Below are 144179 nucleotides of genomic sequence, written 5' to 3'. Positions count from 1 at the left end.
ACTCTCGTAAAGGAGCTTGTGAATCACCTTTTGTAGTAGGGTGTTTGGCGGGTGGAAGCAGGGGAGGGGAAGCATAAGCAAATATCCCTGACCAATTCATCCATAGGGCATTCCCAAGTGATCCTTTGTGTGGGTACCTGCATCCAAAGTTATGGCCTTCATTGTTTTATGCCGTTTCGATTAAGTCTACTTTTGGTAACCCCCCTGCCCCTCTTGAAAATCAGTTTGGATGTGTTCACATCTATTCGAGGTTTTGTGGAAAGATTCTGCTTAGACTGTTAGCTGGGTGTTTTCCCCTGGGACGTGTTGTGCTTGTATAGAAATCCTGTTTTGATGCACCACTGCCATATTCCTTCTGCTAGAGCAGACAGTGTTTGACAATGAGTTCCTCCCTGCATTTATATATGCAATAGCTATGGTTTTGCTGGGTTGATTAGTCCACTCTTTCCGGTTAATCATGTATGGAAGGACAGGAGATTCATCTTTACTGCCAAAGGTTCTAGAATGTTTGTGATATGCAGTCTGTCTTCATGTACACATGACATGAGATCTTGACAATGCCCTCCCCCCACCAACCCAACATTGAGGCGTTTGTTGTTTGAAGGGCCTGCCTTTTAAGAGGTTTTGAAACCAACACCAGACGGGCCCACTACTTGGGACCATTGTCCCGATAGCCATTGCTGTATGTTTCTCATATTTAATTGTGCATGTGGCACTATGTTGATGCATGACACCATCATACCTAGCACTTTCATTACCTTTCTTTGCGTTACCTGGACACCTGTTTTGAAACAAGGGATCAGAGAAAAGAAAGCTTGAATCCTTTCTGTGGATGGGTAGGAAACTGCTTTTTCTGAATCTAGGATTGCTCCCAGGAACAGTTTTTTCTGGGATGATACCAGACTTGGCTTTTTTTCATGTATTGGGAAACCTAGCTCGAAGAGCAGGGCCGCTGTTATTTGCATGTTCTTTAGACATTTCGCTCGCGATTCTCCAGTTATGTGCCAGTCATCCAGATAAGGATAGACGGGGGAAGGTTTTCCCTGTGGAGATGGGCCGCTAACACAGGCACTTTTATGAATACACATGGTGCCGATGCCATTCCAAAAGGTAGTACTTTGAACTTCTAGTGTTAATTTCCTACCCTGAACCTCTGGAAATGTTTTTTTTTGGGGGGGAAGGGGGGGATTGAAATATGAACATTGCATGTCTAATGTTATAAATATTCCCATTTTTTAGAAGTATAATGACCTTTTGTAATGTGGTTTTTCTGAACTTTCAGGTTATATGTATTTGTTTGCTGGCCTGAGGTCAAATACTGGTCTCTATGTTTTGCCTTTCTTGGGTACCAAATGATAAAGGGAGCAAACCATCCTGTTTACCTGGTTTGGCCTGACTTGCTCGATGACTCCTTTTTGTAAAAGTGCCTTGAATTTCTTTTGTAAAACTGTTGTGATTGACTTTGCTTCCTGTGCCTTTGTCCTGCTTGTATGAGGTGTATGTAAGGAGTGATGTCATGTGTGGAATGTTATCTGAAGGATTGGAATGTGTGTTTGAATGGAGTTCCACCCCAGGCAGTTAAAAGACGCGAGCCTGGGTGGTGGGAGCCAGTGGGTTCCTATGTCTGTACTTCCTAATCCCCTATGTACCTGATGAGACCTGATGGACTGAAGTACCTGAATAAAGTAACCTGATCAACATGACAGCTTGACAGCGTGTAAGCATAATACCTGAGATCCTGTCATAACAAAAACCTCTTGTTGATCTCATAGTAATGTTCTGTTGCATGGAGATAGGTCGCAAGGAGATCCTACCAACTGTATACAGTACCCCTTTGAGACTGTGTCCAGCACCCACTATTCTGATTAATCCCATCCCATTTTTGGGTGAATCTTGTAATGCAATCCCGCTCCCGCCCCCCACCCCCCTACTGGTGTACATTGGGAGGGGGGGCCTGTATTTGGATTAGTAAAGAGCTTTATGTCTAGGAGCATTAAAGAGCAGTACAATATACATGAGCAGATTTTAACAAAACCAATAGATCAGATAGAGCAAGTAGGTTTTTAAGACAGGATTTAAATGAGAACATAGAATGCAAAGAAAGAGGACAAGAGTGCCCGGCTTTTATGAGCAAGCAGAGCAAATAAACGGAAGCAGGATGTCATACAAGATGAATGGGGGACAACTAAAACAATAAGATTGGGAGTGGAGCAGTTGGGCTGGAGAATAGAGAGATTAGAGAAGAGAGAGATATGACGGGCAAGGCCATAGAGGCACTTAAAAATGATAGAGGAAGTTGAAAAGTAAGGGATTTAAAAAAGGAAGCCAGTGTAAAGAGTGCACAGCAGAGTTAAAAGTCATGAGAGGAAAGAGTGCAGCGTACCCGGATTGAGGAGCAATAGATTGAGCCGAGGGGAGCAAGGTGAGATGCTGAGAGACCAGCAAGAAGGGAAGAGCAGTAGAACAGTCTAGAGAAAACTAGTGAACAGATAAGAAGTTGAGTAAAAGAAGAGGTAAGGAACTGACAAGTTTTTTGAATATTGAAGAATTGATAGCGGCAGGAGCAAGAGATAGAGGAAACATGAACAGAAAAGGAAAGTGAAGAATTAAGAATGAACCCATGATTTCAGGGCGAGGGATAAACTGAAATGGTAGAAGGGGAAAAGGAAATTGAAGGAGGGGGAAAGGGGGGGGAATAGTGGAAGCAGGGAAGAAAAGAACCTCAGTTTTCGGGGCTTGAGATGAGGTAGTGAGAAGACATTCATGTCGGGATAGTAAGAAGACAGACAGACAGGGAAGAGTGAAGAGAATCGGTAAAAGATAAGATATTCGATCATCCGCATAGAGTTGGTAAGAGAAGCAGAAAGACAAGATAATAGAGTCAAGAGGAGAGGTGTAGAGAGTGAAACGAAGAGGGCCGAGAACCGAGTCTTGGGGGACACAGTGTAGGTGGGGAAAGAAAGTGGAGCAAGAGTGACCGACACAGGAAACGGAGAAGGTGTGTCACAAAAGGTAAGAATGAAACCAGTTAAGGATTGAATCACGAAAGTAAAGTTCAGCAAGAGAAGAAAGAAGAATAGTTTGATCGACCGTATCAAATGTAGGAAAAAAACTAGGAGAGCGAGGAGAGAAGAGAGTTTAGAATAGCAAGAGGTGAGAAGTGCATTCGTGAGAGAAAGGAGAGTAGTTTCCATGGAATGACATGGGCTAAAACCAGACTGAAGAGGAGGTAGAAGAGAATGAAAGTTAAAAAAAGAGGAAACTTGGGAACAGAAAATGCGCTCCAGACGCTTTCAAAGAAATGGAAGAAGAAAATGGGGAGGAATTTAGAAGGGAGGGAGGGGTCAAGAATAGGTTTTTCCAGGACAGGCAGAATTGAGGCATGCTTGAAATGGGAAGGGACAATGGAAGATGAAAAGAGAAATGTTGAAGAGGGCAGTGAGATTGGACAGAAGGGTCGAGTAAACTGGCAAAATTAGTGGAGAAAGAAGAGGATCAACTGGAGAAGAAGTAGGATTAGTCCTAGCCGGGGCAGAGGAGATATCTACATAAGAGAGCGGGTGGAATGTAGGCATCACAGAGGAAGACGAACTAGAACATCTTGAGAGAGAAGAAGAAACAAGGGGAGTAGAGAGGCTAGAAGAACGAAGTAGAACCATTTAAAAAATGAAATAGCAGTCAGATGCGCAGAGGGGCGATGAGGAGGATAAGGAGTAGTGGGAGAAAGTATGTGGTTCAGATTCTGGAAAAGACAACGAGGATGATGGCAAGTGAGGTAAGAGTGAAAATAGTGTTGCTTAGCGGAGAGAAGCAGAGAGTCATGGGTAGAGGGAGAGAAGAAAGGAGAGATAGGTCAGTTTCTGCCCCAGATCTATGCCAGCGCTGCTCAGCCCATCTCAGTGAGCGACGAATGGACCGAAGAGCAGGTGACACCCAGGCTGAGAAGGCATATGAAGTGGGGTAAAAGCGACAGAGGGATAGAGAGTCAAGAGAGTCAGACAGTGCCAGCAAGAAGAGAGGAGGCAAAATCAGCCGAAAGTGAAGAACAAATAGGACGGGGAGGAAGAGTAGAAGAAATAGCCAAAGAGGAGATATCAAAACGTCAAGAGTCGGAGCGAAGAACAATAGCAGAGGGAGAGCAGAGACTGATGTACACATAGAAATAGCTGAGAGAGGACCCCGATTTGTGGGAAGGTGGAGTAGGAACTTGTAGGAGTGAATAAGAATGAAGAATGGAAAGTAGGGGCACAGTAGAGGAGAGATGGAGATTAAAGTCACCCAAAAGAAACAAAGGTGCAGCAGAAGAATAGAGAGGAGAAGGTCAAGATCATCACAGAAAGTAGAAAGGGGACGATATATGACAAAGGTCAGTGAGGGGCAAGAAAAGGGAGTGGTGATATTCAAAAGATGAGAAGTGGGGCCACTCTAACAACAGAGGGAAGGAGGCAGAAGATGCAGGGATCGAAAGTGAGATTAGTTAACCAGGAGCAAAAAGCAGCTCCTCAGTATCAGGTATAACCAGATAAGCAGGAGCTACTTCTGGAGAACCAGGAATTAGTACATAAGGTGCAGCAAATCCAACTTTGCGCCAGATGCAAACTCTAACATTTATTCATTTTATACTATCCAATATGCTCTAAAAGACCCTTTTTATTCTCCTTTATATACATTCCCAAACATACAGTTAATATTGCACAGCTAGGTTTGTATGGCACCACTTGCCACAGGAGTCAAAATAATCTATTGGTTTCAAGCTAACCATGCTCCCCTTGGCTATAACCAGGAGCTAAATAGCTCCCAGCAATCTCGAACCCTGCAGAAGCATAGTAAAGTATACCAACACCGACACCATGTTCAGACGTGCAGAGGGTGTGAGAAAAGAAAGAGCGGGCAAAGGATTGCACAGCAGGAATAGCAGTATTGGAGGGGGACAGCCAGGTTTCTGTAAGACAGAGAAAGTGATGATTAAGACGAGAGAAGAAGTCTAGAACATAGTGGATTTTGTTGTTAAAGGACCGGGAGTTCTAGAGGGCAACTCTATAGGTTTGGGATAGGTCAGTCAGAGGGGGAAAGAGGAGACTCCGGGCTGGATGTTATAACTTCCGGGCGTGATGGGTGGGTCTGTGGCGAGGTGGCCAGCAACCAAGGGACGGATGACGACGGCAGTCCACAGGGAGCCAGGATGCGGTGGTGATGTGCACATGCACAGTTCTTCAATCAGCAGGAGAGGGGCCAGGCAGCACTCCAGGTAGGAGGCTAGGGTCAGAGCACACACAGCACACGTAACATGCACCATAGTAGTCTGGCTGACAGCACAGACCTGGCCAGGACTTTGAAAGATGCCGAAGTCAATGTTTTGTTGCACAAGACACCCGTCTGGTGGTTTGCTCTCAGCCCCTACCCTTTCCCATAGAATGTAGTCTCAAAGGGGATGAGTAGGGCTGATGTTGCTGATTTCCAGCATACCAGCTGCTAACCTTGTGACTGGGCTGTTAGTTGAGTATGGGTTGGAATGAAAGGAGCACAGATTAGACTGTGCTGCTCTAGTCTGGAAAGATCTCCCCAACATCTGGCCTACTGTTTTAAGGGTTTCGTGCTCTTTCTTGGCCTTCTCCTACAGCTCATCTACTGCTCTTCCAAACAGTATCATCCCCTCGACAGGTTTGTCCCGTGAGGTTGCCTGTGTTTCTGACTGGACGCTGAGGTTAGACATACCTGATGCTTTAGGACAGTTGCTCCTGCTGCGTCAAGTGAATTTTTAATGGCGATTGGCGGCATTAGCTGTTTACTCCCCCCCCCATTACAATTCTCCTAAAAGAAACTCAGAGATATGTTTTGTTTTTCAAGTTCTACTACTCTACCAGAACTGAAACGGTGTGTTCTCTATGTGGCCCTCTGGGAGTTCACGCTGGTCTAAAAGAGGATATTGCAAGGGGTAAAGACATTCTCTAGGCCAGAAGTTTATCAAGTATGTGTACGTTTAACCCTCCCCTGTTCACCCTACTGTAAGCCTTGTTGAATCGAATTGGAGTTGTGCCAGGTCCAGAGGACTGTTCGTCAGACTACACTTTGGTGTCGAAGTTCACAACCATGTGATCAATTGAATTGAATATGTTCTCTGCAACCAAAACTTGATGCCAACTGGCAGAAAAAAACAATTTGCCGATGTGTGAGCGATTATGGGTATCTGTACATATAGACTAGGGAGTGTGACAGGAACACTCCCGTCAACACCCCATCCCCCCAGACTTCGTAAAAACAAATGTTATACTACGAGCCAACCATTAAATGGACTATGCAAAGCATGTGTATCTAAGCAGCTTCACAAGCTCCAGAAATATATATTTACAGAGCGTCAATCCAAAAGAGACAAGTTCATACCTTAATGAGGCTAATAGAGTAATTATGTACGAGCTTTCAAAATCTTAGATTACATCTTCAGGCTTAAACAAAGTCTTGTGCTTTTGTGTCGGTTTCTAAATTTGTGGTTTCTTCAAGAGAGGCCTGAGGTTCATAGGTTAACCCAAGGCATTGCAGTCTGAAAGATTTAAAACGTGGCACTGTAAACTGTGCGGAAAGGGGAGAGAAAGAAGCCCCCTCAAAGCCATTTGGGGATGAGGTATTTTTCTAGCATGGTAGGTATAATCATGTTGAAGGTTGGTAGGTATGACGTTGTTCCACTGTGTGAACTCGCTCCTTGAGAGCTCAGAATGGAGACACTGATGGAAAGGTATACTTACACTGTTTTGTTCAGCAGTCATGCGGTTAAGCAAAGTGTTGGAAGGCTTTACAGAAGATGGCGTATAGCGCCAGAATGATTTACCATACATGATTATTAAGGATGCCAGGACTACAAGAATGTGTAATATTGTAGCATCCAGAAATACGGATACTTCTATCCACCTCACTGATGAGGCCCAACAAGGCTGAAAACACGTGTATGGGGTTACTGTTGGTACACTTGTTCAGAGAGGAATTGCCATAGCATTTCGGTGCTGACTGCCCATGTGGGCGGGACAAAGACTGATATGCAAATTGATATTTCCCATCTGTGAAAGGTACAGTGAGCAAAAAGCGATGGCTGCAAACCCTCAAAGTGGGTAAAAAAAAAAAGAACACAGAACAGGTTATCATGCCATGTTCTTTCTGGAGAGGGGCACCTGCTACTTTCTTTGGAACAAATCCAATCCAATAAAGGGTCCAAATAAATAGGGAGTGCCCCTCTTGCATGAAAGGGTATCCTCAGTAGTGCTCAAGTCCCAGTGTTAAACGAATGTCTGTCACAACAAAGGTCTAATGTGCTCCCAGGGTTGAAACAAAAGTATTCACAAACTCACTTCTTCTGAAGGAGGGCATCCATCCTCTGCCCAATGTCTTTAGGAGGAGCGTGGTCTTTTCCTGGGGTTCTCTTTCTTACCTCGGGATGTCCTCTGTGTCCTCTGGTATGCCCCAAGGCTCACCAGGCAGGGCTGATGTTTCGGGATCTTCCAGACCTTGTCTCCCAGGTCTGTTGTTGGGGGTTCTTCTGGTGTGGCAGGTTTGAAACGTCCTGCTTGCAGTTTGAGGGTCTCACTTGCTGGGGAGCTTGGCTTATCCTGACCTGAGAAGCCCTATTCTCACCCACACTCATCTCACCTTCCCGTAGTGCCTCTTATTCCCTTTGCCTACTTCTAGTCTTCTCTAGCGCTTGGCCAAATAAGGTGGAGTTTCCCCTCAGTCTCAGCTTTTCAGTCTTTCTATCAGTTTCTCTCCTCTTTCGCTTCTCTAAGTGCATCCTACACTGCCCTCGCTGGTATCCTTTCTCTCGTCCCAAATCAACACTTCCCCTCGCTCTAAACATTCTAAAACTCCCTCCTGAATCCGAAGGTTTCACAAATGTCAATGCTGAAGGGATGGCGTCCTCCTGTAGCCAAAAGTTGAAGCCCATCCCCTACCACCTCCAATAAAGAGAAGGGATGAGAAATGTGTGAATAAGTCATTACACGTGCCAGGCAATGGTAGCATGTTTTGTGATAACACCTCTAAGCGAATGCCCAGCACTCTACTATTGTTGCTTGACTGTGTGGGGATTTAAGGTTATTAATGCAGATTTCTGTTACCACGGAGGAGAGGGAGCGGGCGATTCTGTCAAGAGGGAGCAGAGTTGTGAGTAAACCACCACTCAGTGAAGGGGAAATCAAGGTTTGCATCAGTAAGGATGCTGTGGCTATCTTGGGCAATATGGCTGATCTAGCACTGAAAACACAGCAGAGGAGTGTGCAAGGTTACTGGGAGTAATAGGATGTGGTGTAATCTTAGGTAGGCAAGACAATTTGCGTCATTGAAATGCTGTAGGTCTTCTGGGGGCACTGTGTAGCCTTACCAGAGTCTGGTGGCTGGGTAGCAGGGTATCCCGCTTCCTTTCAGACAACGATCCGTGTTCCCTTGACAGCAAAAGATGCAAAACCTATAGGTCGAGTATTGAGATGACGAACCATGTCCCATATCATTTGGAGGTCACTCGGTTGTTTTGCTCCCATAAATCGATTGCTGCATCCATCGACTATTTTACATCCATCCAAAGATTAATGCCGTGCCCCACAGAAAACCTGCATCCCATATACTGCTGTAATCCATAGGCCAGCCGGCAGCTACGGTAGGGAGTGGACATTCATAGATTTTGCTTCAATATGCTGTTGCTGCACCCCAGATTGATTGCTTTGCTAAGTTTGATTTTGCTACGGCAGCCGAAGATTGTTTTTTGCACTCGGTGATCAAGTTTACGACTGCCGTCATAGATTGAGATATTTTTTGCAAAACCATTAAATTTGCTTTCTCTGCACCAAGGTGAATTTGCTTTCATCGATCACTTTGCTTTCAAAATACTTCTTCATTTATAGGCTAGTATTGCACCCAAGATGGCATTTGCTTTGATTGACAGTTATTTCACCCCTAGTTCAATTCCAATTCATATACTTCTGGCATTGAGACAGATTGAAGGCTTTACCCCAGAGATTTACCTACCCGTAAACTAATATCACATCCAGAGACTTTGTACCGTCAGACTGTTCCTGTATTTATTAGACTGACTTGCATTCCACTACTGCTCCTAAACCCCGCATTGCATGCCGTAGCCACCAAATGTTGCACCCTGTGGACTTGACTGTCACATCCTTTAGTTTGAGCATCACGGCTGCTAGATTGTGGCATCCAATAGTCAGAGTGTTGATATTGTCTCTTTTGGATGTCATATGCCACTGGACTACTGCGCCTGGCAGCCAACTATTGTGTTCCCATATACTGCGAGTTACACCATTATCTACACTGCTTGACGTTGAATTTTCCCACACCAGACTAAATTCCAGCAGAAGTGCCCCCAACTTCTCTTGCCTCAAACATTTCCTTTTCAGAGTAGCTCTCCACCTTCTCTTGATAGTCTCAGTTTACATCATCGCGCCAAATAACTAATAGAGCCAAACTCGAGCAGCAGAGGGTGAAGAAGTCAACCCTCCTCACTAAGCAACCAGAGATCTCATATGAGACTTAGACAAACCAATCCACAAAAAAACACCAGCTCAGACACCAACAGCATGCCAGTGAAGCCATCAACCAAAATACCTTGCATGGGGAAGAAAGAAGACTTTTGTAAGGGTGTAGACTTGGGTCACAAAGGTGGCATTGCTTGTTGGCATAGACTTATTTAACAGAAAATAAGGAAGAACCCTACCGGTCCCTGTAAGTAAGAGGGGTTTCATTGCCTCAAATAAAACTAAGGAGGATGTCAGAACGTCTATCAAAAGTAAACAGTCCACTGTCATATGTCCCAAACCTATTTACATCCCTTACACTTCTAAAGAAGAACTATACTATAGATTTTGTCCTCACTCTAGAATGGTGGCTCTTTCCTTCTGGATAGTTTAAGGCAGTTCATAAGTGATGGGGGCACTATCCTTTCGGTGGCCATCACTTGGCCTTTCTATATAGTGCCACACAGGTGGGGTAAATGTATCCCTTCCACAAGTCTCTTCCAGGCTCTCTTTCAACAGTCACAATGATAGCTGTATTTTTATCAGAGGTCACATCTTTCCCTCCCATGGTCTTGTTTCGACTTTTGCCAAAGGATCTCTCTCTTCCCCTGGTCTTCTCTTCTGGTTATGTGGGTCCCCAACCCCTTTCTCTGGTTTTAAACGCCTTTCTCAGGCCCTGTTCACTATCCTGCCAGGCATCATTTCATATGTATAATTCTCCAAACCTCTCAGCATTCGGGTCCCAGGCCCTTATCTCTTCTGGTTTATTTGGGGTGCTCTCTCACCCAGGGATCTATGTGATCACTGCGCCACCTGTAATGTCAACTACAAAAATGTCGACTTCCATCATTGCGGCGCACTGATGACATAGATCACTTGTTCCCTGCATGCCCCAAACCCCCTCCCTACCTCCCCAATGCAGCTTCTCGTGGCGCACACAGAAGTGTGCCGCTGACTCCCCTCTATCACTGCAGCGTCAGTTCCCACCCACTTGCGTGGGTCAGAGCTGGCGCCACTGGGTCCTTTTTTTAAAAATCTCGTTTTCCTTTAAACTTTCTTATCCCGCACTCTCCATCTAATGGAAGCAGGGGAAGCAGGACCCCCCCCCCCCGTCCACCTAAACCCCAACCCACATGGAGCTGTGTAATGAATCCTACAGATCCCTCCTTGAAACCCTGCCTAAAGTCTTCTCCCAGGTGGTCAGGGAAAGGGAGACGCTTCCTGATTCTGAACTTGGGGGTGGTGTACTGCGGGAGGATTGCCTGGGAGAAGACACAAGGCCAGGGTGGTGAGGAGATCCCATGGGATGGGACGTAGCATTTGTCCTTTGAAAGGGAAAACCTCTCAAGATTGCCAAAGCAGGTAATGGCTTATTGCCATTATGAGGTATCTGAAACCCATATAAAATCTGTGGCTCTGGGCAAAAGTACCATAAAACCTGCGCAAGCCTTATCCATAGAAAGACTTGTCAAGGTATTGCAGGATAAACGCCCTCATTAAGCCATAAAGCAGAATGTAAAGGAATCTAGAAATATTGCCTTAAATAAATGGCCTTCCTCTGTAACAATGAATTCTAAAGGTTCATCTTTTAATGATTCTAAGTGAAATACATCTACCCTTAACATCAAATGTGCTTAAAAGAGCTGATTTTGTTGTTAAGGAGTTAAGGTCCCATAATTCCTCAAGTACTGGGACGAGGAAGAGGACTGAGAAGTTACATTGTAACCCTAGTCTGGAAATGTAAGCCTAAAAGGCCATACCTGAAGGAACCTGTGAGGCATAAAAGGCCCCCTCAGTTGCAGGCAATTCTAAGGAGCTGGAACAGTGATCGGAGTGTGTGTAGTAGAGGCAGAAGGAAGAAGGCGCAGTGTTGGCAAACCAAGCAGAAGTGGGAGAACCAGAGGGAAGTCAGAACATGGATGCAGCAGATTTCACCTGTTCACTCAAGATTAGGTGCAGAGGCTGCACAGCAGAAGGCCTGCAGGAAGGCTGCCTTTCCCCATCTGAGCCTGACTGCAGTGGTTACCATGAAGGAAACACGTCATAGATCGCATTGAGGAGCTGGCGTCAAAGCCATGGGTCTCAGGAGTGAGAGGGGCTCCTTAATAGGGTGGCCGGGCTGGAGACACCTTCAGCGAGGAAGGGTGTCGGTCCCAAGTAAAGCCAGAAGCAGTAGCAGCATGCAACACGTGGAACAAGGATAACAGAAACCGATGAGTCAAACCTGGCATTCTGATTCCTTGCGCGAGCACTGCCAGCAACAGTATCCATCTTAATGTTCACTCGCATAGAAGCAAAAGCGAGCTGAAGTTGTTCAATGAGTTCTTAACAAGGGGATAATGGAAAGAAGCGCAAGTGTGTGTGATCAGAAATCTCATTTGTGTTAAACAAACGCTGCTGAAAGCCATTGTTAACCCTTTAAATGTATGAAGAAGTGGTCGCTTGTCTCTCATCAAGCAGAACAAACAATTCGAAGAGTCATTGATGAACATTTAAACCTTGTAAAACTTGAAGAGCTGGTTGCTTGTGCCTAATTTCATTATCCAAATGAAGAGTGAACTTTACCTCTTTATTCACACCAACGCCCATTGTTCACAAAAGAAGTCCAGTGTGGAAACATTGTTGTGATTAATCAACTCCCTGTGCACCAGAGGTCCAGGGATGAATATTGGTTTCCTAACCATCAATCAGCCCCACACCTCTAGTACACCAGAAGGATCCAAACAGAAACAAGTCAATTATAAACCTCCTTATCCAATTTTGGTAATGTGGACAGAATGGCAGGCTCATCTCTGCAATGTTGTGGATCATTAGTTAGTTGCAACACAATGAAAAATACAATTATTACCCAATGATAAGGTTGTATACAAATATCTACTTTATTATTATTACAACAGACAGTTCTAGCACACTACAAAACACAACCCACCCCGTAAAGGAACACTAAGGACAGACAATTCCACAAAGGAAAGGGAGGAACTCTGGATACTGACAGAAGGGTAGTCGGTAAAGCAAGGGGTCGTAAATGTCACTAGGGGCCTTCAGAGAAGGACCAGGGGGGACAGAACCACAATGTACCTGTTGCTTGAGTTGATTTTGATGCTCGACAGTGTCAAGGGTGTTTCAGGACGCTTTGCAGCTCCTGCGACAGAGTTCAAGACAGGAGACAGCTGCGGGTATCAGGCAGCAGGCAGTTCGGCAAGCAAGGCTGGACGGACAGCTGCAGGCTGGCCTACACGGCGGCTCGGGGTTAAGAATCATCGTCTCTGTGCTGGTTGGCACATCTGGAATGCTGATCGATACGTCAGAGGGCTTTAGTGAATGCAGTGTGACAACAGTCAGTGGTGCAGCTGGTCACGGTTCGAGGGCTCAACTGTACTTAAAAGCTTGGATACTGTATATATTGTATTATTCAAATGTGCACCTCTGAAGTTATGAATATGTTTGTGTTTCCTTTTCAAATTACAAATAAAGAGATTTATAAGATTTTTTTTTAAAAGGTGGATGCTGGTTGATGATCGTTGTGGCACTGCTCCTAGCTTCTTCGCAGGGCTCATGTCGTCATTTAAGGCAGATGGGCCAAAGCTGAGGAGAGTGTTTGCAGGCAACAGCCTTGTCCTTTGTTCAGAGACTCTCTGGCACTTCCCATCTAGGGGCCCGGCTGGCAGGACCTAGCAGGGCATGCTCTGTGATGGCTGGGTACCAGTTCTGGAGCTGCTCAACGGGTCCTCCGAGTCCGGTATCTCCCTCTGTTCTGTGGAAGATGTTAGGGGAGGGAATCTTGCTTCCCGCTTGGAAACACTGGCCTTCCTTCACTGGCAGAAGCTGTAAGGCAGACTGTACCTTCAGCCAGGGTCCAATGCAGAGTTCATCTTTCCTGCTTCTGGTGAAGCCTTCAGATCTGCTAAAAGAGGCGCTCACCCCTCTTTTAATATCGAATGGGCCCAGTAATATCCTTTGCGATTATTGACATTCCTATTCCACTGACCTGGTCAGCCCACTTTTTGGTGCCCTTTCTCATTCCACTTACAGCTCCTGTTGCTGCGGCAGCTAAGCCTGTGATTCACAGGCGTAGCTGGAAAGCTGTCCCTAAAGATATCAACCTGCTCCATTTCCATTGTAACTCTGCCAATAGCTGTTCCGTCACTACATTACAGGCTGCCTTTTCTGCTACTGCAGATGCGCTGGCACCCTAGAAACTATGTAAACAGCGCATTCGACCTCCTGAGCCCTGGTTTTCACCTAAGCTCAAGGACAGCAAACTCTTGTGTAGGAAGATGGAAAGAAAGTGGCGCCCCAGCTGTTCTCATAATTCCAAAATCCTGTATAGGAACACACTAGCTGCCTACCATGGTGAAGTGGTAAATGCCAAAAAAGCCTACTTTGCCCAAACGGTTGAGGAGGCTATTAACAAGCCTAAGGCCCTATTTGACTTAGTTCAATCTGTGTCCATGCCAAAATTAGCACAAGATGCAGCCCCCCCCCCCCTCCCGAGTGCTCTGCGACTCTATTTCCACTTTCTTTCTCTCTAAAATAAGCACCATTCGAGATAACATCATGGTGGAGGCTGCAGCTATTGCTGACGCCCCAGTTTTTCCGCTACCCCCCTCGACGGGAGGTTGCTGGTCATCTTTCCCTCTCTTTTCCAATACTGAGGTTCTTTCTACCATTCAAAAGCTCAAATCTGCATCCCCTACTGACGCTATACCGCTCGCTCTTCTGCAGGAGACGTCTGTGAACCTGATTGATTTTATCACGTCAGCAGTTAACAACTCTTTCACTACGGGAGTGATTCCGGATTCACTTAAACATGCTTTAGTGATCCCCTTGCTTAAAAAGCCCTCTCTCGACCCCGAAATAATGGCCAATTGTCGTCCCTTTTCACTCCTGCCTTTCCTGATGAAGGTCATGGAGGCACTTGTATCGCCACTACTAATCACATTTTTGGAATCCACACAGTTTCTTGACTCCTTTCAATCTGGTTTTCGACCTGGCAGAGGGACCAAGTCAGTTCTTAACTCGGTGTTGGACGACCTTATGCGTCTTGTCGATCAGGGCGGTGTTGGAGCAGTCCTGCTTTTAGCTCTGTCGGCTGTGTTCGACACGGTCGATCACTCTCTTCTTATCTCACGGCTCTCTGAGGCCGGAATCTCTGGTCAAGTCCTCAAATGGTTCATAGCCTTTCTTACTAATCGCTTGCAGTCAGTCTTGCTTCCCCCTTTCTGCTCTGCTCCTGTTTTCCTCTCCTGTGGTGTCCCTCAGGGATAGGCGCTTTCCCCTATTCTGTTCAACATCTATATAAGATATCTGCTGTTCCTCATTGAGTCCCATGGGTTCCGCTTCTATTCATATGCGGACGATACCCATCTACTGGTCCGTCTTGACCTAACTAAACCTGAAACAGCCTAAAGATTAAAAAAGTGTCTGGAGGAACTTGGTCTATGGATGACGCTGAATTAGCTCAAGCTAAACGGCACAAAAACGGAAGTCCTGGTTGTGGGTACTTCTACCCCCCATGTGTTCTGGACAGCCGACTTTTGGCCCCCTTCACTGGGCCCTCTTCCTATACCCGCCCCATCAGTTAGGAACCTTGGTGTCCGCTTCTCGGCTACCCGGACCATGGACGAGCAAATCGGAGCAGTTTGCAAATCAGGTCATTTAAACTTTGGGTTCTTCGAAACGTCCTCCCCTTCATCCCTCCTGCCAGTCAAGCACCGGTTGTGGCAGCCCTGGTTCTTAGTGTCCTGGACTACTGCAACTCACTATCTGGCGCAACTTGCCTACCTGACTGGTCGGCTGCAGCTGCTTCAAAACGCTGCAGCCCGCTCCATCATCCGCCCTCCTTTTGGAGCCCACATGACCCCCATTATTGTGACAACTTCACTGGCTCCCTGTTGCTCAGCGCATTCCGTTCAAGTCCATGTGTATAGTTCATCGGCCGTTTTATGGATCTGGAGCAGAATATCTGCAAAGTAAATTCGCTCCCCATCAGCCCTCACGCACCCTCCGCTCTCTTACCACCCGGCGGGTGGCTGTACCTTATTTCAAGCTGGCCCGTAAGGGCGGTCGTGCTTTCTCTTTCGCTGCGACAAGAACGTGGAATGACCTTCCCCTCCCGCTACGCGACGCCACTAATCATCTTGCTTTTCGTCAAGGATTAAAAATCTTGCTTTTCTAGATGCGCTCCTTTCTGCCCGCCTCCTCAGGGCCAAGATGCCTCCGGGTGTACGTGCGCTCCAGAAGTCCTGATAACATAACATAACTTAACAGTAATTGGTGCAGGCTAAGCCTACCTTAATGAACAAATCTTGGGTCCCCACCAACAAACTTCTGTTATGCGTGAGGTCATAACCACAGTGCTTTGCAACAGGAAAGGTAAGGGGTGACCACATGTACTACTAAGCCCCACCCATCTTCCTGTCTGTTGTAGATCAAAGTGTCTCTCTGATTAATTGAACTCTCTGTGGCTCCTGATCAAAGCGCAGGCCTCCCTTGAAATTTGTGGCAAGAACAGACTGTCTCCATCAATTCACATACTTCTTCCCTCTGAAAGGGGGTCTCCCTGCAGGTGTTTCCTACTGTAAACAGTTGTCCCAGACATGCCATTCACTGCCCTTCTTACTAAGGGGTGGGAGCAAGCTTCAAGTTGACACATTGTACATCAAAGAGGTGTTGGCGTTTCCTGTCCCTTGTGTTCTGTGAACAAGCCCCTTCACAGGCCTGCGTCAATTAACTCTCATCAGTATGCGCTGCCACCACACAGAACTACAATAGAACAGGGTGGATCCATGGAGCCTCAGATATTTTAATAAGGTTGGCCATGGCCGGAAGAAGGTGTTGCCTTCCCCCTTCTTGAGATGCTTTGATGTTACCCATGGCCGTCACATTCCAGCTGAACTTATCAGGGAAAACTGCACCTGTAGGCTCACCCCCACACTCCCCCCTCCACCCCCAACCTCCCCCAGGAGTACACTGGACTATGTGTTTGTTGTGCAACAAGAATATGAAAATGTGTGTTTATTAGCCCAGACAATCGCACACTCCCCATGCAGATGGTCGGATTCCTCACAATTGTATCTGCAGTTGGAGAGACCACAAGCATTGCCCAAGCCACGAGCATTCACTTATTAAGATTGAAAGCAACCTTACTCGAAGCCAGAAAGCAAGCCAACCCATACTGTGAGCTCAACAGAAGTTCAACCTTGCCCAAGTTACAAGTATACAAGCATTACCTGAAGCACCAAGGCTTTTGGGTAATTATTTGGCTAACAGTTGGCAAAGAGGTGAAGCACAACCTATATATCCAAAGACTCAGAGAAAGAGATAGTGGGTCATAAAGGCAAACTTAGGTGGTTGTCGTGGCAGACAGACAAGAGAGGCAAAGAGGCTGCCCATTTTTGAAGAGAGACATTCAGAGTAAGAGTGCCTTGCCTATTAGAAGGTTATAAGTACCTTAAAGTGAAACTTGTCAGAACCTAAATTGAATCACTAGTATTGACGCTTTGGTGGTATATCTGAGTGTCAGTAGACGCAAATCTTCTGTGGTACAAGTGAAGTAGAATGCTATGCGGCAAAGGAAAATGCCCTCAAGGTAACCGTTAGTAGAAGTTAAGTTGTTGCAGTAGAAGCAGCAGCACTGTGAAGTCATCCTTACAAATATATCTATTGTGAATCCTAACCTTGAAAAGCAAATGAATTCATGTTAACCAAGACTTGTGTTTCACTAACATTTATAGAAGTTATATTTCTTTGAACTGTGTAAAGTCTTCTTGGATAATTGAAAGTGGTGGACAAATCATTGTGGTTGGGAATAACATTTTGCTATTCTAAAGAAATGGAAAGCCTTATTTCACCAAGAAGATGAACTCTGTTGTTGTTGGAACTTTGTTCAACAAAACATTATCTTAATACTGAAACTCGAAGAACTGACTTGAGACTTTGCTACCTATGTGGATTTCCTTATTTCTTTTGATGAATATCGAAACTGAAGATATCTTGAACCCTGGGGAAGGGAGTTCACCCTTGTTACTAAAAGGATATGAAGAAACTGTGAATATAAGTGTTTAGGTTATATGAATTGCCATATATATATTTTCTTTTGTGTATTTGATGTTTAGTGTGAGGGCCAGACATGCGTTAGAGTGGTTCCCCTTTAGTTTTGTTAGGCAGGTAAATCCTCAGCAGAGTAGGGATAGAAGCATTTTTATAGCATTTAGATTTGAATAAAATGGTATGTTTTGAACAAACAGTTGTCCGCCTCGCATTGCTGACCCCTCACAGAAGGGGAAACCCCCTGCAACTCCCACTCCGCTTAGTCAGTGTAATGTGGATCAGTATTTTTGTACTGCACAAGGCACAGTATTGGTAATATCACCATAATCATGGCGACATTTTGGAATGATAACTCACCCAGGATGTTTTGTTTCTCCGTTCGGTCCCACTAGGACGAGGAAGATGGTTCTGCATTTACTCTCAACCACAGCCTGTGGGGTTTCCCAGTGCCCTCCCAGTCCCACTCTGCATACCTTCTGACCGGGTCTGCGAGGATCCCCAATCCTCGTCAACAACAGCAAGCTTCTCTGGCTTCCCCTGGGCTCTTGCGGGCTCCCCACTCTAGTTTCTTACCATATGTCATCTCCCCCTGGACCACTTAGGTGGCTTTGTTCCTGCGACTGGATGCCAGATTTCCTAGCTTTCAAATGAGCTCTCACTCCGTTCAGCCTTCTTGGATGCCGACTTCCTTCTCCTGGCATTCAGGTCTGCAGCACATCCTCCCAGTGTGGCTTTGCTCCCCTGCTCGATGCTCCTCTGGGGCAGGACTGACTGAGAGTGGATCATTGTTTATGTTAAGCCGTCTTTCGAATCTTGGATAGCTAGTAGGTTTATCTTGGTTCTGTGTAGGGATGTTCATTGCCCCATTCTTCTTTATGTCAGCACATCTGGAGCCATCTACTCTCACTCTTTCCTCTCTCTTCCTCGTCACAGTACTGTCCATCTGATAGTTAAGACAGAGGAGACAAAGAAGGCGGGGGTGCTTGGGACCTATCTGTGTTGTTGGGTGAACAACGCATGGAGGCATGGGGGTTAAAATACTGTGTTCTCCTTTTATAGTCCCCCCCCCTTCTCCCGCAGATGGAGTCCCCTCCCATGGGATCCTCCTGCTGAATACCACCCCCAAGGGGGACTATCAGGAAGCAACCTCCCTTCCCTGGCCCCTGGAGGAGAAGCGACAACATCAAGGGATTTGTCACACATCCCCAACATGATGCACATGAAACCCAAATCCTAACAATCAGCACCCCTGTCCAAAAAACACATTCAGTCCTTCAAATTATGCCACGCATCAAACACTGCCCCCTCCCCCACACCAACTTATATTGCAACCAGGAAAACAATGGTAAGACAAACCTTCTCAGCCGCTTCCAGTACAAATCTAACAACTTGAAATCGACATTGGCCTCATCCTACCTACCAGCATCTCAATAGAACCATTCACCTACCAGACTCCGCCAAGTGGACAGAGCAACCACAGAAATAGCCGCCTCTTCCTCAGCACCCGTACTAAAGCCAAAATAAACAGATGCCATCATCAAGGATTAAATTCAAAACCCTCCGCATTGTCCACAAGGATTTCTGGGGCCTGGGTCCAAAATAACTTCAGCTATCCCTCTGCAAATATCTCTCCTCTCGAGCTCTTCACTCCTCTACCTCTAACTCCCTCAGGGTCAGTCGCTTTTCAAAGAAACGAGCTAGGGATAGATCTCGGTCTTCGGCTGGGGCCTCCCGCTGGAACAGCCTCCCTGCCACTCTAAAACTGGAGAACTATCTCCGTAAGCACCTCAAGACTGTCCTCTTTGCTTCTGCCTTCTCCCCCCCCACCCCGTGCTGATCTGTCCTCTCTTGGCACCGTGCACTTGACCACCCGGGCCCAGGTACCTGACCACCTTGCCACCCTCCTGCACTGCCTCTGGGCATCCCCTTGCACTGGGGTCTGTATCTGTACCCATACAATTCCCCGCAACCCTTTTTTTCTCTTCCTGCACTTATCAGACCTACCCTGTCTGCTGCCTTAAACCCAGCACTTGCCACTTGCTGGCTGCACTACTGTTGCCTTATTATTTATTATTATTTACCTTGCCTTTGCTCCGCACTTTCCATTTCCCCCCTTCCATGCACTTCTCCACTCCCCCACTTGTGCATTCTCAATGCCACTGGGCCTAGTAAGATCGTTGTTTTGTTCTCCCCGTTCCCCTCCTTTGCCTTGTCGCGCTCTGAAACACTTGTGTACGAGCGTGATAGAAATAAAATATCAAGGGCCCACCAATAAACCCTTGAATCTCCAAAACCTAATGAGCAAACAATCACTCTGCAACATTACATAGGATCATCTTGGACTACAAAATCCAATGTATCAACCGTACTGGCAAGAGGAGGAGGAACTCACTCCAAGAGAGAGGACCCCTTACCCCCACTTTACAGAAAATCTGTGGGTGATACTTCTTGTTCTTAATATACAGGCCACCAGCATACACGTCACTATCTCAGGGCTAGAAATTAAGACTGGATAAGCAGGAGCTAAAAACAGCTCTTGGGTATCCAGGATTAACCAGTGACCAGGAGCTACCACAGGGGAACGAGGAGCTAGTTCGTAGCATTCAGCAAATGTAACTTCTACATAAGATGTAAACATACAATTGCGTTCTTTATTTATGACCCTTGTGCTGTAAATGGTGAATAGATGTCTCCTAATGTGTATTTATAGATTATGGGGAGCAAAAAGAAGCTCCTGGTAGTGGTTGGTGTCAAGCTAACCAGGCTCTTCTAGGCTACAAGCTCCCCTCAATTTCGAACCCTGCTATCCTTTCAGAGATCCAGCTATAGATGGAAAGGACAACTGTGAAACCAAACACCTCTCAGCAAACCTGAACATTCTCTACTTTAAGCAATTGATGAGGGCAGTGCTTCAGAAAAGATTTTGAAGTGTGAGTAAATTTGTTAGAGTTGAGACAAAACATTTTTTAAGGAGAAAATAAAAGTCCTAATGAAGTATTATAAGCAAGTAAATATATGTTTGAATTATAAAACAAATGCGTTACTAATAATTATTTATTTGCACCTAGCTTACTTACACATTAAAAACATTGTTACCTCTTCAGATTAGGCAGATAACAGTTGTTAATGTCTGAAACACTACCTGTACAACTGGCCAAGGCATACCAATGGAGCTATGTGGATGAAAACAGGGGGGACAGGCACCTTAGGTGGCGCTTCGAAATTTTATTGGGAGTATTTTTCACCAGAGTATTCCTTTTTGGGTGATGTGCCTACCTTTAGGAAGCCAACATGGCTGATGCACCCCTTATCTGTAGGACGGAGAGGAGGATACACTCGAAAAATCGGGCACCTATGGATGGAATTTTCTGCAACACAAAACTAACAGTGGGGTGTTCATCTTGCTACTCTGTTGACCATACGCACGCACGTCAGCAGCAGTTCCACCCAAAAGCGACAAGAGCCCACTGACCACTATCACATTATGGAAGGAATACGGGGCCCTGCAAATGCTCCTGGAGGGGAGGAGAGGGGGAAAAGAGGATGGAAAGGGGGCCAAAAGGGCGTGGGGAAGGGGAGACAGAGAGAGAGCGCACGCAGAGAGAGCGCACGCGTGGTATGCAGGATGATCCAGAGGGTGGGCTGTGTGGGGGTGGGGGGTTAGGAAGTGTAGGGGTGTCCAGAGAGTGTAAATGGGATGTGTGTGTTGTCTAGAGAAGAGGGATGCACAGTTGGTGGGGGGGGTTCAGGGCCAGAGAAGGATGTACAGGGTCATTGGGGTCCAGAGAGAGGAAGGATGAAATGAGGGCAGAGATGGATGAGTAGAGTGTGCGTGTGGGGGTGATCCAGAGAAGGGGAGGGGGATGCGCAAGGAGGGTGGGTGGGGAAGAGGAGTAATGCAGTTGCGAGAACAAATATGGCGAGCCAATGTGAAATGAGAAGTTGTGGACATAGGTGCCGAGTACACGGGGCAGAGGGGGCAACTACCGCAATACTGCTTTAGCAACGGGAGCAGGAACAGAACGTTGCCCCTATAGAGACGTTTACACTTTCCAGCTTCCGAGTGTACATTCCAAATAAGACTGAACAGTGCTAATGCGACTGGAGCTAAAACACGATGGATTTAAGACATGTGCAATAACTACTTCACAGCTGGCAATGTACCATCTGGGCAGGATTGGTGATCTACCTGCAATATTGAATTCTTTGAAGGCTGAGCGACAGACCAAACACAGAAATCTGCAAGGTAGCACAACGGATTATGTGATAGTTGAGAAGATGTTCAGAGCAGACTTTAAAATCATTGCTCCCCTCCCCGCCCCACCCACCTCCATTTCCTTCTTTATAATGTGCTGAACAAATAATGCAGCATTTTGGCTATTGGAGTGGGAGTCCGAGTGTGTGGTTTCCAGGGGGTGGGGATGAGGGAGGTAGAGCTTGGTCGCTTGCTCAAATTCACGGTGGCAGGAACATCTCGGCGCCATAGTAAAAATACAAAGTAGGCACCCATGGTTTTGCTCCTGCACGTGTCCATCTCCCAGGTGTATAAGCGCACGCAGGGCCATCTTAAGCACTTTTGGGGCCCTGGGCACAGGCATCTTTGGGGCCCCCTCCACCAAACCAAAGGAATTAAGTGATCAAGAATAACTGCCCCACCACCCCTCACCCCGCCGCAATCACAACCCATAAGTGGATATCCTGCCTCACAGCATTAAACATAAGGATGTTTACTCCCTTTAAGTCCCCTTACCCTCTTCATTCTTGCTCTCATCAGAATGATAAACGGGTACCATTTGAAGGCCAACATTATCAGTCTATGAAGTGGTTACTTCTGTTCTAGCATAGATACAGGAGACTTTTTATCAATAGAATCCAGGAAGGTATGCAGCATGTACTATTAATGCAGGACTATATGTAAAATGTACATGTACCCCAGAATAGACAGAGAATTCACATGTGCTGCTTCACAGAACGCAAGTTGATAGGAAGGAGAAAGCTACACATCCCATAGCATGGATAGTGGGTGCAGATTAGAAGCTAACAGGAAGGTGCCTGTATCCAGACAGACTGAGACTATAAGGGGGACATGTTTTTCAAATAGTGTTGCCATTAGAGATCAAAAGAATGAAGTGCATGTGGTGTGCAATATATCAATGCTCGCCATTATAGTGGAAGCAACACTATAGCCAGTGAAACCATGAGTGATACTGTTTTGAAGATCATACCCTGAGAAGGAAACCTCTCTGAAGGGCTGACAATTTTGAAAGGTTTAGGGACTGGCAATTTCAAGAGGCTAGGCAATACAAGATTACATTAGATGCCCAGCATGACACACACTGGTTAAGGGGTGAACGCAGGATCTGTGCCAACTCTGCAATTTCTGCATTTGAACACTTTCATTACCAGTTCTTAGCATTACCTAAAATAATCTCATTTTATAAAACTGACTTGGAAAGTACACCAATCACATTACCAAACATGACCATTTTTAAAAACAAAATATTATAGTGGGGTTTAACACAGAATGATTCTAGCTTCATTCTCTCCATCATCAAGAGAAGTATATAAGTACCAGCATAGCAATCAGTGTGATTTAAAAGATTAACGGCCTGATTCATGGAATTATTTGCATGAAAAATGCAGATTAGCGCGCCTTTCTGCCCGAAAAACCCTATTTGAAGTATGGGGATTTTCAGGCAGAAAAGGGCGCAAATCTGCGTTTTTCACACAAATAATTCCATAAATCAGGCAGTTAAGCTGGGTTGGTTTTTTGCATTTAAAGCTTTACATACTTCCAAAACACTGGCTTGTAAAATTGTCATTTATAAACGTTCAGAAAAAGCTTTGACTTTTACAAAAATTCAAAGCTTTTTAGTATCAAACAAGCATACTTTAAAATATGCTTGCCCAAGTCCTTCATCATCTTGTCTGCTCCCTTCTGTCTACCACCCCTTTCACTCAAATGGCCTACATAAGAAGAAAGATCAAGTAATGGGCTAAACGATGCCACCAGCATGCAAGGAGGCAAACTTCACAGAAGACAGTACATTAATGTACGAGATATTAGATGATTGACCAGGATCACTGTATTGTCTGCTGGCAAAGCCAGGATACAAGCATGAACGCTTTGGTTCCAAATTCGGATACGTATTCATCTCTTGGATTAACAGTTTATGCTCATCGTTGGAGGCGATGGCCTAGGTTTTACAACACCCCATCTGAACAAACCAATTTCTAGACCTTCACCATAAGGATGGCATGCTCGTTTTTATAGCAACCCCTATCTGGTGCAGGTACATTGCTGATAACAGTACCTGTTGTGCTGCAAGACCAAGTACATATGCAGGCAGGTTTATAAACTTCAGACATAGGAAAGTCTCAGCCAGCCTTACAGGAATGTGCTATTCTAATCTTGCATAGGAACACATATCTCTGCAGAGTGCTTAACACACTGAGCTAACTTCTGAACCATTGTGGCACTCAATTTACCAATATGCATTTCAAATTTGGCTATTGCACATGATCAACATAATTCCCACAGGAAGCAAAGAATGCCACAGGAGTTGTGCTGCAAGGAACACACAAACTATATATACCACAGTGAACACAGAAAGCATTACGCAGTGAATTGATTGAGGCAGAATGTACTTGAATACACCTCTCAAACTCTAACCAAACACAAGCATAATACGCAGCAATCCACACACACTTCACTACACTGCAACAACAGAACAAACCGCACATAGCTTGCACAATAGCACATGGCGACTACTGACCGGAAAACACCCTGAGCGCAGCCAACTGACCCAACCGGCTGAGGCTGCCAACAGCACATGACTGCTCTCTTGTATTTTTCCAGCTTATTCCCACTAACTCACCCCCCCCCCCCCTCTTTCAGACCACCAGAGCGCCAGGGGACCACTCCGGTGGTGATAGTACACGATAACAATATCCTTTAACATTAATACAAAAAAGGTAGCAGGCACCCCTCTCTCGCAAGAACAAGGCATGATAACCTGTTCAGTGGTTATTAACCACATTGAGAGTTCGCAGCCATTGCTTTTTGCTCACTGTACCTTCACAGATGGGAAATATCCATTTACATATCAGTCTTTGTCCCGCCCACAAGGGCAGTCCAGCACCGAAATGCTATGGCAATTCCTCTCTGAACAAGAGTACCATCAGCAACCCCATACACGTGTTTCAGCCTTGTTGGGCATCATCAGTGAGGTGAAGCTGAGCCTCTCTAAGCACAGTGAGCAGGGAGTCCACGTCTGGTTGCCCCCAGGTAACCTAGGGTGACCAACCCCAAGTTCCTTTCAAAAATACAAAAAAGGTAGCAGGCGCCCCTCTCGCGCAAGAACAAGGCATGATAACCTGTTCAGTGGTTATTAACCACATTGAGAGTTCGCAGCCATTGCTTTTTGCTCACTGTACCTTCACAGATGGGAAATATCCATTTGCACATCAGTCTTTGTCCCGCCTTTGTCAAGCCTTGTTCTGTCGAGAGAGGGGCGCCCGCTACCTTTGCAAACTAAATTTCAAGGAACCTGGGATTGGTAACCCTAGGTCTCCTGGGGGCAACCAGACGTGGTCTCCCTCTCACTGTACTTAGAGAGGCATCAGCTTCACCTCACTGATGATCCCCAACAAGGGTAAAACACGTGTATGGGGTTGCTGGTGGTACTCTCGTTCAGGTTGGAATTGCCATTGCATTTCGGTGCTGGACTGCCCCTGGGCAGGACAAAGACTGATATGCAAATGGATATTTCCCATCTGTGAAAGGCACAGTGAGTAAAAGCAGTGGCTGCGAACTCTCAAGTGGTTAATAACCACTGAACAGGTTATCAAGCCTTGTTCTGTCGAGAGAGGGGCGCCCGCTACCTTTGCAAACTAAATTTCAAGGAACCTGGGATTGGTAACCCTAGGTCTCCTGGGGGCAACCAGACGTGGTCTCCCTCTCACTGTGCTTAGAGAGGCATCAGCTTCACCTCACTGATGATCCCCAACAAGGGTGAAACACGTGTATGGGGTTGCTGGTGGTACTCTCGTTCAGGTTGGAATTGCCATTGCATTTCGGTGCTGGACTGCCCCTGGGCAGGACAAAGACTGATATGCAAATGGATATTTCCCATCTGTGAAAGGCACAGTGAGTAAAAGCAGTGGCTGCGAACTCTCAAGTGGTTAATAACCACTGAACAGGTTATCAAGCCTTGTTCTGTCGAGAGAGGGGCGCCCGCTACCTTTGCAAACTATATATCCTTTAACATTAACTTGCCAAAACAGACAAGCAATAGGTTTAGAGCCTCAGCACCATGCAATACAATATCCTGATGTGTGCTATTTAAGTCTGGTGAACAAAGGAATCTTACTTCTTTAGATCAGGGAGCCTTGTGGGGGCCCTGGGCAAGTGCCCCTTTTGCCCTTCCATAAAAACGGGTGGCATGTTTTTTCTCAAGCGGTCGAAGTGAAAAAAAAAGTAGTGGCACAATGTCGCCCCCACTTTTTTCTGCCACAAACTCACCTCCATCCCTACCCCCGAATTTAAACTCCACACGTGGGTCCTTCCTTCCCTCCACCCAACAACCAAGGCTGTGTTCTACAACTGTTAAAGCAAAACTGAAGAAAACAGTTAAATAAAATGCATTTAATGGCCCCTCCCCCATCACTGTGTTACGCCTTCCCCCACAGCACGCTGGTTTATGCAGCCTCCCCTTCCAATCACCCACCATTCTCACCTCTTAAAATCCTGCACTTGAAAAATAGCACAGGGAGTGGTTACACTATATGGTTGTCGGCTGGACTCGATTTCAATCCCTAGTAGGAAAGAAGTTAAAAACACAACAAAACAAAAAAGTTGCGGCCTGGAACGGTACTCTTGGACCCATAAAGTAAGGGAAAAAGGACGGAACGTCGTACCCGTTAGTACCCGCCCACTTTGACCTTGGCTTTTCTCCCGGGCTGAGGAGCAGGGCCCAGAAAGGTCTATGCACAGGCCCGAGTGAGACCACGGCCGTGCTAATCACATTTGGTGCGCAGGAAGTAGCTAGGACAGGCCCAGACAGCCCCACCTGGGCCGGAGAGACTTGCTGGGCGAGTCTAGGTTGCACTCACAGCCAGGATTTTAGGATGGCTCCCGGTTTCTGCCTCCCTTGCCAAGTTTTGGCGCCACCCAGCCGTGTCAAATTCCTCTGGCAGGACAAGACCCTAATGAGGGTAGATATTAGTCGCTGCAGAGACGCTTTGTCCATGCTCCGGCTGGCAGGCCAAGCTCAGCGCGAGGCCCTGCTGCCAGCGTCAAGGACGGCTCCCAGTGACAGTCAGTCTGCTGCTGTCCGGTCCTTCACCGTGTACCGACAAGCCATATTGCGAACGTGTCAGGACAGCCTTCCAGCATCAGGACCGGTTCCGTGACCAACCGTTGGAAGGTGGGGTGGGATGGGGGGTGAAGGGAGACAGAATTTAACAAGCGAAGATGAAGGCCTTCGCCATCAGGTGAAAAGAGGACGCTAGTGTAGGAGTCGCCATCTAAAAGTCAGCAAAGATGAAAGTCCATTAGCCCGGGAACCATTGAGCATTGAGAGGATGGGGGGGGGGGGTATTGTTGGATAGCCCCCCTCCACCCCCACAGGCACGCACAAAGTGAGGGGGTGTTGTAGTCTGCCATTTAGGGAGGTGTGCTACCCTGGGCCCCAGAGGTAGAAGGCCCAGGCACATAAGCCTAGAGGGGGCAATTAAAGGAGGAAGTTTCCGCACCCCCCACAACAAAGATGGGGTAATGGACTGCAAAACAGCCCATCGCCTCTTGGCGCCAATGTGTGCAGGGAAAAGGGACTGGCAGAAGAAAGAGGAACACCAGACTCTCAGACGCCGTGGCCTGTGTGCAGGTGACATGCCTGAGCAGGGGATCAAATGTCCCCACAACAAAGAAGGGCCACCCACAGGCTGGATTGGGGCCAGGGTTCTCCAAAAGGAATACAAAGAGGTGCCCATTTGCCCTCAGGCCGAATTTGCCGAATTTGGCCCATAAGAGGAGGAGGAGGTGGTATCCTTCATGCTATTCCCTCCTCAGCAGGGCGGTGGCAGAAGGAGAACACGAGGTGCACAGAAGAAGAGACCAGCAGCCTTTTTGTGAGACTTCACCTTCAGGTGCAGCCCTTTTATTTATTTATTTGGATTTGTATAGCACACATCTGCACAGGGGCATCGTGGCGCTGAAAGTAGTTTTACTTGTTACACAACATACATGGTGCATGGAGTCCATCAGGATATAGCATAGGTAAATACAAAACTTCCATACAAAGCATATACATTAGAAGAGGTAGGGGGTTAGTTGAACAAGGTGGTTTTGAGTAGTTTGTGGAAAGCATGGTATGATTTTTCGTTCCTTAGAGTAGTGGGGAGTGTGTTCCAGTTTTTTGGTGCTAGGTGTTGGAAGCTGGACCCTCTGGCTTTGCTTCTTTTGAATGTGGGTACATAGGTCTGGTTAGTCGAGTGCGACCTGGTGGGTCTGGTGGATGTATTGAGGGTAATTCTTTCAGAAAGATAGGGCAGAGAGACATCTGTGGGTGATGGCCATGGATTTGAATAGGATACGTTCTTTTATTGGTAGCCAATGGCCTCTTTTCTGGCTTGGGAGAGGTGCTCCCTTTTAGGGATACTCAGAGCTGCTCTCAGGGCATTGTTTTGTGTGACTTGCATTTGTTTTTTTTAGGTTTTTTTGCAGATGTGCCCAGGAAAAGGGCATCCCAGTAGTCCAATTTGGTGCCGGCTCTGGCTATGGCCAGGCAGTTTTTTGTGGATAGGAAGGGTTTTATGGCATTAATTACCTTCGTGGTAAGCACAGCAGAGGAGGCTATGGCATTGGCCTGCCGTGTCATGGATAGAGTGGAGTCAAGGTATACTCCTAGAGTTTTTACTGCAGAGGAGACCGATGATGGAGTTATCAATGTTGAATGATTTGTACTGAGGCAGCAGTTTGTTTAGTGTTTCTTTGGTGCCAACTAGTAGGATCACTGTTTTGTCCCCATTTAGGCAGCGGCTGTTGGCTGCCATCCAAGTTTGGATGGCTGTGTAGATCTTAGTGCCGCGGCATCTTGTTCATAAAACCCTGTGAGGCGGAGCAGGACTTGCGTATCGTCAGCGAGTTGGTGTAAGCTATGTGACAACGATTTTGGATGTTGAACAGTGGGAGGCTGAAGATGTTGTATAGGGTGGGGGCAGTGCAGGACGCCACAGTGGATTGTGGTGGGGGTAGCTTTTGCGGAGTTGGAAAAAACATTCATAAGTCGACCCTCGAGGTCAAGTGGCACAGCGAGTAGAGCGCTCGCTTTGACATCGGTGCAGAGCCTGCCAACGCAGCCTTTCATCCTTCCAAGGTCGATAAATGAGCACCACACACCGTGGGTAATAAGCAGCGCTCAGATACCTGAGGGTTTGTAGCGCTTTATAAATACCAAATCATCAAGGATTTGCCCCAAGAGATTGCTTCCGGTGAGAGGTGCGCTTCGTTTTTGAGTTGCGTGCCTAGAATGTCATGGTTGACAAGGTCAAAGGTCGCTGATAGGTCCAGCAGGAGTGCTGGTTTCCCTTTGTCTGTGATGTCATTGAGATCTAGTAAGGCCGATTCCGTCCCTTATCCCAGGCAGAAACCCGATTGCCTTTTCCCTAAGATACGGTGTTCTTCCAGGTATTGCTGGATTTGTGTGTAGGCCACCTTGTCGAGGATCTTGAGCAAGAGGGGGGGAACGGTCATGATAGGTCTATAGTTGTTGGCATTTTCAGGATCTAGCGTAGGTTTTTTGAGAAGAGGGCGCACCCAGGCTTCTTTTAGGCTGGTTGGGCCTAAATTGGCATTGAAAGAGGCATTGATGAAAGTATTGAGAAACGGTGCTAGTGTTTCTACGCAGTCTTTAACTAGTTTAGCGGGGCAGGCGTCATTCCTCATTCCTCCGGTTATCCAGCGGCTCCAGTTGGAGGTGGCCCACGGTGCTGGGCGATCTTTCTTCTCCACCACATCAGTGTTTTTTTTTGGGAGGTTTTTGTTTTTGGTTTATTCAAATAAAAACCTTTACAAATTCAATCATAACATTTTTCATACATTACATAAAACAATTAAAAAGGGAAAACGAGAAGAGGTTCAACATACTACTAATACATTCATGAATAACCCTTGCAAAATCAATTTTACCTTTTTCATACAATACATAAAACAATTGAAAGGAAAAGACAAAGAATTCAACATATATCTAACACATTCCTGAAAGTATCCATAAAACAATCCAAGTATTAAAGCATTAATGCATATTTGATATATAAAGACCAATAGATTGAATTTGATACCTATGTGGCTCTCAGTCTAGACTTCAGAGTAAAAGAAAAGTGCAAGATGATATGTTACTTAATACAAGTAAATCGATCTATTACCTTTCCTTACACAATACAAATTCTACATAGAAATTTGAACATTTCACAGGATGCCTAGTTATACAATCGGCAGTTCCTCACACAGTTTTGCCTCTAGGATTACAAGGAAGTCAATTAGTTTTAAGGTAAGTCGTTGACTAAATCCTTCTATGCATCACTTCCATAAGGATTCCCTAACAATAGAAGATTTGTTCAGTAGGTGGCAATAAAATATTCGAATACGGGGTTATTCAAAAAATTTACAATAAATCACCAGATGTTTTTTCGATATCATCTAACACAGAAAAGCGACATGTTCCCGAGCCCATAATCCCATGGCATCTGTACCAGTACTTCGTTCTTGAGTAAAATCGCAAGTACATTTTTCTTGCGACTGCAGAGGGGAACCGAGTTAGGTATTTGGGTCTATCACCCATTTCCTTCGAAAAAGATTGTATTCATAGAAAGAGGAATAGGTCCCCACCAGATCCAACATCCTGCACCAATGAAATCTTTGATATTTTTTCTTTTGACTTGGTAAACATGCTCATGGATTGGTATCAGGTAATAATATCGCCATATATATGGTCGCCGGGAAAATGCTGTGGCGATATTTAGGTGACCATATATATGGAGACAGGGGCCAAAAAAAAAAAATTTCTATGCAATAATGTCGCCACAAAAAATGGCCATTTTTCTGCGATATTTTTGCATGGCGAGATTTTTGTGGCGACATTATTACATGGAACCCATGGATTCTGGGGTTTCATTAATGGCGTTGAGAATTATCCGAAGTTTTAAGGTCAGTTTTTTCAGAGATCGAATGCTGGAATCGCCAAGATTTTTATTAAGCTCTACATATAGAGTATTTTTTGGTGGGTTCAGTATTTTTATGTAATTATTTATACTTCTCCAGTTGCGTTTGACTGAGAGGGGTAACAGGTTTAGCTCATGGCATATAATTGCGTTGAGAATTGAGAGTGCTAAACCTAATACATTTTTCCAAAGTTTCCCCTGTAAGACATCAAGGATGTCATCAATATTTTCTAACTACAACTGTCCAGTATATTTAATAGTATGGGTTCTACTTTGAGCAAGTAGAATTGGATAAGGGGTAACAGAAAAAACATGCAATATTTGTAAAGTATGATTTTCATTTGTGAAGACAGGATTTTAACCTTTTGATCTAAAAAATTCTTCCACATTTTCAATGAGTAGGAATCTAAGTGGATAGCCTAAATAGCGAATCATAGGAGCATACTCAATGTTAATCCCGTTGAGTGACCAAGCAAAATCGATAGGGTTTCCGTTTACCATCAGTAAAAGTTAATATGTAAGATTTGGAAGGATTCTGTGTTAAATTGTGTCCAATCCAGTTTAATGGAACCTAGTTTTGCTGGGAAAATCCCTACATTTTGCCAGCGGTTATCTCGTCCCAAGAGGTATACATTGAATAGGACTGCTGCCATATTACACCCCTGTTTTACCCCCCCCTTTCAGTTGGAATGGGGTTAGTAAGTGCTCCTTCTCGATTCAGGCGAACACAGTAATTAGTGTTTTGATGGAGTAGCGCAATAAGGGCTACTAAATAAGTACGGATACCCATTGCTAACATTTTTGCCCAGAGAATCTCTCGAATTACACTATCGAAAGCCACAGTTCGATCTAAACTGACCATATATGCAGGGCCAGTTTTGGATATCGAAGTTTGAGCCTGAAGATGGGATAAGATGGTGGCATTCAGAGGACAACCAATTTGTTGCCAAAAACCTACCTGGCAAAGTGACAATAATACCTGTTGGTCAATATGCATTTGCAACGGAGAGCAAGAGTAAGGAAAATGTGGTTTTGCAGGCCTAGAGTGTCAGGAGCGCGGGCGAGAGAGCTGGCACCTGGTCATTCAGCAGGATAGCAATGGGCCGGAGCCTTGACGAGAGGGACACAGTGTTGGCGTTGCGGCACATTGGGTGAGGCACATCACCAAGCAGCCAGCTGGGCATATTGCATTTGTCAACTGCGGTAACTCACAGGCAACGAGAGAAAAACACGGTGAAGTGGCCCTTTAGCCTAGAGCCGATTTCTGGAGAAGAAAAGCTTGGGACGGAGTTTCGGAATTGCAGCAGAGCAAAACCTGAGCTCTGGGAAGATTAAAAGGAGGAAAAGGAATTGAGGGCACTCTAGTAGCTCCAAAAGTGAAGGGGGGAGGTTTGAGTCAGGCACCAGCAGTGAGGTGGAACCAAGGGGGGTGGGGGGGTTGGGGGGGGTAAAGAGGCCCCAGGGCCGTCCACAACCAAATTTGTGAGATGTACAGCCGGCAGATACATTAGTAGAAAGATTTATTTTTTTAAAACATAGCCTGGCACATTGAGCCTAAAATTAAAAGGAAGATTTGGAGGAAACAGTTTATTGAAATATTCTCGCTATTAGAGTACGAAGAGATGGGATATGGCATAGCAAGAAAAGATAGGAAGGAAGAGGGGAAAGAGAGCGAAAGTGGAAAAAACCTTACATAATTCGGAGGGTGCCTTTCACATATTGTCCACCATCATGTTGGACAAACTCCCAGAAGAGGAACAGCCCTAGTAGCATACTACCACAGGATCCCCTCTCTCTCTCTCATATATATATATATATATATATATATATATATATATGGGATACATTACTCACCGTAATCGTATTTCTGATGCTTGTATCTGCTTAGATTCACATGCTGTGCATAGGCCGAAATCTAGTGGAAGCTGCAGAGTATTACAGTTTGTTTTTCGAAACTCGAAAATGGGCGTCGACACAGGCGTGCCAGTAATACTATCCCTAGTGTGACGTCCACTGTACCCAAGATCCCTCACGCGTCTGGGATCCTCAGATTGTATTTTTTCTGACATGAGGAAGCATGAGGAGTAGCGTGAGTACAGATAATCCAAGCAGATAGACAGAAAGGTAAGACTACAAGCAATCATGCACCTTCTCTCGGAGGGGAGGAAGGGTGGGTCGCATGTGAATCTAAGCAGATACAAGCATCAGAAATACGATTACGGTGAGTAATGTATCCCTTCTGAGGCTTGTGGAATCTGCTTAGATCACATGCTGTGCATAGATTAGCGAGCAGTACCCGACGAAGGAGGTGGGATGTGAGAAGGGTCATGAGCAAACAGGTGTCTTAGAACCGCTTGTCCCACTTGTGTATCTGTCTTGGAATGAGTGTCAATGCAGTAATGCTGAGTAAAAGTGTGAATAGAGCTCCAAGTAGCTGCTTTGCAAATGGTGTCGAGGGGAACATTTGCAATGAAAGCCAGAGTGGCACCAATGCCTCTAGTAGAATGGGCCCTTGGCGTAAAAGGCAGAGTTTTTCCAGAAAGAGAGTAACAGCTGTATACAGTTGATAATCCACTTTGAGATCGCGCCTTTAGAGACGCGATCCCCCTCTCTGCCTGTAGCTACGGAGACAAACAGTTGATCTGTTTTTCTTAGCGGTCTGGTTTTATTTACATAGTAGAGGACCGCCCTACGCACATCAAGGGTGTGTAGTTTCACCTCAGCCGAGCTTTGCGGGTTCTGGAAGAAAGCCGGAAGCTCGATGGACTGGTTTACATGGAATTTAGATATAAATTTAGGTGAGAACCTAGGGTGTGTGCGTAAAACCAGTTTGTCTTTGTGGATAATAAAGAAAGGATCCTGCACTGACAGAGCCTGAATTTCACTGACCCTTCTTATGGAGGTAATGGCTACTAAGAAGGCCGTTTTATAAGTCAGGTGTTTGAGACTACTTTTATGCATGGGTTCGAAAGGGGGGCCCATGAGCTTAGCTAGCACCACATTGAGGTCCCATCCTGGCGGTGGGTTCGAAATAGGAGGGTGAAGTCTCTTTACTCCTTCCATGAAGGCTTTAACTACTGGTACTTTCCACCACAATACTTTGTTATGGGATGTGGTGTAAGCCGAGAGGGCTGCCAGGTGTACTTTCAGAGAGTTAAAAACCAAACCTGCGTCCAGCAGGTGGAGCATGTATGTTACCACGTTGGAAGGAGTGCAATCAACTGGGTTGATTTGTTTATTCTGGCACCAAATAACGAATCTCTTCCACTTGTCAAAGTAACAGTGCCTTGTGTTTGGTTTCCTGGATTCTTTTAGGATGTCCATACACCTCTGTGGTAAATTGAGATGGCCAAACTCTATGACCTCAGGAGCCATGCTGCCAGGTTCATTGAGTTGGGTTCCTGGTGCACTGTTTGACCTTGTTGCTGGGACAGTAGGTTGTACCAGGCTGGGAGTTTGATGGGCTCGCACAGCGCCATCCTGCGTAGGTGTGGAAACCATGGTTGTCTCGCCCACATGGGAGCAACTAGGATGAGCGTCATCGATTCCTTGTTCATCTTGTACACCACCTTCCTGATGAGAGGAGTTGGTGGAAAAGCGTACGCAAACATCCCTGACCAGTTCATCCACAGGGCGTTCCCTTGGGAGTCTGGCTGGGGGAACCTGGATGCAAATCCTGGGCATTGTTTGTTTTCGCTTGTGGCGAATAGGTCTATAGTGGGGAAACCCCACTGAGAGAAGAGATCTTCTACGATCTCTCTGTGAAGGACCCATTCGTGTTCTTCTGGGAGGGAGTCTCTGCTTAGGGCATCCGCTAGGGAATTGAGCTCCCCTGGAACATGTTGTGCTGACAGGAAGATGTTCCGTCTGAGTGCCCATATCCAGATTTTCTGGGCAAGCTTGGACAGATTTGGCGAACGAGTCCCTCCTTGTTTGTTCAGATAGAACATGGCTGTCGTGCTGTCCGTCCGGATCTGCACCGACAAGTTTAGTAGATGGGGCTCGAACGCCCGAAGCGCTCGGAATACTGCCAGAAGCTCTAGCAGGTTGATGTGGTTCTTGGCTACTGAGTGAGACCAGAGACCCTGAGCTGTGTGGTGGAGATGGTGAGCTCCCCACCCAGTCAGGCAAGCATCTGTAGTTACCACTGCTTGTACTTCGGGATCGCAAAAGGGTTTTCCCCTTGCGAGATTCTCTTTTGTCCACCAGTGTAAGCTCTGTATGAGTGTTGGCGAAACGACCACTAGATCGTCCCACTGACCACTTGCCTGAGACCATTGTTTCGCCAACCATTCCTGCATGGGACGCATGCGCAGATGCGCGTGGGGGACCAGGTAAATGCATGACGCCATCATGCCCAGTAACCGCATTGCTTTGCGTACCGTTATTTGTTGACCTGACTGATAATGTGGAATTTGCAGTAGTATATTCCGAATTCTCTCTTCCGAGGGGAAGGTCAACCCTTTCTGAGTATCTAGGATTGCTCCTAGGAACTGTTTTGAGGTGCTTGGCACCAGACTTGACTTCTTCTCGTTGATAGAGAAGCCTAATTCGTGGAGGAGGTCGATAGTCCTCTGAATGTTTGACCTGCAAATTCTTGGGGTTTCCCCTGTTATGAGCCAGTCGTCCAGATAAGGGTACACTGGGATTGCCTCCCTGCGTAGGTGTGCAGCTGCCACCGCCAGTACCTTGGTGAATACCCTTGGTGCTGAAGCTATCCCGAAGGGCAGTACCTTGAATTGGTAGTGGCGACTGTCCACTTTGAAGCGCAAGTATTTTTTGTGCGCTGGGAGCATGGAAATATGAAAATAAGCATCTTTCATATCCAAGGTTGCCATGTAGTCCCCCTTTTTTAGGAGGGGGATTAGCTCTTGTAGCGTGGTCATACGGAATTTTTGGGGCTTGACATACTTGTTGGCAGGCCGTAGGTCCAATACTGGGCGCATTGTCAAATCTTTCTTTGGCACAAGGAAGTAAGTTGAATAGATACCCTTGTTTACCTGGTGTCCTGGGACGAGTTCTATCGCGTCCTTTTCTAGCAGAATGGCGATCTCCTCGAGAAGGATCTTCTGATGTTCTAAGGAGTGTATTCTTTGTCGTGGAGGGTGGTTCCGGGGACGCTGCAGTAATTCTATACAATATCCTGTGGACACTGTTGACAGCACCCATCTGTCTGAGGTGATCCCTTCCCAAGCCTGGGTGAAGTTGGAAATGCGTCCCCCCTACTGGGGTTGCGTGAGAAGGGACCCTGAACTGAGCGTCACTGCTTTGGCGGAGGCGTGCCACCTCCCTTGTTGGGGCTGCCTCTGCCTCTTCCACGACCTCTCTTGTTACCCTTGCTGTAACTTTGGGTAGACTGCTAGTTGTTGTTCCATTGTGTACCCTGTCCTTGGGCATAGTTGCCTCTTTGTGAATTTTGGCCGCGTGGGCGACGAAAATTACTGTTCCCCCTCTGGTTCGGGGGTTTGTTGGTAAGCTGGCCAAGGGATTTGAGAGTCTCATACTCGTCCTTGGCATTCTTAAGTGCGTCTTCGACCGCTTTCCCAAACAATAGATCTGGTTCCACCGGCTTGTCTATTAATGAAGCCTATGTTTCTGTTTTGAACCCCGACTGCCGTAACCACGCATGTCTCTTGATAACAGTACCTTCTGCTATCAATCTTCCTGCGTTGTCTGCAGCGTCGAAAGTTGCTTTTAATATGCAACCAGACACGGCTCTCCCTTCTGCCGAGATCCGAGCCAACTGGCCCTTTAACGGTTCAGGAGCAGAGGCTATGAGCGCCGCAACCTCTTCCCATTGATGGCAGTTGTAACTTGCCAACAGGGTGGTGGAGTTTGCAACCCTTGCTTGGTAGGCGGACGTTGAGGCTACCTTCCTGCCAAACCCGTACAGTCTTTTGCTCTTCTTGTCGGGAGGAGCTTCTGACGACGATAAGGGTGTCCCAGCCCTCTTCCGAGTGTTGGTAACCACTAGGGAGTCTGGTTTAAGATGACCTCTTATATAAAGAGGGTCAGACTGGGCTGCCCGAAAAAGTTTTTCGACTCTGGGGTTGACGGCTCTGGTGAGGTTAGGATTCACCAGGGATGGATCTATTCTACGTTGGATGGATTTAAGGATAGGGATGGTCTGAGCGACCGGCCTCCTCTCTCCCACCAACTCTTCTGCGAAGTCCCTTTCCTCCTGTACACCGTGGGTGTCGATGTGAAAATGTTCTGCTGCGCGAGCAAGAACTTCATTAAGGAGGGGTTGGTTATCAACTGGCGAGTCGGTAACTGGGGCTTCGCTCTCTACCGGGGAATCTACTCTGTAAATTTCCTGCTCATCTTCTACCTCCTCCAGGTCCTCATCCTCCGCATAGTATTCAGACCCGGTTCGTTCCTCCATAATTGTAAACTCCTGGTCCCCTTCAGGGAAAGGTTTTCCTTGGTATCTGGGGTGTGGAGTAGAGTATGGAGTAGAGTAAGGCTGCACCTCGAAGGGGTCAGGTCTTTCGACCCGGGCCTTTTTACTTAGGGGGATAGGATCAGAGGAGCCTGAGGGTGTGGCCCCTTGAGGGTCATACGAAAGGAAATGTTCTGGGTTTTTGTCATAAAAATCAGCTAAGGAAGACATCCTTGACATGACCCTGTCTATGTCCTCACTGGACCATTCTTTGGAACAGGGTATGACTTTAGTAGGCAACTTAGAGGATTTATCAAGGGTACCCTTGCTGGATGTTGAAGTCCCAGTAGATTTATGTTTATCTGTCTGCTTGGGGTGGAAGGATGGTCTTACAGGAGTGGAAGGCTGAGCTTTCCGCTGTTTCCCTCCCTCCCCGTGCGTGGAAAAATGTTTTCCCTGCCCCTTGGAGGCCCCAGAGACTTTCGACGCCTGGCGCCGAGGGTCGGGAGAGGTATCTTGTTTCGAGCGTGGGGCCTCGCTGGTGTTAACTGCGCTCTCGGTCTCTTGGAGCGCGGCCTGGGGGTGGAAGTCGTCTTCGTCTTCCGACGATCGAACTTCTGTTAATCTAGGGAGCGAGGCACTCTTGGCAAGAGTGGATGATTGCCTTGCGTCATGAGGCGATCTCGATCGAGAGCGCCCAGAGGACACCGAGTCGGACCGTTCTATCCGTGCCTCTTTCCGAGAAGTCGACGTCGTCGAGGTTCGGTTGGACTTAGTGTGCTTAGTGTGTGTAGGGTGTGTGTAGGGTGTGTAGCGCTTGCGTCGCTGGGGGTCTTCCCCATAGCCGCCCTGCCGGACAACCTTCCGAGGTCAGGGACCTGCGCTCGGCAGTCTTTCGACGCCGTAATGCCCTCGCCGTCCGAAAGTACGGCGTCGCTGCCATCGCTCAAGGCGCCCTCCGCTGCCATGGCTGCCTGCCTGGCATGGTGGGCCCAACGCTTTGTCGAACGGTCCTTAAGTGTTTTAGGTTTAAACCTACTACACGCTCTGCAGTTCGCTTCGGGGTGGTCCCTCGGCAAGCAGAGATTGCACGTGGCGTGCCTGTCGACCCAAGGGTATTTGCGGTTGCACTTGGGGCAGAATTGGAAAGGGGTACCCTCCATACGCACCTTGAGGCAGCGGGCTGGTAAGTGTAGGAAATATATAAGGTGTACCTATATACCAAGAGTGAAGAGTATGTACCACCCCCCACTCTCCCTACTTGCAGGGCCGAGGCCAGCGGCCTACTAGGCCCGGGCCGAGGCCAGCGGCCTTTCGAGGCCCAGATCCATCGTGCAGCAGCCGACGGTCGATGTCTTCTCCAGCCGTCGTCGAGTCGATGGTCGACGTTGGGGTGGGGAAGGATGTCAATAAATAATTGTAAATTGCAATAATTAGCAAAAGTATGGCTAAGGCCAGGGGACTCCGCAAGATGCTTCCGACCAGTATGGCGGAAAAAAACAATCTGAGGATCCCAGACGCGTGAGGGATCTTGGGTACAGTGGACGTCACACTAGGGATAGTATTACTGGCACGCCTGTGTCGACGCCCATTTTCGAGTTTCGAAAAACAAACTGTAATACTCCGCAGCTTCCACTAGATGTCGGCCTATGCACAGCATGTGATCTAAGCAGATTCCACAAGCCTCAGAAATATATATATATATATATATATATATATATATATGGGGCGCATGGCTAAATTAGGATAGGGAATTTAGAAAGGGAGCTGCAAACATTCCCAGACATGGGCTGGGAGGAGGACTCTAAGCTATACATGTTTCACGTGTTAAAGGAGAATTCCCTCCATAACAAGCATGACAGCAAGCAGGGCAGGAGCAAGGGTGTTTTGGGAGAAGTCACGGTGCCCAAAAATCCAAGGGGACCCGCACATCATATTCCAGGCCCAAACTGTCTTTTCAGAAACCCGACCCACCGGACCAGAAGAATGGCCAGCTGAATTACACACAAGCAGCATCCCATAACCAGGGGGTCTTACAAGGGTAACAACACAGCCTACTGCTGGAATTTCGAGAACGGTTTCTGCAGTTGGGGTAAAGATTGTAAATTTAAGTAACAGTGCAGCACATGCAGGGGTGAGGTTGGCAGCGGTGAATGCACCAAGAACCCAACCGCCCGCACAGGTTCTAAAAGTTGGGGGCATCCCCAATCAAGCTGCAGAAGTTGTTTTTTGTTTATTTGTATAGCGCTCCTGACCCAGGGGTATATGTGCGCTTTGAACATCAAGTTACAGGCAACGTTAGGGAACAATACTACAGTAGTGAGGCATATGTATAGTTGACAAGAAAGCAGTTAGTACATAGATAATAATAGGCAAACATAATAAATGATACATTCGTACATTAGGTATGCATACATACATGGTTGGTTATTTGTTGAGTAACCAGGTGATGACCTTAGTTCTGAAGGGTTGGAAGGTGGGTGTGGATTTGATATCCAGTGGAATGGTATTCCATAGTTGTGAGGCTAGAGCTGGGAAGCTGGATCCACCAGCTCTTTTGAGGGAGTATTTGGGCACCGTCAGTTGTAATGTATTAGAGGATCTAGTGGTTCTGGTATTCTGTCTTAATGTAAATTTGTTAGTGAGATAGGGCGGGGCTAGGTGGTTAAGAGCTTTGTAGGTGAGGCATATGGTTTTTAGGTCTATTTTTTGTTGGATGGAAAGCCATTTGCATGAAATTCTTGTAGCGGAGATATGTTCTCTTTTGGGAATATTTAGGGCGGCACGGAGTGCGTTATTTTGTAGAACTTGCAATTTATTGATTACCGTTTTGTTGGCACCTACATAAAGGCTATTACAGTAATCCAGTTTGGATTGAATGAGTGTTCTGGCTAGAGTGAGGCAGTTGTTGGGGGGAGATCAGCGGTCTGCAGGCCCTAATTAGTTTACCAGTGTAGGCAGTGGCTGAGGCAGTCATATTTATTTGTTTGGCTAGGTTGGTATTCGTGTCTAGGTAGAAACCCAGGGTTTTTACACTCTTGGCGATGAGGATGGTGTTGCCGTCAATGGTGAAGCTGGTGTAGCTGGGACAGAGTTTCCGGATGGTGTTGGGTGAGCCGACAAGGAGCAGTTCGGTCTTGTCATCATTCAGGCAAAGGCCATGTGTGGCCATCCATTCCTGAATGATGGAGAAGACTTCATTGATCCAGTTGGCGTCCAAGTTGTAATTACTGGATAGGGTGAGGAGTGTCTGGGTGTCATCTGCGTAATTCGTGTAGGTGACACCCAGATGGTCCAGCTTGTCGAATAGGGGCTTTGTAAATATATTATACAAAGTAGGTGAGACACAAGATCCTTGTGGGACACCGCAAGTAATGGGGATAGAGTCGGCCGCTGCTAGGGGTAAGAAGACCTGCATGGTCCTATTGTCCAGGAAGGATTGGATCCATGTGACCGCAGAGTGGGAAAAGTGTGCTGGTGATGACAAATGGTTGCACAGGATTTTATGGTCAACCAGGTCAAAGGCAGCGGAGAGGTCGAGGAGAAGAAGAATGGCAGCCTTACCTTTATCTTTGAGTTCGTCTATCTGGCACGTGAGATCAACAAGGGCCGTTTCTGTCCCGTGTTGTGGTCGAAAGCCAGATTGGCGAGTTCCTAATAAATGGTTTGTCTCGAGGTAATCCTGGATTTGTAGATAGGCCACTCTGTCAAGAATTTTTAGTAAGAATGGGACGGTGGTAATGGGTCTATAATTCATGGGTATGTCTGGGTCGAGGGTTGATTTTTTTAGTAGTGGTAGGACCCAGGATTGTTTCAGATTACTAGGGACCGAGTTATTGGAGAATGACAGGTTTATTAATTTGGTAATGAAGGGGGAGAGATCCCTGGCTGTATCTTTTACGATCTGTGCGGGGCAACTGTCCCCCTTGCAATTCGAGGGTTTCAAAGATGCTATAATTTTTTGTACCTCCGGTATGGATACCTTTTTGAAAGTAAAGCCTGAGCTAGTGGCGGTAGGTGGAGGAGGGGTGGAACTGGAAGTAGGGCCATGAGTGAGTTGTTGTCGTTTGTTGTCAATTTTGATTTGGAGCCCTGAAATTTTGTTAGCAAGAGCATTCTGGATCCCTGTGCACCAAGGTTTATCTTTAGTGCAAGAGTCAGTGGGAGGAGTGGGGTTTTCTAATTCCTTTAGGATGTTAAAGAGCTCCGTTGTGCTAGAGCATGCCTGAGAGATCCTGGAGTTGAGAGATTCTCTCTTTGCGCGTGTAATCTCATTTTTGTAGAGAGTGGAGATATTGGTGAGATTAGTTGTTATTTACTGAAGGCACAAATTTCCATAGTGCTTCGAGTTTACTTTTTTGTTGACGGAGAAGTTTGAGCTCCGGGGTGTACCATGCATTCAGGTGCGCTTTTGGTTTCCCTTTGCGCATTTTTAGTGGGGCAATGATGTCGATGGCCATGCAATCATTATAGACGTTGACCAGTTGGTTCAAGTCAGTTGTAGCTGGTAGTGCGTTCAGAGTAGGGGTCACCCAGGGTCTCTGCTGTGATGTTACTCTTTTTCCTAGTTGGACAGGCAGGTGCAATAACTGGCCTTTTATGCTCTAAATTGCTAGTATTAATGTCAAATGGGAGGAAGTGGTGATCAGTCCAGATGAGCTGTACGGGATCTTTCATGGTAATGTTGCAGTTAAGGGTGGTTACCCAGTCAAGGATTCTGCCCTTGGAGTGGGTGGGTTTGGAGCAGAGTTGTTGGAGGCCATGCTCCTCCAATGCCGTGGCCAGGGCAATGGCTGGGGTGTCGAGAGGGTCAGTAAACCCAAGATTGAAGTCTCCAAGTATAATCATTTGTGCTGACGGTTTGGAACTTTCGGCAACTAGTGAGGTGATGTCTTCCTCAAATGAGCCAGGTGGGCCCGGGGGTCTGTAAATTAAATGCAGCGTGATAGTGCTCTTGGGGGAAGTTTGTAATTTGACTGCGAGATGCTCACATGATTTAAGTGGAGGAGAGGAGGCTAGTCTAATATCAAGCGAAGACTTAAAGATGATAGCTACACCACCTCCTCGAGCATTAGGTCTATCTGCTCTGAGGATGGTGTAGTTATCAGGTATAGCTAGGGTGAGAGATGGTCCTGCAGCATCATGCAACCAAGTTTCGGTTACAGCAAGGAAGTCCAGGTTGTTAGTTAGAATAATGTCGGCGACTTCTATGGAATGGGTGACTAGTGATCTAACATTTAGAAGAGCTCCTTTAGGAATGGGAGGGGTGGAATTGATAGGTGTTACAGTGTGATTGTTGGTCTTATTGGGTAGTTTGGCGGGGCGTTTGCTAGTTCTTTGGTGGGTTCTGGCACCAAGTCTAATGTTCCGATCGGTAGGGATGAAGGTAGTGTTTCGAGAGACAGTTAGGTTAGCGGTTAAGGAGGTGCTGTAGTCAAGGGTGGGGCATGATGCTCTCGTGTCGGTAGGGTTCCGCTTGGAGATATCTGAGTGGCCATAGGTAGGATAGGCGGATTGTGATACCGGGAGGAAGACCGGTGTGGTAGGCAGGAATGGTGTGGGGCACGCGATAGGGTAATGTCTTGGGCAGGCAGGTCTGACTAGACCATTTTTTGTGGTCTATGTAACTATTGCCAGTGCAGAGTATGTTGCTTTGCATGACTCAAAAGGGGAACATGATCACGGTAAGGCAGAGTAGCATGCTAAGGCTGGGGTGACATGCAGAGGAATGGCGAATAAGGGGCATTGGTGACATAAGGTACATTAGGCACAATACAATTCAGATGTGGACAGGAAGCGACCATAGGGCACAACACAATTCAAATGTGGACTGGAGGCGACCATAGGGCACAACACATCTCACATGCACTAAGATCACACATAGACTGGAGTACATCAAAGCACCTGAGTACGAAATCACAATGGGGGGCACACATGTACTGAAAAGGGTGCATCAGGGCGCCTAAGTTTGAGATCACAGTACAGGGCCAATATGTACTGAGCTCACACATTGAGTGGGGTGCATCAGGGCACAGGGTCCGAGGTCATGTATAGAGCCTGCCAATAGGTTAGGAGGGTAGTGTATCTTTAGGTTAGAGGCAGGATGATGATGCACTACAAATGTCAGAAGAGATAACGTTCCGGTGTGATATGTGAGGGGCATATAGGTTGTGGGCTCAGCGGAACGTTGATGTTGCTGGCGCAATGTTACCTTAACAGGTAAGTCAGGAGGCCCAGGGGGTCTGGCAGACGGCAGAGTCGGCAGTGAACAGGCTGAGAACAGGCACCAGCCTTGTCCTCGAGGGCCTTGGATGGAGAGGGCCGGCTTCGCCTGCTGGCGACCAATGGCAGGAGTTGTAGTTGCAGTGGCCAATCGGGGAGGGCCAAGACTGCTGCTGTGTGCCTGGTCAGGCACCGATCGGAACTAGCCTAAAATGCGGCGGCCATATTAGAAGGGGGTACCTTGTGTACCACAATACTGGAATCATGGCATAAACGTGCTCTTATCGATGCAGGGCGGGTGCAGGGCTGCCTGGGCTCTTAGTAGGGCATCTAGGAATGCTTGTATGCATTCATGCAGCGATTTAAGAAATTCGAACTTAGGTGGCAATAAAAATAGCGCAATGTGTCCACGCTTACCAGATTTCTACAGCTGATCTGGGATGGCTTCCTGAGCAGGGCCGCTGCTCCTGCAGTGTCGGGGCCTCGTGAGATGAGCTCCAGCTCATAAGGAAGGATTCACCAACTGCTCACAATTACTTGGCACAGTAGTTGGCACAATTACTTCAGCACTTTCTATATGCTAGTGCGGGACGTTTCATTGAGAAAGGTTCAGAGAAGGTTTCAAAATACTGTTCAAGGGGAAGGGCTCTCAGCACATCCCCAATAACCTAAAATCCACCTGCACCCTCCATAAAATAGTTAGGACAAACATACAGAGGGAGATTGACCTAGGGTGGGTGGAGGACCTGTTCCAACGTAATCCCCTTCGAAGAATTCATATGCTCTCCCCTGGGGCTGGTCCCCGAACAAGAAGCAGGTGAATACAGGCAGCTCAGGGAATGACGGGATCTCCTCCACTGTGTCTGCAGTATCTTACAGCAGCTTCCAGGAAGCTTTGGGCCTGGTCAAATTGACAGATAGGAAGGCATTGATGGCAAAGGCCGACATTCATTCGGCCTTCAGGCTCTTACCAGTTCATGAAAGCGATTTCCATGGCTCTGCTTCCTTTTTGACAGCAAATTTTGTTTTGATAAATGTCTCCCCATGAGCTGTGCAATTTCATGCAGATAGTGCCTTCCTTGAATGGGCCCTCCAGAAAGAACTGCTGGGGGTGTGAGTTGTTCACTTCCTAGAGGATTTTATGTTTACAGGGCCAGAGGGATCTCACTGGTGTGCCACAGCCTTGAGGAAATTCAAAGGAATGTCATGGCAGACTTGGGGATCCCACTAGCAGGTGACAAAACAGTGGAGCCGACACAGGTGCTGGAGTTCCTGGAGATAGAAATTGATTCAGACAAGAGTGTCTGCAGGATCCCCCTCCCCCCCCCCCCAAGAGGAGATGACAGGCCTACTAGAGTAATTCAGGACGATAGCAAGCAGGGGCAAGGCAACACTAAAGGAAATCCAATCATTAGCAGGGACACAATTTTGCGACAAAGGTGATGCCACAAAGAATGGTTTTTCACAGGAGCCTGAAGATAAAAATGAGGGGCCGCTAGAAAGCAGCACCACATAAGGCTAGGCTCCAGAGTACGGCAGGAGCTAGACGCGTGGTAACATTTTCTAAAAAAACTATAATGGAACAATCATTTGGCGGTCGCCAATAAATGACAGCAACAGAAGAATCCTATTTACAGATACCTCAGGCGGCAAGGGATTTGGTGCGCTTTTGGGATAACAAGCGGTGTGCTGGACAGAGTGGACTAAATATATTATGCTACTGGAAATCTTTCCCATATGGATGGCAATCAGCATATGGGGGCCCCCGCTGAGCAACACGGAGTTGTCCGCCTGGTCTGACAACATGGCAGTTGCACAGATCTTAAAGGTTCCACAGCTTGGCAGCTGGTGCCAACGGTTCTAAGAGCAATAACCAGACCGGCATTAAAATGCAATATTGTGATAAGAGCCCATCATATCGCTGGCCAAGATAATCCGGTACTTATAAGAGGTACATCAGGAAAGATTGAATCTAACAACCCCCCCCCCCCCATTCTTCCTCCAGACCTCTCCTACAAGTCAGCTTGGATTGTGGGACACTCCTATGTAGCAAGAGCAAACAGGTGGCCTGAGGACACGCAGGAGGGTCTCCATTTTCAAGGAACAATCACTACCTGGTGGGACACACCAGGTATGGCGGAGGGACAAGTTGCCAGACCTTTTAGGGGTCAGGGCTGCTCCGCCAGAGTTTTTGACAATACACTTCTGGGGCAATGACTTGACACAATTGGGGAGGAAGTCACTATTGGGAGAGATGTGCACCTCAATTAGACGAATTGCAGGGTGCTGAGTCAGAGGTCATGGTCACAGAGATAATGCCTAGACAACACTGGTAAGGGGCAGACTCAAATAAGGCAGTGGAAAGATCTAGGAGAACATTTTTAAAAAGCACTAGGCAATTTCTTCTCATACACTGGCCTCGGATTCGTCAGACACGGGCCAATTTCCTTGAACAATAGTGAACTGTTCCACCAAGACAGGGTCCACCTCTCAATAGCGGGGATGGAGATTTTCACAACATTTTCTGGACTTCTGGCAGAAAGGGGATGCATATAGGGGACACCTTTGGGGGGGGGGGGGGGGGCTGAGGGGCCGTATACCCCTTCAGGACGGTGGAAGGGATCAGCTTCAAGTTGGCCATATGATGGATGATGGAGCAGGGCCCCCGGTATCCCCAAAACATTTTTCATGATGAGTAATCTTTGTTATGAGTAATTGTTGGTGTAATAAAGCTCACAGTCCAATTTTTCCCACCTACCTGTTTTTCCAGATCCATTATTACCAATGCATGATATGTAGTGGGAGGCAGGGGTCAAGCACTAACTACACCTACTGGCTCACTATTTACTTCCCCTCCCTATGCCACTTCCAGGCTTATCTGGTCTGGCAGAGGAGTTGGGGGGGTGGGGTGGGGGCACTGCTAGTAGAAGGGAAATGCTGTCAAACAAAAGAAGAGGCTGCCAGACAAGAGTGGAGGCAAAGTGCAAGCCAGGGGCACAGCAATGCCAAGTGTAGGGCCAGCAAAAGAGCAAAAAAGGCTAGGACTTTACTGAGAAAGTTTAAAGGTCTACCAGCCCAATTAACAGTATTCCTGTACATGAAACTGCTTTGTCCGAAGGTTAGCAGTACCAGCTTAAAAAAAAATACACAAAAATAAATAAATAAATACAAACAGCTCAACAACCCAGCCGCCCTTGCATTTAGGAAACGGTGCAATCTTTATAGTCAGACAATTGAAACAAAATAATAAAACAGCTTTATTAGAAGAGAGGCGGATGCCTGTCCCCATCGTCAGTACGGACCTTCACATCCAGGCACTGCAAGAACAGGCACAACACAAAAAAAAGAAACATTTCACATCAAATGGGCGTATACTGCAATAGCATCGCGAGACCTCCCATCAAGGGGACCAGTCTTCGCAATTACACACCAGCGGATGCCAGCCCATCAATGCACGACACCGGAGACTCCATGCCATAAGGCTGTCATATGGCTGTATACTAGCTTCAAATCATGGCATCACTGGTTGGTCACAGCTTGGCCTTCAGATCAGTTCACTTGGAATGACAGGTCCCCAACATTGGGTGATGACATTTTTCAGTAGACCACAGCAGGCTTATCCACTAACCTCAGGTGATCGAGCTATCTTTACTTGGCTGCAGCCACATGATGATCCAATGGTCGCATCACAGGCTTGGGCCATGGTACGTCAATGGGATCCCCTAACCTTCTGTCAAAATATCAGTGGTGCCGTTGGGTGGCTATTTACCAGCCACAGTTAAATGGAGTGGTTACTGGCAGTCAGTACCAATGCCAAAAATTGGTGGCATTATGCAATGGATGCTCGCTAGGGTTTGGCAACTGTGCGAGTCCTATATCCAGTTTCATCATCAGCCAGCTGCACTCTATTCTTGGGCTATCTGATGTTGACAGAATTGCCATTCTCTTGCCTAGAGCCATCATATTTCCAATATAGAACTCTAAAACCATGGCATAATCACTTGTGGTGTCAGAAGGCTGTACAGCAGTCTTTGTTCAGCGCACTGTAGGGTCATAGTTTTGGCACATAGTAGGTGGAAGTTATGCAGCTGGTTCTGCAACGGGAACCAACCTTGTCATACATAGAGCGACAGGATTCTATCCCTAGTCGCGGACGTTCGTCCGATGGACATGGATTACATTCATTCTGCTCAAGGTGAAGCCATCCATGGAGCCACAACGGAGGGTCCTGTGAGGACAGAGGTGCACATAGCTGAAGGTGGCCCAATAGATGACCCAGGAGCACTGCCAACAAAGCAGTGGTATCCAGGAGCATTTGAGGTAGGTGGGAACCTTGGCAGGATGGCAGGCCCAAGAATGGATGGAAACAAGGAGTGGTGCAGGAACAGAGAGAGATATTGTCCCATAGCATGTAGAGAACTCCTCACATGAATTTTCTGACCCACCAACACAGGGGCATGAACAGACCTGAATGTAGGCCTCACCAACTACTCTTTTCACATTTATATGGGTTTGCCCCATCTGCTCACAAACTGCTTGATGGTAGACAAAGATGTACAAGTGGTGCACGAGAAGGGTCACTGTGTCTGCAGAGAGGGTGGGGGTCACAGATGAGATCTTTTGTGCAAGTAGAACATTAAAAGCCATGTAGACGTTTCCATTGACACACAGCTTCACTCCCCTTCCCAGCAACAGGGCATGATCCCAGTCCTCCATCACAAGCAGATTTTGGAGTCACATGCCTTCCCATAGTCACTGCTCACCACCCCAATAGGCCATCTCAGCCGTTCAGGAATCCAGTGGAGTCTTTCAGCACTATCCGCAGGGAAACTGGCAACTGATCGAGCACATGTGCTTCAGGTATCGGAAGAATCTGCCTGCCCAATCCATAAGGAGGTGGGTGTCTTGGAGTCCTGCCGAAGTCGCTTCAGGTCCTGCAGTTCCCTCTCCAGGGCCTGACTCCTTTGGTACATCTCTGTGTAGCCCGTCTGGATCTCCCGCTGGTACTTAAGCACACGCTCCTTCTCCTGCTTCCAGGTACGGCGCTCGGTCTCAAAGGCCCCAAGCAATGCTTCACTCTGTCGCCGCTCCAGCCTGAGTGCTGCCTGCAGGTGTTCCACCAGGGCCTCCGCAGGCAGAGAACATTCTCCTTGCAGGCCAAGACACTTGGAATCGTCCGTCTCACAGCTGGAGAAGGCAGGAGGTGTGTCTGAAACTAGGCCATGGCACACAGGATGCTGCAGGGCCCGAAGGGGTTCATTAGGCCCCGGGCCAACCTCCTTTACGAGACACTTTGGATGCTCCTGAGTCCAGAGGTGCTCCTCAGTGCCCGTCACCTCCTTTTCATGAGCCCTGGCTTCTTTTAGTTGAGTCTTCAGGCTGAAAACCTCACCTGCTTTTTGGGCCAACGCTGACTGGGAATCTTGGAGTTGCTTCCTGAGGAGCGATATCTCCCCCGCCTTCTGTGAGACCTGCATAGAAAGAAAAAAAAAGTCAGTCAGACACATATCTCAAACACCACAGAAAGTGCGTGGGCGGAGGGTGAGGAGGGTAGAGAGTGAAGGATCCAATAGATCGGACGTGATGGGAAGGTGCTGAAGGATTGGCAAAGAGGCTAAATGGACAGGCATTTACATTGTGCAGTCTAGCACTTCGAAAGGTTCTGTACACAACAATCAGTACAGAGAACACAAAGTAAAACTGGGGAGTGGTGGAGGAGTAGAGCAGTTTAATCTGTTTCTCACAACAAAAACACACTACTGTTTTGTCCCCTCTTGGAGGCTTGCCTGCCTTTCTACCTGGTGGCCAACTACAGCCTTTCATCATTTGTCCCAGCATTCACTCTGCCTCACCAGCAATCTTTTGGGCTGCCCTTCTTCTGAACACACAACAATTCTCAGTGGTGCAATGATTAAGTGAAAAGAGGGGTGGAATTGCGCTTTACACCATTAGATTAAACAACTACAATCAGAATACAGTATTTAATAAGATAAGGAACAGCCGACACGTGTTTCGACTTTCAGGTCGTCCTCAAGGCGTGGGAGAATCAAATTACCAAATCAACAATGGATTCCGTATGGAGAATAACTAGGTCATACCCAGAAAAATCATGCTAAAAATCGAGAAGGGAACAGATGGCACCACATTGGCTCAAACACATATGGCTCGTTGAATCGAGTAGCGTCCTAAGTTGACGGGATGGTTCCAGCACGATTTTTCCGGGTATGACCTAGTTATTCTCCATACGGAATCCATTGTTGATTGTAGTAGTTGTTTAATCTAATGGTGTAAAGCACAATTCCACCCCTCTTTTCACTTAATCATTGTACCAGTACCAGCTTGTGTGGATAGGCTGGCGGGAGTTGGACTGCTGCTTACACCTCCCTATGTACTACATTTCTCTTAATTTTGATAAGTGATAAACAGCGCACAGGTACCCAGTTGCGAATCCACAATCCTGGTTCATAATTCTCAGTGGTGCCCTGCTATTCAGGGTCTGCCCCTTCGGAGTCCGTCCCCGCCCCCGAGATTGTGGTCCCCAGGGCTGGACATAAATGATGACCATTGTTTTGTAGGTTCAACTCCAGAAAACGTCTTTCTAAAAAATGAAATTGCAGTGGTGGCATTTAAGTAGAACTTTGGCTGAAGCATTACAGACCATTAGCAGTGGATAGAGCTGGTGATGGCAATGGTAAGTGGGGGCCACAGAGGTGGTACTTGGCACTGGCTTTGTGGGAAACATCTTGGGCCCAACAATTGGGCTTCATGCTGCTGCCGTTTGCGTAGTCTCGAGGTGCTCTGGCGGATTTGAACGCAGTGCGGGTAGTGAAGCTCTGATGGAATGGAAGCGGTATCTGAGATTGTGGGGTGGCAAGTAAAGATGGGTCTCTGTAGTAGAGAGGAGGAAAGGGTGCCCAGATTTGCTTCAGTCCCTTGAGGCTGCAGCAGAGCAGAGGCACTGTCTGGCCAGGTGAAAAGGCAGCATCAGAAAGGCGGGAAAGCCCTCACCACCGGGAACGTGTATGGCGAGAAGGATCTCAGCTTCTCAGAGTCGGCTCAGTGTAATGGCAATGTATCCACTCAGTATTCTTGGATGCAGAACTTTCAGTTCACCCATCAAGCTTCCTTTGAATTCAAGCATCCTGGCTGGTGAAGAAGGAAAAGCCTGTGTGGGGTTCGCTGCTGGTGTGCCCGCCTCCTCACGCTTCTGCTCTCCGCAATGCAGCACGGACTCCCATTTTCAGGCCAGGCAAAGATGGTTGAAAAGATCCAAGCCCTAGGGTGGATGCTGCCTGGTTTACTATTTGAGACTCTTTATCCTGGAGCTCAGCTTATCCAACTCTTTTAAACCCCCCTACAAGCATAGGAAGGGCCACACAGTAAAGGACTCTGAGAAGATTTAGGTGTGTGTATACCAGTAAAGCGCAAACAGTTCACCCCCAAAGGGGTACCCTGGCACTAGAAGGCATAGCAGGCTACCAAATGTCAACTAAAACAAAGTCAGAGATTTGTGAGTTAAAAGATTACAGGCGTTTTGGAAGTGTTGCTTCTCCTCATTTCTCCAAAAAGGTGTGAGGGATCCAATTCCAGAGGCCTCCAAATTTGAGCCACAAAAGGTTAAAAAATAATAAACTGAGGTTGGGGCGCAGGACACAATTGTTTTGGCTGCCTTCAATTTCAATCAATTTTCATCTACTCCGATGTGAACAGGAGAGGTACAGCGAGTGAAAGCAGAAGTTGTGCATGGCCAGTTAGTTTTGTAGTGCAGCACACTTCACAAATCATCTGCACAGGTGCAAAAGTTCACTCTAGGAGAGAAGTGCTGAGATCTAGATCCAAAAGCAGAGGTGACGGGATACAATGGCATCCTACGAGGCACCACAGGATACCTGATGGACGAGCAGGTTATAAAGTTGCCAACATTCCAGTCTGGGAGCAATTGAATAAGAAAGACTGAATCTAGGCCAAAGCGCGCAAGTAGTACCCAACCGGAGCAGGCAAACCAGATGGATGGAGTGATCGACTGTCTAATGGGCAGAGGCCCAACAGGACCCGAAATCCGGTACGGCCATCAACCAATCATCTAACTGGACTTCAGTATATTACACGCAGCTTGTGCCTCAACGGGCAGCATCAGTTAGGCCTTGCAGAGGAAGATCAAAATCCATCCGCAAATCCATCCGCAGAACTAGAATTTGTGGCCAAATAAAGGATCTGCAACAATTTGTATCCCTCCCTTTCCCGTCTAATCATTTAATCACGAAGACTTTCAACCAACTACAGAAACTTGCTAGCCACCCTAGAGTGTTCAGGGGGCTCGGTTCTCTGCCATTAAATGCAGACATAAAACTTTATTTTCCATGTTCGATACCAGTATATAGTGCATGCACAGACCGGGGACTGCAATGGTGGAGTATGCCACGGACAGCAGTGGTGCAGGTCATGATACTTCAATTTCTCATGCATCAGCCAGCAACTACTCAACGCTTTGTAACTGGAAGTTACTTCTACTGCGCTTGAGCAACTGAGAGAGCTTATGCCATTTGCAACTAAAAGAAATAATGTGCTTTCGATGAGGCAGCATGTAGGGAAAAGTGGCCAGATGTTCAACCCAGATTCCAGCCAAACTAGAGCTTCTAAAATAGGGTTTTGCGCGTGAGCACTATCAGAAATGGACCCATTACACAGACACCTGCACCTACAGAACCACATGCAATTACTCGACTAGTCCCAACAAACGCAACCCCTACATAACAGATACTCAGCCCAGGCAGCGCCCAGGTGGTGACGCTACTAGGAACATTACACACAGGCCCCCCGTCTAATGTAGTGTGGCTAGCCACAACACAGACTGCACCCCATTTTCATGTGGTACTTGTACAGTGCACTGTTGCCTTTTATTTGGCAATGGTGCTCTATGGCGGCTGAAACTCATCACAGGCAGATACTCTCTGGTTTAGTAGTGTTGGCATTGCACGTATATATTTAATGAAGTGGGCCTGAACCAAACTGAGAATGACTGACAAGACTTCTTTACCTCCCACTTGGACTCCTCCAGCTTGGGATTATGGCCAGCAGGGGAGAGCTGCCTCTGCTTAAGCTCCTCGCACTCTGTCCGCAGCAAGGTCAGCTCCTCTTGCAGGCGTTTCTTCTCCTGCTGCACCTTGTAGAGCTGCAGCTGTAGGATCCTCTGACTGCGCAGAGCTTGCTGGGACACCTGCTGCAGCTTCAGTACGTACATCTGCTTCAGCTCGTCCAGCTCCTCCAACCACAAGCGACGCTTGTCCTCGCAGACCTGTGAACAGACAATGTGTGGCCAAACGACACGGTTAACGAATGGTGTGTGCTTTCTGTTAGATATTGGCAGGCAAGTTTCAGAAAGGCTAGGACGAGCCACAAGGATCACACACATCTATGAAGCTGTTCCTTTCATCAAATGATTTAAGGTAAAATTATTGTTTTATCCATTGAGCCCAAATGTATTCTGTACAGCTGGACTAATGGAGACCTTGTTTTTGGTCCAGTTCAGAATCAATTAAACCCTTGTGGGGCTCGGGCACCTTGTTGGGGTTTATGTGGAGTATGATATGATATTTTATTTGTATCGCACTCGTACACAAGTGTTTCAGAGCGCGACAAGGCAGGGGAGGGGAAAAAGGGACAACAAAAATCAAACGATGATCGTACTTGGCCCAGTGACATGGAGACCGTACAAGTGCATGGGAGAAAGAAAGGGGAAAAGTGCATGGAAAGGAGGGGTGGAGGTGTGGGGGGTTTGGGGGGAGTGGAAAGTGTGGAGCAAAGGAAAAAGATAAATAATAAAAACAAATAAATAATAAAGGTAACAAACAGTGGTAGTGCAGCCAGCAAGTGGCAAGTGCTGGGTTGAGGCAGCAGACAGGGTAGGTCTGATAAGTGCAGGAAAAAAAAAAGAGGGGATTGGAGAGGGGGTGGGAACTGTATGGTTACAGACCCCAGTGCAGGGATTGCCCGGTGGCAGGGTGAGCAGGTAGCTGGGCCCAGGAGACAGGGTAGGTCAGGTGTACAGTGCCGAGAGAGAAAAGATCAGCAGGGGAGAGGCGGGGCAAAGGTAGAAGAAAAGAGGAAGGTCTTGAGATGCTTCCAGAACCAGGGAAGTTTCTCTTCAGAGTGGCAGGTAGGCTGTTCCAGAGGGAGGCCCCAGCTGAAGACAAGAGATCTACCCCAGCTCGTTTCTTAGAAAAACGATTGACCCTGAGGGAGATGGAGGAGCGAAGAGCTCGAGATGGGGAGGTATTTACGGAGGGATAGCTGAAGGTATTTTGGACCCAGGCCCCAGAAAGCCGTGGACAAAGCAGAGAGTTTTAAATGTAATCCTTGCATTCACTGGGATCTAGTGGAGAGATTTCAGGACTAGAGAGATACGATCCCAGGGCTTGAGGCCAAGGACAAGTCTCAAAGTCCTGTTCTGGATGAGTTGTAAAAGGCAGAGAGTAGAGGCAGGTAGATTTAGAAAGAGGCTTTTGCAATAGTCCAACCTTGAGAGAACCAGGGCTCAGGAGACAGTGAGCTTTTGGGGGAAGGAGAGGAAAGGCAGTGTACCTCTGAAGAGGTGCAGTAGAAGATTCCTTTAGATGTACCTCAATGGATACAACACTCCGAGTTTGTGAAGATGTTGTACGCTAAAGAAAACAACCTCAAGACTACACATGGACTTTTCCCTGAAGAATGTCAGTATTTATAAGCAGAAGACAAAATCATGTTTGATTTGAATAAGGCGTGCGATTAAGGGAGCAAGGAGCATGGTTGTATTGGTTCATAGGTTGTTGTATGCTAAAAAGAGATGGTCTGTTCAGTGTTAATTATATTTGTAGCTGAAACATCGAAAGTGGTTTGGGAGATTTTTTCATGTTGAGCGTGTATTTCTTCATTCACGATATTTACGGATCATTTGTTTTTGGTGCTTCTTCAATGTGATATATTCTAAGTTTTTATATGTCAATGTTGGTCGCACATGATCAAAAGTGTATATGTATGAAAGTATGAAATATAGGAGGTACATACTTGTGCGTTTGGTTTTAAAATTAGAATAGATATATGAATAAAACTGAGTTATGAAAAGTGACCCATAGAAATGACTTGTATGCAGAATCCTACCCATGTAGTTGATAAAATTGGATAATTGTAATATATGCTAGACAATGTATGAGACAGCGGAAACCGGGGCCTAGCTATGGCATGGCACAATACAGACAGGGACACAGGTACAGAGCAGACATTGCACAGGCATATCGTACAAGGGAAGAAGCAAGCAGGCAAGGTAGTGGGTTGGTTAATCCCAAACAAAGACCATGTAGGGACTCGGACCTGAGCAAATGGGTACTTGTTGCCGTTGGGACTCCTCTGCAGCGGACGGGCCTCCACTCCTTTTTGCTGCAGCTGCTCCTCCATCTTTTGCAGGACGTCCTCCAGGGAGCCCGGACACTCGTATGGGGGCGGGGGGTCCCCTGCACTGTATAGACGGTTCAGTACTGCCATGCTCCTACACTGCGCCTGCTCACTCCTACCTCTTGTTGCTCGGTCCAAGGAGCCTCCAATGTGGTTGATGTGGCCTGTGGAGGCGCTGAGGGGGCTTCGTGGAGGCCCAGTGGCAGGGGTGTAGCAGGGGACACTGTTAACAGAGCAGGGCCCCGAGTCAGTCAGGCTGTCCCCCTCCTCCTCCCTCTCATCCTGGTTGATGGTGTGAAGGTGTGTGGCACGCAGCGGACCCCTGGGCACTGTGGCGTTTAGGCTGTTTTGACTTTGTGAAAGTTTCGCGCCTCCTGAGGGGCTCAGACTCTCCATGGAAAAGAAGTTCTTCACCCCAATGGGCTTAAAAGAGGAGGGCTCGATTCGCGACTGAAAGAGAAGAAAAAAAAATACATGTCAAAAATAGTTTTGTATGGACTACTCACCCCCAGCTCCCACACTGCCTGTATGGTTTTGACACCCACCTCCCCCTTGTCTATTGCAGTGCATCTTGGTTCCCTCAACCACACAACTCTCCAGCCAGAAAATCTGTCCTCTCATCAGCTGCCACACTCCTCCATGAAAACCAATCCTAGGTTCCTTGAGATTTCCTCAACTCCCTCCTAGCCGCACTAACCCATGACTCTTCCAGACTCATTGAACTTCCCACCAAATCCTCAAACGCATAGGTCTTGCTGCTTAATTGGGACTCTGCGTATGGGCACTCCCTTTGCCTTGCCTAACCCCAATCTTAAGGGTGGCTTTTGGTGATCAGTAATTTGGATGTGAATGTCTCCCACCGAAAACTCAAACTCCTGGACCAGAGAATTAGGAAAGCAAGAATGTGAATGTTACAGCCACCTTGGAGGCAGCAGGGAGGTTGGTATGGACTTGGGAGAACATTGTCCTAAATCTTTAGCCAAGCCAGCAAGGTCAGCTTGGCCAGCCGCTAGGGAACGAGCGGAGGACACCAATAATGGGCAGGGACAATTAAATACATTCCAAAATGAAAATTAGCAAGGTCAAGACATACCATACCCATAAACCAACCTTATGATCCATCCCTCTAATTAAAAAAAGCAGGCCATCATACACTCCCTACCATGGAACACACCCATGTGTGTATCAGCCTGATCAGAGCGGCACCAAGGATTGAGATGGCTTAGACCAGGACTGCAGAAGTTGCGTTTAGAGGCTGCCCTTTTGCCATGGACTACAGGGTCTCTAAGAAGCCCCAAGAGCGGAGATGCCAAACTGGTGGGATTTCAGAGTGCAAGAATCACCCCAGCGTATCCACGGACATGCCCCCATTTTCAGAACCAGACTAGATGCGTTTTGAAAAGGCGTTTTCTTGAAATTCTTTGCTTCACAGAATTATTATTTCGTGAGTAATTGTATTCTACACACTTGTGTGCGCTGCACACCCTGTAATACACCTCCCAGGAGGAGGGGGGCCTGGATGATAGTCAGATTTTTCCAAGCAGATATGTGCAATGCCTAGACTCCGGATACGGCGTCTTAGAACATGAGGCACGCTTCATGTGGTGGGGGGCCTGGGGGTATAGGGTAGCAGACAACTCAAAACAGTCTAAAGGACTCTTCTATGAAGGCAGAGCAGTAGCACTGCGTACAGTGGGAGTGGCGAGTACTGATCTCTTTTTTTTCTCTCTATTTCTATATCGAGATCTGGCCCACAGATAAGTTCCAATTCCTTCTGAACCACATTTGCACCATAAAAACCCTGAAAATTGATGCGACAAATTGAAGCAGAGAATGGTTGGCAAACCTGCCAGAAACACAAGAAACGCCCACGCAATGTGGGAGAGTTCAATTTCCCTACCCGCAGATTAACAATGAAATTAGGCTTCAACGAAACTGATCATAGAATTTTGGGTGAGGAGGGGGGCGCGTTACTTGTTAAGGTAGCCATCAGGGAAAAAGGAATTAGCTTTCACTTTTCGCTAAGTGGTGGAGCGGGGAAACCATTAGAGACGGCTCTGATGACTGGGCGAGAGGGCTTGGGAAGGGCGGGGGCGGGTCCAGCGATGATGCTGGGTATTTGTTTATTGAGCTGGTGCCATCTACCAATCACGAAATGTTCCTGAAACTCGAGTACACATTACGTGCCCTCTTTTTCTTTTGTTATATCTGGAAAAAAATGAAACCAATAAAAAATAAATAAAACAAAACACGCAAGGCACTACTTTTTGCGAACTCCAAAGATCCCACTGAAACCAGGAACAGCGCATTCAGAGGTAGGGATAGTTCCACCACCCTAAGATTTCCTGTGGTGGCTCAAAAAACAAAGACAAGTGGAAAAACATATGGCATGGGGAGTGACGGAACCATTTCTGCTCAATGGCCTTTGGCTGATGGCCCTCCCTCCCTGCAGGACCGAAATTAGCGTTGGGAGCAAATGCTCATTCCCAAACAAGGCAGGGGGATCGGAGCGCTCAACCCTCCATGGTACAGATCCATCGCCATTAGATCAATGGCAGGACAGCAAGTGGCCAGAAGGGTTGGTCTAGAGTAGACCCCGAAACCGGTAGATCTGGGGTAAAGCATCAGCTTCAGTTGTTATATCACTGCGGACAAATCAAGTCATTCATTGTCTGGAAAAGGTGTCTAATGTGATGTGAAATGCATCTAATCCAACTGGCTCTGTAAAATAACACCATCTCAGCTACAAGCCCCCCGCGTGGGATACGTGTAATGGGGATCACTACGGGATCCCCTACACAACCCAAACGGCATCCCCCAAAAAACCCTTCCCGTGAATCCTGGAGAAACATTTCCCACTTTCTGGTAAAGCATGGGGGTCACCAACCTAAAACCAGCATGAGCACTTTGAAAGCGGTTTTCAGAGGGGATTTCACCACCGAGATGTTCTTAACTGGAAACTGCATTTCCAGCCCATTTTTCTGAAGTGCACCCGTCAATAAGACATGCATCATTGCCCCTTAGAGCAATGATCAAGTCAGACCTTCCTAATCCCGTCTGATGGACATGTTTTCTATTAGTACCCGGCGAGAGTCAAGCAGAATGGAACACGCATTCTGATTGGCTCTCGCTGGGTCATTACCCGGCGAGAACCCCTGTCTTGAAACACTGCAGCGTTTCGGGACAGGAAAAAATGCTTTTAATGCCCCGGTCACGCAGATCTTGCGGACGGGGTACTAATAGCAATATGAGCCTCGGGGGCGGGGGCATTACCGACTCAGGTAATGACCTGGGGCATTATCCGAGTCGGTAACGCCCCCGCTGCTTGGGTCATATTGCTTAAGTATTAAGAGTCACTGAGAGCAGGATCAGCAAAACTGGCCAGAAGGGGAGCGATGAGCAATAATGGACCCCAAGCAAATGGTCAGCAAGACTGAGCCACGCGAGAGATCAGCAGTAATGGCATCAGTCAGGGTTGGAGATATGGATGAGCAGGTAGGGTGGATGGCTATACAAATCCACAGGCAGCAGACCTTCAATAATACAAGAAGCCATTGCGGATATTTAGCCTGGACTACAAAAGTACATAACTTTAGAAAAGTTCCAAATGATGCATCTGGAAGGAGTTGGGATCTTTCCCAGTTAGTGGTTTTACTTGTGGATCATAAATGCACCACTTGCAGTGGCAGGTTGCAAATAGAGTAATGCTTTTGTAGCTATTAAATCAAATAAAAAAAACAGTCTGGCCCGTAGAATAATTTGTAGCGATCTGCCTAGAACTCATATGCAGAGAGCAACGCCCCGACTCATGGCAAGCCCTCAATTGAAGAAGTACTCAGGGTAGCAAAAGAAGTGGAACGCGCACATAAATGTGTGAAAGAGTTAGAAAAAGAACTCCACTGGATGTTAAGAGAACTGAGGAAGTTGTGGAAGTTTCAGCAACACAATCAAGGAGCACTGACAAGATGAAACCATGTTAAAAAGGATGGAGTGAGGAAGAAATACAGTAAAGGAAGAAGAGGACAGGAAAGGTGACAGAAGGGGATGCTTCTGTTGTGACAGCCCTTTTCATATTGTGAATAGTGATGAATGCCCAGTCATCCTGCTGTGCAGACACGCAGGGGTCGAAATCGAGATAAGATAAGCAGGAGCTAAAAGCAGCTCCTGGATATCCAGCATTAACCAGTGAGCAGGAGCTACCACTGGAGAGCCAGGAGATAGTAGATCGCAGTCTGCATATCTAACTTTAGCATACAATGTAAACTTAACATTTTGCTTATTTTTTATTAACCATTATGCTTTAAATATTATATAGGTGTGCCCTATGCTTATTTATTGATTGTCCCAAATACAAGCAGGAGGTACATAGCTCCCTGCTCCCCTCACTTTCGAACCCTGACATGGTTTAGGCGCTGTACTCTCCCAGATGGAGGGGAGTGCACTGTTGCCTTTGCTTCAAGGGCTTGAGGTGTGCGGAAAATAACTATTCCACTATTGAAAGAGTTGTTGGCGATCAAATGGGCAATTGAGACGTTTCATTCCTTTTTGTAGGGTGTAAAAATGTATAGTGAGGTCTGATCACAAACCTTTAAAAAGAGATCCTCAGCACAAAAGGTTTGGATAAAGTATCATCCAGGATTCGCAAGTGGGTAGTGAGTTTGATGAATACAACTATGAGCATCTTCTGGGTGGAAGGAACAAGGCAGCGGATTGTCTTTCGAGGTTGACGAATGCGATAGATGAGGATGATGAAGAGGATAAAGAAGATCAAATGTTGAGCGTCAACCAAGAAGTAGTATTGGAGAGGGAGCGGCGTGAAGCTATGTTAACTGATGCAGTTTTGGTTAATGTCAAGGAGAGACTTGAAGTTGTTTTAAAGAGTAACCGCCCTGATGCTATTAGACATGTTTTTGATGAACGACTAATAAAAGAAGGTTTGGTGTTGAGGGCAGACAAGTGGTTTCCTCTGGTAGGAGTTGGGGAGAACCTTTTAGTCTGCAAGATCTGGTGAGGTAAGTCTTGATTGTAGGTTACATTGGGATGCATGCTATGGCTCACAATCCACCGTCAGATCATTAAGAGAAAGATGCAATGTCACTTGAGTGTGGCGCTCAAAGCAAAGCGACCGAAAAAGTAAAACATTTGAAAACTAGCAGGATGCTTTTTCAGCTCATATGCCACTGCCAAAAATGTGTAGTGACCTACCCACGTCACGGAATCTAACTCATACTGAGATAAGCGCTGAACACATTGTTCTTTAAGCAGTATCTGTAAACAGTCTAAACCTGTGGTGCCGTCTTTTTAATCCCATGCACTGAACGATTCATCTGGACCCAGGCTTCATTTTTTGTTTGCACAGTGCCGACGCGGCTCATTAGGTTTCCACTGTAGAACAATGAATTCTATACACATACACCCATAGCAGCTCACTCTAGAAATACCAAGAAACACAACAAAGACCATCGTACTGTATTAGCCATAATGAGCTCATGCAGGATTTTGCTAATTATACAGGAGGCTCATGCATTGCTACTTGGTATTTCGAGCCCATCAATCTATCCCGCTACCCCTACTGATCCCCACAGATACTCTCACCCTCCACTCATTGAAAAACCCTGACCCTCCATCAATTGCACCCTATGCCCATCTCCACACTCGGTCCAACAAAATGCGCCTGCAGATGCAGATAACGCAGCCAAAACCACCCCCACAGACATAGCTCAGGGGCAACACACTCGTCTTGGAAGCAACACAACGCGGAGCAACAAAAGTTCGATCCCCAGGTCCGCGCTTAGGAAGCTCTGGGTATTAAACGCGTTATAAATAACCCAATGTCAATTCAGACTCCAGCCTCTCCACCCACACCCCCAATTGGCAGCCCCACATGCAAATCTCCTTAGTTGATCTATCCAATTTCCCCCACTTTAACAACTCCCCCCCCCCCCCGACAGCACCGCTCACTAGCCATACCCCACCACATACGTACCAAATGTGCATCCCTATTGCACAGTTAACAGAAATCCCCCACCCTACACCCATCCCCAATCTGCCTAGACAGCCCCCTTCAAAGCATACTCCCAGTCACATGTCCCTCTGCGCTGCCCAGACAATCACAAGGGTGAGGCTAGGAGAGGAGAAGGGTCAAGCTAAATATAGGAGATCTTAGAAAGGCCTACAAGACCAGAATAGCGGCTTTATTAAGCCTAAACGCCTAAAGCCTAAACCTAAAGGCCATCCAAAAAGACGACAGACCTGGTTTGGCAGCCAACCAGAAGAGGTGGATAGAATTGCTACACTATGTTGATTCTGGCAACCACTGCAGACTTGCAACTTTTCCGATTTAGCCAGTTGAATTACTTCTCTGTTAAAAGTAGAGATGCTTTTAGCCTCTGGTATTCTTGATAGGTAGGTGCTGGGGCCCGTTAGCATCTACTGTTTAACACACTGCAGTAAAGGTTTCCCCAATAAATATTGTTTCAAAACCATACACAATAACATCATTGGTGTAGTGGCTCATTTTACGCCCCAGTCTTTGGGGGCGGTTGAGAGATCAGTGGTTATGCAAGATCTCTTCCCGAACGTTCATGGAGAAATAAGGACGCAGATCTCATCCGAGTTACCCTTCTGGTCCAAATCCAAAATGGTGCCGTGCCTCCGCTCTTCCGTTCCAGCTTTCATATCCGAAAAGTGTGGATCCACTTCTACCCAGACCACCAGCATTGGATGCTGTGGCAGATGAAGAGGCACGGAGAGGATGCAGTGGAGGTGTGCCGAAGTGCCGAGTAGCTGGTCTGGACCCAGAACATCTGGATCCTAATCTAGGCTTTCCTTCTTGACACAAGTGACTATCTTGGGGACATGGCGGCATCTCCAGGTGCTTCGGTAACCTTATCTGCCAAATGGTCTCTCCCCCGGGTAACCATCGAGTGTAGTCCGTGCACATTAACAAAACTCCAACATCTGCAGGTTTTACATTCATTTGGCGATGCTAGCCCGCCTCGCTTGCTCATGGGCCGCAATCTAGGAACAAGGCCAGATGCACGCAGTGACCGTGAGCCCACTCACTAAATCCAGTGCCAGTCAAGCTGCACGCCATTTGTTTATTCGGGTAAACTATTGTCAAGTGTGGTTTCCCTCACATCCTCATGCCAGGCCGGTCCTAGTTGGAACCCCCTAATCCAATGGTTGGTTTGAAGGAAATCGTTCCAATGCTGCATGAAATGTCCCACATGCCTGGGGCATATTCTACACACTAGTCACCCGGTTCTATGTACTATTTACAATGTTTGAGACACCCTTTCAACGATAACTTCTCTGTAAGGCGACCTGATGCTCCTTGGAATGAAGTTGGTGCTACAACCAACCATCAGGGATCAAAACATTTAGTAGCAACCCCTCCGTTCTCTACCTGCACAGAGCTCTCTCTCTCACCAAGAGTCCATTATAACTTGCCAATGGAAATGAAGAGTCATTGAGCCATGGTCAAGGACTCCAGTCAAGTACACAGCTCTGAAGTCCATTGATGCCTTTGCTTTATCAATGATAGGGACCAACAAATGCCACCTTGAAGGCTAGGAAGCAACCTTCCCTTGGGTATACAGGTTCAACAGACGTGGTGGACATTCTGTTTGCATCAATGACGAAGAGCCCTCAGCTATGGCAAAGGACATTCAAAAAATATTTAAGGCGTCAACATAACAAGAATGAAACTTACTTTGTGAAACCCATGCCGATTTCCCACACACTTAAATATATAACAATAAAAAGGCTTACATGTCAAGCTGGGAGGTCTTGGCCACTCTAGAGCAGTGCCTGGCAGCTTGTGATGGCCCAAAAGAAAAAAGGTAACATGTTAACCTGTACAGTTGCTGGGATATATGTTGGTATGCCAACGGTAGTGAAATCCAATCCTGAAACAGAATCCATGTCTGGATTCAGAATGGCGCAAGTTCCCCGGAACTATGAAAGATGAAAGCAAAGTGCTGGTTTTAGCGTTTTCCAGCTTCAACCACGAATCGATACCAGAAAGGCAATCACGGTTAAGGAGTTTATCCATCCTCTGTATGCAGGGTAACGAAAAGGCATAATCTGCTTTATATGCCGACCAACCCAAGATGTTTTGACACCAAACCTTTGATCGCGAGCGGTTTACAACGTCTGAGCACCTGCCACATCCTCAGTTTCACTCCCCACTCCAATGATCATAAGCAACTAGGTTAGGAGCAGGGTTGCCCAACTGCAGGCTCTGAGGGCCGGAAACATGTTGGATTCTCAGGACACCCTCATGATATACATTTGCATACAGCGATTCTAAATGTATGCAGATTTGTATGAACATTAATGAAGGATATCCAGTATACCAGTCAGGTTTCCGACCCGGGGGGCCCCCGAGTTCGACAACCCTGAGAAGAACATGTAAACAGTCACTCTCGCACCTTTGTTCAGGTTAGTGCAGATTTGACTTTGCCATTAGGATTCCATCATTATACTCATTACAGTGTAATAAATTGCTGGTAGGTATTAAGCACCTGTTTCTAGCCCGGGATCGCCTGGTTAACTTGACACAACAAGACCTACTTTAGGTTCCTTGGACGAGTTGGTGCCATACAAACATTCCAATGTGCCATTAACCATTGCATATTGGGAATTTGTACAAAGAAGCATTACAAACATTTAGAAAACATTTAAAAGCATAATGGTTCATAAATTAAAAGGGCAATAAAGTTTGCATCTTCTGTGGTAGTAAGATTTGTGGCAGGTCATATACTAGCTCTGGGTTCAACAGAGGTACTGCATGATACCCAGGAGCTGGTGTTACTCCTACACATGAAATCTTTCGGCCCCTGCAATACCATACCACAAACCCATCCAAGGTGAACCCAATGTCCTTCTCATACAGTTTGCAAAAGAAAAATAGAAATAAAATCAGTGGGGTTTTAAAAATATTGCTGCACGTTTATATACCTGTGTCTCTAAATGTTTAAACCATTTGTAATTAAAAATGTTTATCAGTGCATCAACAATCTGTTATTTAAAATATCTGTAGAATCCAAAACCCCACATTCAGCTTTCGGCTTGGACGACCTTTTAGGTCCCATTTCTTAACTTGAAGGATTTTACACAACCATGAAGTGAACCAGTCATGTAATTTCGGTATCCAGGCCCTCCTAATTTGCGTTGCAACTGTTACAATCATGTAATGGAGTCAGGCATCTTCTGAGTAACTCCCATACAGATCAAGAACTACTAAGTTGGATGTACTCTGTTTGCCCATGAACAGCCCATATACCCCTCCTCCAAAACTCATGGTCCTGGGCACGAGACCATATGCACTACTAAATGTGCAGTCTCAGGATTAAATGTCAGGCAGAACATCTTCCCAGTCACTTGGGCCATTTATAGGATGAGAAGCACAAAGTTGCATGCTTAACTGCCTTGTGCATCCATTCCAGAAAAAAAGCCGCCCGTTTTCTGGAATATTCATATCATTAATGTCGCCATTAATTTGTTTCCCAACTATTCTCCACTTTTGTGGTTACTGGCAACTACGGTGTTAACATGTTGTTTCAATAATTCAAAATGAATATTCCTTCTCAAAATCTGCGTTTCGCCAATTAAGTGTTAGAATGCAATTGCCCCAGCTCTTTAGCTGGATACATTTACTAACTCCCACCTCACACGCACCTCTCAAAGACTTCACGTGACATCAATACATGGCCTACGTAGAAATCTTCCGGTCTACATTGGGCCAGGATGTTAATCAGAAAATCTTCAGAAATTGGAGATGAAACATTGGGTGAAATTATAGGGGAAAAGTGACAACAGTGGCATCAATAGTCATTTGCATTTACCTCCAGCTCCTGCATGAGCCCAGTAGAGACTTTAGCAGATTTTATTTTTATTTATTTAAATTAATTGGATTTGCAAATGTATAAATGAATCCTTCACGTGGAAGAGGCATGGCCACAGCCATTAAGATTCCATCATCTGCCTTTGCAGGCTCCTTTCCAAATAATGGATTCATTTGTTGTATTTGGGACACCCAATCATACACCTGGGAGTCCGGCAGAAGCCAGAACCCTCTTCGCCAAGAATCTATATAAATGAACTTCAATCTTGCAGACCATCACTGCAAATCCGAAAAGTGCCAAATGTTTAAAGCCCCATTTCACCACATGTGTATGTGGGGGGGGGGGGGGGTTAAGTTGATAATAAATGTGGCGGGGTACGGGGGGGGGGAAATCTCCTCCAGAATATATTTGCAGTGAGGTGGGGCAAAAGGGGACGATAAAAACCAACAAAAAACAGTATTTTCGGATTCAGTGTTTTTTTTTTGGACAATATTTTCACATAGATCCCTTGTGACTTGGGCTCTTCATAAATTGCAGCTAAACATTATATAGCTGGCTTCAAAACTTGCTTTTTTTTTTTTAGGACATGTATCATAGGTTTCCAACACACTCTGTCAAATGCCCTTTCAACATCAAGGCCGGGATTCACAGAACGTTTTCCAATGGGATTGGGCCATTCCAAAAAGGCTTCTGTGAATAAGGCCCCGTAGGTTAATATTGACAGAAGTGCTTTGTCAGTTGCTGCGAGACCGGTTATTTACAATAATAAATGAGTTTGCATCGGAAATTGTTGGTTGGGTGCTGTAGCTTTCTTTAAATACAATATAATTGTCCATATTAAAGCAACAGGATTGGCCCATGTATTATTTACGAAATGTGTTATCTTTCCTTTTCGTATTAAAGTGTTCAGATAACATTTTGCAGGTAGTATGGGGGCTAGTCAGTTTAACCCTTCTTCTCAGATGCCATTTGCACCTATTGATTTCAGTTTATTTTGCCCAGATGTTCACCTCAAACTTCTTACTATGTTGTCTTGGTAGTCGTGCTGAGTTCAATTGGGTTTATGTCATACTTCTAGAATCTTGAAAATAGTTTGCACCAAACAAATAAACAAGCATTTCTACTTGATTTGCTTGTATTATCCTCGATTATAGGGTCCTTTCGTTGGTGAGCTATACAGCTCATTAACCTAGCTAGTAGGAAAGGCATTAACAGGTTCTCCCTCATCAAATGTTTGTTAATTCCAGTGTATGAATTGAATTCTCGTTTCCTAACAAAATGGTGTATTCGCTTTTACTGGTTATCCTTCCCAAATTTTTCCCCGACCTTTGTTGTTTATTTCTAGGTTATTCTCCCCCTCCATTTTTCTTTAGAAATGCTGCATTTCTATTTTCCTTTCCACCAGCCTCTGAAGAAAGCTTCATAAGCGCACAGTAGTATTTCCTCATTGGACGATTCGTTTTCAAGAATTGCAGGGCTTTCTACTCTGCCATTTTTGCAAATTTTGCATTTGGTAATTCACTACAGATTTGCTAGATCTTGGGAGTTTTGGTTTTCCTACCCGTGGAAGAGGCAACGTAAGAGCTAAATGGTTCCTAGGACTTCTTAATTTGTTTTCATGTAATTGACTAGTGTGGGAGAATGTTTGGAATTAAACATTTGATGTACTCCCTTGCACATTACTGCATTATACTATTGAGCAGATACTGCAAACTGCCATGTTTAAACACCGTTTCTTGCTTGGGCGAGGCGAGGCTTCAGGCTTTACTACGCAGGACTCTGCGATGAAAGCTCTTCTCCTACACTCTCCTTCACATCTCTCACTTCTGAACACGTTTACCTTTTGGCACACGCAAGAATGTTTTAGGATCCCACTTTCTAGGAAAAGCAGCGTTAGTAGACAGAAGTCGCACTGTAAGCGTTCTTGCCTGCCACAGAGCGTGTGTGAATCATTGAAGAGTATATTCAATTTCACTAAAAGTATCACGCTATGCTGGCTGTCCCGATAACACCGTCTAACATGTACGAATGCAGCGGTATATAAGACTTGCAGGGTAGGACTTTGTTCCCTGCTTGCAACAATGTTTCAGTAGGATTGTTTGGATTGACATGAACACCCCTTCCATTGAAATGCATGTGTTCCTTTGGGCACAAGAAAACTGCCATGAAGGGAGGGGTTCTTACTTGCGCCAAAGTCTCCTACTTATTTGGTTTGTTTTTTCCTGGTGTTTGCTTTTTACTAATAAGTTGTTCACTAATCCACCGGAATGGTCAGTGATCATTTTTCCACGACACTGGCCAATTCTAGAGGATTGTGCATTTGTATGAATAGAAAATTGATGTTAGCATTTCCTCTGCCATTTATGCCCCTTAGTATTGTTTTGACACCTGTGAGTGGAGAAGAATACTTTTTCGATACTTTGGAAGGTAAAACAAATCAGGCTTAAAATGTCCCCGATGGTCCCGGAACTTTAATTTCAAGGTCTGATTTTTCAGCTACAGCCTTTTTTTTGGAACAGTCTATCCTCTTACATCAGTCCCCAAAGTTGGTGACCTTTTACAAGTCTTTAAAGATTTGGCGTGGGTCACAAGTCTTGGAGGCCTTCATTACTTTAAGTTATGCTAATGTCATATGCACGACAAGACTCCTGAAGGGTATATCGGGAACTTTCTTTTGGAAGAATTAGTAATGATAAATAATGTATTATACGTGCGGATTCATACAGCGCTTTCTAGCACTTTCGTGGCAGTTTTGCACCATAACTTTACAAAAAAGATAAGCCAAGGGAGGCAACGAGACAGCCATCAATGACAGTGGCCAGTGTGTTGAGAGCCAACACAGGACGGCGGGGATGGGAATCTGGAAGGAGGCCAAGACTGCACAGGGGGTTGGGAGGTGGGGGGCTACAGCACCAGGGAGACAGCATGGGAGAGCAACGGGAACTGGGGCGGTGCAAAGCACAAGGAGATCACATGGGTGGCTGGAGGGGTAATGATGTGCACAACAGTCTCACAAGTGAACCTCAGCACCAGGGGGGAGGAAAAGCAGCCTGATGGGGCGGGAAGAGGTAGAGAGACAGCACCAAGGGCAGTAGGTAGAGCAGAGACAGCAACGGGTTTTGGGGGGGGGGGGAATAGAAGGTGGACACCCCAATACCAGTAGAAAGTAATTCAAGGGAAGTTTGGTACAGAACAGGCACGAAGGGTGAGGCCAGCACTCACCTTATCATAGCGTCCCCTCTCAGGCAGAGAAGTCTTGGTGAAGTCAGTCGCCCTACGGTCTCTGCAGTGCATGCTGGGACAGCCATTCTCCCGCTCATCCATGCTGTGCTCCCTCCGAAAAGGTAGGGCCGCGCCGGCCTTCTTGCCTCCCTTACCCTCTTTCCGGGTAAGGTTCAGATAGCTGAGCAGCTCTCGGTTGGTGGCTCCCTTCCTTGGACTGGGCTGGAGGCTCACCCGATTGGTCCGCAGATCAAAAGTGGCATCCCCATGAGAGAAGTCCTGCTTTTCTATCAAGCTGCCTACACTTCCCATGATGCTCTTGCAACTCACTGGGTCATGAGCGAGAGAATAGGGGTCACGTAGACAGCTGCAGTCATAGCTCACGGGACACGCCTGTGCTGTTGCCATGTAGAATTAGACTAAAGCCAAAGTGCAGAGCTGTGTATGGAAATAAGAAAGAGAATACAATTAGAAAATAAACCAGGACCCCTCCTTTCCCACAAACCCGTTGTGAAACCCTGTGGAGCTTCAAGGCCCAGCCACACCCAAGTCACACCCACAAGCCCAGAGATTGCTGCTCTAAGTACAACCCTCAACCTAGACTGCTCCCAGCCCCAGACTTTAGCCAAGCACACATGCCCAACCCCAAGGGTGTTGCTAGGTCTGGAAAAGATCCAGGGCTATGCCAATGTCAGGACGGGTGGGGGGGGGGGGGCGTACCGAGCCTTATGGTTGTATCCCCCCGAGCTTCTATCCGGGGCTACAACGCCCCCTGACCCCCGCCCGTGACGTCTTGGCCCCACGCTAAATCGCTGCCCCCTTCAACCTCACATTATGGACTGCTGCACGTGCACCACACACCCACGAGGCAAATGCGGCTCAGTTGCGGATCACTCCTACCAAACCTAGATGAACTGCTGGCATGCATCTCACACACTCTCACACACTCTCTCACACTCTCTCACACTCTCTCACACTCTCTCACACTCTCTCACACTCTCTCACACTCTCTCACACTCTCTCACACTCTCTCACACTCTCTCACACTCTCTCACACACTCTCACACTCTCACACTCTCACTCACTCACGAGAAACGAATATCTTCTGTTTTAATATGGTGGTTTACAAAAAACAAAAAATAATAGTTCACAAAACTTTCCAACCAAATTGTATGTTACAAACTAGAACAAGCATACCTACACCCCAGGTTACCAGTCGGCAATTTCAGGTAAACTGCTGGAACACTCTGTACAGAATGCAGCTCACCTAATAAGTTTCCCCAAACTTCTAAGTTTAGCCAAAAATCAGGCGGGGCAGGGGGGGGGGGCCAATTCTGAATGGCTTGTATGCAGCTGTGAAGCATCCTGCAGCGGGGGCCAATACTTCCCAACCACCCCGATTGCTCAGGGTGGCATGCCATCGCTGTTCTGTGCCTCTGCGCCATCACAGAAGGGAGCCCAGCCACTTCAGCACTTGCAAAGCACTTTGATCCAATCCCCAAAGGCTGCAGTTTAGCATAAACAGCTCGGCCCTGTGTTCTCTGCCTCGGGGCGCAAGCAGGCACAGACAGGGCTCAAGATTTGCACTCGCCACTAGCCAATGGCTAGCGATAAATCACGCTTGGCGAGTAATAAATGGTGGGCTGTGTACATGTATAGAATTGGTGGGGGAAGGGGCGTGCTGGTTAATATTTTGTAAGCGTGGCTAGTAGCTTGAAATGTGGCCTTTTTACCCCTGGGTGCAGATCTATTCTTTTTTTCAGCCTCGACAATGTACAGTTTGACCACCTGGGCACAGCTAGCAAGCGACCAAAGTCGTGGCAAACCCTCTCCGGCCAAGGCTCCGAAAAAAATAAAGAAATAAATCCATTTAAAAAACTGCTGAACAGTAACAGCTGGGGCTAACGTTTCATAAATCACGAATCGACGCATCCTCGAGAAAAACTCCTGCAAAGAAAACTCAAAATGCTGCCAGTACTGAAGTGCATATTTATTTATTTTAAAGGGAGGTTGTCATTTTAAATCCCCCAAGAACATGAGGCGAAACAGCGTCCAAACATTAACCGGGTCAGCCACCATACGTGGATGACCTTCAAGTCCAAATCAAGGTGGGGTCCACAGTGTGGAGAACCCTAAACTCAGGTAAAAGCAACGCCCTTTGGCGTGGCCCCGAGTGTGCGGAGGGATCCTGGAGTTGCACCCGTGGTGCAAGGAAAGACCCAGATTATCAATTACTTGAGAGGGGTGGGGGCTGGCTCCATTGATGGTGCAGGCTTGGTTTTGGGGCCTGCAAGCCCTTTCACTTGCGCCAGCACCCCTGCGAGGTTACGACAAAGACATCTTAACAGTTTGTTTCTGAATGGTAATGTGGCGTTTCAGCTCCCTGTAGGTGGCCTCTCTTTGTTATGCCTTACAGAGGCAAACAAAGCTGTCCCAGGGAAAACATGCAGTTACTCATCACCTCCCTCCATCGAATTACCCAAGATTTTGCTACAGAAAGGCAAGGCAGATGGAGCATGCCTAGTCCCTAAAGGAAGCAGGCTTCACAAACGCAGGCCACTTTAAAAGTGAATTTGCACTCCCTGTTAAAAGGTGTAAACTTGTCCCCGAAAGATGTTAACTTGCTTGCTTTCAGCTCTTTGGTGTCTTGCCTGGCTTGCTTTCAGCTCTTTGGTGTCTTGCCTGGCTTGCTTTCAGCTCTTTGTTGTGGGACAGAGAACATGCTTAAGAATTAACGTAGTTCAAGAGTTAAATCACACTCTCAATAACACCAGGGCAGCCACTGAATGTAATTTGCATTAGGAAAGATCTCCTTTGCACCAATGCACCACAAAGCTGCACCGGGCGGGTTTTTCCAGCTGCATGGAAGGGGAAGCACCCACGTGTCTACACAGCCCCCCCCCCCATGACTGCCACGCATCAGAAGAGACACGGGCCATTTGAGGGTGGGGTCAACAAGAGGCTGGGGATAGTGCTCCATCATTGGTGAGTGGGGGCGAGTACCATTGCACCACCGAGAGGGGTGGGTGGGGGCGCCCTGGACTCGGTCCCCGGAGCGACGAGTTACCATTTAACCACGTGCCCACGCGCAGTGTGGCTGGGCCTGCATTCCCGAAAAGGTAAAGGTCCGTTTAATGAATATAGTAAACATGGCACGGGTTTAATATATAACCGGATACTCTGTGCTACGGGCGCCCTGGGCCCATGACTGCAGGGACGCCATGGATACTGGCTCGCAAAGCAGGGGCTGGCGGGAGGCTCCTGGCAAAGGGACTGTTCAACTCGGGGCCACAGAACTCCCTTTCTTAGTAAGACACAAGAACCAAAAAGAAGTACTGCTCAGCACCAATAATGGTTCACACCATAGTTGGAAACCGCCTTGCTCTACAAGCATTCACCAATGGGCATGAACTCCTTATGGTGGCTTGGAATGGAGGGAGTGCCCATTAACTCTCTCCCTCTGCAGTCTACCATTTGCAGAGCTGGCCGTGCTGCCCCCTGCTGGCGGCCCATAAGATGTTGGTCCAGCCAGCAGCAGGCATTGGGAAGATTCTCAGGCAAACAGACCCAAGGGGTCCAGGCTCCAACATCTGATAAAGGGCAATACTGATCACACCCCGAGGGTACCCGACCTATGCGAACTGGGAGGCGTGTCTCTGCAAGGCATTAAACTACCGAGGTCAAGCACCCTAAGCGGATCTACGAAATAAACCTAAAAAAATAACGAGGTGGACAACGCACGTTTTTTTTTTGGTCAAGAAAAAGAAATGGGGGCTTTTTGCACTTAATTAGGGGGGAGAGCTCTGCAACCCCTAATCAATCCCCCCCCTACCTTAAATTATACCTTTATCCCCCCAACACCCCCATCTATTTCTTTATTAAAAATAGCTTAAATACCCGGTTTCGCCCAGGATGCCAATTCTCAGATTCTTTAATATTCCACAGAAAAAGAAGAACAAATATCGTTTGCCACAAAGGAAAAACAAGATACATGTTAGTTTCAATGATTAATGAACACCATATTTTCATTTACCTCGGATTTAAATTCTCACATTAATTTCATATGTGTATGCTTACTCGGTAAAAATTTAGTGCTCCATTAATATGATATTTTATTTGTCTCATACACAAGTGTTTCAGAGCGTGACGCGGCAAGGGTGGACAAAATAACGATCTTATAAGGCCCAGTGACATTGAGAACGTGCAAGTGCAGGGGAGAGGGAAGGGGGCAAGCGCAAGGGAGAGGGGAGAAATTGAAAGTACTGAGTAAGGGATAACAACAACAAAAGGTAGTTCAGCCAGCAGGGGGCAAGTGCAGGTTAAGAGCGCAGACAAGAGGTGTCTGATAAGTGCAAGTAAGAGGACTGTAGGGTTATAGATACAGACCCAAGTGCAAGGGTTGCCAGGAGGCAGTGCGGGTGTGTGGCTGGGTGGGCAGGGACCGGGGCCCGAAATCAGAGGGTAAACTAGATGCACGATGCCGGGGCAGACAGAACAGCAGGGGAGAGGAAGAGCTAAGGCAGAAGCAAAGAGGAAGGTCTTCAGGTCCTTCCGGAGCCAGAGATGGTTCTCCTCCAGTTTCAGAGCAGCCGGGAGACTGATCCAGAGGGAGGCCCCAGCCAAGGAAAGATCTACCACCAACATTTTGCTTGGAGAAGCAAATTACCCTGAGTTGGAGGAGCGAAGAGTTGAAGGTATTTTGGACCCAGGCCCCAGAAAGCCTTGTTGACAATGCAAAGGGTCTTGAATTTAATCCTTGCAGCCACTGGGAGCCAATGAAGAGATTTCAGGGCTGGAGAGATAAGATCCCAGGGCTTAAGGACAAGTCTCGCAGTCCTGTTCTGGACGAGAGGCAGAGGGCAGAGAGTAGAAGCAGGAACATTTAGAAGAGGCTGTTGCAGTAGTCCAGCCCGGAGATAACCAGAGCTCTAGAGAAGGTAAGCTTCTGGGGGAAGGAGAGGAAAGGAAGAATACCTCTGAGGCGGTGCCGTTGGTAGTTTGACTTCTTAGAGACGTCAGAGATGTGAGGAGAAAAGGAGAGTGTGGAATTGAAGATGACAGCAAGGTTCTTGGCCTCACAAGTGGGGAGCAGGAAGGGGGCCAAGTGAGGCCACCCAGAGAGTGATAGGAAAGGAGGGTGCAGGTGTGCCGATGAGGAGAATCTGTCTTACTGGCATTAAGGCAATACAATTAACATGTATCGAGTTGTTGCAAAACAAATCAATGAAAAGAAAAAAAAGACACTAACTGTTCTAAAAAAAAAAAAATGAAAAAACCCAATAAAAACGCAAAACCAGTTTAGCACAGACAGCGCAATGATGAGCACTTTCTACAGACTACTTGTAGATGGCGCTTAGACCACCACAAAACAATGCCGAAAAACAAAAAAAACAAAAAAAATTCTCAGGAACGGGATGGCCTATCGAGCTGTAAATGGTTGCATTAATTAGGCAACGAAATAAAGAATATTCCATGCAAAATTCATGATGCCAGACCTCCCAGTTTATGAGGAGTCACGTCCCCAAGATCAACGCCATATACAAACCCACAAACAAATACGACTGTACCCGGCATTGCCCGTGTCCTGATCGAGAGGCATCTCATGTGCCCTGGAAGATGTTGCTCTTGTCCTTTTGTCGGCAAGTCGTGCTGCTGTTTGTTGTTGTGTTTCTAACCCTTTAATATTGATTTTCGCTTTGCATCAGATGGAGCTTTTCCAAGTGATGTTCGATTTTTGAGTGGCATGTGTCAGTCACTCGGTGGCTTCAGCACATTTGAGAAAATGTCCACGAAATATTGGCTGATTGAGCTCTCTTCTTGTGAATTAACTTAAGTAAACCGTAACCTTGCCATTTCCCAGATTTGGAGTGGCGTGATAAAAAACATTTTTATTTTTTTTAAACTACATTTTTTTCATCCATTTTTTTCTTGCATATACGATTTTGACATCCAAACAAACTACAATCTTGCCCCAGACAAAAGAGGAATCCATGCAAAATGTGGTAGACGTGGGTTCAATGGTGTAGATTTCAATAGCCGTGGCACACATACATTCAGCTTTATATATAAAGACGTACAAAAATCTCACAAAAATGCAACCAAAAAAGCTCAGTATTTTCCGCCTTGGTATTTTATCATTTGTTTTGGGGGGGGGGGTAATACCCCCCCATGCCGCCCCCCCAAGCAAGCAAGGAAAGGACAGCCACTGGCAACAACCATGGGAACCCCCACAACCACTCGAAAATGTGGGTTATGCTGACTTGACCTACAGAGCAGTGAGGTGCAGGACAGGACCCAAGAGATAAACAGAGTCTTGGGCTGCATTGGTAACAAAGGATCTAAAGCATGTAAGCAACTTCAGTCCTATGCATGCTTGCATTTTTAGGCAAAGGAAATGGTAGTACAGTGCTACAGGCAGGGCCGGCCATAAGGGCAGCAGCACCATCGGAGAATTGGTGCCCCCCACTCGCCCTCCGCGCGCCCCTGGTTAACAGGGGGCAGGGTGGAAGGGGGGGGCAGGGCCAGGAGGTGCGACTTATATTTATTTTATATTTTTTTAAACCTCCTCGCTCGGGCGAGGAGGTAATGATACGAACAGGGCGCATTAGCACCCCATTGTCATTGAATGAGCCCGGCGCCGCAGGTACATTCAATGGCAATGAGGCGCCTGCCACGCCTTCTGCCACTATGCCAGATCGAGGGAGCCCGTGAAAGACTCCTCTGAGCTGGTGTGGTGGGGGTTTATGGTGCCCCGGGAGGTCGCCCGGCTCGCCCCCCCTAAGGCCGGCTCTGGCTACAGGAGACCGCTCATTCTCACAGCAGTTCTTAAGTGTGTGGTTTCAGACGTGAAGGCGAGAGTTCACTGCTTTCAACATTAAATCTTCGCCAGAAGAGTCTCTTTACAAAGTGGCAATAAGTAAAATGCCCCCCACACAACTAAGTTAGCACCTCCACCCACAGTCCCCAAAGTCAACCCCTCTCCCAAAATGTGAAAGGTTAGTCTCCACCCCCCCTAAAATGGTTGTCTAGTACTGCACCCCGAGCCATTGGGCAATCAGGCGAGTTCTCAGGCAGCCCCCACCCCTTGTTCCATCCAAATGTATCTTTCTGTAAGCGCAAGAGTGTGTGCATGCCATCACCAGTGTGGAGGGGCAGGGGGATGTAGGGCACTGTCACCCTCTTCCCCTAGACTTAAATGGAGGCCTTGCCTTTCTTTGAAGGAAATCACTTTAGCCTTCCCAGAGAATACCAGGCACCAGATCCGGGTACCACAAGGAAAAGGGGCCCACTCTTACATCCCCAACTATTGCCTACGTGGTGTTCATGAGCCTATGGACCACACAGAGATTATTCTGCTCACATCACGGCAATAACAGGATATGCTCTCTCCTACCACCGCTCCCCCACTAGTCCACACCCCTTTGTACCACAACGCCCTGCAAGCGACTCAGGTCAGCATATGCTCTATACAAGGCACCTGCCCCCCATTAAAGGTTCTCTCTTGCCGCTCATCCTTCCCCTCCCTCTCTTCCTTCTGCAGCCAATTATAGCTTTGGAGCATCCCATTATGCACAACTGAGGGCACACACCCACACCCAGGAGGACAACTTGGAGCTATAGACATAGCAGAAGTTTGTTACCAAAACTCAATGGGAATCATTGTATCAAGCTCTGACAGATTAAGGGCGGAGTAGTCCAGCCAATTCCAATCTGGGACCAGGAGGACAAAAGACAGATCCATTAGTCCATCGAGTCAGATGCATCCTAAAAAAGGACACAAAGCCATGAAAGCAACCAACATAACCACTAAAACCAACAATAAGGCCACAGCATATTAGGTATCCCTCAGAACACCCAGAAATCCCTTGCATAGCCCTCCACAGGTCTATGTGCAGCTAAATAAAGAACCCATACAGCTAAAAGGGGACCCCCTCAATGTAGCCGTCTGACTTTTAGATGCCCCAGGACCATCAGCGGACACCCCAGATGGCTCCTAGAGATCCCACGGTCTGGCAGAAGCTAGGACGCCACCAAGCCTTTCATACCCTACAAACCGACTGCAGGCAACACTGCACCTTGCATACCAACAAGAACATGCATAACAGCACCCCGGACCCGACACCATGCCCCACTCTTCAGTAATCTCCACTTCTCCTGGATTTGCACTCTTGTCCTGGCCCATCCCATCAATCCCCATCTCCCCATTCTGTTTGTTATGACAATAGCCACACAGATCGCCTTAAACACAATGGCCTCTTTAACATCCCATTTGCCCCCTCTGCCATTTCAAAATGTTATGCTCTTGCCTCTTTTAGTCACCAAGTGCATGGTTTTACGCCAGTCACCCAAAATCTAAGTGTATGTAATACTGGCCATGGAAGAGACACAGAAGAATTCCACCATTGCGTGGTGGGTGTACGCGCTCCTGGGCTTTTTTGAAATGTTAAATGAACTTGAATGATCATAGAGCAACCTCCGGAAAATGTGTGGGGCTAATCCACACACATTTTCCAATGCTAACCGCACGACATACATATAGACCTGTGTACTCTGGGTGGACGCCTACAAGTACCGTCCCCCCCTGTCATTTATTTGGAATATGACAGCCAAGAGTACATCAAGTCATCTTAGAAGGGGGAGGCAAAAACTTCCTCCTGCCATTGCCAGCATCATTAAGTAACAAAGGCTCCATGGATCCACCCTATCCTTTAACTCTGCTGACGGCAGCTTTGCAAACTAATCAGAGTTAATTCAAACAGGCTGGGACTGATGGGGGCGAAGGGAGCAGTTGCAGGCCTAACAAAGGACAGGAAAACCCTAACAACCTTTGATATGCCCTGTGTCAACTTGAAGCCAGCTCCCACCTCTCAGTATCAAGGGCAGTGATCCATCATGTCTAGTACATGTGTTTGCAGTAGGCAACCACCGCAGCGGGACTCCATTCAGAGGGTAGGAGTATGTGATTTGATGGACAGAAAGTCTGTTCTCGCCACAGCTTCAAGGGGGACCTGCCGCTTTAATCAGGAACCACAGAGAGCTCAATTAACTAGAGAGACCCTTTGATCCACAAAAAACAGGAAGATGGGTGGGACTTAGTATTACATGTTTTCACTCCTTTACCTGCCCTGCTATGCTCTGCAGCAAGTTTTCCAAGGTGGGAAGTGCCAGAGAGTCTCTGAACCAAACCAAGGACTAGGCAGCTCCCTGCAACACTCTCCTCAGCTTTGGGCCGTCCGCCTAAAAAAGGACGACACAAGCCCAGCGAAGAAGCTAGAAGGAGTGCATCAACAAGCATCTAACAATGTCTGCCTTAAAAAGGACATTTGAGCCAGTCGGCCCTCAAGCTGCAACCGACGGCACCACTGACTGTTACACCACAGTCGCTAACGCTGTCCGAGAGGCCTCAACCAGTGCTTCAGACCCGCTGACCAGCACAGAGTCAACGATTCATGACCCATCGTGTAGGCCAGCCTGCAGCCATCCTCCCAGGCTCGCTCGATCTGCCTGCCGCCTGATAACGGCAGTGGTCTCCTATCTTGAACCCTGTCGCAGAAGCTGCAAGGCGCCCTGAAACTGAATTGACTGTCGAGCACCAAGAACATCTACAGCACAAGGTACATTGTGGTTCTGTCTCCCTGGTTCTTCTCTGAAGGCCCCTAGTGACATTTTACGACCCATTGCTCCCTTTTGTTGAAACCAAGTATCCTTGAACTATTGCAATTACTTTACCAACTACTCGCCTATCAGTATCCAGAGCACATCCTGTTTCCTTCTTTGAAACGTTCTGTTCTCTGCATTCCTTTACAGGGTGGGTTGTATTTAGCAGTTATCATTGGGTAATAATTGTATTTTCACTGTGTTGCAACTAACCAACGATCCACGACTTTGCAGAGATAAGCCGGCCATTCCATCCACGTTACCAAAATTGGACAAGGGGTTTTATAATGGACTTGTTTCCAATCTGCTTGGATCCCTTCTGGTGTACTAGAGGTGTGGGGCTGGTTGATGGTTTAGAAACCGACATTCATCCCTGGACCACTGATGCCTCAGAAGTTGATCACAATCCCCAACTCATGGTCTAGGTTCTAGTGGGCTTCTTTAATAGTGTTTAGGATTGCGCTCCTCTTTCCAGTTTCCACACTCTCTGGCCTCTTGTCCAGTCTCTAAAGAGGGCTTCAGGATTTTAGTATCACCAAATTTTGGAATGCATTTCCTCCATCTGAAATGAGACCCTCCATGTTCACAGCATTTTGATAGCTTTTCTTAAATTCATGTACCCCAACTATAATTTTCCTGATCATTTCTGTGCAGTTCAATACACAGTTACACTAATCCAGTTTTGCTTTTAGCGCTGCTTAGGCATGTGTTCTGCGTTTGTGTGAAAATCACTGTAGCAATACAACCACATATGGAATGTACAGCTGGGGCGGGCTCCGACTGGAGCAGCAGAGACCGCAAAACACCCAACCTTCATTCCAGGGACCCATTCTACTCCCTTAACGCACACACTGCATAAAAAAAAAAAAACACATCAACCGAGTGCACATGCAACATCCCTTACTCAGCCAAGATCCTTGAATGCTTAATCTACAACCAGCTACTACACCAATCCTTCGCTCACCCTCCTAAAAGAGACTCCATGGGGCCGTTCTCCGGAACCGAGTCAGCATTCATCTTCTGAAAAGATCGCCAAAAACATTAGCAACAGCATTGACAGGCCCATCGTCAACTTACAACACAGTGTACCACTTAACCCTACCACAAGACATGGAACCAAGGAAGTACCCTACGTTTTTATTCCTTCCCTTACTCCCTAAACACAAACTTAACGCATGGCACACCTTTCCTTTAAACTTTGACAACTAAGCCCAGAATGCGGAGGCTTTAGAGGGTTGCACGCACAGGAAGTGATGATGCCTCCAGTGGCGTCTGGAATCCGAGCCTTAGGCTCAACATGCTACAATTACATAGACTCCCACACCAACTGGAATATCAAAATAGCCGATCTGTCAAATAACACCCCTAACGTTATGGGCTATAGACCACACCACAAAATGCACTGAACTGAGTGATAAGCAAGCTGCTCACTCTAAACCCTGACCAAATGGGTCCTTATAGCAGCAGATGTTCTGGCATTCTTGCCCCCTATTACGGCCAACCAGGCTTGCGCTATTGCTCTCACCTCAGATCAGCCTCCGAGGACCACTAGAGCTCAAGGACTCCAAGCTCTAGCTCCACAAACCAGCATCTCACAGTCACGATTTATTTCTTACATCTGCCCATGCTCAGCCCCAAAGGGCCACCCTTCGCTTCCCCCGCAACATATACATGCTACGATGGTACTAAGCCTTCCACGCCAGGACCAAGCCCTCCGCATAAAGACCTCACAACTTAACTCACAACGTGACTGCAGACCGTGAAAAACAGCGCAACCTGACCGGTGATCAACTTACGCGCAAGACATTCTGACGCTGGAAAACGAGTAGTGAACTAAGTGCAAGACCACCTGCATTATCCAGAGAGGGTACCTTAAAAAGAAGAAAACAATGACCAAATATCACCCCAACTATCTACCCACCACTCACAAAGAAGTTTGCCGGCTTAGCTAGAAAGAATTCTACAACCGCCGCCTTGACAGAAAGGAAAGCCTAGTTTTGAATTAACTATTAACCTACGGCTGCTGCCACTGACCAATCAAGCGGCTCTCACCAAACACTGGTCCAGGACAGACAAAGATGCAAAGATGTGAACACCAGAAGCCAATGACACACCTTTGCACTGTATATATATGCATGTTACGAGTCATTTATACTGTGGCAAGTCACCCAATAGCAGCCCTCGGGTTGAGCCAGGGCAACGGATTGTGAGGCGTGAAGGTGGGCCAAGGAGGGAGTGGCACCAGTTTGGGAAAGGGGACCAACCGGCGGCATAGCGAAGTCACGGGCAGGCACCAGCTCCCGGCACCGGAAGGAGAGCCAAGTGGTCCCGGGGCCTTATAAAGAGAGAAGAGGCTCAAGGTCTCCCCCCTCTCTTTTGCCCTGCCCGGGACTGTTGAGATGCAAAGGCAGCACTTTTTTTGTTTTCCCGCCCACCCACCCTTTAAGAGCAGGGGTTGTGATGGTGCGTTGCGGTAGGTTAGAACACATTGCATTGAATTGAGCTGTGGGCAGAGGTGTTGTTGGGGTGGGGGGGGCTATAGCCCCAGGTCTTTTGGTTGCTGCCTGGATTGAAGCTCAGGGGCTACAACCAAAAAGCTAGGTAGCCCCCAGTCCCAATATTAGCGTAGCCCCAGTTATTTTCTAGATCTACCACCACCCCTGGCTATGGGCTGAACCATTTAGCTTGCCGTAGTCTCGCAGCACCCAGGCTTGCTTGGTTATAGAAAGGTGAGCCTGGCTATGCAGCAATGGAGCACTGCCCAACATGGGGGAAAAGATTAGAGGGGATGTAAAGGATTCCAGGTCTGGGCTGGGAGGGTAGCTCAGGGGCAACATCCTTGAAAAAGCACAACCACGCTGAACGGCACTGGTTTGATACACGACACTGTGCTTAGAGGCTGGACTCTGGCATGAAACGCAATATATACGAGACCCCCTTTTTTTTATTGAAGGGGGCAAAGGCAGACCCAGTCTGGATTCATTTGCTTGTGGCTCCGCAGCTGTGCTCCCGTTGAATCTATAAGTATAATACCATCAGACCTTCCCAACTGCTCCGTTGAGTCACTGGATATGCATCAACCCCCATCCCATCCCCAAAACCCTCTCTGCCCCACCCGCCTTCTGCCATCTGAGAGGAAGGAAAAGCATGCGCTTGATGTTCGCGTTTCTCCCCCGAATATGCATGCAATCATCGACCCCTAGCAGCATAGCCATGGATAGGTAGGGATTATGGGTACTCGCGACCCTCAAAGACTCCCTGTCACAGGATCCCAGTCCCAGGCTACTTGCTCCGGCCCCATGTTCCTGGATCATCTCCCCAGGAGCCTGCAACCTGTGGTTGTACAGAGGATTTGGGCTCCATCCATTATCCCTCACCATTGCACAAGATGGCTAGGGCTGATGGGACCTGTAGTCCAAAACAGCTGGAGAGCCAAAGGTTGCAGACCCATGAATTAGTCTGTGCAAGAGTTTCTGCTCTTACATTCTGAATGCAGCTCTGCCCCTAAAGGGCTGGGATTCTTCGTTGCTAATATCTGTGTGGGTAAATGGGGGGGGAGGGTCATCTAGGTACAGGATGCCGGTTGGGAACACATGGGCCCGTCATAAAGGCGTCTGTCGCATCTTTGGCCTACAATGGGACATGGTGGTTGTAGAATTCCTTCTAGCTAAGCCGGCAAACTTCTTGAGTGGTGGGTAGATAGTTGGGGTGATATTTGGTAATTGTTTTCTTTTTTTTGTGGTACCCTCTCTAGATAAATGCAGATGGTCTTGTACTTAACTGGCTCCTAAAACTTGGAATACACTCCCATTACACACTAGAAATGAGCCCTCTCACCAGTGTTTCAAGAAGTCCTTAAAAACGTGGCTATTCAATTAATTTTAGCTAGCCAACTGCTGCTCTCAGGATTCACCATCTTGACTAGCCTTTGCCCATATCGGAATATAAATGTACCCTGTTCAATGCTGCGATTGCAAACGTATTGATTGCAACTGTATCCATTCATGCAAAGCCGTCTAACTGCGCTGTGACACCCCAGGGTTTGGGCATATTAAACATGCAATAAATGGCGTTGCACGCCAAAGCAACCACTAGGACAGTGGCATTCAAACTTTGTTATAGTGAGCCCCTCCCCCAAAGTAAAAATATGGTTGCTGGGCCCCCCAGTACAATATCTGCTTTATTTTCTATTAAAACTAGTCAACATACTCCCTTTTGGAAGAGCCGCAAGCCCCCTGGAAATCCTATGGGCACCCTAGGTGGGCCAGACCCACAGTTTGCAGACAACTGCACTAAGAGGAAGAGTTGAACCTCTGTTTCCGCTTCATGCTGGAATACTTCTTCCGATTAGTAGTGGAGGCGCTGGGTTGGGAATCTATAGAACCTCTGCTAGGTCCTAGAGTCTGTGATTCACTCGGTCGCTTGCTGTATTGTGCAGCTATCCTTCGGACTACTACTGGGAAGGAGGCACGATCTGCCCACACCCCCAAGTGCTTCAGAATAAGGCAAAGACCACAGGTGCCAACGTAGGAGCCAGGGGGTAGGTGGTACCCTTAAGGACTCCACACTATCATATTAGTGCATGCTTTTAGATGTTCTACACACATTGAGATGGACGCCATCGTAGATATTACCAGCCATATTGGGACGTGAGGTCTAAAACACAGCACGGCATGTAGAAGAAACCAGGTTGTATCTTGGGAAGCAATGAGAAACGCTAGAGCCGCACAGATACCTAAACCCTTCATTGTTCTAAAACGTTGCTGCTGTGCCCTGGGAAGAAATGTGCCCTGCAAGGCCACGGGAGGAGGGCAGCACATCTCTGCACGATAACCCACGAGAAAAAGGGCATGGCCTCCAACCCACGCCAGTCCCAATCCTGTTATAGCCCCCAGATGCCATAGCCCCAAGATGCATGAATCTGGGACTAGTGCCAGCCATTCCAGACCGCTGATCGTAACCCTGTTAGAACCCTTGATCGATCAGAAGGCAAGGTTTCCTTGCTTTCACTTCTGCGTCGCGTGATTTGTGCTGCGAAGTGCAGGGCGGGATGAAACGATAGCCCAAAACGAGGGTGGAAGAGCTTGGAGACGTGCCGGCCTGCCTGGGAGCCAGTGAAGTGTGTGAGTTAGCGTGACCCGAGTTCTCCCCCTAGGCCCCTGTCTGCTGATTGCCAGGTGCGTTACACATATAGAGACGCATTGCTTTGCGGAAAAAATTGCCACTTACTCAGCCTTGCACCAATGACAGATGAACATTGCCAACGTGAAGGAAGACGGACGGACGGGGCTGAGTCCAATGGTTTGGCATCCCATATGGAGCAGTCTGCCCGCGATTTGGGTCTCACCAACCAGCCACGTGGGTTTTCACTGCATGTAATAACGTGACTGATGAATACTTATACCCTCAGAAGATTCTGCTTGTGCAGATTTTGGCAGAAAGTTATGCGGCAGCAGTGTTCATTGTTGGCGCATCTATTTTAGCAGAAATGTATTGAACCGTTTTCCCTAGTGGGCTGTAGTTTTTCTGTGGAGAGCATCTAGAGGGGCATTCCTATACTACCAATGGTTGCACTGTCCAATTAAGCAGCCATTCCTGTGCCCTGCTAGAGGCGTAGCCAGGATTGTCTAACAAGTGGGGCCAGAAGCTAATGTAGTTGGACCCACCGCAGTAACATTAACATCTGCAAATGCCCACACAGCGCTGGTGAGTGGACATTGATAGATTTTAGGTGGGCCCTGCATTTATAGATTTTGTGTCTGCCTTTTCCGCTCAGGCCCCACGCCTCTGTGTAGCGCAGTAGGCCTTGTGCCCTAACACAGGCTGTACCACCTTCTGTTCAGACGCAACTCTCGGGCTCAGTGCCCATTCTACTGTGCCACGTACCCCTGGACCAGCCAGCTTCGACACAAACACAAGTCTTTACACTGCGTGGGAATTCACTAATCAAGTTACGACTCCTGCACCCACGTAAGAACGTCACTGCGATGGTTAAAGAACCACTCAACCCAAAGACACACAAACTGCCCTCAAACATCCACAGCCCCTGACCCACCCCCCAAAAGTCCCTTCCTGGGGATCATACAGAGGGACTACAGCAGTCCAGCACAGGACCCTACCATATCCACGTGGACAAATATCCATGCGTCATCCATCCGTGGCAGCCCGCCAAGAAGCTAAGCTCTATTGGCCGCACTTCCACACGCCCGGGAAATGTTCCGACCCAGCCCATCTGCAGGCAGGGCTCCGTCAGTTTAGAAACATGCCACTGGCCGCCTTCGGCACCGAGAACATTCCACGCGCATGCCTGATCCCTGTGGAATGGAACTTCAAGCACATTCCCGGTGACACACAGGAGTTCCACGGGCAGAGAGAGAGGCGCTCAAGTTTCAGGTTTTATATAAACACGAAAAGAGTCGTCCTTAAATTGGCCGAACGCAAGGAAATGGAGTAGAACCATTCCAAAGACTGTGCGTGACTCCAGGTGTGTAGCCCCTTCACAACCCCGCTCGGACTTCCAACAATCCGGGTGGGGTGGGGTGGGGAGATTAAAGTATGCGCGCACACTGCATGGCAACCAGCATTCGCTTAGCTCCGAAACTCATCACTCGGTACCATCTTAAGCGTGCTTTCCACTCGGCCTGCTCAGACAAGTACCTCCTTTTATCCGACGAGGCTCTGCATACCTGACTTTTCTGATTCACAGGCGACACATCCCTCAAGAGGCATCCTCCAGCCGGAGTCTAGAATCTAGACATTAAAAAGCAGACGATCGGACACGCCAGGCCGCATATGATGATAGGTTATTTATAACGCGCTTAATACCCAAAGGTTTCTAAGCGCGGATCCGGGATTTGAACCTCTGTTGCTCCGTGTCCTCTTGCTTCCAAGGCGAGCACGTTGCACCTGTGCTATCCTCCCCCGAGGGTGTCCCGACATTTCATCGAAAAAAATTAGTCGACAGGACATTTGGTCGACGTAATTTCGTCGAAAACCAAATGGTCGAATTTTTTTTTTTTTATATATATATATATATATATATATATATATATATATTTTTTTTTTTTTTTAAGGTTGTAGTTTAGGGAAAAAAAGTTTTTTTTTTTTTAGAAAAAAAAGGGGGTTGGGGGGACCCCCCCAAAAATAAAAAATAAAAATATTCGACCATTTGGTTTTCGACCAAATTGGTTCGACCATTTGTCCAGTCGACCAATTTTTTTCGATCAAATGTCTGGTAACCCTGGCTGCAGGTCCGATAAAGGGCACTCTTTAAAATAAACTTGAGGGAAAAAAAAAAAAAAAAAAATAGTACTGGTGCTCAAATCAGCTTCGGTACTATTTGCGCACAGTGGACATTTCTTACTGCCCAGTGAAGGCTTTTCCGTGGATGCCACTTTTCTGGCCTGGCAGCAAGGGAGGATAGCTCAGTGGCAACGCGCTCGCCTTGGAAGCAAGACGAGATGAAGCAACACAGGTTCCAACCCCGGGTCCTCGCTTAGAAACCTCTTGGTATTTACGCTCGTTATACATATGCAACTAAGACAACAACAGAGTAGCAGCGCCTCGATGCCCCCAGGCTGTGTGAGCGCTTTAAAAATGCAAATAAATACAGGCAGACCCGCTGCACTGGCAGCTGTCAAATGAATAAACTAATTTCACTCCCCCCCACCACCACCCCACCGAATACCAGCTACTTCCACCATTGCTCTTTAAAGCAAAGAGTCTTAAGGCACGTTGCAGTTACCATCCTTGGTTGCCATGGGAACCTCCCACCAGCTACCAGAACTCTCAGAAGCACATGCCCTGCCTGTATAGCAGCAGCACGCCACGAGGAACACTGAAGCTCACAAGTGATTGGCACCCTCCTCCACAACACGTTCTTACAGCCCTCAGTTACTCCTACTGCCCACACACACACATAGACACACAAATTGCCCTGCATTTACCCTGCGGGTGGCAGCTAGCTCAAACGCCCATCCACCCTCTGAAAGTCTACCCCCACACCTCATATCCACCCACCCCACTGTCTGCAGCCAACTACCCACTGCGCGTGCAGGTTTCTCCCAGCCAGGGCAAGAGTCCTAAAAGTGGGGGGAGGCAGGCAGCTCATTAACATATGGAAAGAAAAGTGACGTCGCCGAAAGCAAACGGTCGTTACAATGGAATATGCAAATGCGACTAATGTGGTCATTAAGTGTGCACGACAAATACGTATTTACCTAATTTTGAACATCCTAAAAAATAACCGAAGAGGGAAGGTTTCCTTACGATGTCATGAGATGAACTATGAAACAGGCGCTCCTTTTAAACTACAAAAGCTGGTAAAAACCTAATGAGATACTTCGTGCGCAGCTAGTCGTCGTGTAGTTTTGGAAGCCATCATAACGACGATCTTGGTTCGTATCCCGGCTCCGGCACCGAAAACTAAGTGGGGGAAAACAAGCATTTTTTTTTCTTCTTTGAATGCCTCAAATACCCACGGGTTCACAAAAAAATAAGTGCGTAGCCGCCGCCCCTCTCAAAAGAAAGTGCGTGGACGCTTGTTCTCTGTTGTTGCGCAGGGCCTTTCATAATTCCACAGTGCTCACAGGCAGGGGCGTTGCTAGGGGGGGGCTAAGGGGGCTATAGCCCCTGATCTTTTGGTTGTAGCCCCGGATAGAATCTCAGGAGCTACAGCCAAAAGACTAGCTAGCCCCCCAGTCCCAACAGTTCCGACATCAGCTTAGCCCCGGGTCTTTTCCAGACCTACCAACTCCCCTGCTCACAGGACTGGTAGCAGAGGGTTGTTGAACACCGGTAGGCGCACTTGTGAGTTTAAACAAAACCCTCTCTTCCCACTGTCAAGCCCCCGAAACCGCCTGAGGAATGTGGAAGTTCCATTCCATCACTAGGCCTGCACAAACCTGAGCACAGACTGCCCGGGGCGCCAGCGATGGCCGATACCGAGCCCGGTGCCCGCGACAATGCGCACCTTTCTCCGCGCGCAGCCATGCGTGTGTGGAGGCAGAGGGAACCTGAGGAGACGGGGGTGGGGGGTAGGGGGGGGGGGTCAGGAAGTACAAGTTCGAGAGGCACACTACAAAAGAAAAGGGTTTAATAACCTGCAAACGGCCCTGTGCCTGCAGATCAAAGGCAACAGCCCACAGCAGAGTGGCCGCAGCACAAGCCAACAGGGGTGGGGCGGGAGGGGGGGGGGGCAAGGACCCTCCTAAGACCGTGAAAGACTATAGCTAGAGGCCCTTAGTTAGGCGGTGGGTGGCACCTACGTGCCCGTGAGGAGATGGAGCCACACCACATGGCCAAAGTGGACAATAGCACTCCACAACCACACAGGGAGATGATATGATAGGTTATTTATAACGCGCTTCATACCCGGAGGATTCTAAGCGCGGACAGGGGGATCGAACCTGTGTTGCTCCATCATCTTGCTTCCAAGGCGAGCATGTTGCCGCTGAGCTATCCTCCCTTGGCCTGTGCCAATCGTGCACCTCAACAGGACCACAAGGAGAGCACAACCACAGAACCAAATGGCTATGATCAAGTGAGACTCGGTGATACTGTAACAGCAATTGGTTATTTATAACGCGCTTAATACCCAGGGGTTTCTAATGGCGGACCGGGGATCGAACCTGTGTTGCGTCGTGTCGTCTTGCTTCCAAGGCGAGCGCATTGCCCCCGAGCTATCCTCCCGAGACAATGATATAATCAATCACCCAGGATAACGAGCTGCAGAACCAGCGCTCCAATAGCCAACACGCACTTTGAAGCGGCAGCAAGATTAAACATACTACAATAACCATCCTAGGTTTTGGGGTCTGCGACGATGTTGCATGAGATGCTAGGGATGGGGATAGAGAGATCCCCAAGACAGCTCCCTCGTCCATGATGCTGGCCCCACAGGAAGTACACGCCAGGTCCCTCAGATAGGCTGGGCAAATGTCCGGGCTTTGATATGGATAGGACGGCCCCGGAATGGGGTCCTCCGCCATTCCCCGTGCTTTGGGCACGGGGCCCATGTCGCAAGGAGTAGGAGGCAGCGGGAGACAAGCATCTGAGGGTTCCCCCCAATCAGCCAGAGCCGGGAAGAGGGGAGCTGGTGGCCATTTTGTGGGGTAAAGAAATCTCACAGAAGAGGTGTGCAGCGGATTCCCCTGCAGCACACGGAGGGGAGGCCCACCCAGGGGTTGACTGGCCTTTGGGGAACTATGGAGATTTCCCAGTGGGCCTCTGTACCCTGGGCCTCTTTTCTGTGGTATTTCAAAGTTTTCTCATAGGAAAAGCATTGGGCTTGCTGAAAATGTGTCATATGGGGCCACTTTGAACTTTATTTCCAGGGCCTCTTTTGGTCCCCAGTAATTATTTCCAGGGCCTCTTTTAGTCCCCAGTCCAGCCCTGGGCCCACCTGTCTCCAAGATGGCAGACAGCCCTTCCATCCACGCGGTGCATTCTGCCATGACCCAGCCAAATGTACACGTGAATACATAGATGTAGGAATTGTAGTTCCCATCAATCCAACGGCTCAACGACGTGTATAAAAAGTAGGTTTCCTACAGTCACACAGTGAATACAATGTGGCTTCACGCGGAGGGGCGTGTGGGAGTTAAGGGACTGGGGAAGCGGTGGAGCAGAGCGAAGAGGAGAATTCATACTAGGGGGAGAGTAAGAAGAGGAGGTGAAAGGGGGGGACCAGGCAGAGAGAGAAGGAGCAAAACACAGAAAAGTGGAAAGACGCAATAGAAGGACCCGGCAGAGACAAAGGAGGGAATGCAGAGGAGGCGAGGGCGGCAAAGGAACATGTAGAGGCAGAGGGAAACACAAGAGACATCAGAGGGAAGAAAGAAAAAGAATGGCTGGACGGGATGAGACTATGCAATCCTCTGAAAAAAATAGTCCATAGGCGGCCCTCTTCGAGAACGAACATGGCCCATTGACCTGTTCTTTGGGAAGGTACCCACTCGAGAGTCTGCAGCCACACTTTAGCTCACTGTACCTTTCACAGATGGGAAATATCCCTTTGCATATCAGACCACATGGGCAGTCCAGCACGGAAATGCTATGGCAACCTTCTGAACAAGAGTACCAACAGCAGCCCCATACACCTGTTTCAGCCTTGTTGGGCCTCATCAGTGAGGTGGAGCTGTGCCTCTCTGAGCACAGTGAGCAAGGGGCCACATCTGGATGACCCCAGGAAACTTAGGGTGACTGAACCAAAGTCCCTTAAACAATGAAAAAATAGTCCATAGGCCGCCCTTTGCGAGAACGAACAGGCCCCATTGACCTATTCTATGGGAAGGTACCCACTCCAGAGTCTGCAGCCACACTTTAGTTCACTGTACCTTTCATAGATGGGAAATATCCATCAGTCTTGGTCCCACCCACATGGGCAGTCCAGCACCAAAATTGGGACTTACGTTTAGTCACCCTAAGTTTCCTAGGGTCATCCAGACGTGGACCCCTTACTCACTGTGCTCAGAGAGGCACCGCTCCACCTCACTGATGAGGCCCTGTTAGGGAGAATTCTCTGTTTAGGCTGAATTTCCCTACCTATTGAGTCCCCCAGCAGCTTTGCTGGATTTTCTGGGTTTATTTTTTTTCTCCTGCCAAGAGTGAGACTCTTTTACCCTCACTCTTGGACATGTTGAAGTGTGTTTTCTTGATTAAACCTTGTGTTGAATGGGCTATGGGGTCTTTTACTCCATAGGGCCTCATGTATTTTTGTGATGTGGGTTACACAGCACCCTCTGTGCCGTGACCCAGGGGTGTCCTAGGGACTCCCCAACATAGACTCCATACCCTGGGACTGACTACTGTCTCCCAGGGCATGTAAAGTCACCAAAGACTTTGCTAGTCTTGAATCCTGAACAGAACCAGTACAAAGCATCATATTGTGGACGTACTGGCTGGGGCAATTCGATTGCCCCAGGGTCTGTTAGTCGAGGGGGCACGTCTCCGTCCCCCCTGATCGAGTTTTGGCTGGTGGCAGTGGAAACTACGTTTTATATTCGACCGCGAATATTTTCCTATGGGATTTCCCATTGTTTTAGGCTAACACATTTAATTATTTATTTACGGTAGCCTTAAACATACCGCCGGTTTATATATTTATTATTATAACTCCGGTTGGGACTTTTTGCCAAAACTTGATTCTAAAATGGCGTTGGCGTTCGCCTCTGTAACTCTGACCCAAAGTGGAGCCCTTTGTTCCACTTTTGGCGGGCTTCTCCACAGAAGCCCTCCAAAGTGGTGCCACTCTGTCTGGGGTACTTAGGAGGGGTGGAGGGGGATTTAGGCACCCTGGACTGAGTTACCTTGGTAACTCAAGTCGCACTCCGTCCTGATTGGCCCAAGTGGTGAGCCGGCCGGCTCACCACTTAGCATGTTTGAGTGACAGCTAGGCTGGGTGAATGGGGGTTGGCTGCATAAAAGCAGGGCTTTGGGGACTGGAACTTCAGAAGTCGCCACAGGACCAAGAATCCGACGAGGGAAGAGCTGAGCCGACCTGCTTCGACGACACCTCCCGGTGGAGCCCTGCTGAACCGTCTCACCACTTTTCCCGACGACCGAGGAGAACTCTTAACGGAGTGGCTCCTTCCCTTGACTGGTGGGGACAACCAGTTTTCACCTTCTTTTCGCTTCTCGAGGTATCTCGTGGCCGCCTTGCCCGTGCCAAGCACCCCGGCAACCGGAATACCACACTTTTACCCCTAACCGCGAAAGTCGGTACAACCCTTTAACCGGAGGACTCCGCGGCTGGTTTCTTCCCGGGCAGTGCAACGACCTTCTTCTTCTGCTCTTCAGCGAGAACTTCTTCTCCCCTGACCGACGTCGAGCCTTGCTGCCACTGCCTGGAACAACTGCCACCGCTGGAGGATCCTTTCCGCTTAAGGTACCGTGTTCCGCCTGGCTTCCCTTGCCACCGACTGTACGGGGTAGATTTAGCCCCCAGCTTTCGACCCTGGGAGTGCCTGGGACACCCTGGCTAAACTTTCTAAGCCACTCTAAACTCTTTCTAACTCTTTGCAAGACTTTGAATCCCTAATAACCGTGTGATCTTGGGCACATTTTCGCTCCGGCTACTCTAAGAGTGGGCCCTGCCTAGTGACCCTTGCTCACCTGTGACTTGATGCTTCTTTGAGCCTATTGCAAGTGTTCTGGACCTTAGAGTGGTGTGTTTAACCCATTTCTGTTCTTTTTATCCCTTTCTTGAACCTACTAGAGTGTCATCTAACGTTAAGCGCTCACCTCTGTTTTAATTATGTGGTGTTAACTTAGAGTTGTCTAGATAGGAGTAAGGGTTGGAACTGCTTTCATTATAACTGTGTTTGAAGTGTTTTTACTATATTTTGCTAGAGTGATTTCAACTTATGTGTGTTTAATAAATAAATAACTATATACTTGTGAAACCAAGCTCTGGTCAGTGTTTGCTTGTGCTATTGTATTTGAGTACCTATTGTGTATACTTTACATACTGCCTAACTCTTCTTGAGGGAGGTCTGACTGCTCAGCCACAGCTACCAGGTAAATCTGGGTGGTGCAGACTGCTACCAAGTGGGTTTACTGCTATACCTGTAGTCTTAAATCTTTTGCAGTGTTCCCCAAGGGAACTGCACAGGTTTCTGCCTAACAGGCCCAACAAGGCTGAAACACGTGTCTGCGGTTGCTGTTGGTACTCTTGTTCAGAAGGGAATTGCCATAGCATTTCGGTACTGGACTGCCCACGTGGGTGGGACAAAGACTGATATGCAAATGGATTTCTCATTTGTGAAAGGTACAGTGAGCTAAAGTGTGGCTGCAGACTCTCAAGCGGGTACCTTCCCAAAGAACAGGTCAATGGGCCGTGTTCATTCTCGAAGAGGGGCACCTGTGGACTATTTGTTCATGATCCCCTCATCTGGCCGCAGCCGACGCATTTTTGCAATGGGACATTTTACAGCAGTACAGGTTGTGGGCAGTTAAATAGAGGTCGGGGGTAGGGAGGTGGGGAGTATAATGTGCCATGAAAAAGAAAGTGAAAATACGTTCCTTGCAGCCAGGTTTCAGGGGTAGGGCGATAGGGGTGGGCAGGCAGTTGGACAGCCAGTGGAGGCAAGATGGCAAAAATAAATAAATAAATAAATTACAAATTTTTTTAAAAAAGCAGGAAGTATTGGGAAGGAAAGACAATTGAACTGCAGCTTTAGGACCTGCGCCAGGGAGGTGTTGTAAAGTAGTGGAGTCAGAGTTTGGCCGCACGGGCTCGAAATAAGCTGGAGAAAGGAGACAGTGATCTGTAGTCCATGTCCTTCCTAAGTTGAGAGGCTGTATTGCAACTCCAAATAGAAGGGGAAATGTGGAAGGATTCCTACCAGTGGCCGTTTAACCTCCGACACCTGACCTGCCCGCGGGAGAACACATCAGTGCCAGCGGTGCTGGTATGTGCTTAGTAAGAAGCGTGTGGGAACGATTTGCACAACTTGGTTGAATTGCATCATGCCAGCAGCTACATCTCCCTGACCTGTAGGATCGCGATTCTGTGGTGGTCAGTGTGTAGTAGTGTGAAAGTCTAGGCGAGGGCAGTGGGCGAGAGTAGATACTTGTTTGTGGGTAGATTGAGTGGGAAATAGGGCCCAGCAGGGTGCAAGTGTAGAGGAGGAACGTGGGCGTCCAGAGTCGCCCGAGACAGAGGGGAGTGCCGTGCAGGGGTTTTGCGAGTACAGTACAGCAGGCCTGGCAGCACGATTGCAACATCACACTGTCTCAACCGAAACAAAGGCTGAACATATAATCTCCTCAGTCCCGCAAGACACAATGGCAGTCTGTGCCGTCAAGGCCAACGAGGCACACTAGCCACCAAGCAAGCCGAGAACCGTCAGTGAAAGTACACAGCCACCACTGTACAAGAAAGGAGCGCGGCGGGAATTCCCCTCAGGCGACAGAGGCCTGGTGCAACGCTTGGAAAGGCTCCAGGGAGTGCGCAGTTCCCGGGCAGCTCGGATATGGAGCCCCGCCGAGGAAAGATCCAGGCCTTCACTGGGGGCAACAGGTGCCGGCGCAGCCACGCGCTCTCTGGCAAAGGGGCCTGGTCCCGAGCCTGCCCAACCACCCCCCTCGATCCCCCACCCCAGTCACGGACCGGAAGTCGCCCTAGTCTGTGCTGGAAGGGCAGCCTTCACAGTTGGTAGCTGCGCAGCTCCCTCGGCTGCACCTCAGGCACCGTCCTCTCCAAGAAACACGAACTCCTCTGAGGGGAAGCGGGCATTGTGTACAGTGGTCGAAGTGTACGAAAAGATGTAGAACTATATTCCCAACTGACTTGCCGCAGCTCTCCAAAAACCCATTGCCACACACCCTCCCACGCACAATACAAACCCCCAAGCACATGCACCAGGTGTTCAAGAGTTCAGTGCAGTGCACTGACATACACGTTTCAACTGCTTCCTACACTTTCATTTTAAAACAAAACCATTCCGGAAAGGTTTTGTTTTAAAATAAAAGCATGGGAACAGTAAAACGTAATAAAAAGAAGTAGAGGAGCACCGCTCCCAACTGCTCCCGCTCACTTCGACCACTGATTGTGTACCGCCTCGTCGGCCTGAACGGGCCTCGTTGCCACTTGGCAATGGACACACCATCAAGGAGAGTTCAGTCGAAGCGAGTTCAGGGTGAAGAGGGTATGGGCAGTGCCATGACTGGACCAGTGGTCACGCAGGCCAGTCCGTCCCTAGCTGGGGGCACCCAGCACACGTTGACTATCCCAGTTGCAGGGTGGCTCGCGGGCACACGAGCCAGCTGGTAGGACGGCATGGGAACCCGCCGCACCGATTTGCAGGGATCACCCTGATGGGCTGTGACCACATGTACCCGGACAATGGCCTGGGGGCACCCAGGCTACCATGACTGGAGTTGCCCATCAGGGGCTCTGCTAGCTCCGGACAACATGGTGGAAAGCGTTGCCCAGCAGGGGCGCCAGCTCAGCACACGGCCTCACATGGGCCATCTGCCTGCTATGCAGCGCCACAAGAACGACACAGCAGGTAGGAGTCAGTTGGTTCCAAGACTGATGAGCGGGAAGCTGTTGATTACTTTCATGAATTGAAATCACGTGGTCACTGACACGTGACAGACCACGAGCCATGGGAGATACCATGCTTCCAGGAGGGGTGGCACCATAGGGAGGGCTTTGAGTGGGCCGGGGCAGCCGGGTCCAAGCCCCGGCAGTCTCTGAAATCTCGTTTTGAGGCGGGGCTCACTCATCTCCCCTGGCAGCCCGGCCACTACATGACAAGGATTTTTTTCTAAAGCCTGATGCCCTCGATCATGTGCAATAGCTTCAGGAAAAAAATGCCTTTCATCCATAATCCCCGGCGCCGCACCTGCGAGGCATCCCTACAAGCACGAGATGCCCGTGGGCCAGGGCCAGCGCCATCATTATGGAGATAAACGTGAGGCCACCGGAAGCAGAGGCCTTGTTTTGTAAATCCTGAAGCTCCCTCGCATTTGCGGGAGTTTGTCTTTAGGGAAAAGGCCTCAAGCTTCCAGTGGCCTCCCCCTTTCTGCCCGAATGGTGACGCTGCCCCTCCCCAGCTAGCGACGAGCAGCGCCGTCATTATGGCTGAAAAGGTGAGGCGCTGTCCACTGCCAGGCAAGCATATAGTCTCGGTAGGATAGCTCAAGGGCAACATGCTCGCCTTGGAAACATGACAGGGAGCAACACAGGTTCGATCCTTGTGTCCGCGCTTAGAAACCTCTGGTTATTTAGCGCCTTATAAATAAACCATCATATCATATAGAAAATGAATGCAGAGGTCGGTTGATTTCTACAAAAGGCTGCCTGGCGGGGGCGCATGTAGCCCTTTGAGCCGGGGCCGCCCTAATGAGCTAGCAGGTGACCCCGCTGTTAGGCCACCTCTTTTTAATGAGCCACAGCTCATTTTGCAGTGCTACTTAAGGCACTGGGAATGGGCAAGTTGTGCGTGGAGGCTGGGGGTGGGCATTCATAGGACGAGGAGTGCAGTATTTGATGAACTCAGCAGCCTCCGACTGGCCTATAGGGCAAAAGGGTGATGCCTGAACCAAACAACTTTCTAGTGTGGGCACATTTTTTGGGGTCAGAGTGGGCCCGTTTTTTTGTCCTATTCGGGCCAGTTTGACAAGTTACTTCACCATGCGGCTAGTAGTTTTGACCAGCGTTGTTGAATAATATTCTTTAAAATGCACGATTTGCATCACATTTTATCAAAAATCTCCCCCTTGGGTACTATTCAGTCAGTCACAAAAGGAATCAATTGCTTTGCAACTGTGGGCCAATGTTTAATTGTGCCAGAGACAATTTTATGCCCCAGTCTGACCCTGATGTGAGGTCGGGGGCAGTTATGAAACCAGAAATCCGACCCCCGTGAATTTGGGATGAGGAGCGGGGCTGTTATACAAGTGTAGAGATAAGGCCGGCTGGGACGAGGAGGGTTGCATAGAACCGACACACGCAGGTATGGATGCGAAGGGTAGCATGGGATGAGGGTAGGAACATTATAGTATGGGACGAGGACAGCAAGCAAAGGATGGGGGAGTGGAGTATGTGGAGAGTAGTTCTGCACCGCTGTGGACGGGGTCTTCTACCCCAGCCTTGCAGTATAATTGCCTCCTCATCACAAGCATGTGGGCGAGATGCAAGTACTGGGTATGGACACAGGGCTGTGGTCTGTTGGTTCTTGAATACATCTGGTGATGGCAGTGGGGGCAGTGCTTAAGGGGCTTGCTTGTTTGTTTGTTTGTTTATTATTTGATAATGCGCACAAAACCCAGGGGTAGCCGGGCGCAGCAGGTACAAGGTTACTTGAGCTTAGATTACATACAGAGGATAAAAAGCATAACAATATAGTGTATACATGTTAATACAAACAGTTGGAAATGAAAAACTAACATGTTACAGTATTGAAGGTGTATACAAAGGGTGAATGGGTACAAGCAGAATAGTCATGGACTGGTTTCAGGAATATCATGGCCGTCGGTGCCGCGCAAATTAGTTATCGTTGGACCAGAGCCAGTTTTTTACCTTACATCTGAAGTTGGTGTAGGGTAGGTTGGCCCTTAATGCAGTAGGAAATGCGTTCCACGCTTGGGCAGCTCTGACAGGGAAGCTAGCTCCGCCCGCTTTGGATCTTCTGAATCTAGGGGTTTCAAGCAGGAAGTGGTTTGTAGCCCGAGTGTAGTGTCTGGACGATTTTCTGGTCGGTTTGGCCGAGATGTAGGGGGGTGCTGTGTTATTGAGCCCTTTGTGGGTGAGCGATAGGGTCTTGAGGAGGACTCTGTCGCTTAATTTAAGCCAATGGATGCTTGCACACTGGAGCCGTGGCCCTTAGGGGGCGTGGCCCGGCAGAAGAGTCATCATCCCCTCCATTAAAGGACAAGGAAACACTTACCTCACCTAAGTGCTGCCTGATACGCCACGGCCCATAAAGGTGCCCAATAGGCAGCATTCAGGTCAGGTAAGTGAACCCCTGCCAGGCACCCCGTTCACTGGCGATGTGAGGACCATCACCCTCTCACTGAGGGTGACGATCCCGCATCTCTAATGAAAGGGGTGCCTGGCAGGGGGTCGGAGACGCAATGAAAAGTTAGGCTTTTTGTGTGTGTAAAGCCTGAAGTTCTCACTTGCACCCCACAGCTTCAGGCTTCACCAACAAACAAAAAAACCCCTTTCCTTTGGATTGTGTCCCCACGCTCGCCAGACACCGCTTTCATTAGAGATCCAGGGAGGTCAATGATACAATGACAAGGCAATGCTTTTTTTCTAAAGCCCTAAGCCCTCGCTTACACTCCAGAGCTTCAAAAAAAAAAGCCTTGCCTAGTACCGGCTTGGTGGACTGGGGTTAGCAGAGGACTCGAACACAATTTTCGGGACTGTGCCCCGGCTAGGCCAGACCCACTGAAAGGCCTTGGTGTGGGTGTGTGCATATCTGAGCCTAGTCTGACGTTTCTGTTCTAGACCCATTCATTAACCAGAGTTGGTATACCGCATTGGTAAGTACTGGGAAGAGGGGCATGGGGATAATCCTGGGATTACTTACCAGCAATCTTCATTACTTCTAGTGTTACTGTTCCTCGTCCCAGTTCGTCCGTCCACCTCTCCCTCCCAACTGATACTGAAGAGAAACGAGCCTTCCATGGCAGTAGGTAACTGTTGGTGGTAGGAGGAGAACTATTATCCCCCGAAGGGAAGACCTAGGGCCAGGCCAAAAGAAGAAAAATTGAAAAAAAGGTGTTCCTGTGGAGAAGTAAGGTGATGCATAGGTAAGTACAGGGACGAGGAAGACCAGGAGTAATGAAGATTACAGTAGGTAATTAATTCCAAGCAGGACTCAAGAATTGACCAAATAGCACCATTTAGCGCTACTTTCTCCCGCCCTCCTACGTATTCTTCCCTACCCTCCGAGGCCCCCAGAGATCGATAGGGCTGCCAATCCACTCATTTATTTGGAGCCCCAGGTTTAGCCACACACCAGCACTCATGGTAACGTCCAGTAAAAAAAAAAAAACACCTGATGGACACAGCGAGCGTTTCCATCCTCTTCCCAGTAAAGACCCGTTGGACCAGAAAGCCGCGGCTCTCTTAACGTTCCCTGGGCACAGGTTTACATGGCGGCCACGCCAGGCGGCTGGGCCCGGGTCCAACCGAAACCGGCAGCAAAGCCAAGAAGACCGGGAGATCCCTAATCCGGGTCTAAAAATAACAGGAGCAGCCGGAGCGCCGAGGCCATCCAGGGTGTGGGGGCGGGGGGCGTTCTGGGAGCTGCTCACGGACAGCTTGGGGGCACAGCACTACTGGGAGATGGCGAACACCAGCCATGGGGCTAGAACACCACGAACCTAGGGTGCAACGCACTACTGGGAGAAGGCGAACACCAAGAACCTAGGGTGCAAAGCACTACTGGGAGATGGCGACCACCAGCCATGGGGATACAACACGAAGAACCTATGGTGCAAAGCACTATTGGGAGATGGCGACCCCCAGCCATGGGAATAGACACCAAGAACCTAGGGTGCAAAGCACTACTGGGAAATGGCGACCACCGGCCATGGGAATACAACACCACGAACCTAGGGTGCAAAGTACCACTGGGAGATGGCGACCACCGGCCATGGGGATAGAACCTAGGTGCAAAGCACTACTGGGAGATGGCAACCACCAGCCATGGGAATACAACACCAAGAACCTAGGGTGCAAAGCACTACTGGGAGATGGCGACCACCAGCCATGGGAATACAACACCACGAACCTAGGGTGCAAAGCACTACTGGGAGATGGCGATCACCAGCCATGGGGACAGACACCAAGCACCTAGGGTGCAAAGCACTACTGTGAGATGGCGACCACCAGCCATGGGAATACAATACCAAGAACCTAGGGTGCGATCACCAGCCATGGGGACAGACACCAAGCACCTAGGGTGCAAAGCACTACTGGGAGATGGCGACCACCAGCCATGGGGACAGACACCAAGCACCTATGGTGCAAAGCAATCCTGGGAGATGGCGACCACCAGCCATGGGAATACAACACCACGAATCTAGGGTGCAAAGCGCTACTGGGAGATGGCGACCACCAGCCATGCGGACAGACACCAAGCACCTAGGGTGCAAAGCACTACTGGGAGATAGCGACCACCAGCCATGGGAATACAACACCACGAACCTAGGGTGCAAAGCACTGCTGGGAGATGGCGACCACCAGCCATGGGGACAGACACCAAGCACCTAGGGTGCAAAGCACTACTGGGAGATGGCGACCACCAGCCATGGGAATACAACACCACGAACCTAGGGTGCAAAGCACTTCTGGGAGATGGCGACCACCAGCCATGGGGACAGACACCAAGCACCTAGGGTGCAAAGCACTACTGGGAGATGGTGACCACCAGCCATGGGGACAGACACCAAGCACCTAGGGTGCAAAGCACTACTGGGAGATGGCGACCACCGGCCATGGGAATACAACACCAAGAACCTAGGGTGCAAAGCACTACTGGGAGATGGCGACCACCAGCCATGGGGACAGACACCAAGCACCTAGGGTGCAAAGCACTACTGGGAGATGGCGACCACCAGCCATGGGAATACAACACCACGAATCTAGGGTGCAAAGCACTACTGGGAGATGGCGACCACCAGCCATGGGGACAGACACCAAGCACCTAGGGTGCAAAGCACTACTGGGAGATGGTGACCACCAGCCATGGGGACAGACACCAAGCACCTAGGGTGCAAAGCACTACTGGGAGATGGCGACCACCGGCCATGGGAATACAACACCAAGAACCTAGGGTGCAAAGCACTACTGGGAGATGGCGACCACCAGCCATGGGGACAGACACCAAGCACCTAGGGTGCAAAGCACTACTGGGAGATGGCGACCACCAGCCATGGGAATACAACACCACGAATCTAGGGTGCAAAGCACTACTGGGAGATGGCGACCACCAGCCATGGGGACAGACACCAAGCACCTAGGGTGCAAAGCACTACTGGGAGATGGCGGCCACCAGCCATGGGGACAGACACCAAGCACCTAGGGTGCAAAGCACTACTGGGAGATGGCGGCCACCAGCCATGGGGAGAGACACCAAGAACCTAGGCTGCAAAGCACTACTTGGTCAAGGTGCTCCCTAGGTAGGTGGTGCAGGCACTACCAACTAGCAGCAGATCACCAACGGCCTGGGGTTTGAGGTGGGTACAGCTGCATGGCGAAGCACCGGCAGGCAAGGGACCATGGTGCAAGGAAGCCGCGGAGCACCATCACGACTGGAGTACACCATCACCCGCCGAGGGGCATGGCAGTGCCGGCCCAGCCCAGCAGGGAGCTTGGCACTGGAGAGCTAGACTTGTTTATTTGGATGAAGTCCATTATACACGTGATGGCTTCTCAGTAAGAAAAGAGAAAGTGCCAACATAGAAATGTAAACGTGTGCGACAGCTATTGCGCAAGAACAAAAAACACCATAGGTTTTAATTGTTTTCCCAAATGCCAGGTGCTCAATTAGTCACGTGGGCAGGGTCCATAGCAAAGCTTCCAGAACCTAGAAGGCACTGCTCTGCAGACAGGGTTTTTTTGTTTTCGCATGCGATACTAACGAGTTACGCCTTCAAAACTGGCTCAAGGTCCGGTTGGGCACGCACGGTCAACTCAGTACGTCTCCTCTAACATCTGTGACACTGTCGGGCACCACCCCTCTCGACCACTACTCTCCTGCTGAATTAGCACCCATCCTTTGCAGTGGAAAGTTGCTAGGAGCTGGGAGCCGTCATGATCCTAGTTTATAGCCAAAAGGAACCTGGTTAGCTGGAAAACAAAGGCAACTACCAGGAGCTACGTTTGACCAAGGCAAGAGTTGCCATACAACCATAGCAATACAATAGTACCTGTGTAGGTTTGGGAATGTGTATATGGGAGATAAAAAAGGACACACATATGGGACATTTCAATCATGCCGACTAACATCGAAGACACACAAAGTTAGAGTTTGCATCTTGCAGAGAAGTAAGATTTGCTGCACGCTGCGTTTTAGCTCCTGGTTCCCCAGAGGAAGCTCCTGCCCAAGGGATGAGAGCCGATACCCAGTAGCTGCCTTTGGCTTCCGGTCAAGAGATTTCAGTCTCTGCAGTACCAACCCATATTACGTTATTGACCCGTTTGCTCCCCAAATGGTCAAAGAGTAGTCTCCCCGCTGGACTCTTCCTTTCATCCTTAAAATCTGCTGCTCCCTTACCCCTATTGAAGAAACCCTTGGCTGACCAAAATCCCAGCAAAGCATCACCAGTGTCCCGCCTTCCCCATTATTCAAAAGACTGAGCGGGTGGTCTTCGCCCCCGGTTCACCTGGAAGATAATAGCTTCGAGAGATCTGCTTCAATGTGGCTTCCAGAGTTAACACTCAACCTGCACTTGTGCGGGTCTCCAACTTCCGCACCAGTGCACTCTCTTCTATACTCATCCTTTCGGACCATTCTGCCGCTTACAACACTTGACCAGACCCCTCTCTTTCTCACTCTGCCCGACCTTGTGTTGCAAAGATCTGCTTTTGCCTGTAGCACCTCCTATCTGGAAGGTCGATTAAAATCTCCTGGAACTCGCAAACCTCGGACCCCATCCACCTCCCCACAGGCAAACCCCTCTTGCCCCCACACAGGGTCAGCCCTTGGACATCTGCTCTTCGTCATTGATACCTCTGCCCTAGGAAGACACGGCATCCTTTGGCCTTCAACCATCACCCTTTTGCTGATGGCACTCAAAATATGTTTCACATGTCTCTGTGCCTCACTCATTCGTCCCTAAATGGCGCTCTACTGCCTCATGCCAAGCTCTTCGAAAACAAAGGTCATCTTTCTCCCAGCTTCCAATGCCATCATCTCCCCCATCATCTTCCCACCTGGTCTTCTTGCGTCCTCACCCAAGGCTCACAATCTTGGGGACCACTTTGATAGTGACCGACGACTGCAACAATTCCTCACTACCATTGCCTCCCTTAGGGGAGGACTCCCCCTCTCCACCCCCACGTTCCTTTGATGAACTCCCTATGCCATTCCCCATGGTAGCTTACATGGGGCTGGCAGACCTGCAGAACAATATCAAATCCAGACACTTGGCTGAAGGCAAAGCACGTTGTTGCTACCAGGACATGGGTTCCATCTCTTTAAAGAGAAATCTCCATTAAACTGGGACGAGTGAACTGAAAAGAGGACATGCAGAGCCAAGGCAACAGAGAGCTGCATACGCAAGCAGGGGAGAGATCTGAAAGAAGCTGAAAGAGGCCGAGTCGAGGTAAGCCACGGAGCCTGTGACTTCCATAAGTGTTTTGGCAGCCGGAATATACCGCTGGAGACCTAGCGTTTGCCTGCAGCAAGAGAAGGGGGAGAAGCTTATACCTATCTCAGTGATTACGTGACCAAACGACTTTGTGGTGGGCAGTATGCTGGTCCAACGATGACAAAACCATCAGGCTGTGAATTCAGCGAACAACCAGTTTACGCACAGTTATAACGGGACACAGAGCAAAAAAATTCCAAGAGTGGCGAACCGGTGGAAACGAACAGAGGCAGAACGAACGAGAAGAACCTGAACGAGTGCAGACCCCAGAGGAGTTCCCCTGTAAGACCGGGAGGCCACCGGGGAATCATTAGTCAACAGAAGAAACTCATCCCCATGAAATTGACGAAGTATTGAATGTAAAGTTAATGAAGCTGAACTCTAATGTGAGAAAACAAATTCCAGTTGAATCTGAGAAAGAGATATTGATGTCTGGCAACCAACAACCTGGCAAGCAGGGAAAGTATTCCCAGGTTTCAGAAACAGAGAATCAGACATATCAGAAAGAGAAATCCATAACAAAGTGCAGAGACACCCATAAGAGAAAAGATACACAAAACAAACCCCAGCAAGTAACTGGGGACATTCATTGCCAAGACAGCATACCACGCATAAGAAAAACATGTTACAGAAACCCACCCCAAGACCGACTAGCCTGAATCAAAAGAATAAAGCAAAGTGCAAACGGGGGTTCCTGGAGAACAACCACCAAAAGACAAGGAAAAGAACAAAGACCTGGTGAAGGAATTACAAGACCTCATACAGGGGCTGACAAGAGACTATTCCATAATGTCTATTTAGCAAAAACTGAAGCAGAAGGAGAACCATTGCCCGATGAGACAATCGGGAGAAAGGAAGCATTCACCGGACCATAGTTTGTTAGAATAGTGGTAGGGTCAGTTAGACTTCGTTTTTTAACAGCAAACATATTCATTTGGACATTACATGATGAATGACAAGCACTGTAGTTATTTACATAGTTAGGGAACACCCTTCCCCCAAATAGTGAAGGATAAGCTTTTTCCTTATCATTAAATATTAGAAAGGTCATCATCGTGTCCTACTAATAACCAGACCCACTAACCACTAATCTCCACTCGTGCTCAGTGAACTCAACTTCTGCCCAAGCCTGCTTCTTGGCCCTACTCTTTCCTCTCGCTAGACAAAGTCCTTAACATTGCTACCCCCACTCTCTACACCCTACCGAGAGCCACCCCCACTTCTACCTACCCACAACATGCTGGGCGACTCTCCCAGCACAACCGCTCTCATTTCAAGTTCCTTCTCACTCTACAAAGCGTTCAATGGTCTTGCTTCTCAATACCTGTCCGAGTCGCCCTTTTCCCTCCGATCCTGCTCTGCACAACCTCACCGTCCGATACCCTCCCTGTGCCTCCTCTCTCACTTCTCCCGTTTCTCCCTACTCGTCCGCTGCTCAACATCCAAATCCAGCCCAACTGTGTATCCGTTCAAAGCTCGGCTTAAACTTCACTTACTTGCTAAAGAGGGAGCTCCCCGTGCCCTCTGCCCATCCAACCTCTCCACTGCCTCGCCTCTGCCAATCCAACCTCTCCACTGCCTCGCCTTTGCCAATCCAACCTCTCCACTGCCTCGCCTTTGCCCATCCATCCTCCCCACTGCCTCGCCTCTGCCCATCCAACCTCTCCACTGCCTCGCCTTTGCCCATCCAACCTCTCCACTGCCTCGCCTTTGCCAATCCAACCTCTACATGGCCTTGTCTCTGCCAATCCAACCTCTCCACGGCCTCGCCTTTGCCAATCCAACCTCTCCACGGCCTCGCCTTTGCCAATCCAACCTCTCCACGGCCTCGCCTTTGCCAATCCAACCTCTCCACTGCCTCGGGTGAGAATGCCATTTTTATATCTAAAAATAGCACTCCTCAGATCCATATTACTTTTAGTGACCTGCATGTGTTTGTTCTGGCCCTGGTATACGTCACACTTGGTATATGTCTCGTCTTCGTGCTAGTGTACAGGCAACCTTTGAGCGAATGCCACAACCAGAAGCACAAACCAGACAAAACCACAGGTAGAACTTGAAAGCTCTTCAAGTATCCAAAGGAAAAAGTAACCCAACCATCAGAAATCTGGGATTGTTTGTTAATGCCCCGAAGAAGCTCACTATAGAGTGTGCAAAATAAACATCACTACATGTTCGTTTCCAAAATGGAATCCGATTTGTTTCATTTCATTTTTCATCATCTTCAACCAACATGGGAGTTTATAGAATAACTGTTTTTTACTACCGAGAAGTTAATTTGCAAGGTTCCATTGAAACGTACATCAGCAACAGAAACCCTGGGTAAAGCACAGGCGATCACCGAAAAAGGTCCACATTATTTTTAATGTTTGCATTTGCTTTATTTTATTTGCATTTTTAAAGCGCTCACACAGCCCAGGGGCATCTAGGCGCTGTTACAGAATTTGTGTTTTTGTCGTTGTTGTTTTAGCTGCATATTTATAACACTCTTAATACCCAGGGGTTTTTAAACGCGGACCCGGGGATGGAACCTGTGTTTCACGTCGTCTTCCTTCCAAGGCGAGCACGTTGCCACTGAGCTATCCTCCCAGGACATTTAGAGCCCATAATCCAGGTCTCAATCTGTCCAGATGGACACCTGGATTACAGGATCCCAAAAAATTAAACAGATGATGCCATGAAACATATGGGCTGCCGGGAGTAGCTGCCAGTCTAGAGTGCACGAGAGTGAACACAATGCTGCAGCCATCCTAGAGCGAGGGACACTTTCGGCTTAGAGAGCACAGAGTGGGGGGAGGGGGGGGTCTAAAAATAACCAGGAGACGAGTAGCATGATCCACAAAACCCTACAGGGCCAGGGTCAAAAGAAGAACCCGGCAGTGTGCCACCCTGCCAGTTGGCGGGATGAGGCATGGCAGTCCGAGGGTAGCAACTCCACGGGACCCCTCGCATGGGCTCACGGCGCAGGCCCCCTCTTCGGCCTCGTAGGGTGGTCTCCTCGTGCCTGTTCACAGCACAGGTCCTCCGGGAAGCTCTCCCTCAGACTGGCCGTGCAGCCGGGCATGTCCTGCACGAGGTCAGTGTGCAGAGATCCCACCCACAGTGCTCTAATGCAGGTTACCCCTGCTGCGCCAGCTCGGTGCCCCGACACCCTGCTCGGCGTGCAGTGCAGTCGCCCTGGAAGTTAAAGTGTAGCATTCCCGGCCTGCACAGACTCACTGGAGATCCCCTCTCCAACCCCCCCCCCCACACACACACACACATACACACACACACACACATATACACACACACACCCCCCTACCTCTCGGGACGCAACGCAGGTACGATTTGATGGAAATAATTAATACATCCCCCCATTTATTTAAATACGTGAATCAAGTACTTTTCACGGTCTTCCGAAAGAAAAAAAAACGCAGAATTGTTCCTTATCTGCCCCCCGTGCAGGATCCCTCTGTGTTACAGTCCAGGCAGGTTGACTGCCACCGAGTCACCCCCCCCCCCCCTTCTGGGGCCACGGTCAACACTCACCATGTTAGCGCCTGGCTCTGTCCGGAGGAGCTGCATTCCGGCCCCGAGCCTGCAGGGGTGGCCGGCGCAGGTCCCCTGTTCCCCGGCGCTGTGATCTCGCCACTCAGTGCAGGTTGATGCTCAGTGCCCCGAGACCATGCAAAGTTTAAGCGGTGGCTGCAGCTCCCCTGCGGGCAGGGGCTATAGTTCCCCTGCGGACTCCATGTGAAGCTAGTGGCTGTAGGTGCCGGGAACCTGAGGCGGGGGTCTGTCCTTCACCACTTCCTGGAAGGTTGGAGGGGGGGGGGGCGCTGGAAACAGGGTGCATACGTTCAGTTCCTTCAGAGGCGGCTGCGATTTCCTCCTTCCCTCGCTCAGGTTTGAACGCTTCTCTCCCTCAGTCAGAGCTCCGCAGGAATGCGCAGGAATCCGAGACGCCGAAACTGCATGCGGTAGCGGCAAAACCGGGCGCGCAGCCATCCCTATCAAACAGGATCAGGATCCAACACCCACACATGTTTTGGCTGGGAGAGGCTCAAAACCTGACATGGAGTTTGTCTCACCCCCACAGGGTCAGGATTCAACATGCACTCTTGTCCCGCTTCCTTCAGGCGCGCGCGAGGCAGGACTCGGATATACGGGTCCCGAACATGACCGACCATACGATATCCATATAAACACTAATCCTGCAACCAGGTGACGGGCGAAATCATGTATGCGTTGGAGTGCCACAGACTGCTGATGTTCCTCCCACTCGGAAACGCTCCGGTATTTGGGTGGGACTGGAGTGGCACCCAGGCAAAAAGCACTGACTGGAGCGCCCTTGGCCACACAGCACCGGGACCTGGCCAGACATACGCCCGGGGCCCGTGAAGATGTGTCAAGGCAGGGGCTCGTGGCCATTCGAATTCAACATGATGTTTACGGGCCCCCCTAGCCTACAGTGGGGGGAAATAGACCCCATGGGCGCTAAAATCATATTGGACACCTAAAGGAATGCAACGAGGGGGTTAAACTATGCAGATGATCACAAGACAAGCAGCCAGTTGGGCGCTGTAAAATACTAAAAGCTATTAATCACCCTTTGTCATCGAGGTGCTAACCGGAGTAAAAAGAGAAGGAGGTGATAAGAACGTTGATGGCGGGAGGTGATGGCACGAAGGCGTCAGCAAAGGAAGCCTGTAAAGTGGGCGCTGCAATACGCACATGCTTTGCCATAAGACTGCCACCCTGGAGGCCGCTGCTTTGAGCACCCTCCAACCCCTACCCTGGGGTCATGGCCCATTTAAACTGAAAAGGCTGAAAGCTCTCCTTGCAGGCACAACATCCAAAATGGCTATCAGGTATGATACAAAATCTTGATTGGATGAAACCGATAATATATGATCTGTTTCAAGCATCCACTCTTAGAAAAGCTGGTGAACGGCAAGGCACCTGGGAGCGACGGAATAACCAACCTGGCAATCAAGAACCTCCCACCAGCATCAATTGAACATCTCACAGAGATCTTCAATGCATGCATGAGGCTCCAGCACTTCCCGAGTTCCTGGAAAGAAGCAAGGGTCATCGTTTTTCCAAAGGCCGGCAAACCACTGAGGGATCCAGCAAACTACCGCCCCATCAGCATGCTTTCTGGATTATCGAAGCTCCTGGAGAAGGTCCTCCTCGCTCGACTCAGCGACTTCACCTCCGAAAGAAATCTACTAGCAAAGGAACAGTTTGGATTTCGAAAGGAGCATGCAACGACTCATCAGCTACTGAGAGTGGTGGACACCATCAGCCACGGATTCAACATCAAGAAGTCCACAGGAATCGTCTTCCTGGAGGTCGCCAAAGCATTCGACCGAGTCTGGCACAAGGGACTGCTGCACAAGATGATTGGCCTGGGATTTCCGAACTACCTGGTGAAGACGATTACAAGCTACCTGGGAGGCCGCACCTTCCATGTCGCCATGCGGTCTGAGATGTCCTCTTCACATCCCATCCGAGCAGGCGTGCCACAGGGATCGAACCTCGGACCCTTCCTGTTCAACCTCTTCACCAACGACATCCCGACAGATCTCCACAAGACGAACCTGGCGCTGTATGCAGACGATGTTGCAGTCATCTCCCAGTCATTCAGCGAAAAGGAAGTGGCGAAAAACCTGCAAGCTTCATTGGATACCATCGCAAAGTGGTACAGCGACTGGCGGATAGAGCTCAACACCAGCAAGAAAACTGCAACGCTGTTCACCAGAAAGAAGATCAAGGAGCACCCACACATCAGCCTCAACGGGGAGACCATCAAATGGGAGAGCAGCAGCCGCTACCTCGGTGTGACCCTGGACAGCAAACTCAACTGGGAAAGCCACATCGAGAATACTCAGCAGAAGGCAACAGGAAAGATGGCAGCGCTGTACCCACTCCTGAAGAGCAAGTCCATGCCCCTCCGGACAAAGATCAACGTCTACAAGGCGATCATCAGACCAACCCTGACTTATGCCTCCCCAGCATGGATGACTTGCCATGAGCGACACCGGAAGAGTCTTCAGATAGTCCAGAACAAGGCCCTGCGGATATCGCCTGGAGCTTCAATCTTCACAAGGATATCAGACCTTCACAGAGACCTGGACATCGAGATGTTGGATGAACATCTAGCGAAGCTGAGTAAGAACTTCTGCCAAGAACTGGATCAGAACCCGAACCCTCTGATCAGAAGACTCACTGCCACCACTGCAAACCCCTTCGACCACTACCCGCGGCCCATCACTGCAAAGACCGTGTGAAACCAGCCCTACTGTGACAAGACCACACAGACCAAGAAGAATACACACCCACGACTACACACTCAACCCGAGAAGATGGAGTAATGTGGCTCAAGCCTCGGTATCCAGAAATCACAACTGATGGATAAAAATCTATCAGCAAGAAGAAGAAGAAGCGCCGTCCACTCTTATCAGGCACCTAAAGAGAGGCACAATTTAAACTCAATCCAAACTTCTGGGCCCTTTGGATTGGAAAATAGACGTAGTTCATACTCGCTACTTACCTCTCTCCACCTGCGTTTGTATGGAATGTGGTCTCACCATATGTGGTCTCTTGGTTTTGAGCCAATTTGTGCAAAGCTGGCTGATGCACTCTGTCACATTTTATACCTTTAACCAGTGTTTGTTTCTCAGATAACAGCTAACTGGAGCTGTAGGCCTACCCTTATATCGGGAACATTGAAACTACAAGTACCAGAATGCAAAGTGGTCAAAGGTAAAATTACACAAAAGTTAAAGATGTGTCACACATACACATGGAAGCTGACATTCGCCCCCCCTCACCCCCAATACAACTTTACTGCAAAAGAACCATACATTACAGTTACAGAGCTCATCTGTCAACCACTTGGGTATGGACTACGTCCCATGGATTTTGGTAACATGGCGGGTTCACAGGGACAGAGGCAATTTTCTGAACATTTTCTAAGCATGCACGTGGACATTCCTGGCTTTGGTGCATCTTTGTGGCCTTGTTATCTTGTCAGAGACTGTCTGTGGAAACTGCATCTACCTCAACACGCTCGCTACGTGTCCTGGCTGGCAGGAGGGTTGAGTAGGGCCTCTTCTCAATCAACCGACGTATCTCACAGTTTCCGGGCACGGGCCAACGGCTGAAGGAATATTCCGAAGCAAGACAAGGGTGATTGAAGGATAATTGAAATAAAATGTTTTGGCAACCCTCACCCGGGCTTTTGAAAGTGCGTCACTTGAGGGATGTGGTGGGAGGATCACCATTTCAACTTCGACGGATTGAGATCTGTAGAAACCTGAGACCGCAGTCATTGGGGGAAAATATAAATAAATTAGGCGTCTTTGTATTTAGTAAAGAATAGAAGTGACACCATAAAAGGTGTAGTTGCCATCATCCTCATACTATAACATTTAAAGCCTACCAATGCATTATCGTGTTGTTCCTTTTAAGAGCACTGTTCAGCAGTCACGGTGGCCCAGACGTGGTTTGGATGATAGAGTGATATACTTTTTATATTTTATGTTATGTTATTTGGCATTTACATAGCGCTCTATATATCATTAGTGTGACCTCAGATATAGCGCTTTATGCCGGATTCATCCATTTCCAAGCTCTGCAATAATCAGTGCTAGTACTCACCAATGTAATGGTACTCATTTTACAACCTCAGAATCATAAAGGGCCGAATAGCCTTGCCGGGAGTACCACCTTTGACTGCGGAGAGGGCGAGGGGGGCAGACATTTCAGACACGTGCTTTACACGTTGAGCTACCCTAACAATGTGCAAACGTTCACTTTGGACAGTCTGGACCGTCTGGGCTGATTCTACCTGTTAGCTTTACAGGGTCACAGGGATGGCGGGAGTGGATATTTGGCACATTTGAAACTCCACATCCCTGCAGGTGACTGCCTGAGATTTCCTGTCTCAGTTGGCCTGTGCTCCGGGTACTCTGCCTATTTCATGCAATGGAAAGAACAGATGTTAGAATGCACTTACACACAGGCAGCCTGGAAGGCAGCCTAAAAAGGTGCCCAGACATAGCCCAATCCAGGCGCATGTTTCGATTCGGCTGTGCTGGTGTTAATTATGTGTATTCAGCGAGACCTGCTAACGTTTTCACCAAAGTTTTTTTTTTACAATTTATTTTCACAACAAGGTTAGATTGTTCGTTATATTCTAAGGTGACACTGTTTGCTGCACTCTAGTCCGCATTAAGTGAACCGATGCTTCAAAGGAAGGATGCCATCCCCATATTTGTTAGACAGGCCAAAAACAGAGTAGGACTAGCACCTCCAGCCCATTCAAACTCCAACCCCTCACCCCCTGCCTTCGCCGTTGCCCCCCCCGTGGGATCGCGCATTAAAATAAATATTTCCCGCACTTCTCCTATATACGGACTGCGGATTTGGCTGTGACAGTGAGCTGTTGCTTTGATTGTTGGTACAGGCTTTGCTATGCTTGTGGTAGCCAAGGCGGGCCCCTTCCCAAGGGTTACCACAGCCTCCGCTTCAACTTGCGGCAAATCCGGAGATTAGACACAAACTGGCGGGTAAACAAAGCTTCTTGTATTAGATAGAAAATAAACAGCATACAGAGTTATCAGCTGATAAGCAGGTAAATACAGAGGGACAAGTACCCCGACAGTTGTCACACGGAGCTCTGAAGGGACCTCCCTTAGAGCGCATGTTATTTAGCATAACATACGCAATCACTAATATAGCATGTTCACAATGGTGGGAGGTACTTGGCATAAAATTGCAGACATATGGCAATAGCTGTCACCATCTCCCTTGTGACGAAGCCTTGTGGGGACATGGGCTGGGTACATTGTGCTGTAATATGGATAATAAGCAGCATTTGCAGAAACCCTATTGTTATCTACCATATACGGTGCTCATAGTATACATTAAGAGAGCAAACGGAAGAGAAGGTCTGACGTGTCCCCCTTCCTTGTTTCGGGGTCTTGTCCAATCTGCACCAGGCAGGGTTTGGGCATGTCAGAGGAACTGAGTGCAGATGGAGGCAGAGGGGGTCAGAGGGAGGCCTAAGGCAAAGGCAACATGGGGATCTGTGGCCGACATGTATGAGAGAGCACAATGTAGCTTACCATAGCATAACCATCCTGCCACATCAACCACACGTTTGGTCGTCCCTGAGACAAGGTGTAGACCACAGGGAGCAGGATTGGTGCATAGTCTCAATCAAAGATATCCATGCACATGGGTGACACACGCTTCTACTTAGCTTAAGAAATGAAGAATCCCTCACAGTTTCAGAAAGGTGCTAAAAACAAAGCTATTTAACTAGACCACCTCCAAAATGTACAGTATCTTACACTGTTCCTCTGTAACCATGGAACACCAGCTGTCATTAACCTGTATTGCTGCCTATGTATTATCGGTGCTTTTTGTATCACTGCTTCTGTCATATCTGCCATCTTGAATTAAGTGATTATTCTGTAACAGCGCCACAATGCCCCAGGGCCGCTGGGCGCTTTATAAACCCAAATAAATAAGGATAGCGTGGACTGGCACTGGGATTGTCACAGAAAGGATGTTGTTTTAGAGACAGAAATCATGGGTTTATAAGCTCCCAATTCAAAAATTCATACAATTCGGCATCAGACATTTGTCCTAACACATCTACCATATCCTGTTCATTGTAGGCGGTTCCATGTGTTAATATCCCTGCAAAAATATCGCCAGACAAAAATATCGCCATGTTTTTGCAGCAATATTCAGGCATGGAACCTGCAGGCGACACCCCCGCAACCCATGCATTATTTTTAAAGGAGCAGGGGACACCCCCGCAAGTCCCGCTCCCAAAAACCCCAAAAATTATCTGCTCAAAAAATATTGCCTATGGCCATTCCAGGTGACCATATATACGGCGATATTTTTGGTGGGGATAATATGTAGTGATACCTTGTAGGCAACATTGGAGGCATTCCTTAATTACAGGTGACTCTATTTCAAGTGGCAGCAGCCTGGCCTCGGCAGGCAAGTGAGACACCTGTTTAGCACAGCATGACAGAAGGCAGCGAATAACAAAAACTATAATTGCAAAAGCGACAATTATAACAAAAATGATTAAAATACCATGCCTAGTGAAGCAAAAGTGTTTTGAATCCAAGTTAATAGCCTTCATTTATTTCATGTAACGTGTTACCCATCCCTTGGAAGTGTTTTATGACGTCCTCAACCTAGGAGGAGTTATCCGGTACCCAGGTGCAGCATTCTTGTCCTATAATTTTACAGGTACCCTCTTGGGCAGCTATTAAATAATCGTGCACCATTCTATTCTGCAGGACCATAGTTCTGAGTGCAACTTGTTCGCTTTTAAGTATCTGTATTCCTTTTGTGGTGTTGTTAGCTACCTGCTCGAGGAGGAGTGATAGGGAATGAAGATAGCCCCTGTTGATTGCATTGTCAATGTTCGAGATAAGGAACCCTAGGAGGCCTTTGAACCATGTACAGGTGCTGTGTCTGGAACGTCTGGGTGTTTAATGAGCCTTTGGAAAAAGTGACACATGGCGGATCGCTGGGCGAATGAACCCAATGGTGCACTGAGCAGTCCAGCTAGCTGGTAGCCATTAGTAGGTGCTTGCGCTACAAAGGAAATATAACCCTCTCTGGGTGTAGAGCGCTATGGTGGTGCTAGGTGTGCCATTACTATGAAATTACCCTATTCCACTGAATGCTGAGTGGTTATAGGTGGTGGTGGTAGTACTGTGGTTATGGACATAAGTGGCTGGTGTGATACCAACACTTGATAATGTTTGGCTGAATGAATTTTGAATATTACCTCCCTGCTGATCATATGTGACGTGTTACTGTGAGGGTGCTTTACCTCTGCAGTAGTAGTGGGCTACTGATTTTGAAAAACAAAAATACACTTGAAAATGGCCGACGCATCGTCGTGTTGGAAACATCCTTTGTTGAGCCTGCTGCTTCTCTGATTGGGCTGCCCTTGCCTACTTGGTCCAATCGTAGGCACCGGCAGGCATAAGCCTGTCCCCCACAACCAAGGCCCTCTCAGTAAGGCCCTGTCTGTGCCTGTCCGGGCCAAGGAGGGCTCGGAGGGCCCCCTCCTTTCCACCCTGCAGCAAGTATGGAGCAGCCCCCAGGTGTAAAGCCTGTTACCTCACAAAGCTGGGCAGCTGCAACTCTACGCACACAGCAGAATTACTAGTGAGTGATGGCTGCACATTGTCACTGCCTCTCCTCTTAAAACTGTTGACCCAAGGTGTGCCTCTGCCTTCCTTGCCTACCTAACTTTACATACTCCTTCTTTCATCATATTTTGTGTCCTTTTTGGAAATTCGAAGCCTGGTGTGTGTTCTGTAAAATCTTTGCACCCCTTTCTGTATTGCATTTTATGTCCTTTTTGGAATTTCGAAGCCTGGTGTGTGTTCTGTAACATCTTTGCACCCCTTTTTGCATTGCATTTTGTGTCCTTTTTGGAAATTGGAAGCCTGGTGTGTGTTCTGTAACATCTTTGCACGCCATTTTGCATGTTGTGTCCTTTTTGCAATTATTAGGCCGTCTGGTGAGTTTGTGTTCGGACTGTGCTGTGCAGCCCTGCTCTTTCCTACTTCCTCAAATTATCCTCTGCTGCCCCTATGGCACTTGAAATCTCCCCGATCTTCTCTAACTGCTACACTATTACCTATCCTCCCTCTCTCAAGAAGTCTGGAAGAAAGAAGCTAAAAAAAGACATCCTGACCACTAACCGCAGCATACCCGTTGCAGACACCTATGTCAGCGCATCCTTCTGACAGGTCTTCCCTGATATCCTCTTTTCCCTCTCCAGATCTATGGACTCATCATCTCATCTCTACTCTCTCTCCTCTTACACCCTCTCTCATTAATGGTGTCACCAAATGGGAAGTACTCTTGGAGGGCTTTGCTTCTTCCAGGTGTATCATTAACGTCTATCACACTGGCACTATCTTGGTTCAGGGTCCTCAACCCAACCTCCTACTCTTTGACTGGCGCCTGCCGTCCCTCATTAACTTCCTTCCCACATCTGCTACTCCCTCTTTCACTCTCTCTGATCCCCCCTCCAACTGGTGAACCACACCCATATACCCCTCCTCAGAAAACCTTCAAAAGTGGAGACCTCATGCATCTGGCCACACTTAATCCTCGTTCTGCCATCAAGCACTCTGCTGACATCTGCCTCCTTCTTGAAGACATTGACCTCGATATTCTTGCTCTCTCCGAAACGTGATTCAATGCCAGCTCAGTCACTCCCTTCTCCCTGATGGCTATAAGATCATCTCCAAGCCTCGCCCATGCTGGCATTGGGGTTGGTCTGATTTTCCCTGAGTGGGTCCCTTCCTCCCTCATACCCACCCAGCCTTACTCTTCCTTCGAGAGCCTGGTTTGCAAGCTGGTCATCTCTCCCACTTCCTCTCTGACCATTGCCACTATCTACAGGCCACCTGGTTCTACCACCTAGTTCCTCTCAGAATGGGCCGATTTCTCCTCCTCTCGCTTCACAACCACCTCTAAACTCCTTTTCATGGGGGATTTCAACGTCCATCTGGACTCCTCAATCACAGCATCCACTCTGTTCCGTGACCTCTGTACCTCTCTTTACCTCTCCATTCTCCCTTCTGGTCCGACCCACTCAGCTGGACACACTCTTGATGCCTTCATCCACACTGACCTTTCACTATCCTCTTCAATGATCACCCCTGTAGCTGGTCAGACCACTCTCTCCTCTCCTCTCACCCGGGTCCTCTCGGCCCTCTGATCGCACCTCCCCCAGCCCTGACAACCTTGTTCAAGAACATCTGTCTGATGAAACGAGTGTCAGCTGCTGCCTTCGCATCTACCTTCATCCCCCCTCTCCCCTGACCACAGACTCTACCTCTGACTCTGCTCTCAGCAACCTCCATCTTGCCATTACTAACACTATGGACATTCTTGCCCCAGTCATGAGGATCCGCCTGAAACCTGCCTCTAAGCGTAACACCTGGTACGACTCTGAACTTGCTGCCCTGAAAAGCAAGTGTAGAGCTGCGGAACGGAAGTGGCAGACCTCAGGGTCACCCTCCGACAAACTGGTCTGTCACCTACTCCAAAGGCAATACAGACTCTCCATCCGCACCAAGAAAAGGGCCCACATCCAGGCTTGTGTCTCTGGTGCATCCAACAAACACAGCAGAACTCTTCAAAATCTGCAGGGAACTAGCCAACCTTTCCACAGTCTCCTCATCGCCTCTTCCATCCCAGGCCCTCTGTAAAGCATTGGCTACACATTTCACTACAAAAACTCAGGAAATCCTGGGCACCCTTGCGTCCCGCTTCCCCTCCCCTTACCCTTGCCTCCTATGGCCTCCCCTCTCCCTCTGCCTTTCTCTTATCTTTCTCTCCTATCACACCAGATGAGGTCACCAGAGGTGTCCCCTCCATCAAGGTCTCCTCCAAACAGGTTTCCCTCAGCTCCTCCAGAACCATTAAGGACAACGTTGGTTCTCTTGCCCCTGCCCTTGCTGATTTCTGCAAGCACTCTTTAGCTACTGGATATTTCCCTTCCTCCCTCATTCACTCCCTTGTGTGCCCTCTACTAAAAGAACCTTCAGCAGACCCCTATTGTCCAGCCAACTACCAGCCATATTTATCACCCCCTTCGTTGGGAAACTCCTGGAGAAACTAGCCTTCCCCCAATTTACCCAGCACACTGAACTTGTTGGTTGCCTCCACGACCACCAATCTGGATTCCGAGCATCCAGAGGCACGGAAACTGCTCTTCTGAACACCCGTGAGGAACTGCTTGCATCGCTTGATTCCAACTCTCCAGCTGTTCTCATTCTTCTTGATCTCTCCTCTGCATTTGAAACGGTCAACCATTCCATCCTCATAAAACAGCTCCATGATACCCTAGGTATCTCGGAGCGGGCAGTGGACTGGCTGAACTCCTTCCTCAGTGACCGCCTGTCCCTGCTATTCTGGGCGCTTTGTCCTCCCCTACCTCTGTCTCCAGCTGCAGTGTCCCCCAGGGCTCCAACCTCACTCCCTGGCTCTTTAGGATCTCTCTTGACCCACTGGCACACTGCATTTCCACTTTCTCTCCTAACTTCCAGTGTTACACAGATGGCACACAATTCTTCTTCAAACTTCCCTCTGACCCTCTCCCTACTTCTTCCATCATCCCTGGCTGCCTAGCTGCCATCTAGTCCTGTTGCACTTCAAATGATCACTGCCTCAATGCCAGTAATACTGAGATCCTCCCTATTGGGACTCCTGCTCCCTCTTTCTTCCCCTCACTCTGGTCATCCTCTATGGGCTTGCTCCCTTCTCCTTCTTCTGAAGCTAGAAACCTTGGAATCATCTTTGACTCTTCTCTTTCCTTCCTCCCTCACATTCAGGAACTTGACAAGAAGTCCCACTTTCAACTCCACCTCCTCAAAGGAATTCTTCCTTTCCTCACTTTTCCCCAGAAGCTCACTTTCTCTAAAGCTCAGGTTCTTTCTAGGCTAGACTACTGCAACAGCCTTTTACTTAATCTACCCTCTTCTTCTCTACGACCCCTACAGCTAATCCAGAATAGTGCTGCAAGACCTATCCTTGGCCTCAACCCCAGGGACAGCATCTCTCCAGCCCTAAAAATTCTCCACTGGCTCCCGGTTGCTGCAAGGATCAAATTCATAAGGCTGTCTGGGGCCAGGGACCACCTTATCTACAACTTGCTCTTACTAAATACTCTCCCTCCAGATCTTTAAGTTCCTCCGGCACCAACTCTCTGTGTGTCAAGTGCTTCTCTAAACAGAGTGCTGGTGGCCGATCTCTTTCCTCAGCAGGTTCCCGCATATGGAACAGCCTCCGCCTTCCTCTTCGTCTTGAGCCAGATCTCCTCAAATTCCGGAAGCTCCTCAAGACTTTCCTTTTCACCTCCTACTTCCCTTCCCCCCTTCTCTGCTATTACCACAGTTGCTGAGATTGGTGACAAGGACCCTTATGTGCCCTTTGGGCCCTGGCCTCCCACACCCAATCACCTTCATCCTCCGCTCGTTCCCAGCCCTTGCTCTGCACCCACTGGCCTATGCCACAGCAGGCCTGCACTTATTTATTGGCAGCTGGCCACCCATCTAGGAACTTACAGCTCACTCCCTAGCACTTTTCTCCTGGAGCACTGTTACGCTCACCTTGCTCCCACATAGGCGTCGATCTGAACTGGACAGCTGCGGTCTCCGCCAAAGTGACGAGTAGGGCCGAGATGACGTACTGGACTGGCCCACCTAACTTCGTTTGCTTGGCCCGTAGGAATATTCTTCTGCAAATGGAGAAGGGGAATTAACCACCCGTGGAGTTGAGCGTAAATCCCCCCACCCCCGCTGTTCTCCCCACTGATCACCTTTGATGTCCCCTCTTATAGTCTCACCTGATGATTTGAAAAGATGAGCTCTCCATCCTGCATTGAGCGCAGGGGCGCGTAGATAACCAGTTGCTTCACTGGCTTGAAGGAATTGGTGAGTTCCAGAACAATATTGACTCCGAGATTCCCGGCAAGACGCCATAAGAATGTAGTTTGTAAGAGTTCAAATGCCTGACTTTCACTCTTGTCCGATTCCTTGCAGGTTGCAGCTTGACCCTAGTGAAGAGTTCCTCGTGGCAACCAGTAATATTCTGGTAAGGATTGCATTATCCAACACAGTTCGATAAAATAATGGCAATATGTAACCTGTTGCTTTCTCCCTTATTCAGGAGCTGAGAGAAAGTATGAAGTCTCGGGGAATAATGCCTCCGGCGGTAAAATCAGGTAAGTCTATTGTGGTGAGGAGGGTTCCCTTTGTTAGTCCCTTTGTTTCACCTTGCTGTCCTTTTGTTTCCCCTTAGGGGCCGGGGTTCGGCGAAGATGCAGTGGAAGCTGCGCCGACCCGTGAAGAGGAATAGTACCCCCGGTGGTAAAATCAGGTAAGTCTATGGGGGTAACTAATATTCCTATGTGTATTCCTTTGGCTCACCTTGCTGTTCTTGTCTTCTCCTTAGGTGCCGGAGTGCGGCGGGAACATGCAGGAGGATGCGGTGGAATGTGAAGATGCTGCGAAGGCCGGTGAGTTCAGTGCAGCGCTGCAGCAGGCGAGGCGATGCACATAAAATAGCTTCTTTCTTCCAGCTCGAAGGCACGATGGATCGGGAATTCAGGTAAGGATCAAAGGTATTGCTCTTGTTCTAACCTTTTCTCCTTCTTCCTCCCTTTTTCTAGGAGCTCCATACTCGAGGCGGGCGTGGCAGAAGACTGGATGCAGACTTGCAGGCACGGTGAGCGTTACACTGCTGGATGCAGAATAACGCAAAGCGTGTGCTGCTCTTCGGGCGTGGTTTAAATAGCCTCCAAAGTAGTCCCAGGTAGGTATTCCTCCCCAGCCCCATCCGAGTAAAAAAATAGTCCCTAAGTAAAGTAGTCCCTTCCAAGCCTCTTTTGGCTTGGAGCTCTTGCAGCATGGTCTGCATCAGGCAACTTTGCAGCATGGTCTGCATCAGGTAAGTTTTAATCTATGAGCCTGACGCCCATGGCGCCAGGACTGACTCTCCATATGAGCCTGGCGCCATAGGTGCCAGGACTGCACCCAAATAGCCCCTAGCAGGGGTTGTTGGGCTTGCTTGGGATAACTTGATGCCTGCTTCCGGGGTTGCTGGACTTGGTCTGGGTCCCCGGGGGTAGGCATCATGACAAGCACACCTAGCACTTACCCCCCCATCCCCTCTCTTCTCTCTGCACTTGCACGTTTTGAATGCTCACAAGGCCTAGTAGGTTTGCATCTATCTTTCATGTTTTAATTGATTGTTATTCCCATGTTACCTCCCTGTTGCCCTATGGGCACTTTGAAACACAATTTACTTGTATAAGCGCAATAAAAGAAATAAAAAAATAGAATAACTACCCATTGAAGGCAAAGTGTCTATCGCAGTGAACAAGATAAAAGCGCGTGGAACAAATGCGGTTGGTATTTTGGGAGGTAAAGTATTGGCGTCACTGGGATAAAAGAATCCCTGGGGGAAGGGATTGATCCAATTGGGACAAGAAGAGTCATTGATCAGAAGGTCATAGCACCCTTCAGCAAGATTGAATGGGACGGTGATGAAGGGAATCCCCCCACTGGCATACATAGGAAGTGTGGGCTCACACATAGCAATCAGCAGCATTCATTAGGTCAGCGTAGGCCCAAGAGAAATTGAGGAAGGTGCTGGTATCTGGGTGTAGAATGGCAGATGTAGAAGGAGGCAGAGCCAATATCATGGTAACGAACAGCAACATGTTTGAAACAATTCTGGCAGTAAATGGTGAATGCACTAATAATGCAATAGTAGCGTTATTCCTAGATTTAGCAGTCCAACCCTACGGAGATTGGGGCCTTGTGCCCAAAAGTCCCAAAGAGTGTCAGTCGTTACAGCACCCGGCAGACAGGAGAGAGGATGATTTAAAATTTCAGGATCCCTGAAAGAGTACCGATGACAGATGTGTAGAGCTGAAGGAAATCAGCTGAGGCACTGGGCACATTCTACTGGCCCCCACACCCATTGGGCTGGGGGACGTATGCACCTACACTCCAGGCTCCAAGAGCGATGGGCCACCCGTAGGAGACATGTGTAGCAAAGTATTGAGAGCATCGGGTGTAGCAGTGGCATGCTTCTGGTAGGTGTGGTTCACCTGCTGATGTCAGGTGAGATGGAGGCTGCACTCCGCAAGTTGTACCTCGGGACAGGTAGCAGAATTTCGTTGTCGAGGAGTGCTGCATGTGGAGTCAACAAGCTTTTAGCTACTCGGACCCCGGTGGGCAGTTTAAGAGGGGTGTATTTATCCTGTATCCCTTGCTGTTCTTCATCGTCGATAGGAGGAGCTGTTTTCACACACTGGCTGGCGTGGACCCAGGAGTACTGGCCTTTACAACGGACTGCAGTGTGGGTTGTCAGAAGGACCTGGAACGGGCCGTTCTAGCAAGGATGCAGGGATGAATTTTGCTGATGCACTTTCAGGACCACCCAGTCTCCTGGCAGGAGGCTGTGGCACAGCGTTTCGGCCCATCGAGGAAGAGCTTCTTGGATTTGCTGGAAGTGAGAACTGACAGCGAGCATTAGTCTTTTGCAATACGAAACCACAAGATCATTATTCATTTGTAAATCACAGAGTTCTGGATAATTTGGTGGAGTAACTGGCATTCTCATGGGCCTACTCATGAGAATCTCATGTGGGGAGAGACTGTGTACTCTATTTATAGTGTTTCTCATGACCATGAGTACAAGAGGGAGAGCATCAGGCCAACTTCAGGCTGTTTCATGGCACACCTTGGCAAGGTAGTTTTTCACGTTTAAATTTTGCCGTTCCACTGACCCAGCTGATTCCGGGTGATACGAGCAGTGGAAATTCTGCAGGATCCCTAGGGCGCTGCCAATGTGCTGTACAATCTGTCTTGTGAAATGCATACCTCTATTAGAGTTTATGTAAACGGGGAGGCCAAAACCTGGGATGAACTCTTTGAGCAGTTTCTTGCCCACTGTAACGGAATCAGCATATTTACAGGGGTAGGCCTCAGTCCATAAAGAAAATGTGTCTATCACCACCAGGACATAGTCAAAGGAGACGCACTTGGTCATGTAATGAAGTCGATTTGGAGATTGACAAAGGGGCCATAAAGGATTTCATGTGTCCCTGGAGTGGTTTTCATAGGCTTCCCAGGGTTGAACGTGAGACACGTTGGACAGTGAGCACAGTATTTCTGAGCAGTGGAGGGGAATTTAGCCGAAAACCAATATCTGTGAACCTCTGAGGTCATCTTTCCTTTGCTTGAATGGGACACAGAGTGAGGAACACATGCTAAATATGGTAATCATGCTAGGGGGTGGGGGGCACTAACCAGCCCAAGTTATCACACCTCAGGCGATCAGAGCAACATACACATACTTTACTTTCCCAGCCCTGTTTCTCAGCCTGGGGGGGGCCACATCTTGGAGGTTCACCAGAATGGAAAGAGATGCTAGGGGTTCCTTGTCACATCTGGGGGTACTGTTACACAGCTTGCAGCGACTCAAAGCAAGTTGTGCACAATACTTTATTTTTATTTCTTAACGGTTACATATAAGTAGTCCATGGTTATTATAGTAGGGCAGTGGTTACCTCACCCCTGCCCGGTGTCTCAGTTCTCCTAAGGTGGTCCGATGCTTTTAAAGTTCCGGCCCAGACTGTCCTGGTTATGATCAAATCTCAAGGTGGCGCCGTTCCGCTTAAGAGATCACCCTTCTCTCTGCCCCAACACCTTTTCTCTTCGGCAGGCTCACCTGCACCCTGGTGGACATCCTTCCACCTGGCAGTGGCCCAGACCTCACAACATTCACTGCAATCTTTGGCAGACCCACCTGCTCCCTTGTGGGTGGCGTTCCACGTGGCACGGGCCCAGATCTTCTAACGTGCACTACAATCTTCGGCAGGCTCACCTGCTCCCTCATGGGGAGCGTTTCGCATGGCACGGGCCCAGAACCTCCAACATTGCTTTCGTGTCTGTCGGCCTTCTGGTATCGTTTTCCCAGGGCTGGCTAATACACCCAGATTAATGCGTCTTCCGGGCCATGACCTGTTGTCTCCGTCCCTCGTGGCAGGACCTCCCCCTCCAGGTGGACCTCTTTGTCTTTTTAAAGAAAAAGACAGAGCCAACTCATTAACCCAGCTCTGACTCTCTACGCATCCGCACCCCTTCTCACACCTGACAGTTCTTCACTCTCGTAAACATTGCACAAACCCTGATTAACCCCTTCCTGCATGCCGTAGACTGTGCTCCCTCGGTTTTCACTGTCACTTCCTCAAATACCCTCCCAACCAAGCCTGACGTTCGGGCAGGGTATGCGCTCTTGACAAGAAGCCTGCTTGCGTCAGCAGTTTACCCGGCTGGTGGATAGTCGTAAATGTGAAAGGCTGCAGTGCCAGAAACCACAGCAGGATCCTCGGGTAAAAGTCCTTATTCCTTGACATCCAGACCAATGGCACATTATCCGTAACCAGTGTTAATCTGCGGACCAGGAGGTAATACCTCGGCGACTCAATGGCCCACTTAACCGCCAGACGCTCCTTTTCAAAAGTGGCATAAGCCCTCTCAAGATGGGACGTTCTTCTTCCCCCTGGTTCTGAAAGAGTACTGCCCTAATCCCTACTCCAGATGCATCCGTGTACAGAAAGAAAGGCGCCGAATAATCTGGGCAATGTAGCACTGCATCTTCAGCCAAGGCCTTCTTCAGATCTCTAAATGCCTGTTTGGCCTCTTGTTGATTATCCCTGGCCTTGGTGGTCCGTGTCAACTTTAGGTGATCTGTCAACGGGGTTGCCAATGTTAAAAAGTGCGGGATGAACCTTCTATAGTAGCCTATGAACCCCAGGAAAGCCTGGATTTGTCTGCCATTGGATGGGAATGGGAGCCAATCAATAGCCTCCGACTTATCCTGTCGAGGCCGAATGGTACCCTGACCAACGTAGTATCCTAGATATTTAGTATGGGCAAAGGCTATCAAAGTCTTCTTGGGATTGATATTGAGACCTGCGGCCTCCAAAGACTGAAACATGGCTGCAGGTGCTGTAGATGGGAGTTCCAGGAAGTGCTATAGACAATGATGTCATCGAGGTAAGCTCCCGCATACTCTTCGTCTCCCCTCAGGAGGGAGATCATGAGCCATTGAAAAGTTGCAGGGGCTCCATGGGGGCCAAATGCAGCACCTTACACTGGTACAGCCCCGAAGAGGTTGCAAAGGCTGTCTTTTCATTATCCGCTGGCCAGAGTGGGATTTGCCAATACCCTTTTGATAAATTGATGGTGGTGAGATACACTGCTTTCCTGAGCCTTTCCAGTAGGTCATCAATTCTGGGCATCGGGTAGGCATCGAATTTGGAGACTTTGTTGTTTAGTTTACGGAAATCCATACAGAATCATATCCTCCCATCTGGTTTAGGCAACAAAACTATGGGGGAACACTACTGGCTATGCAAGGGTTCTATGACTCCCATGGCCAACATGGACTGTATTTCTTTATTCACGGCTTGCAACCTGGCTTCCGGAATTCTATAAGGTTGTATCCTGACGGTGGTCCCGGAGTGGTATTTATCTCATGATAGGCTTTCGTAGTCCTCCCGGGTAAAGACGAGAACATCTTCTGGAATTCCTGGAGGAGCTGGTCAAGTTGTCCTCTTTCTGTTTTTCTCAGGTCTGGACTAATTTGTAAAGCCTCCAACCCAATTCGGTCCTATCCGAAATGCATCTTGGTACTAGCTTGCGGTTTCGTACTTATCAGAGCGACTGTCGGTACTGGCTCGACCCATTTTCTCACTAAGTTGATGTGATAGGTTTGCACCGGGAATCGTTGGTCTTCTTGCCGGACCTTGTATGTGACCGGCCCCAGTACTTGCTCTATTGTATACGGGCCCCTCCAGGCCGCCAACATTTTGTTCTCCGAGGATGGAATCAGCACAAATATCTTTTCACCCACCTGGAAACTCTGCATCCTGGTTCCTCGGTTATACTGAGTCTCCTGAACCTGTTGTGCTTGTTGCAACTGTGTGTGAGTGACTGCTTGCAGTTTGGATACCTTTTCTGTCATCTTGGCAGCGTTCTGTCAAGTATCCCTCTTGTTGGGGCTGTTCCTCCCATTTCTCCTTCAGGATATCCAAGAGGGACCTCACTTGTCGGCCATACAATAGCTCAAAGGGGGCGAACCCTGTGGATGACTGTGGCATATTTTCGAAGAGTCATGAGGATCCATGGCACCCAGGGCCGGTCTTTGCGTCAGGCAGCTCAGGCAGCTGCCTGACGTCAGTCAGCATCTAGGGGGCGCTGCTCCAGCGTGGCGCTAGTGCATTTAGCTCACCTCGCCGGAGCCTCGAGCTGGTGCTCCTGCTGCCTGCAAAGTTATTGCTTGTACTAGCACACAGCAGCCTCTGCACTCAGGCAGGGCAGCAATTTTCAAATCAACAACATTTGTTGCATTGTTGACTTGCCTGGCCCAAGGTGGCGCCAGCCAGGCCCATGGGCGCACGTGACCTCCTCCAGGCTCTGCTCGCGGCGCGTGCACACAGTGAACTAACAGTGGCAGGAAGGATTGAATGGGGCTGGCGTTGTGGTTGCCGGGCCCAGCTATCCAGCAATAGTTCTACCCATGGGAGATTGAGATGGCAGCCCTTTGCTTCTTTTGTGCTGTGATCTTTCCGTGTGCAATGCACGAGACAGGCTAAAAGAACACATGGTAAGGAGAGATGCACAGAGACAGGTCAGTGACTAGGATTCGTTCAAAGCTTTCCCCCATCCATCTCCTTTGGCTTCTACTGCGAAAAGACGTTTCACTAAAAAAAGTTGAGGGATGTAAAGTAATGTTTGTTTTTTTTGTCATTGAAATTTATTGTGTTTTTTAATTACATATTTGGGTAACCAACTCCTATAAACACGAGATAACAAGAGCAGTGGCCACAATTCAAACGTGGCATTTTCATCACGGTGACACCAAAAAATCAGAATACAGATTTCAAAGCATACTGAGATTTTATTGAAAATACAACGCAAATCTCTTTGTTTCTCTGCAAATAGCAAAATAAATTATGTTGACGTTTACAAAAATACACAGCTTGGATATATTTTAAAATACTCTTAGTGTTGTCTTTGGAAGAGCGCTTCTCTTTGTATGCATAAATATACACATAACTATATAATATATATATATATATATATATAAATATATATATATATACACACACACGCATTAAATCATTATAAAATATAGGCTCTTTCTCTATGTACAGTGAATGTTGTCGTGGTGTTGAGCAGAGGGCCAAGGTGCCAGGTGGCCTCATGCCTGCAGGGACGCCCACAGGGACGCCCACAGGTCCAAGTCGGCTGGATGCGCGCACATTCCGTCCAAGATATCATGCAAAACAGAATGAAACTGTCCATTACAATCATTGCTTTGCAATTCAGCCAGCCGTTAGTCACGGGCGATAATGGAAATTCTGAAACAACAGTCCACAGTGCGCCCAGTTTATAATGGTGCAATCCCATTGAAAAGCGCCCGAGGGACTGGCCCATAATAGGCTTTCCACATGTATATAAGTTTATAAATAGCGCCAAGATCGTAAACAGTGGCGCTTTTTACATTAATTCTATGATGGAGTCCGCAAAGAAGAGCTGTTAATACTAGTGCCCTCTAATAAACTTTACACTTGTTGGAGTGATATATGCCCTAAAACACATAAGATAAAGGGATATGTCCCAGATCACACACTTTGGAGAAGTGGAAAACCCGAGATTTCCGAGTTCCGGTTTTCTGGTTCTACGACCTGCGACCTAAGCACTAGACAACGTGTATTGCACCTCAAGAGAGGGGCTGTCTGCATTACTGCGAGCGAACCATTACAAGCTCACACATATAGGGTCTGTCTGGTTACTACAAAATGGGTGTCATTCTTTCATTTTAAGGCCTTGACCTAGTTGCTTTTTTCTGGCCAGCATTTCCGGTGTAAAAGAACCAGGGTGCATTGATCCTGGGGAGATTAGAGGACTGTCTGACAGTTGCATTGCCCGTGCCTGGAGAGGTTAATTCTGACAGGTCACTGACTCTGCCCCGGCCCCATTGGCGGGTCAGACGCTGCAGCTTGACGGCACTTCGGGTTCCCTGCCAGTCAATGGATCCTAATCCCATTAGCACCAGGTGCGCCCTACTGCATTTGTAATCTTTTCTCTCAGGAAGAACCCTTTTGATATTTATATATTTTTTGCTTTGATGTGCAAGTGTCCTTTTCCAAGAGTCCTGGTGACATCCTGTCATTCGGGCATCTGCGTGTCGTGGATCCCGCAATACACAAGACTCAAGGCCCAGCATTGGCAAGATAAAAAGGGCACTGGCCGTCACTGTTTAGCATAGAAGAGGCCCCCTTGCCTTGGAGAACGGGCAGGTTCCTCGCGCAGTAACCGATACATCGTGTGCGCGCTGCTGGTGTAATGCGCAGGCACACCATGGACTCTCACTAATAGCAGCTTTCCGTACCTTGCTAAACACACTATAGGACCCTATACAGTGCTAACTTCATCTCTTTGGAACGGGGGCTTGATGCTTTCCCCACCCCTCCTAGCCAAAGTGCTTGGCAGGCGTACCTGGGCATCAGGGCGCCAGCTGACTGATGTTTTGTCAGCCGAGGGGCTTGGCTTTTTTTTTTTTAAGCTATTAATGTTAAGGTAGCTATAGCATTGGGCTCCCCAGGACAGCTGAGATCACGCTCAGGTAACACCGCATTCTCTAAACGAGGATAAGGTTACCAGGAGACTCATTATCAAGCGTGCTCATTGCCCTCACTAATTGCAATCTGGGAGTTGTAGTCTCGGGTCACTTTAGTGGAATATAATAGACTCAAATTCAACTTAATTAAAAACCAAACCCCGACCAGGTGTTTTATGCTCATCCTGTAACCTAAAAGGAGTGACCTGATCAAGGGCGGGTATAAACATGCAAGCAGTTTATTCAATGTACATTAGAAAAGCAGCTGTACAGTGTGTGTGCGGACAGTACCTGATAAAACCCCAGGTATGGGGATGCAGGAGAGAAGATTGGGAGTTCTCCAGGGGTCTGGTCCATCTCTTCAGGGCCCACAGGACTGCACAATTCTGCAGAGAAGAACAGAAGTGTGTCTGTGTCCATTTCAAGCTGCTCTGCGGTGTGTTTTATTTCAGGCCCGGTGCTTTGATGGGACGAGGGGCAAGGATGCGGGGCCTCTGGCTGCACAGGCAGAGTCCTCATTTCACCACAGAGAGGAGATGAGAAGTGAGACTGGGCTGTAGCGTGATGCAAGGGAAAGGTCCTCATTTCACCACAATAAAGATATGCGCAGAGCTGTGCCTCGGGCGCCACCGGGTGTTGTGGGTGCTGGTGTATGTTTGCATTTCTTTAGGAGCAGGAGGAGGGGAAGCAAGCATCTGGCTGGGCGCTGTGAGAGCTGGCGTACAGCAAGGCCTCTCTGCACAGTATCTCTGCACAGTAAGGGGCTGGCTGGGATTGCAGAAGGTCAGCCAGTCTCTCCTACTCACCTGAGCACAGGGCGCAAAGTTACTGTCCTGGCTGCACCCGAGCCCCGCTGGGCACATGTTGCACCTTCTCCTCCTGCTCTGCCTGCTCTGGGCCAGGGTCTCCTCGCTGAACCCCACAAGGTCGGACAGATGAGAGATGTAGCGGATGTTGAGTTGCAGGGTCTCAATTTTGGTGAGGCTCTTCCCCGCCGGCGCCACAGAGGCAGGCATGTACCTTCTGAGTCCCTGCAGGGGCTTGGACAGGTTCCTCATCTGCATCCTCTCCTGCTCACTGGCGCTGTAGCGCTGGGTGCCGGCCACCCTTCTCCTCCCTGCCTTCCTGCTCTTGAGGCCCAGGGGCATCTGAGGCCTTGGCACGCCGTCGGCATGCTCGAAGAACCCGCCGACCCCCCTCCCCTCCTTTACGAGAAAATAGGAGTGGGCAGGTTACGGTTAAGTGTTTGGGGGCACTCACTGCTTAGAGGCTAAATGATTCATGCGCATTTGGAATACTTTTTTTTTTTTAATTTGGTGATGGCCAGTGATCTTCGCAGCTCCTTTGGCTGCTGGGGTGGCCCTAATGGTGGTGCCAGGCGGGCGGGTTGGGGTGCGCCGGTGCACTCTGTGTTCTCCAGGGCTGAGGGGAGGGCCGGGGGCAGTGGAGGGCGCTGCCGGTCCCCGAAGCTGTGTCGCAGCAATTTCTAGTGTATCATGTAAAGTACTTGAATGACAATGTAATGAAACTAGCTTAATTTATATAGCAATTATTTATTCATATTGAGGAGAGGTTTTGTCGCACGACAGAGTTGTAGTTTGGGAGTGATGTGAGCCACTCGGGGTGCGGACGGGAGGGGGCGCCAACAATGCTTCTCGCCTGGGGTGTAATCTGGTGTAAGACCGGCCGTCGGCACCATAAAAATCCCAGTCTTTGTCAATGGGCGTCATCGTCTTGATCGTTTGATTATACCGTTCCACCAACCATCAGTTTGTGGATGGTAAACAGAGGTTTTCAAATGCTCTATGTGGAGAGTTTGGCATATCTGCTTCAATATGGCTGACATGCAGTTAGTTCCCCGGTTTGTGATGATCTCCTTGGGGATCCCCACTCGGGCAATAAACGGCATCGTCGCTGACCTGTTGCGTTGTAATGCTCCGTAAGGGAAAGGCTTCCGGGTATCTGGTAGCATAGTCCACAATTACCAATACATATTTATGGCCTCTACTGGGGGGATCAAGTGGCCCCACAATGCCCATTCCTATCCATTGAAAGGTTACAGTAATTAATGTCATTGTCTGTAGTGGAGCTTTCGGAATGTTAGCTCTGTTCTTTTTCTGACACTCTTCACGTTGCTGACTGAACCGCCGCATCTACCCGTACACTTTGGGCCAGAAGAACCATGCCAGGATTGTCTGCAGCGTTTTCTTGGACCCCAAGTGGCCCTCTCCCACTTGTACATGAGCGATGTCCAATACCGTAGGCCGAAACTTGTTAGGGATCAATAGCTGTTTAAGGTGTTCTTCCACGGGTTGCTGTACCACCCGATAGTACAGACCTTTATCTTGTATAAAGTGAGGCCCTTGGCCTCTGCTACCTTTGCTCGATGCAACTCGGGCGTTTCTTAAAGTGGGGTCCAACTCTTGTGCCAACCGGTAACTGTCCCCTTGCTCATCGATCTTCCAATCGACAATGATGGGCATCATAACCTGCTCCTGCCATTTTTTTCTGCAGTGCTCATTTCTCTGCCCTACTCTAGAGTTTGCGTCCGGCCAGAGGCGTGATTTCTTCTCCCTGGAAGGGAGCGTTAGCCAACACATTTTCTTAGATGCTCTGTATGAGTTTAGGCATAAGCGCCATACCCGATCCTACCACTAGATGTTCTGGGAGCACAGGTAGTACCCTGGCCTTGACTTTCAAATTCTCTTAAGCTAACCTTACCCTGAAATCTTGAGTCGGATACACTTTCACATCTCCATGCACACAACATATCGGTATTCGTTCTCCCTGTTTGTTCCCACCACCTACCAGTTGGGTGCTGACTCCCCCCAGGGCTCTCATGGGGATTCCTTCCACTTCAGCCTCACAGACATAGGGGTACTGCGGTCTGGGCTGCAGGCCTCATCCTTCATGGTAGTTCCCATCCCATGGTGCATCAAATAGCCCAATATCCAAGGGCTCAATTTTACTCCTTTTTTTTGCAATGCCACGCAATATGGCCCCATTCTACGTATTCGTAACACTATGGAGTCCGTGGAGGTAACCCAGTCGTCCAGCCTGGTATTCCCCCTTCAGTCTCTGGTTTCCGGGGAACCGTGGTCATTCCTCCTGCTCGCTCCAATCTTTTAAGAGGGTTGGGGGGGCCTCCCTCTATTCTATTATTTGAAACATGCGTCAGCACTCTTCCCCGCCCAGCCTTCTGGTATGCAGAGGCTATATTAATGGCCTCGGGCAAACTCGGATAGTGCTGTTGTTTCACCCACCTTTGTACCAGGGTGGGCAAGGCTTCCACAAACTGTTCTAATATGATTCTCTCTACCATTTTGTGGGTAGTGGTAGTGGCTGACTGGAGCCATTTGTCTGCCAACTCCTTCACTCTATAGCAGTGGTCTTCAAATGTTTTTGCCTGGGCCCCCCCGGAGCAAAGTTTGGGCAGGCCAGGCCCCCCTAAAAGTGCCAGATGGACAGTATGTAGAAATCGCTATGAACTTTTGTGTGCCGTCACTGCACCCTACTCCAAGCACAGACCCTGGGCTCTCCCCACCCTACTCCCACCACTATCCCAGTGCTGCCGCCCATCCTGCTCCCACCACAGTCCCATAACACAAGCATACACACATCCATACACATTTAAATAAAAAATAAATCACCATAAATGTACCTTCTGCAGGGGCCTGCATGTGGTTCCTAAAATGCCCTGCTCCAGGTTGCTCTGCCCGTATGTGCGAGGAGGCGCAGGAGCACCCCCTCGCACATACATACATGCAGTGCCCCAGCCACCATTTCCAATGAGCTATGCAAGGCTGGCGAAGCAAAACACCCCCAGCGTTGCATGGCTCAGTGATCAAGTGTGGCTGGGGAAATGAACTGTCAAAGGCAAACAGTGTTTCCCTTTGACAGTTCAGCCAGCCCAGGAGCACTCCCTCAGCTGGAAAAAGCAGCTGAGGGAGTGCTCAGTGTTTCACTGGGCTGGCTCCTCGGCTCCTCCATAATGGGTGAGGTGGCCAGCGGGTGGACGCCCCCTTACCCATTATGGATTAGCCTGCAGGCTTGGACTGGCCTATAGGGGAATAGGGCGATGACCGTACTAAATATACAAAATGCTAGTGTAGGCCAGTCAAAATAGCCCCTTTTTTGGCCAATGTGGGCCAGTTTGAGGAGTTACTTCACTATGCAGCTTGTAGTTTTGACCATTGTTGCTGAATAAATATTCTTTAAATATCACAATTTGTTTACATTTGAACGATTTGAACAAAAAATAACCCCTTGGGTACTATTCAAACAGTCTGTGACTAAAGGACTGAATATCCATTTGCAACTGCTGGCCATTTTTTCATTGGTGCCCAAGATCGTTTTATGGTCCAGTCTGACCATGTGAGCTGCCCCTTCCCATTTCCTCCAATCTAAAAAAAATATATATATATTTGTATATATATATTTTTTTTAACATTTCATGCTGGGCTCTGGCGACCCCCCTGTGGGATGCGGCCCCGCCCCCCTGGGGGGGCCCGCCCCACAGTTTGAAGACCTCTGCTCTATAGTATAGCTGTCATGGCATCTCTTGTGGTAACAACTTTGTATCCCAGAACTTTACCCGGTACGTTTTTTCCTCGTGTCCTAGCCTCTCCATGACGGCCTTCTTCATATCGATGTAGGCCGTATCTCCACTGGGACAGGCATCCTGGTAGGCGCTCTGCATTTCCCCCGCCATCAAGGGGGCCACATAGTGTATTGTTCTTGGGCCATTGCGCGCTCCTTGCCACCGTCTCAAAGTTCACAAAGAAATGCGCCGGGTCCTCTCCCGGTACATACTTCTGTAACACTGTGGCCGGTACCCGGGCCTGCCTTCTGGTGGTCGCTGCCTCTGCTAGTTGCGCTTGCTGTACCTGCAGAGCCTGTTGAATCGTTTAACTGTCGGCTTGGGCCTGCTGACTATGGATTTGTAGTGTGTGCTGGAGTTGCTGTTGTCCTTCCGTTAGTGCTTTTAGCAGTCCCTCCATGGTGCTCACTCCTCGATCCCACCGCTGCCACAACTTGTCACAACTGAGGGTCTGTTACACAGCACGCAGAGACTCAAGGTAAGTTGTACAAAATACTTAATTTTGATTTCTTAACGGTTACGTATAAGTAGTCCAACATTATGGTAGTAGGGCAGTTGTTACCTCACCACTGCCTGGTGTCTCAGTTCTCCTAAGGTGGTCCAATGCGTGTAAAGGTCTTTCCCAGAGTATCCTGGTTATGATCAAATCCTGCAGTGGCAGCGTTCTGCTTAAGAGATCACCCTTCTCTACAGCACAACCCCCTTTCTCTTCAGCAGGCTGACCTGCTCCCTCGTGGGTGGTGTTCCGCGTGGCACTGGCCCGGACCTCCCAATGTTCACTGCAATCTTCGACAGGCTCACCTGCTCCCTCGTGGGTGGTGTTCCGCGTGGCATCGGCCTGGATCTTCCAACGTTCACTGCAATCTTCAGCAGGCTCACCTGCTCCCTTGTGGGCGGTGTTCTGCGTGGCACGAGCCCGGATCTTCCAATGTCGCTTCTGTGTCCGTCCCCATCAGCCTTCCAGTACCATTTTCCCGAGCTGGCTAATAGGCCCAGATGAACACCTGTTCTGGCCCGTGACCTGTAGTCTCCTCCGTCCCTCGTGCCATGACCTCCCTCCCCCTCTTGGTGGAACTCTTCCTCCTTTTAAAGAAAAAAGACAGAGCCAATGAATTAACCCTTTTCTGCCTCTCTCTGCATCCGCACTCCTGCTCACACCTGACCGTCCTTCACTCTTGTAACCATTGCGCACACCCTGATTAACCCCTTCCTGCCTTGTGTGCCACATACTGTGCTCCCTCGGTTTTCACCGTCACTTCCTCACAGTCCTCAAATGATAGGAGAAACAGCGGCACATAATCAGGAGCCTGAGGGCCTTGGAGAGCCGCATTTTTTGAATGCCAGTCAGCCAATGCATTACCCTGCGAGGTGCTGTCGGAAAATCAAGTGAGGGCCTAGCATTTCACAATGGCCAACTTGATGGGTAGCAAGATTGTATTAAGCACTTCTTCAAGATAGGGAGCATTGACAATGGGAGTACCTTGGTCAGTCAGGTAACTTCTCTGTTTCCAGAGCGTCCTGCAGTCATGTGACATATTAAGGCGTAACGTGAATCAGTGTACATAGTGGTAGTGCGTTGTGTGGCAATGGTGCAAGCCCGTGTGAGGGCAATGAGTTCAGCAACATGTGCTGATCGTACTGATGGGGCCTGAAATGCTTCTAATATTTCAAAGGAGATGCAAACTGCAAAGCCTGCCTGGAGAATACCTGTGAAATCTCTAAGACACAAACCATCAAGAAAGAGAGTGAGATCTGGATTCAGGAGCGGAATATCCTTGAGGTCAGATCTTGGTGATGATGCAATGTCAACCAGTGCAAGGCAGTCCTGCGGGTCACCGCCATCAGGTGTAGGTAGGAGGGAGGCAGGGTTGATTGGGGCGCATCTGATGTGAGTGATATTGGTGGAAGAGAGGAGCAGTTTTTCATATTTGGTGAAACATGGAGCAGATAGGTGTTGTGCTTTACCCTTGAGGAGGAGTGCTAATACAGAGTGTGGCACAGCTACGTTTATGTGGTGTGCTAGGGCAATGTTGTCTGCTTTTGTAAGGAGAAGGGCAATGGCAGCTACCTCTCTGAGACATTTGGGAAAGGCAGAGGCTACAGGGTCTAACTGTGAGTTAAAATAAGCTACAGGGCGTTGTAGATCCCCGTGCTTCTGTGTGAGTACGCCTAAGGCATACCCCTCTTTCCCATCACTGAACAGGGTGTATGATTTAGAGTAGCCAGGAAGGGAGAGGGCAGTCTTGATCTTGGAGAAGGCTGTGGAAGCATCAGGAGACCATGTGAGGCTGTCAGGTTGGGAGTTATGTAGCATATTGTGCATGGGTGCTACAGTAGAGGCATTGTCAAGTATCCAGGGGCGACAGAAATTGCTCATTCCTAAAAAGGAGCGTTGCTTTCTTTTAGTCGCTAGCATTGTCATTGTAAGATGCAGGAGACACGACACGGGCAAGGCACCTAGCATCATGGGAAATGTTGTGCCCTAGGTAGTAGATATAGGGAGTGTTAGAAACCTGAAGGTGTCTCACCCATTAGTCCCCGGGGATCTCTCATCCAGGTGGCCACGACACAGCCATCGCTTTTGGATCCAGTTCCTGGGGGTGGACAGCGAGACGCAGTATCCCCTTCCCAGTAACACCTTTACTGCATCCTATCCGGTAGCATACGTAGGGTCTCAGCCCCTCCTTTTCAACACAAACACTTTCTCACAGAGAACTCACTGTGAGGGAAATTGGACTAACACCCAAGCCGTATACCTGGCATGTCCCACTACAATGGTCAGGCAGGGTCAGGCAATTACTGATCATTACACACCTGGCTTCCATCACACTTCCCCACAAGGATAAAAGGCGGAACACAAAAGCACACTCTGAGCAAGGCAAAGCACACAAGGAAGTAGCAGTACCAAGATGGCAATTTAATACAAGGCGGAAGACGGCAAGACCGAAGAGGATTGCAAGGAGGGAAATACCCTTGACCTTTTCACTGACAGACCACATCTTTCATGAGCCTTCAAAAGTAGGAAATGTAAGACCTGGAATTCAAGCTAAAGAATCCTGTATTGTGTGTCAGAGCTACCCGGGGCACTCCTGCGTCGATAGTAAAGGCAGGGAGAAGCGAATGTCGCCGTCGTACTGACCTTGGCTCCTGAGAACAAAGCAGCACCAGTGAAGTCAGCACAGCCGCTGAGTTGGGGAGACTGATACCAGACTGGTCTGAGTGGAAATCAAGGATGCAAGAGGCAACATTGTGTGAAGAAGGTTATTAAGACAGAGATGAGTGAATGAATTTTGAAGCTAAAATATGATACCATAGACAGAGTGGTCCAGCATCACGTGGGTGCTCATTCGTAGGTCTCTATTCGTTATAAACCAAAAGGATGCGAACATTAAAAGAAAGAGAATTGTGAAATCGAAGTGGTCCTGCAACGGGTCAAGCCAAATCCCTGTGCAAATTCGAAAGTCTTCAATACTTGATGTAAAATTGATACTGGTCTGAGCCCGGCTGAGGGAGACTAATTTTGTAGAAGTGATCTGAGTCTGGCAGAGGGGGATCCGGGGTGAACCGTGAGTCACCCGAAAAGGAAGAACCTATGAACATTGTGTGATAAAGTGAAAGGTGAAAGACAGGCTTGAGCCCGGCAGAGGGAAGCCTGTGTGGAACTTTATGCTAAAAGGATCTGAGCCCGGTTGAGGGGCATCCAGGGTGGATATTGAATCACCCGATGTGAATATTTGTGATAATCCAGAAGAGAAAAGACCTTGTTGTATAATTGGTTGCATCAGGCCCTTTGACTTTGAGAAGCAAGGAGACTTACACTTCGGAGGCCCTGATGCTGATGAGTGAAATGTAACCTCATTCTAAAGAAGCCAGAGATTGTGCTATGCTCGGGTGAACCGCCTTATCCTGTACTAAAAACGTGGGGAAGGGAGGCCAATGGCCTGAAAGCCTGACATATTTTGAACACTTCTTTATTTTTCATAACATTATTTCCCACACTATTTGTATTTAGAGTTAAGTATTGGCAATAGGTTTTTTAGTATAGGCCCTTTTATTTTGACAAGACACTTCTAGGACTGTGTTATTATTATTTGATGGTCGTAGCTTGCTCCCATATGTAGATTTAGGTTTAAATAGGCATTTATCATACCCTTTTTGAAGTTCAATAAACACCCTTGAACTGTGGTCTCTTGTGTCTGTCTTACTGTTGATGCTATGGCTTCCTTATATGTGGTGTCAGGGGTGGGATGTGATGCAATTGTGAATCCATGCTGATAATTGTTCTACCACCAGAAGGGGAAAATAAAATCATTGAACTCCTTAACTCTGATTGTGTATCCACTCTTAAAGAGGTTTTGAGCTCTCAACTACACATCCCAACTTGTCAACAAGACTTTTTTTTTAAATTCAAGTGTTATTAGACACCCTCCCACTCTCTCATTATAATATCCAACAGCGGGATTGAATAATATTGAAAATACAGCCTGCCTAATGCTTCATTAGACCTAGTGCCCTGAAAACCCCTGCTTCCGAACTTTATTTTTGGGCCCCAGTTACTATCTGTTGCGGGGCCATGAGGGTCAGAGACCAACCTACCTAAATTATTACCTTTGGTGGAATCAGATTCAGAACAATCAGATGACTTTGAAACTTTTTCCGAAGCAGTCGAAACCTGTTTTTTTCCAATTCTGAAAAAAACACAGAACTAACCCTTACCCCACCAGAAAAATGGCTGACCTACCAGCTGTCATAGCCCAGTTGGCTTCCCACCAAATGCAAGCCGAAGTTAGGCTTAAAAGAAACTTGACGAAATTGGTCGAGATACAAGACAGACCCCTACTACCACAGGGGATACTTCAACCATACCTAGAAGGCGAAGATCTAGGGAACTTCTTTCTGAATTTTGAACTATTAGCCAAACAGTTAAGATGGGAAGAAAATCGAAAAAGATGTTATTTGGGGCCCCTGTTGAAAGGTAAACTACAGACTGCCTACCAACACCATAATCTTGCCCAGGGAGCCACCTTTATATCCATAAAAGAAGGGCTATTGAAAAGAGGCGACCAAACTTGTAACTTCTATCAGCAAAAATGTAGTGCCATTAGATCCAATCCTGGAGAAACCCCTCTTGGAATGGGTGAATGTATCAAAAATACCATAGCTCTTTGGATTAATAATAAATCCATGGAAGAATTGATAGAAATGAATACTTTAGAACAGTTAACCAATTCCTTGCCCCCTTTTTTGCAAAAGGCTGTATTACAATTAAATCGACCTACCCTAGCCATGGCCATTGAAACTGCACAGAACCACTCGGATGCCGCCAAACACTTCCACTCGATACATCGAGGTGAGGAAAGGAAAGATTACAAACCTACCCACCGACCCCAACCTCAGGGAGTAGACAAACAAGGAGGGTCACATAAAATCAAGGAATGGGCACCGATGGAAAGAATAGAAGCCAAAAGATCTGACCCCAAAAGTAGAGAAGAAAGTTAAAGGGAGGAACCTAAAGAGGCAGACCCCCCCTCCCTTATCTGATTTTCATGTAGAGAAACTGGGCATTTGGCCAAGCACTGTCCGAAAAATTTGAAAGAAGAACCTATGGAAATAGGCTGTTTAAAGGGAGAAGAGTGAGAAGAACCCAAAGAAGATCTAGAGACCTTGAGCATATGTTTGCGTCAGTCTTCTGCTGACTTTACATATGAAAAAGCATGGGTAAATGGGAAGCAAGTGAAGGCGATAAATGACTCATGTAGCAAGCAAACCTCCATAAGAACCGACTTGGTGACAGCAACAGACCTCGAGAACGCTGCCCTAGTTAGAGTTACCTGTGTACATGAACATCAGAGGTGAATCATGTTTTATCTCTTCAGCCTTCATTCCGAGGGTTCACAAGGAAGTCATCATAGGTCTGGAGTTCCCTACGTTTTCCATCCTTTTGCAGGAACTCCCACCTTCCTATAGAGAGTTTTCACCCGAGGACTGCTGGCACTATAATTACTATTCCCAAAACTCTCCAATGTGGGACTGGGAAAAACCAGAATGCCATGAACCTCCCATAAGACATAAAGAGCCAATAAAACCAGAGTCAACCCCTAGAGACCAGTTTGTTGGTTATTTTTGAGAGACCAATAAAAACACCTCGCTTCTGCCTACACAGTCAAAATACAATCAGTGGAATATGCAAGAGTCCTTGGATTTATTTAATAGCTGTTCTTTCCCAGGTCTTAACAATGAAGAACCTGGACAAAGACAAGTCATATCCACCTCACATAGGAAAAGGGCATGTGAGAAACCTGAAGGTGTCTCACCCGCTGGTCCCCAGAGATCTGTCATCCAGGTGGCCAGGACATGGCCATTGCTTTGGGATCCATTGCCTGGGGGTGGACCGGTGTGGGAGGATGACCTGGGTGAGGGTTCTTCGGGAGCGGAAGTGGGACACCGGATGGCGAAACAGTGTCCCCTTCGATGTAACACCTTTACCCCAGCCTACCAAGTAGGATACTTAGGATTTCAACCCCCAACCCCCTTTCCCAATACAAACATTTCCTCACGGACAGCTCACTACAAGAGAAAATGGACTAACACCCGAGCTGTATACCTGACATGTCCCAATACAATGGTCAAGCACGGTCAGGCAGTTACTGCTGACCATTATACATACCTGACTTCCATTTCACTTCCCCACACAGATAAAAGGCGGAGCAGGAAAGCACACTCTGAGCAAGGCAAAGCACATGAGGAAACAGCAGTTCCAAGTTGGCAGTTTAATACCAGGCGAAAGATGACAAAACCGAAGAGGAATGCAAGGAGGGAAGAGCCCTTGACCTTTTCATTGAAAAAAGGCTGTTACTTTCAGGAACCTTCGAGAATAGGAAACTTAAGACCAGGAACCAAGAAGAATCCTGCATTGTGTGTCGGAGGAGAGTTGGAGAGACTGATAACAGACCGGTCTGTGTTGAAGCCAAGGTTGCAAGCGGCAAAATTGTTTAATGAAAACTAAAAGAGAACATTGTATGAAGCGCATGTGGCAAGCATCATAAACACAATTATACATCATATGAGGGCTTTGAATCCAAGATACGATACCGTAGACAGAGTGGCCCAGCACCACGCGGGTGCTCATTCGAAAGTCTCTGCTAGGTATCCAGTTGAAAGGTGGCAAATGTGAAGAGTGCTAAAGAATTGTGAAATCGAAGTGGTACTGCAACGGGTCAAGTCAAAATCCTGTGCACATTTCCAAGTCTTCGACAGTTGATGAAAACGTATATGAAGTTGCTCAGAGCCCGAGGGAGATAAGATAAAAGTTGTGTAAAGTTATATTGGAATTTGGAATTAATCCGAGCCCGCCAGAGAGAGACTAATTAAACATGGTGTTAAAACAAGATCTGATCCCGACTGAGGGGGATCAGAGATCTGAGCCCGGTTGAGGGGGATCCGAGATCTGAGCCTGGCTGAGGGGGATCTGGGGTGAACCGTGAGTCACCTGACAAAGAATATCCTACGAGAAATTGGATGCATAATTAATTTACAAACATTGTGTTGAGAGGATCTGAGCTCGGCTGAGGGGGGTCCAAGGTGAATAGAGAATCACCTAAGGTACTTGTAAAAATATGAAACAGGAAAGAACTTATTGTTTGTTTATCGCATCAGGCCCTCTGAATGAAGAGACTTTGAAAAAGTGAAGAGACTTGGGCACAGAAGGCCCTGATGCTAATGTTTGAACTGTATCCTCGTGCTAGAGAAGCCAGATACTTTGCTAAGTTTGAGTTTTCCCTCCTTGTCCTGTGCCGAAAATGTGGGCAAGGGAGGCCAATGGCGTGAACATCCTGATATATCATTTTGTGAACACTTCTTTTTCGGAACATTCTTTCCCGCACTATTTGTATTTAGAGGTAAGGATTGGCAACATGTTTCTAAGTATAGGCTATTTTATTTTGACAAGACACTACTAGGACTGCGTTATTATTATTTGATGGGCGTAGCTTGCTCCCATCTGTAGATTTAGGATTAGATAGGCATTTTTCAAACCCGTTGTAAGATCAATAAACACCCTGGAACTGTGGTCACTTGCGTATGTCTTACTGTTGATACCATGTCTTCCTTTCAGTGGTGGCAGCAGTGGTGGGTGATGAGTCATCCATAGTGTGGAGTTCTTGTCTAGTTAGTTCTGGCAATGCATTGTAGAGTGGCGAGCCTGGGTCTGCTGCAGCGAGTGAGTTTTGTAAATAGTCAGTGGTCCACCCGTGTTCCAGGCTGTGATGGTGGTTATGTTATGTTGGAGATGGGGGAAGCTAGAGGTTTATCTCTGGTGCTAGAACAGAAGTGGCGATTGTGGTGTCAGGGGTGGTGTTGGAGCCAGAGGATGGCTCTGGGGGGTAGGTGGGTGTTGTTGGGGAGGCATGGCAGCTCGATGTGGCGTGGGGGGTTAGTGAGTCCATTTGATGCAGAGTAGGTAGAGTAGGTGGTGTGCCGGCAATCAGAAGAGGTGAGTATGGCGCTAGTTCATCTAAAAGGTCAACAGGTGGGACTGTGGGTGCTTCTGAAAGGGAGACTTTAGCGGTGTATGCAGGAAGACTTGGGTAGAGGCCTGGTTTATGAGTGTGTTTACTGTTTGGCCGGCCAGCCTTGGAGGGATGCTTGGATTGTTCTTATTCCTTCTCTAGCCTAGCCTGCAAGTTCTGTGAAAAACCTGAAGGTGTCACACCCGCTAGTCCCCGGGGAACTGTCATCAAGGTGGCCAGGACACGGCGATCGCTTTTGGATCCAGTTCCTGGGGATGGACCAATGCGGGAGGATCACCTGGATGAGGGGTATTCAAGGAGTGGAAGTGGGACACCGGACGGCAAGACGTGGTATCCCCTTCCCTGTAACACTGTTTCCCCATCCTACCAGGTAGAATACTTAGGAACTCAACCACTCCCCACCCCTGTTTTCTGACACAAACAGCTCCTCACAGACAGCTTACTGGGAGAGAAAGTGGACTAACACCCGAGCTGTGTACCTGACATGTTCCAAAACAATGGTCAGGAAGTGTCAGGCAATTACTGATCATTACACACCTGACTTCCATCACACTTTACCACACGATAAAAGGCGGGGCACGAAAGCACACTCTCAGCAGGGCAAAGCACACGAGGAAGCAGCAGTTTCAAGATGGCAGTTTAATACAAGAAGGACGGCAAGACCGAAGAGGATTGCAAGGAGGGAAGTGCCCTTGACCTTTTCAGAGAAAGACCGTTACTTTCATGAGCCTTCGAGAATAAGAAATTTAAGACCGGGATCAACGCTGAAGAAACCTGCATTGTGTGTCTGAGGTACCCGGTGCTCTCCCGCGTCAATAGCCAAGGCAGGGAGGATGGTTTGCTGATGTGGTACTGTCCGTGGCACCTACAACAAAGCAGCACCAGTAAAGTCAGCACAGCTGGTGAGTTGGGGAGACTGATACCAAACCGGTCTGTGTTAAAGCCAAGGTTGCAAGTGGCAACATTGTATAGAGAAAACTGAAGAGAACAGTGTGTGAAGTGTATGAGACAAGCAACGCAAATATAATTAAACAGCAGATGAGTGACTGAACTTTTGAAGCCAAGACAGGTACCTTAAACAGAGTGGTCCGGCGCCACATGGGTACTCATTCAAAGGTCTCTGTTAGGTATCCAATTGAACGATGGCAAATGTAAAAGGGAATTGTGAAATCAAAGTGGTCCTGCAACGGGTCAAGCCAGACCCTGTGCACATTTGAAAGTCTTCGATAGTTGATGCTAACTGAAATTGGTCTGAACCCGGCTGAGGGAGACTAATTGTATTAAGAAGGGGATCTGAGCCTGGCTGAGGGGGATCCGGTGTGAACCACGAGTCACCCGAGAAAGAATATCTTATGAACATTGTGAAAGAGGATCTGAGCCTGGAAGAGTGTGATCCAAAGTGGCGATTGTTGTATTGAATAATGAAAAACCTGAATTGTGTACTTGTAAGATGAAAATAACGTATCATTTGTTTTGTCGTATCAGGCCCTCTGCATGAAGACACTTTGATAGGTAAAGAGACGTGGGCACAGAAGGCCCTGATGCTAATGATTGAACTGTATCCTCATGCTAAAGAAGCCAGAGATTGTGCTACGCTCAAGTGAACCACCTTGTCCTGTGCTGAAAATGTGGGGAAGGGAGGCCAACGTCCTGAACATCCTGACATTTCATTTTTGTAAACATTTCTTTCTTTTTCATAAACACTACCCCCACACTATTTGTATTTAGAGGTAAGGATTGGCAATAGGTTTTTTAGTATAGGCCCTTTTATTTTGACAAGTCACCACTAAGACTGTGTTATTATTAATTGATGGTCGTAGCTTGCTCCCATCTGTAGCTTTAGGATTAGATAGGCGTTTATCATACTCTTGTTGAAGTTCAATAAACACCCTTGAACTGTGGTCACTTGTGTCTGTCTTACTGTTCATACCATGCCTTCCTTACAGTTCCTAAACTATCTAGTCTCACTGTCACATTCTCTGATCATTGATTCTTTGTACCAGGCGAAATAGGCTGACCGATGACCATCAGACACCGTAGACATTCTTTGTAACAAAGCCCAGAGGAAAACAGCAAGATGATCTGAATGAAATGTGCCCTCAAGTGGCCAAAGGAACTCCTTTTGAACGAGAGTATAAAGATTCCAATCTTTCAAATATTTTCAGGCAAACGCTGCATCCGTTGAAAACATGAAGAAAGCAATGGACCCTACTGCAGATGTAAGTGGTGTTTTGGATAGCTCAGAGCCCATAGCTAAGCCTAGGAATTAAAAGTGCGGGGAGACACAAAGGGAGATGGGCCTGCAGGTAGTGCAGGTCAAGATTGGTGGTGCTCACATCCTAATGATAATTAGTATTTACAGTTGGTGACAGTGGAAAGACAAACAAGTGAGGTGGCACAGAAGGTGAGACAGGAGCGAGCAAGGTTTGATATAGGTTGCTGAATATAAAGATAAAGTAATACACAAGATGCACTAGAGGAACACCTTCAGGTTTCGCCCAGCAGTAACATTCGGCACTTAACTCCCGAATGGCCCAGTTCCATCAACATCGCCTCTTTACTTGAAACAAGAACACAGATATATACAACCGTGTTGTATTAGATAAAGCAATGAAGGGGGCCTACCACAAACATTTAGTTATAGTTTTTTCTTTTTGTCAATCACGCCCCGCAAGCATGGTAGCAAAGCATGTAGGTATGTCTGTGCACTAATTTGTCTATATCATGGATTGGGTGCTGGTGAATAGTAGCACAAAATCCTGACAATGTCTACAATAAATCAAAAAATAAAACATGCAGTCCATTCATCAACCAACAATGACAATGAAAGGTAACCCCAAGGGAATATGGAATCCCCAAAACAAGGCATGCCTGCAGACGGCAATTTAAAGACATCTGGAGTAGGCCAAGGATATGTGTGGTAATGGCGTACCACAGTGACCTTTTGAGTGAGTGGCAAAGGCAAGCCACAGCATGGAGAAAGTCAAAAATAACATGGTGGCTGAGGACAAACACAAGGCAACACGATCCGCTGCGATAATAGAAACAACATCCCCAGGAATGCATAACTATCTTACAGCGATGGCACACTGAGAAAGAACTCTTAATAGACAACAAGCGGAAAAAACATCAAAACTTTCAGCCAATCCTGGGGCCACGCGACAGCACACCTGAACCCCCAATCTGTAACCCCAACCATTTCACAAATTCTGGTTATGTGTCAGCACACATTAACCAAGGGTGCAGTGATTCTGAAACTCACTCAATCTGGAGACAGTAGGATTTTCCCATTTGTTTGCAAACACCAGAAATAGACAGTACTGGGCCTCATTATAAGTTTGCCAGTCCAGTAGTAACAGCGCCAATAAGCTACCAGCGCCGTTATTACCGGACCGGCAAACTACAAGCTGTGCTCGCAGGTGCCTTTCTGCCCGCCAGGTCTGACCTGGCGGGCAGAGCTGCACCCGTGAGCACAACTCGTCGGATGCACCGGCACCATTCATGAATGGTGCCTGTGCATCTGACCTCCCCATTCCCATTGAGCCCTACGGGGCTCAATGGGAATGGGGAGTAATGAATACCGGCACCCAGCAATGGGCACAGACCGGGTTCGCCGGGGTCGGAATGCCCCTGTATGTCCCCATTGCCGGGTGCTTGTAATTTCACGAGTTTTACAAGCACGGCTCCTGCCAAACTCGTAATGAGGCTCAGTGACGCCACATGGGAGCCATAGGCAATGAGGATCAAAACCTCATCTTCAAATAGTGTGAGAAGCAAAATGAACAGCAACATAAACAGTTAAGCCTAACATGACAAATAAGAATCATACCATCACTGGATAAAATGCATTAAAAAAATGAACAGCAGTAGAAACAGACGCAGTTTTAATCAGAACATGACAAACAGATAGTAATGATAGACAAGTTGCTTGTCAAGAAAGGCCCTTTAAAATGTGTAGATCTTCACTGAGGGAAAGGATGGAGTCATGGGCAGTGTCAGGCACCCTGCCAGTGCTCTCTGCATCTAAAGGGTGCTGCTGTGATAAACTACAGTGGGATATCCAACTGTTTGTTTTTAACTTTTCTGCCAAGATCGCTCTGCACAGACTGGTAACCCTAATGGTCTCTCAGCACTGGCACCAAAATAACTATGCACAGGAAAGACTGAGGCACTACATTCAAACATGGGCACTCAATTTGAGCATGTACCTCTACACAGTCTTTGTAAATAAGAGAAAGAAAGGTTTAGTTTACCGATCAGCCTGAGAGCAATAGGTTCACAGCATTGCGCTGAGCTGGAGATGTCCATGGCCCACTTCTTCAACCACACGGCAGATTCGGCAACTTCACAGTCAACAGGTGTGCTACGCTTATAGAAGCGCGCTCTGGTATAGTGGGGACCTTGTGTACTTGGCCTTGCGGTCTTGGTCGAGGGCAGCCCACAGAATACTCCTGAGCAGTTAGGCCAGAGACATGGGCACCATTATGTGGCAGCCAGGTTGGGCCCCTTTCCAAGGGTCACCTCGGCCTCAGCTTGCGATTAGTCACAGACTGACGGGTAAACCACCCTTCTTGTATTAGATAGAAAATAAAGATCATACAGAGTTATCAGCAGGAAATCAGGAAAATACAGAAGGACAAGTGTCCAGGCTGTTGTCACATGGAGCTCTGAAGGGACTTCCCTTAGAGCACATGTTATATAGCATATCATAAGCAATCACTAATATATTATAGCTGTCAACATCTCTCTTGTGACCTTGTGATGAAGCCTTGCAGGGACATGGGCTGGGTACATTGTGTTGTAATATGGATAATAAGCATTTTCGGAAACCCAATTGTTATTTACCATATATGGTGCTCATGCTATACTTGTAGAAAGCAAACGGAAGAGAAGGTCTGACGTGTCTCTCTGCCTTGTTACGGGGTCTTGGTCCAATCTGCATCAGGCAGGTTTGGGCATATCAGAGGAGCTGAGTTTAGAGGGAGGCAGAGGGAGGCTTCAGGCAAAGACAAAATGGAGGATCTGAGGCCTACATGTAGGAGAGAGCCTTACCATAGCATAACCATCCTGCCACATCACCTCTTAACCAATCTCCATGGTTCAGTCAGTAAATGCATATAGCTATAAACAAAAAGGAAGGAGGTTTGAGGCTACTCTGGGGTGTCAGCGATCTGATAAGGATGATAATCGGAAGACGTGGAACTGTTATGACTGTTTATTATGTAAAAATATCAGCTTGAATTATTGTTGCATTTCTGCAGTGGCCACCCTCTCTTTCCCAAAACCGTAGCATGTTTTTTATATTAGAAAAACTCTCAGGACGGGGACATAGGGCCTAATTCAGAGGCGTTCCCTGCAATGCTGGGACGTCTGGTAGCCCTACCGTAGTGTCATTTAATGAAAAATTGCCTTACA

At 48.1% G+C, this 144179-nt stretch overlaps 1 protein-coding gene across 2 annotated transcripts; it reads right to left on the bottom strand.

Annotated features, from left to right (window-relative positions):
* Window positions 1-46622: 46622 nt before the first annotated feature.
* On the bottom strand, window positions 46623-105375 carry N4BP3 (NEDD4 binding protein 3). Of its 2 annotated transcripts, XM_069651546.1 has the most exons (5): window positions 104910-105375; window positions 67884-68321; window positions 54730-55260; window positions 52421-52678; window positions 46623-48854 (listed from the first exon to the last, which is right to left on the bottom strand). In XM_069651546.1, the coding sequence occupies exons 2-5, from the start codon at window positions 68289-68291 to the stop codon at window positions 48240-48242; spliced, it is 1812 nt and encodes a 603-aa protein (XP_069507647.1). In that variant the 5' UTR covers window positions 68292-68321; window positions 104910-105375; the 3' UTR covers window positions 46623-48239. The 2 variants fall into 2 exon arrangements, with proteins under 2 accessions (XP_069507647.1, XP_069507649.1); XM_069651548.1 differs by lacking the exon at window positions 67884-68321 and having other exon boundaries at window positions 48089-48854; window positions 104910-105072.
* Between the last annotated feature and the right edge of the window lie 38804 nt (window positions 105376-144179).

Source organism: Ambystoma mexicanum, chromosome 3p (assembly GCF_040938575.1).
Source record: "Ambystoma mexicanum isolate Mex_15411 chromosome 3p, UKY_AmexF1_1, whole genome shotgun sequence".
In the NCBI taxonomy this organism is placed as follows: Eukaryota; Metazoa; Chordata; class Amphibia; order Caudata; family Ambystomatidae; genus Ambystoma; species Ambystoma mexicanum.
Note: the sequence above shows the minus strand (reverse complement) of the source record. Positions and strands in the feature narration are given on the sequence as shown.

Coding starts and splice junctions, on each gene's coding strand:
- N4BP3 (XM_069651546.1), bottom strand. CDS start 68,291: ATGGCAACAGCACAGGCGTGTCCCGTGAGCTATGACTGCAGCTGTCTA. Junction 55,261..67,883: donor AGAGGGGACGCTATGATAAG/GTGAGTGCTGGC, acceptor CTTCTCTTTCAG/TCGCGAATCGAGCCCTCCTC. Junction 48,855..52,420: donor TGGAGGAGTCCAAGTGGGAG/GTAAAGAAGTCT, acceptor CTTTCTATGCAG/GTCTCACAGAAGGCGGGGGA.